This window comes from Hypanus sabinus, chromosome 11 (assembly GCF_030144855.1).
Source record: "Hypanus sabinus isolate sHypSab1 chromosome 11, sHypSab1.hap1, whole genome shotgun sequence".
Lineage (NCBI taxonomy): Eukaryota > Metazoa > Chordata > Chondrichthyes > Myliobatiformes > Dasyatidae > Hypanus > Hypanus sabinus.
In genome coordinates, this window is record NC_082716.1 from 113,530,563 (window position 1) to 113,651,078 (window position 120,516).

Consider the following 120,516-nt stretch of genomic DNA (forward strand, 5'->3'; position numbering starts at 1 on the left):
CGATCTATCCCCCTCATAATTTTAAATACTTCTATTAAGTCCCCCCTGAACCTTCTATGCTCCAAAGAATAAAGACCTAACTTGTTCAATCTTTCCCTGTAACTTAGGTGCTGAAACCCAGGTAATATTCTAGTAAATCTTCTCTGTACTCTCTCTATTTTGTTGATATCTTCCCTATAATTAGGTGACCAGAACTGTACACAATACTCCAAATTTGGCCTTACCAATGCCTTGTCCAATTTTAACATTACATCCCAACTCCTATTCTCAATGCTCTGATTTATAAAGGCCAGCATACCAAAAGCTTTCTTCACCACCCTATCCACATGAGATTCTACCTTCAGGGAACTATGCACCATTATTCCTAGATCACTCTGTTCTACTGCATTCTTCAATGCCCTACCATTTACCATGTATGTCCTATTTGGATTATTCCTACCAAAATGTAGCATCTCACACTTATCAGCATTAAACACCATCTGCCATCGTTCAGCCCACTCTTCTAACTGGCCTAAATCTCTCTGCAAGCTCTGAAAACTTACTTCATTATCCACAACGCCACCTGTCTTAGTATCATCTGCATACTTACTAATCTAATTTACCACCCCATCATCCAGATCATTAATGTATATGACAAACAACATCGGACACAGTACAGATCCCTGAGGCACACCACTAGTCACCAGCCTCCAACCTGACAAACAGTTATCCACCACTACTCTGTGGCATCTCCCATCCAGCCACTGTTGAATCCATTTTACTACTTCAATATTAATACCTAACGATTGAACCTTCCTAACTAACCTTCTGTGTGAAACCTTGTCAAAGGCCTTACTGAAGTCCATATAGACAACATCCACTGCTTTACCCTTGTCAACTTTCTTCGTAACCGCTTCAAAAAATTCAATAAGATTTGTCAAACATGACCTTCCATGCACAAATCCATGTTGACTCTCCTAATCAGACCCTGTCTATCCAGATAGTTATATATACCATCTCCAAGAATACTTTCCATTAATTTACCCACCACTGATGTCAAACTTACAGGTCCATAATTGCTAGGTTTACTCTTAGAACTCTTTTTAAACAATGGAACCACATGAGCAATATGCTAATCCCACGGCACCATCCCCATTTCTAATGACATTTGAAATATTTCTGTCAGAGCCTCTGCTATTTCTACACCAACTTCCCTTAAGGTCCTAGGGAATATCCTGTCAGGATCCAGAGACTTATTCACTTTTATATTCTTTAAAAGTGCCAGTACTTCCTCCTCTTTGATTGTCATAGTTTGTTCCCTACTTGTTTCCCTTACCTTACACAATTCAATATCCTTCTCCTTAGTGAACACCGATGAAAAGAAATTTTTCAAAATCTCCCCCATCTCTTTTGGCTCCACACATAGCTGTCCACTCTGATTTTCTAAGGGACCAATTTTATCCCTCACTATCCTTTTGCTATTAATATAACTGTAGAAACCTTTTGGATTTATTTTCACCTTACTTGCCAAAGCAACCTCGTATCTTCTTTTAGCTTTTCTAATTTCTTTCTTAAGATTCTTTTTACATTCTTTATATTCCTCGAGCACCTCATTTACTCTATGCTACCTACATTTATTATAGCTCTCTCTCTTTTTCCGAACCAAGTTTCCAATATCCCTTGAAAACCATGGCTCTTTCAAACTTTTAACCTTTCCTTTCAACCTAACAGGAACATAAAGATTCTGTACCCTCAAAATTTCACCTTTAAATGACCTCCATTTCTCTATTACATCCTTCCCATAAAACAAATTGTCCCAATCCACTCCTTCTAAATTTCCCCATCTTACCCTTCCTAAAGTCCACAATCAGCTCTGTGGTCTCACTGACATTGAGTGCAAGGTTGCTGTGACAGCACTCCTGTAGTTGCCATATCTCTCTCCCATACACCCCCTCATCCCCATCTGAGAATCTACCTACAATGGTTGTATCATCAGCAAATTTATAGATGGCATTTGAACTGTGCCTAGCCACGCAGTGATGAGTGTAGAGAGGGAGAGTAGAGCCGTGGGCAAAGCACAGGCCCCTGAGATGAGCTAGTGTTGATCGTCAGTGAGGAGGTGATATTATTTCCAGTCCGCACAGACTGCTGCAATCACCACTCTGTAAATATATGTAATATGACCCATGGTGTGTTCCGGAATATTCTGAAAGGGATGTGAATGATGCTACAGAAATGTACACCATTTCTTTTTGTTACCAGTAAATCAAAACTGCATTCTCTAATATCCAAAAATTTCTTTCCACTCACCCTTCTTTCTTTTTCCATTTCCCCTTCTGGTTCCCCTCTCACCTCTTCACCTGCCCATCACTTCCCACTGCTTCCCCTCCTCCTTCCCTTTCTCCCATGGTCCACTCTCCTCTCCTGTCAGATTCCTCCTTCTTCAGCCCTTGGTCTCCTCCACTTATTACCTTCCTCCTCCCCATTCAACTTCCCTCCTCCCCTGGTCTCACCTATCACCTGCCAGCTTGAACTCTTTCCCTCAGCCCACCTTCTTATTCCGGCTTCTAAACCTAGTTACCAAATTTCACGTCATAATAAACCTGATCTGATTCATGTCCAGTCCTGGACCTGAAACATCGCCTGTTTACTCTTCTCCGTAGATGCTGGTCGAGCTGCGGAGTTCCTCAGTGTTCTGTGTGTGTAATGCAGCAGACTCTCGATCTTTGACTTTGTTATAGCCGGGGGTGGCAATGGGGACAAGCTCATTAAATGTTGCCAATGGCATGCACCTCTGACAACCAAGTCCAGTTCCTGGCCTTTGCGTGAGACTTAGCCATCAAGCCCAACAGAACTGTTTCTACTGACAGGGGAAGGGTCAAAGGCATCTTACTAGCACCTTAAGACCAGTTGCTTCGGGCAGGTGGGGCCTGTCTGCCATGTTTGGTAGCTCATCTAGGAGAAGGAAAGGTCTGATCTCAAACCTCCGTTGCTACTGTAGCCACTCATGGGGGGAGGCTTTGGGACTAAACCCCCAACTAGCTGGGCTGAAGAGCTGTAGTGCTCTATGACTCTATTTCTACCACTAAAGCCCTCCCACCCATCGACATGAAACGCTCTTGTAGCAAAGCTGCCTCCATCATCAGAAATCCCCACCACCCATGCCGTGCTCTTTTCTCACTGCTGCCATCAGGCAGAAGGTACAAGAACATTTGGACTCACACCACCCGTTTCAGGAACAGTTTCTACCCCTCAAACATCAGGCTCTTGAAGAAAAGGGGATAACTACATTCACGCCCCATCATTGAGATGTTGCCACAACCAACGATCTCACTTCAAGGACTCCTTATCTCATTATCTTCTATTCTTGTTATTTATTTCTCTTTATTTATGTTTATATTTGCACTGTTTGTTGTCTTCTGCACTATTTTGATCTTTTGTTGATCCTGCTCTATTGTACTGATTTGCTGAGTACGGCCACAAGGAAAATTACTTCGGGGTTTATATGGAGACATATATGTACTTTGATAATAAATTGACTTTGTACTTTGAACATAAATCTCTAATGACAGTGACCACACTTAAAGAACATTTGACAGTTGTAACTGCTAGAACTTGTGAAAGGTGGTATTGGTATGCAAATTTTTCTCTAGCCATGTCACTTAGGGAACACCATTATGCACAAACTGCTTACTTGGTTTCAGATTTCACCTGTACACCAATCTCCCAACTCTTTATTTCACCGCTAGAGACTGTGGCCTCCATTCCCTGGGTCAGAGTGGATTCCCAAAACCTGGAATTCCTTCCCACGACATTCCCATCTTGTGGTGAACTATGTGCCTGTCTGGACACGCCCCCCTGCTGACTGCTCCTGTGGCTCCTCCCACAGGCCCCTGTATAAAGGAGATCTGCGGCCTGACGCTCGGCCTCAGTCTCCAGGTCATAGTATGATGGACACTCACTCCTGGTTCCTTCTTCCAGTCAATAAAAGCCGATATCTCGCCTTACGTCTCAGTGTGAGTTATTGATGGTGCATCACATCTCTTTCTCTTCCTTTGAGCAATCTTTGGATTAATTTCCCCAATCATCAGATTTACTGTGCAATTTTTGTTCAGTTTCCTCCCGACACTGGCAGAGAGGTAGTGCTGATGCCTCCTCCCTCCAGGAACCCAGGTTCAGTCCTGAGTTGGGATCACTGACTCCAACTCTGGCGGTGTTCAGGGCTTCCTTCATCGTGTCAGTAGCTTTCTCTCAGTTTTCACTGCTGCCAGTCATGCAGATTCCGGATGGAGACTCAGGAATATCATCACACTCGGATTCTTCATTGCTGTTTCTGTTTGACCGGTCAGGATTGTTGGCCCTGATCTGAACCCCCAAACCCGGAGGACTGATGGACCACTCTTAGTTTGGCCTCGACCCTTTGACCTGTTTGGCATGGTTGACCCTACCAGGAGCATAACGCCCTGACTGCAGACAACACAGCTCTCCAGGTCACTGAGGCACACAAACCTCCAAACCCTTGGACAAGGCTGTGGTCCTCTTGGGAGTGAGTCAGGATCAGAATCAGATTTATTATCAGTACGCAGAGAAATTTGTTGTTTTGTGGCAATATATATAGTCATTTGGTGTAATATATAAAATGAATTCTAAAAGTTACAATAAGAATAAATGGATAGGTAAATTGATGAATCATCATCACCGTGTGTCATGCTGTCTGACATGGGTGATAAGGGTCTTTCCATGGCAAATTTTTTTACAGAAGTGGTTTTCTACTGCCTTCTTCTGGGCAGAGTCTTTACAAGACGGGTGACCCCAGCCATTATCAACACCCTTCAGAGATTGTCTGCCTGGCGTCAGTGGTCACATAACCAGGGCTTGTTGCTCACACGACCATCCACCACCTGCTCCCATGGCTTCACGTGGACCCTGGTCGAGGTGGGTGTGGGCAGAGCAGGTGCTACACCTTGCCAAGGGTGATCTAGCAGAGGGAGGGAGCACCTTGCACTTCATTTGGTGGAGATGTATCTCCACCCCACCACCAAAAAGGGTATATAAATAACTAAACCAATACATAAATTGATAGTGTAAAAAGAGAGCGAAATGTTCATGGACCATTCAGAAATCTGGTGGTGGAGATGAACAAAATGCTGGTTGAGTGTGGATCTTTGGCTCCTGTACCTCCTCCCCAATGCTAGTAACAAGTTGAGGGCATGCTTCAGGTGGTTAAGGACCTGGCAGTGCTTACAAAACCCCTATGAGCTTTGCCCAATACCGTGCAGAATGGTGTGCACTGTGTCGTACACGTGTGCTCTGGAGGACCTGACTACTGGTTCAGTGTGACTGTGGACAGAAGGCCTGTTTCTCTGCTGTATGAGTCTAAGCAGAGTTCTGCGTTCAATGCTGTCTGTGCGGAGTTTGCATGTCTTGTACGTATCATCATGGAAGAGGTACAGGGGACTGATGACCATGCTCAGTGTTTCAAGAGAAGCTTCTTCTCTTCTGCCACCAGGTTTCTGAACGGTCCGTCGTTGTTCTTGTATGGTGGTTGCCCATCGCGTCTGACAGGAAACCTGTGCGGGAGAGTTTTTACAGTGGGAAATCCTGTGCACTGGGACAGTTTCACTCTCTCGACCTCAGGTCCAGCGGTGTGAACAAGTTCCACAAACTGGGGTCTTCCTTGGTTGCCATGGATGACCGTGACACCTCCTGTGTCTTGTCCTTCGCTCTCCATGGAGCGTTTAGCACCAGCTCCCTGAACTCTGGTTTCACTGTAGATCTCATCTGCCCAGTCCACCAGAGCTCACTTTTTATGCTGGGGTATGAGATTTGCCAGCCACCCTCATGTGGTTTAGCACACCTGTCAAAGTGATGTACTCGAGTGTGGCCGCTGTCGCACGCAGATGGCTACTTGGAGACACAGGTGAGAGCTGAGTGTCTGGTGGGGACCAAAGGTGACTGAGCTGTCCTGGAATGGCCATGACAAGCAGCTTCACCAGAGGTGCTCCCTCCCCAGAAAGGACACGACAAGCCTCTTCACCAGAGGTGCTCCCTCGCCAACCCCCACCCGCCGGATCCACAAAGGGCATCTAAGATCGGGCCTACACAGTCGTGAGTCATGGAGTCCAGGAATGTGGGCCTAACGGAGTTTATTTTAGGTGAGGTATCCATGTATCACATGGTAACGTATGGAATTCATGCATCTTTACATACAACTCATAATTATTTAAACAAAGAACACTTTATCAACAACATATTTACAATATTACACAAATATGAAATACACAATAGTGCCCACTACCTGAAAGGTTCCCTTCCAACCACTTCAGCCTGCCCACAGCCATGAAAGTTTCCTCATTGGCATTGGACTGTGCACCGGAAGTGATGGGTAGATCCAGTTGAGGAGGGGCGATGGGCAGATGGAAGAGACAGAGTGGGAGTAATGCCTGAGGCTGGGAGGTGTGGGTGGATTCAGGTGGGGAGGAGTGACCGACAGGCACGGGGATAGTGACAGAGAATGGGAGGTGTGGGTGGATTCAGGTGGGGAGGAGTGACCGACAGGCACGGGGATAGTGACAGAGAATGGGAGGTGTGGGTGGATTCAGGTGGGGAGGAGTGACCGACAGGCACGGGGATAGTGACAGAGAATGGGAGGTGTGGGTGGATTCAGGTGGGGAGGAGTGACCGACAGGCACGGGGATAGTGACAGAGAATGGGAGGTGTGGGTGGATTCAGGTGGGGAGGAGTGACCGACAGGCACGGGGATAGTGACAGAGAATGGGAGGTGTGGGTGGATTCAGGTGGGGAGGAGTGACCGACAGGCACGGGGATAGTGACAGAGAATGGGAGGTGTGGGTGGATTCAGGTGGGGAGGAGTGACCGACAGTCACGGGGATAGTGACAGAGAATGGGAGGTGTGGGTGGATTCAGGTGGGGAGGAGTGACCGACAGGCACGGGGATAGTGACAGAGAATGGGAGGTGTGGGTGGATTCAGGTGGGGAGGAGTGACCGACAGGCACGGGGATAGTGACAGAGAATGGGAGGTGTGGGTGGATTCAGGTGGGGAGGAGTGACCGACAGGCACGGGGATAGTGACAGAGAATGGGAGGTGTGGGTGGATTCAGGTGGGGAGGAGTGACCGACAGGCACGGGGATAGTGACAGAGAATGGGAGGTGTTGGCTGGAGGTGGTGCCATCTGATAGAAGAGGAAGGTGAGGCACAGAACCAAATAAGGGAGGTGGAGAGGGCAAATAGGAGGATACCCATAGGGATGAGGGCATTGGTGAAGGGCAGATGTTTATTCATTTCCGTGGGATCTGCCTGACTTACTGAGTTCCTCCAGCATTTTGTGTGTGTTGCTCTGTTAATTTTTTACTGTTCTTATAAGATCTAGAAGCTGCTAGCAGAGGTGTCAGTGGGCACCTTACAGTGCTTGTGGAGAAAGGTGTTGTTGGGGAGGGATTTCCAAGAGTTTGAAGCAATGACATTGAAGGAAAGGTGATGTGTTTCCCAGTCAGAATACTGCGATACCTGGAGTGGTACGGGAAGAGGGTGTATCATGCCTTGCTACAGTGGCACGGTGGTTAACACAGCGATTTACAGTACCAGCAACCTGGGTTCAATTCCCATTGCTGCCAGTAAGGAGTTTGTACATTCTCCCTGTGATCATGTGGGTTTGCTCCGGGTGCTCCGGGTTCCTCCCACAGTCCAAAGACATAGTAGACATAGTAGACATAGTCATTGACATAGACATAGTAGACATAGTCATTGTAAATAGTCCTGTGATTGGGCTATATTGTATCAGGGGTGGCTGGGTGGCACAGATCAAAGGGCTGGAATCAGAATCAGGTTTATTGTTTTGTACAGATGCTGGGAAATTTCACAAACATGAGAAAATCTACAGATGCTGGAACTCCAGAGAAACAAACAGACAAAATGGCGGAAGAACTCGGCACCTGTGGAAAGGAATTCACAGTCGATGTCCTGGGCTGAGAACCTTCTTCAGCACTGGAGAGGAAGAAGGAAGAAGCCAGTGTAAGAAAGAGGGAGGAGTACAAGCTGGTAGATGATAGGTTAAACTAGATGAAGGGGAAGATAGGTAGCTGGGGGAGGAGCTCGGAGGTGAAGGAAAACATGAAGGTTCTCAGCCTGAAATGCCAATTCTCTACTCTCTTCCGTAGAGGCGGCCTGGCCTACTAAGTCCCTCCAGCTCTTTGTGTGTGTTGCTGGGAAATTTGGTGATTAGTGGCAGCATTATGGTCCACGACATTAAAGATGGTCTAAGAAATACACGAAAATAAGGTGTTGTAAAAAAGAGAGCAGAAAGTGAGGTAGTGTTTACAGGTTCAGGGGTCTGTTCAGAAATCTGATGGTGGAGGGGAAGGAATTGTTCCTAAAATATTGAGTGGGGGTCTTCAGGCTCCTGTACCTCCTCCCTGATGATAGTAATGAGAAGAGGGGTCTTCAGGCCCCTGTACCTCCTCCCTGATGGTAGTAATGAGAAGAGGGGTCTTCAGGCTCCTGTACCTTCTCCCTGATGGTAGTAATGAGGAGAGGGGTCTTCAGGTCCTGTATCTCCTCCCTGATGGTAGTAATGAGAAGAGGGGTCTTCAGGCCCCTGTACCTCCTCCCTGATGGTAGTAATGAGAAGAGGGGTCTTCAGGCTCCTGTATCTCCTCCCTGATGGTAGTAATGAGAAGAGGGGTCTTCAGGCTCCTGTACCTCCTCCCTGATGATAGTAATGAGAAGAGGGGTCTTCAGGCTCCTGTACCTCCTCCCTGATGATAGTAATGAGAAGAGGGGTCTTCAGGCTCCTGTACCTCCTCCCTGATGATAGTAATGAGAAGAGGGGTCTTCAGGCTCCTGTACCTCCTCCCTGATGGCAGTAATGAGAAGAGGGGTCTTCAGGCTCCTGTACCTCCTCCCTGATGATAGTAATGAGAAGAGGGGTCTTCAGGCTCCTGTACCTCCTCCCTGATGATAGTAATGAGAAGAGGGGTCTTCAGGCTCCTGTACCTCCTCCCTGATGATAGTAATGAGAAGAGGGGTCTTCAGGCTCCTGTACCTCCTCCCTGATGATAGTAATGAGAAGAGGGGTCTTCAGGCTCCTGTACCTCCTCCCTGATGATAGTAATGAGAAGAGGGGTCTTCAGGCCCCTGTACCTCCTCCCTGATGATAGTAATGAGAAGAGGGTATGTCCTGGACAGCAAGGGTCCTTAATGACAGGTGTGACTTTCATGAGGCAACATCTTGACATGGTCACCTCAGTAGTGGGAAGGCTAGTGGCCACGATGGAACTGGCTGAGCCTACAACTCTCCACAGCTGTTTCCAATCCTGTGCACTAGAGCCTCCCTACCGATCGTTGATGCAACCAGTTAGAAGGCTGTCCACAATACATCTGTAGAAATTTGTGAGTGTCTTTGGTGATGTACCAATTCTCCTCAAGCTCCTAACAAAATGTAGCTTCTGGTGTGCTCTCTTCATAATAATTTCAGTATATTGGGCTAAGGGTGGATCTTCAGAGATATTAACATGCAGCAATTGAAGCCACTCACCCTTTCCACTGCTGATCCCTTGATGAAGACTGGTGGGCATTCTCCTAACTTCTTCCCGAAATGTCCACTCAATTCCTTGGTCTTACTGACGTTGAGTGCGAAGCTGCTCTGCCGATGAACTGCAGGGAACTCAACCTCATCAGCAGACCAACACTTCCTCCTCGCTGACCATCGACACAGGTGTGCTCAGTCTCCTGCTTTGTTCTCTCAATACAGTGAAGCACAGCTCCAATGCCTTCTTCAAATTTGCTGATGACATTATTGCTGTTTGGATGGCGCGGTGGAGGAGGTGTAAGGTGCTCCTTCCCTCCGCTGGCCTGCAGGTCACCCTCGGGCAAGGTGTAGCACCTGCTTAGCACCCTCTCCCCCCCCAGTCAGGGTCATGTGAAGCCAGGGGAGCAGGTGGTGGATGGACGTCTGAGCAGCCGGTGCAGATCACAAGTCCTGGTTATGTGACCACTGATTCCAGGCAGACAATCTCTGAAGAGTAATGATAATGACTGGGGTCACCCATTTTGAAAAGACGCTGCCCAGAATAAGGCAATAACAAGCCATTTCTGTAGAAAAATTAGCCAAAAGCAATCATAGTCATGGATAGCCCATAACCTCCCACGTCATACGACACGGCACAGAATGATGATGATTAGTATTGTTGTTGGTTGGATTATCACATGGTGACAGGTCAGTTTACTGAAGTGAGACAGGACACCAGCTTGAGTGGTGCCACTAACACAACGTCAGCAAAAACTAAAGAACTAATAGTTGTCTTCAGGATGGGAATAAGTGTGAAGATGTACCAGCCTACTTGGTGGGGATCAGTGGTGGGGGGAGTCAGCAGACTTAAATTCCTGGGTGCTATCACATCAGAATTTAATTGGGCGAGTCTTGGACCAGAGGGCACAGCTTCAGAATAGTAAGTGGCCTCCGTCGGTCGTGGTCGACCATGGGAACTGCGCCTCTGGTAGTCACTGAGAGTGGCTTCTCCAGGGCTCAAGCCAGGGTAGAGTTGATCTGGAGATCCGTCTGTTGCCTATGCAGTGGGACCCCCCTCTCCATGCTGGTGACAGGTCCAAAGGAACGACGAGAGTCGGTACAGTTTGGTGCCAGCAGCATCGCAGGAGTTGCCGTGTCGGTGCTGGGTACAGCAGTCAGCTGTCTTCAGGACTCCGACTCCGGATTTTTCCTCGGGATTTACTCCCAAATCCTTTCCCGTGAGCAGGTATAGCTGCAAGGCAGAGGAGGTTTGAAATCAGAGTTTTCCCTCTCCTAGATGAACTACCATCCGTGGTTAACGAGCCCCACCTGCCCGGAGCAACTGGTTTTAAGGCGCCAGTGGCCCACCTTTGCCCCTTCTCCTGTCAGTGAGACCAGCTCCGCCGGGCATAAGAACTATGCCACACGTGAAGGCCAGGATTCTGACTTGGTTGTCAGAGGCTGTTAGAGACGCACGCCATGAGGAGCATTTGTTGAGCAGCGGGAGCTCGTCCCCACTGCCACCCTTTGGCTATGACTACCCTTGGAGCCTTCAGACTAGAAGGATGTCCTTTTATAACAGGGTTCACATCCTGGGGTACTCAGTTAATGGTAGAGGGGGTCCATGGTCCATCAGCCATAGTGGAATGGCTAAGCAGACTCGATGTTCCAAATGGGCTAATTCTGCTCCTATGTCCTATGGTCTAATAAACAGCATTTACTGTAATTTGCTTAAACAGGAACCAGATTAATATATATCACGGAGAGAAATGTGGGAAGTTACAAAACTGAAGGATTACTCTGGCTGAGGGCTAGTATAGGTCTGATGGGTCAAATGGCCTCATTCTGTGCAATAACTATTCAATTAAAAGGACACAATGTTCCCAAGTTGAACAAGAAATAGATTAACCCTTTCCTGTTCACCCAACTGATATAAATTTTAACTTTCAGGATAAGTTCATAAATACTGTATATGGACCAGTTAATGTCCTTCAGCCCATGGCGCTGTGCTGAAATTTGAACCTACTCTAAGATTAATTAAACTCTTCCCTCCACATAGCCCTCCATTATTCTGTCATCCATGTTCTTCTCTTTCTTAAATTCCCCCACTGCACCTGCCTACCAGTAGCCCTGGCAGTGTGTTCTTAAATGCCCTTAATATATCTGCCTCTACCACTATCTCTGGCATCCATACATTCACCACTCTCTGTGTAAAGAACTTACATCTGATATCCCCCACTTTACTTTCCTCTGATCATTCCCCACCTTCAGCCCTTTGTTGCCCCCACCCATCTCCTCTCTGCCATTAATACTATGTCCACTCTCCTCCTCCATCTGCCATTCAGTCCTGCTTTACACAGCTTGGCTGACCACCCATGCTCTGTCCGTTCCGGCCTCCTGGAGTTCCCAGTATCCAGCTACCTGAATTCTCCTCTGCATTCCCTGTCTGTCCTCGACTTCCCTCACTGTCAGAGTGATGAGGAGCACAGAGCAGAGGAACAGCCCCTCGCATTCTCTCAAGGTGGGCTGCAAACTGATGGTGTGAATGTTGAGTTCTCCAGCTTCTGGTAACCTACTCCTCCTCTGTCCCTTCTCTTTCTCCTCCTGATCTAGCCCATTCCTCCTACACCCACCCACCTCCTACACTCTTCCCCTTCCTCTACCGCACTCCATTGGCCTATCATCCACACACTTCTTTCACTTGGATCCATGCTCCAACTTCCTCTCCTGTCAGATTCCACCCATCACCTCAGCTTCTGTGCCTACTCCCATTCTCCCCTCCTCCATCTAACACTCCTCCTCACCTAGATCCACCCATCACCTCAGCCTCTGTCACTATTCCCACTCTCCCTTCCTCCACCTGCCTATTGCTTCTCCTCTCCTGGATCCACCCATCACCTGCCAGCTCTTACTCCTCCCTCACCTCCTTTTCCTGGCCATCTCCCCATCTACCTTCCAGTCCTGATACTGTAAGTGCCTCAACCTGAAACCAAGAATTTCCTGTGGTGGGGGAGTTTAATACCAGAGGACACAAGTCTCAGAATAGAGGGACGTACATTTAGAATGGAGATGAAGTGGTGAATCTGTGGAATTCGTTGCCACTGGTGGCTATGGAGGCTAAGTCGTTGGGTATATTTAAGGCAGAGGTTAATAGATTGTTGATTAGTCAGGGCATGAAGGGATATGGGGAGAAGGCAGGAGACTGGGACCAAGAGGGAAACAGATCAGCCATGATAAAATGGCAGAACAGAGTCTATTGGCCAAATGGCCTCATTCTGCTCCGATAGCTCGTGGTCTTAATCCTGCCTGACTCTCTGAGTTCCTCTAGCAGTTTGCATGTGGCCACAATGGCCGTCACCTCCTAACACAAAGGTCACACAACCCTCATGGCCAAGAACAGATACTTTCTTTCAGCCATTTGGTTCTTAAGCCAAACTGCACAGTCTTCTTCACTCCAGCACTATGGCCACTGTACTAGGAAGGATTTTGTCATTCTTTTTTAGTTCTAGTTGAGTTCTTCCTTGTAAACATTGGGTATAATTTATGGGTTTTTTTGTGAAAGCTGCTTATCTGATCCTGTGTGCTTGAGATGCTGCTGCCAGTAAGTTTTTCATATAAGTGCTTGGGCAGATGACAATAAACCCGACAACAGACACCTATTGGAGTGTATTCCCAAGCATAGTGCACAAATTGAAGTCTTGCCCCTTGACAGAGAACATAGAACAGTACGGGGCAGGAACAGACCCTTTGCTGTACCATATTTGTTCTGGGCACAAGGCCAAACTACTCATTTCTCCCTGGATAGCGTAGTGCTTAGCATAACACTTTATAATACAGACAAACCAGGTTCAATTCCCACTGCTGCCTGTAAGGAGTTTGTACGTTCTCCCTGTGATTGCGTGGGATTCTTTCAGGTGCTCCGGTTTCCTCCCACAGTCCAAAGATGAACTGGTTGGTAGGTTAATTGGTCATTGTAACTTGTCCTGTGACTAGGTAGGATTAAACTGGGCACTGCTGGGCAGCAAGGCTCGAAGGGCCAGAAAAACCTACTCCATACTGTATGACAATAAATTAAAAATATATATACTAAGTAATTTAATCATAATCAGAATCAGAATCAGGTTTAATATCACTGGCGTATGTTGTGAAACTTGTTGACTTTGAGACAGCAGTATAATAGAATATATAATAGTAAAGAAAAAAACAAAAAATTACAGTAAGTATATAAATTAAACAGTTAAATTAAATAATTAATTCAAAAACAGAAATAAAAAAAAGTGGTGAGGTAGTGTTCGTGGGTTCAATGTCCATTCAGAAATCGGATGGCAGAGGGAAGCGGCTGTTCCTGAATCACTGAGAGTGTGTCGTCAGGCTCCTGTACCCCCTCCCATTGGTAACAATGAGAAGAGGGCCTGTCCTAGGTGAAGGGAGTCCTTAACGTTAGATGCCGCCTTTCTGAGTCCTCGCTCCTTGAAGGTGACCTGGATACTATAGGGGCTGGTACTCATGATGGAGATGACTAAGTTTACAACCCTCTGCAGCTTATTTTGTTTCTGTGCAATAACTCTACCCCCTGCCCCGCCACCCCGCCAATACCTCTGGTGATGCAGCCAGTTCGAATGCTCTGCATGGTGCATCTGTGGAAATTTGCCCGTGTTTTAAGTGACATCCCAAATCACCTTAAATTCCCTCCATACCCCTGCATATTCACGTGGCAAGTGAAAAGCCATTTGAACGTCATTATTGCATCTGCTTCCAGCACCACCTCTGACACACACCATTGTCTGTGCAGAAAAACTTCCACCTTAAAAAATATACCCGCTAGTGTCTGACATTTCAACCCTGGGGAAAAAGCCTCTGTCTACCCTCTCTATGCCTCTCAGAGTTTTATAAGTTTTAATTGGATCTCGCTTCGGTCTCCACCATGCTGGTCATTGCCTTTCCTTTGGGTTCAACAGAAACGTGGAGAGGGGAAGCCTGCTACAGGGGCAACAGCATGCTCTCCATATTGTACTGCCTTGGCTTGCATATCTAGACAGCTAGGATGCAAGGTCCATGGTCAATCCTGACCAACAGATGCCTCAGACATAATGATAGCCTTGAGTCAAATCAGCATCTAGTAAACCTCATCTTCACCCTCTCTAAAACCTCCAGATCCTTCCTGTAACAGAGCGATTAAAACTGCATACAATAGTACATGGTTAGCCTGAATAAAGTTATATACAGCTTCAAATATACCAGTGCCCAGGAAGAGTGAGGTGACCTGCCTAAATAACTATCATCCAGTAGTACTTGCATCCTCTGTGAGGAAGTGTTTTGAGACATGTCAACTCCTGCCTGAGAAGCGACTTGGATCTGCTCCAATTTGTCAACTGGAGCACCAGGTCCACAGCAGATGCCATTTCATTGGCTCTTCACTCAACACTGGAACATCTGGACAGCAAAGGTACATACATCAGGATGTGCTTCATTGATTACAGCTCAGCATTCAACACCATCACCCCCTCAAAACTAATAAATAAGCTCTAAGACCTTGGCTTCCATTACCTCCTTGTGCATTTGGATCCTCAATATCCTCACTTTCAGACCATGGTTAGTTTGGATTGGCAACAACGCCCCCTTCAATCTCCATCAGCACAGGTGCACCACAAAGCTCCCCTGCTCTACTCCCTTCAACCTGTGACTGTGTGTCAGCTCCAACCACATATCCAGGTTTGCTGATGATATCACTGTTGCTGGCTGAACCAAAGGTGCTGATGAATCAGCCTATAGGAAGGAAACTGAAAATCTGGTTGACTGGTGCCATAACAATAACCTTGTACTCGATACTAGCAAGACCAAGGAATTAATTATAGACTTTAGGAGAAGGAAACCAGCGGCCCATGAGCCAATCCTCATGGGGGGATCAGAAGTGATCAGAAGATCAGGCAGCAACTTTAAATTCCTAGGTGTTATTTCACGGGAGCTGACCTGGACCCAGCACGCAAGTGCAACTGCAAAGAAAGCACAGCAGCTCCTTTACTTCCAGACGAGTTTGTGGAGATTTGACATGATATCTAAAACTTGGACAGACTTCTATAGATTTGTCTTGGAGAGTATATTGATTGACCCCCATCATGGTCTGGTATGAGAACACCAATGCCCTTGAATGGAAAATCTTACAAAAAGTAGTGGGTTTAGTCCAGTTCATCATGGGTAAAGCTCTCCCAACCATTGAGCACATTTACATGAAATGCTGTTGTGGGAAAGCAGTGACCATCATCAATCAGACATCCCCACCACCCACACCAGGCTCTCTTCCTGTTGCTGCCATCAGGTAGAAGGTACAAGGGCCTCAGGACTCTCACCACCAGGTTCAAGAACAGTTACTACCCCTCAGCAATTAGGTTCTTAAACAAAAGGAGATAAGTTCACTCAGATTCACTCACCCTCTCACTGAAATGTCACAACCAGTGGACTCACTTTCAGCAACACTTCCTGCTTATTTATTTATTATTTATATTTGCATTTGCACAGTTTGTTGTCTTCTGCTCCCTGGCTGATCTTTCAGTGATCCAGTTATGACCCTATGGATTTGCTGAGTATGCCCGCAGGAAAATGAATCTCAGGGTTGTACATGGTGCTATAGATGTACTTGGATAATAACATTTACTTTGAACTGGACTAGTGTGTTGCAGATTCTCCTGTGTTTTTCATTTTACCTGTGTTTCAGGGGAAACCTCGACTCCTAGATTTCTCTGTACATTAATGCTTTTAAGGGTACTGCCATTAACTATGCACTCAATGGCTACTTTAATAGTTACACCTGCTCATTAATGCAATACTTAGTCAGCCAATTATTTAACAGTGACTCAATGCATAAAAGCATGCAGGCATGGTCAAGCGGTTCGGATGCTGCTCAGCCCAAGCATCAGAATGGGGAAGAAATGTGACCTAAATGACTTTGACCATGGAATGATTGTTGGTGCCAGGTTGGGGTGATTTAAGTGTCTCAGGAACTGCTGATCTCCTGGGATTTTCACACACAATAGTCTCTAGAGTTTACGGAGAATGGCACAAGAAACAAAAAACACCCAGTGTGTGGCATTCTGTGGGCAAAAATATCTTGTTAATGAGAGAGGTCAGAAGAGAATAGCCAGATTGGTTCAAGCTGACAGGAAGACAATGGTAACTCAAATAATCACATGTTACAAAACTGGTGTACCAAAGAGCATCTGTGAACACACAACTTGTTGACCTTGAAGTGGACGGGCTACAGCAGTAGAAGACCATGCTGGGTTCCACTCCGGTACCTAAAAAACATAATTCCACCTATTCTTTTCGCTTTCTGCAGACCGGCTAGTACTTATGTCCAAGTCAGTCTATCCACATGCAATAATATAGTGTTCTAAATACAGACAGAACTAATTTCGAGACAATGGATAGGTCAGTACTGTCTGTAAGAAGTCTGTACCTTCTCCCTGAGGATCGTGTGGGTTTTCTGCCGGTGCTCCAAAGATACATGACTCAGGATTAGTAAGTTGTCGGGACGCCAGAAGCATGACAACACTTGCAGGCTGCTCCCAGCGCACCCTTGGACTTTGTTAGTAGTTAACACAGACCGTATGCTTCAATGTATAAGTAACAAATAAAAGAAATATCCTGAAAAATTTACATTTTTTAGTTTGTGTGGTAAACATTGTCCTCTGTATCCAATAAGGGTTTTTTTAGATAGTGTTCAATTTTTGGATCTATGTTGATGGGTAGCCCACAGAAAAGCATCTGGGGGAAAATACAGGGTAGTTTTCAAACTGTTACGCCACTGGCGTTTAGTGCAACAACGAAGGTCCCCCATCTCTGGCGGTGTTCAGGGTTTCCTTCACTGTGTCAGAAGCTTCCTCTCGGTTTTCACCACTGTCAGTCATGAAAGTCCCGGGTGGAGACTCAGGAAAACTCAGATGTAGAAGGATTCTTCATTGATGTTTTCATAAAAATTTTAATTTACCAGCCAGGGTTGTTAGCCTTGAGCTGAACCCCCGAACCTGGAGGACTGGCGGAGCACTTTTAATCTGGCTTCTACACTTTGACCTGTTTGGAATAGGTGACCTTACCACAAACCAACTCCAGCCAGCACAGCATTCCGGGTCATTGAAGCATGCAAGCCTCCAAACCCTACAATGAGGTTCTGATACACTTTCAACTACAATCAAATGCTATTCAGCCCCTCTACTCTATCCTGCTCTTTTCTCCATATGTTCCTATTGTGAATTTCCATGATCTTTCTTTCCCTGTTCTTGTTCAATCTTCTTCTTCTGTAACCTTTTTTCACCCTTTCCTGTCATTCCTCTCCTTGTTTGTTTAACCTACATTTAAAATGCACTTACCCTTGTTAACCCACAGGTTGTTGTTACTTTGCACGTGGGCAGGAAGAGTGAGCTGCAATGGAGCTCAGGTTGCAGATGCAGTTCGAGACCTGGTTTTTGGTGTCCTGATGTCAGAGTCAGAATTAATCTCATTGGCATAAGTCATGAAATTTGCTGTAATGAAGCAGCAGTACATTGCAATACATAATAAAATGACTTTTTTGTAAAAAGTTAATTTAAATTAAGATTCATATGGCCAGATTTGGAAACAGCTTCTTTCCAACTGTGATAAGACTGCTAAACAGATCCTGACCCAGATCTGGGCCGTACCTTCCAAATATCTGGACCTGACTTGCACTACCTTACTTTCCCTTTTCTATTTTCTAATTATGATTTATAATTAAAATTTTTATTATATTTATTTCAATTTGTATTCAGGGAGCACGAAGCACAGAAACAAATATCACTGTGATGATGGTACGCTCTAGTATCAATTATTTGGTGACAATAAAGTATAAATAATTAGCTGGAAATAATTCAGAAGATATGTAAATAGGTACAGGATAGTTCAAAAAGAGAAAAAAAGTAGTGAGGTAGTATTCGTGGGTTCAATGTCCATTCAGAAATTAGATGGCAGAGGGGAAGAAGCTGTTCCTAAATCACTGAGTGGGTGTTTTCAGGCTCCTGTACCTCTTTCCTATTGGTAACAATGAGAACAAGGCATGACCTGGGTGACAGGGGTCCTTAATGATGGACGCTGCCTTTGTGAAGCGTCACTCCTCGAAGATGTCCTGGTTGCTGGGGAGGCTAGTGCCCATGATGGAGCTGACTGAGTTCATAACTTTCTGCAACTTATTTCGATCCTGTGTGGTGCCCCCCCCCCCCCAATACCAGGCAGTGAAGCAGCCAGCTAGAATACTCTCCAAGATACAACTGTAGAAATTTTGCAGGCGTCTTTGATGACATACCAAATCTCCTCAAACTCCTAATGGAATATAGCCACTTTCATGCCTTCTTTTTAATTGCATCGAGATGTTGGGCCCTGCAACTTAAAATTGGTCACTCTTTCCACTTTTCATCCCTCTATGAGGACTGGTGTGTTCCCTCATCTTACCCCTTCTTTGGTCTTACTGATAGAACCACAGAACATTACAGCACAGAAACAGGCCTTTTGGCCCTTCTTGGCTGTGCCAAACCATTTTTCTGCCTAGTCCCACTGACCTGCATCTGGACCATATCCCGCCATACACCTCTCATCCATGTACCTGTCCAAGTTTTTCTTAAATGTTAAAAGTGAGCCTGCATTTACCACTTCAACTGGCAGCTCATTCCACATTCCTACCACGCTCTGTGTGAAGAAGCTCCCCCTAATGTTCCCTTTAAACTTTTCCCCCTTCACCCTTAACCCATGTCCTCTGTTTTTTTTCTACCCTGGCCTCAGTGGAAAAAGCCTGCTTGCATTCACTCTATCTATACCCATCATAATTTTATACACCTCTATCAAATCACCCCTTATTCATTTACGCTCCAGGGAATAAAGTCCTAACCTATTCAACCTTTCTCTGTAACTCAGTTTCTCAAGTCCTGGCAACATCCTTGTAAACCTTCTCTGCACTCTTTCATCCTTATTAATATCCTTCCTGTAATTCGGTGACCAAAACTGCTCACAATACTGCAAATTCGGCCTCACCAATGCCTTATACAACCTCACCATTACATTCCAACTCTTATACTCAGTACTTTGATTTATAAAGGCCAATGAGCCAAAAGCTCTCTTTACTATCCTATCTACCTGTGACGCCACTTTTTGGGAATCTTAGGGTATTCCCAGATCCCTCTGTTCGACTGCACTCCTCAGTGCCCTACCATTTACCTTGTATGTTCTACCTTGGTTTGTCCTTGCATGCAAATTAATTGCCACCCTTGATTAGTGGTCAAGGTTAAACCAAAGTATTGACCTTAGACTACCCTGAATGATGTTGGGTGAAAGGTTGTTACTGCAACTCTATTAAACCAGCTGATCTATCTCACCCCTCTCTGCCTTCTCATCACCTTTGGAAGCTCTGCCAACAATAGCTGCGTTGTCAGCAGATTTATCAATGGCATTTGAGCTATGCCTAGCCACAGAGTCAATGGAGTAGAGTCCAGAGCTTGAGGCCTGGTGTTTTGTAATTGGCAGGTCCTGTGGTTAATGCCATGGACTGTGGCCCAAGGGTCACCAGGAAATCGAGGACCATTGGCCAGATCCCCGGGTCTGCAAATCTCCGAGAGTTCACTGTGAGGTCGAAGGCCAATTATCGGTGTACCGGTGTCTGAAGCAGAATCCAAATCTGAGTCATTGGAGCTAGGAAGTCGTAGAATATCGTAAGACCATCAGATACGGGGGCAGAATTAGGCAATTGGCCCATCAAGTTAGATCCGCCATTTCATCATTCCTTTTCTCCTCACTCAACCCATTCCTTCACCCTCTCTCCTTCATTCCCACTACGCCAGCTTTCACTCCAGTCCCCCCTCTCCACTTTCCCACTTCCCTCCCTCTCCACCCCCTGCTCTCCCCTCATTTTCTTTCCCTCTGTTCCACTCACCCTCTCCCATTCCTCTCCCCCTCCCTCCTTCCAACTTGCCCACCCTCCTTCCCTTCACCTCCTCCCCCTCTCTCCTTTCTCCCTCGATCCTTCCTTCATACTTCCTTCTTTCCCTTGTGCCTGCTCCCTCCTTCCTATTCCCGTCGCCCCCACTCGCTCATTCCCCCTCATCACCTCCACTGTCCCTGCTCCCACTTCGCCCCTTCCCCTTCATGCCCCTCGCCCCCTCCCTCCACATTCCCCTTTTTCCCAATCCCTGCTCCCCTTCTCCCTCACCCCTCCTTCCCTATTTACCCTCTCCTCCCCTTCCTCCTTTCCCAATCCCTTCTCCCCCCACTTGTTCCTTCCCCATCCCACTCTCTTCTCACCCACCCTCCCTCATTCCTTCCCTTCTTCCCTTCCTCCCTTCCTTCTCTACCCCTCTCGCTTCCCCTCTCCCTCCCTTCGTACCTCTCTCTCTGCCCTGCCTTCTCTCCTCCCCTCCCTCGCTGTCTCCTCCCCCCTCTCTCTGTCTCCTCCCCCCCTCTCTCTCTCTCTCTCTCTCTCTCCCCGCCTTGAACTTGTCCCTCGGTGTCGGTGTGTCTGAGCGAAGCGGCCGAGTGCGGGGCAGTCTCTGCGAGAGGCAGGCGGAGTTGGAGGAGGAGGGGGCGGCCGGAGAGGAATAGTGCCGGGCACCGGGGTGGGGGTTTCACAGCCCCCGCCGCCCAACCATGTCCCGCCGCAAACAAGGCAGCAAACCGCAGCACCGCAGCGAACTGAACCGTGAGTATTAACTCAGCCCCGAGCGGGCAGGCGGCGAGAAAGGGTCCGAATTGCGAGATATCGGGATCCTGTGGCCGAACTATTGACCGGAGGGGACAGAGTTAAAGAATCTGAGGCAGAAGCGAAAAGAAACGGGCTGGAGGAGAGCGAGGGAAGCAAAATGTGCGGATAAACAGGTCTAGTGCGTGTTTTAACCCTCTCCACCCCGCCAGCGCTCTGAGTCACAAGAGCAGGTTAGAGAAACGAGCTTTTGCAAGCAAACTGGTGCACGGAGCTTGTTGGGCGCTCAGCTTCAGCGGGGGTCGGATCCCCGGCTTAACTGTAATTTTTTTGTACAGAGAAAGAAAGGGGGGATTTCAGTTCGCAAACCACACGTTTTCAGTTAGAGAATAACGTAATGACTGTCAATAAGGCAGCCGCGCGCAAAAAAATACTCCAGTCAAAATGAGAAAGGTTGCAGCTAATTGTCAGAGAGCGACTCTAACTCGTGTGGCGAAGTGGGGGGGTGGGCTTGTGGATCTGAGGACGGGAGGGAGGGGGGAATGAACGTTTTGCTTTCCTTCCCACTGTCCATTGTGGAGCCGACCCGAGTATGGTTCCCTTCCCGGCCGTGTCAGTCCCACACATGGGATCCTCTCTGTCCAACTTCTATCACTGGGGGCCAGATGTGTTAGTACCCTGCGGTGGCAGACGTTGCCCCCCCTCCCCATGCAGGCGAGAGTGTGCTCACCCTCTGGAGTTCTCCCCTGCTTCCCCTCAATGCACCCCCCCCCCCAGCTCTTCCCGGAGGCCTGACAAGAAGCTGGGGTGAGTGGGAAGGTCGAGGGCATGGAAGGGAAAGGTGGGATTCAGGGTGGGGCAGCTGTAACTGCAGAGCTGGCTGCCCAAGGTGGCATTGTGGGTGGGGAGATGTGGGAGAGGAGTGGGGTAGAAAATCTAGGCGAGACCTTGGGGCGCTGTGGTGATGGATTCATCAGACCGTCTGGAGCGGTATTTGTGGGTTTTGCCTCAGTGAAGGCGCCACGCAAATGCAGGGAGTTGTCACTGGTGTGACCTTTAGCCTTTTGATTGGGGGAAAGGGAGTTGGTCAATGCCACATGGTAACTGCCATTCGATTGGGCCTTGCTGTGTGATTCTGTGCCTTTATAACACTGTAATAAAAGATATTAAGATTGGAGGTGGCATCTAGACCTCGAACACCTCGCCCAATCAGGACACTTGACCCAACATGTTACGTCATGTGACCTGTCAATCAATTCCATACCCTCAAAGAGAGATATCCAGCAGCCTGCCTTGGATTTAAACTCAAAAGATTGTGCTGATGCTGGAAATCTTAAGCAACACACACAAAATGCTGGACAAACTCAGCAATGGAGGAAAATAAATCTAATGAAGTATTTTTTCTGCAAGTACCTGTAAGAAAAACATTCTGAAGGTAATATATGGTGCTATGTGTCAACCTTGATAACACTCAGCACTTCCTGTACCTAATAAAGTGGCCACTGAGTTTTTGTGGTCTTCTGCAGTAGTAGCCCATCCACTTCAAGATTGAACATGTGCATTCAGAGATGCTCTTCCACACACCACTGATGTGACACGTGGTTACTTGAGTTACTGTTGCCTTCCTGTCAGCTCGAACCAGTCTGGCCATTCTCCTCCGACCTCTCTCATTAACAAGGCGTTTTCACCCACAGAACAGCCACTCACTTGTTTTTTTGTAAGCTGTAGAGAATGTTAGTATGAAAATCCCAGGAGACCAGCAGCTCCTGATATACTCAAACCATCAAACCATCCTGTCTGGCACCAACAAGCATTCCACAGTCAAAGTCACTTGGATCACGTTTCCCCCATTCTGATGTTTGGTCTGAACAACTGAATCTCTTGCAAGGTTTTATGCATTGAGGTGCTACCTCAGGATTAGCTGACAAGGTATTTGCATTAAAAAGGTGTCCACTGAGTGACACTGTGTATATATATATATATATATATATATATTTATACAGTGTGGAATAGGCCCTTCTGGCCCTTTCAGCTGTGCCGGCCAGCAAACCGCTAACCACAGCCTAATCATGAGACAATTTACAATGACCAATTAACCTACCAACCGGGCATGTCTTTGGACTGTGGGAGGAAATTGGAGCACCTGGAAGAAACTCCGTGGGGAGAACGTATAAACTACTTACAGGCAAGGGCGGGAACTGCCATGCTGCTCCGCTGTATCTTTGAACTTTAAACTACTGTAACATGAGTGCTGATGAAGGGTCTTGATCCAAACCATAAACTGTTTATTCCCCGCCATAGATGCTGCCTGACCTACTGAGTCCCTCCAGCATTTGGTATGGGTTCTTGGATTTAAACAATTGTTTTGGTGGTGGGGGTGGGATTATTCAAGTTGACTAAAAGAATAAAAAAGTTCAGAGGGCAATTTTTGTTGGGGTGGGTTTGGAGGCCGAGCAGAGGGGTTCCAGAGCTTGGAGGTGAGGTGAGGGACTGAGGAAGTCCAAACAGATGCCCATTGGTGAGGTTTTTGGGGAGGATGGGGGGGGGAAAGAGAAAGTGAGAGCTGCCTCACAATGATATTCTCCCCACCCTCAAACCTTTAGGAAGCTCGCACCGTTCAGTAAGGTGCTCTAAACTCCGCTTCCCACGTCCACTCGGTGCTTGTGATGATTCCTGTATGTACTCTGTTTTCATAAAAGCATTCTCTGTCTTTCCAAGGCCTCTCATCTGTTTCAGTCCATTTTCTCGTAAACCACACCACATTATCCTGTCTCGTACCCCTAAATCTTTCTGTTCCACCCCCTTCCCTAACAATGCTGCCTCCCCTCAGAGATCTTGGCCTAAGCCGCAGGGGTTCCCAACATGATACCAGCTTACTGGTATTGATCCGTGGCATAAAAAAGGTTAGGAACCCCTGAGCACCTGGGTAGTGTAGCAGTTAGTGCAATTAATTCATAGCGCCAGCGATCGTGGTTCGATTCCCACCACTGTTTGTTAGGAGTTTGTACGTTCTTCTTCTGACCGTGTGCATTTCCTCCCACGTATGGGATGGGTTAGTGAGTGATGGGTACCAGAAACATGGCGACAGTTGTGGGCTGCCCCAGGTGATCTGATTTAACAAACAATACTCGGCACTGTATTTTTCATATGGATGTGACAAAGCTCATCTTTAACGTTAACCATATTCTTGGACTCTGGGCTGTTAAGGGTGGGTTTTGGGCAGACAGCCCAATGCTATCCAAGAGAGACTTGGGCTGACTCTCCCAGCATAGTCCCTCCGTTGGAAGTGACACCCTTTAGACAAGGTCCTGCTTGTCCTCTTGAACGGGTGTGTCCAAGACACCTGGCAGGAGGGAGCTCTTCCTCAGCAGAGAGAAGATCTTGTCTGTTCATTAACACCTGGTTTGCACAAATTAGCAGATGTATCCCTAATTTAAGGCAGTGTCTAAATCTCAGGAAACAATTAACTGGCAGTCAAGCCTTATGATCAGGGAAAGTACTGTAGGAATGACAAGGTGGAGATACCAAAGGAGGTGTAAGGCACTCCCCTCCACTAGCCTGCAGGTCACCCCCCCGCCCCCCACCACCCGATCAGGGTCGCATGAAGCCATGGGAGCAGATGGTGGACGGTCGTACGAGCAGCTGATGCATTTCTCAAGTCCTGGTTATGTGACCACTGACGCCAGGCAGACAATCTCTGAAGAGTATTGATAATGGTTGGGGTCACCCGTCTTGTAAAGACTCTGCCCAGAAGGAGGCAATGGCAAACCAGTTCTGTAGAAAAATGTGCCAAGAGGAATCATGGACCACGATGCGGCACATGATGATGATGGTGACTGTAGGAATGCGTGTTGGGCTGTACCATACCTAGCAGATGCTGGAGCAGAGAGGGAGTAGAGCTGTCCCCTCGCTGATGAATGGGTGTGTGGTAATGAAGGATCAGCAGCTGGAAGGGACTACCCATTGCAGCCAAGTCTGAGGGTGGAATTGGAATTGGTCTATTATAGTCACAAGTACTGAGATAGATCGAACCATTACACAGTGCATTTAATCCAGAGTGAAGTGTAACAACTCCAGAGCAGGTAACCAAAGGTTTAAGTCATGATGTAGTAGATTGTGAGGTTAAGCATTCATCTTGTTGTATGAGGCAATAATCTTATATCAGAGGGGTAAAAGCTGTCCTTGAGCCTAGTGGGTTGTGCTTTCAGGCTTTTTTATCTTCTGCCCGATGGGAGGGGGAGAGGAGAGAGTGTCTGGGGTTGATTATGTTGCTTTACTGAGGCAGAATCCAAGGAGGAGAGGCATGATGTGCTGAGCTGTGTCAGCAACTCTCTGCAGTTCAGAAGTGTTATATAATCGTACGCTCTGTGGCCGCTGAGTACAGGAGGGGTGTGGCCTTCTGCTGTAACCCATCCACTTCAAGGTTGGATGTGTTGTGCATTGGAAATGGTCTGGTGTACACCAATGTTGCAACGTGTGGTTGTTTGAGTTATTGGTACCTTTCTGTCAGCTTGAACCAGTTTGGCCATTCTCCTCTGATCTCTCTCATTAACAATGCATTTTCATCCACACAACTGGCAGTTGCTAGATGCTTTTTGTTTTTCACACCATTCTCTGTAAACTCCAGAGACTGTTGTGCGTCAAAATCCCAGGAGATCAGCAGTTTCTGAGATGCTCCGCCTGGCACCAACAAACATTCCATGGTCAAAGTCAGAGATCACATTTCTTCCCCTTTCTGATGTTTGGTCTGAACAACTGAACCTCTTGACCATGTCTGCACGCTTTTGTGCCTTGAGTTCCTGACACATGAATGGCTGAATGATTTGCATTAATGAGCAGATGTACCTAATAAAGTGGCCACTGAGTGCAGATGAAGTTAATTAAAAATCTCAGCAGGTCAGTCAGCATCTGTAGGGAGAGAAGTGGAGTTAATGTCTCAGCTGGGTGATTGTAAGGAGCCTGTTTCTGCAATAAATATAAGGTGGTTTTGAGGGGACAGGCAGAGCTGTGGGTGGAGAGTGCCCCACAGTGATGGGTGTTGGTGCGTGGGCTCTGTACTGAGTGGGTGATCTGTTTACACAGTCTTGCAATACAGGATGAGTGAGATGTAAGACTTAACTTCCTTTTGAGTGTGGTGAAGTCTGAGGCACAGAGGACCATGGAGGCCAGGTTACTTAATTGATAAATTATAAAGTACAAAAAATTCTAAGTAAATTTATTCTCAAAGTACACATATGTCACTATATGCAATCCTGAGATTCCTGTTCTCAGGGGCAACCACGGTAACTACAAGAAGCACAATAGAATCAATGTAAGACCACACCCAACCGGGTGGGCAGACAACCAATGTGCGTGTGCAGAATCAAATCCAACTAACTGCAAGTACAAGAAAAAAAGGAAAAATAATAAATAAATAAGCAATAAATATTGAGAAAATGAGATGAGGAGTTCTTGAAAGTGAGTCCAGAGGTTATTGGAATATTTCAGTGAAGTTGAGTGATATTATCCCCTTTGGTTCAAGATCGCTTAGAGGTAATAGCTGAACCTGGTTGTGTGAGTCCTGAGGCTCACACACAGATATTAAGAGGTTCGAGAGAGGGAAGCAACCATATCTGTATTGAGATGTAGAATGGTCTTGAAGGCCAGAATGGCCTTTCCTCCCACCTCTCTGTTCTGTTTCTCCATAACTATTGTTTATTTAGCTCTGTGAAAGTTGGAATGCTTTGCATCTTGCAGAGCAGGTAGCCTTCCCAGTATCAAGGGCATCTTCAAAAGGTGAGGACCCCATTCTCCCAGGACATTGCTTGCTCCCCTCTCCCACGATCTCTCCCCCCCCTCGCTCTCTCTCCTCCTCCTCGTTCTCACCCCCCCCCCACTCTCTCACACCTGTCCCATTTGCAAACCTTGTCCACGCATGAAGGTGAGCAGATGTGGCTCAGTAATCGTCCCCCAGGACCTTTTGTCTAAAGCATGGCCTGGGGCCATTCACCTGATGCCCGCGTGTTGTGGTGTATCTGGATTCTAATCGTTGGCAGCTCCTTGGGGGACAAAGGCCTAGCTTATTGAATCCCGGTGTCTCCAGGCACAGCCTCAGATAGCCTGGGGGCATATGGGTGTGGAGTGAGGCATCTGTGTGGATATAATCCTATAGGACCAGGGTCCAGGGTGGCGTAAGACCATTCAACCCATTGTAACTGTGCTAGTTCTTTCAAAGGGCTTTCCAATCAGCTCCATTCTCTAAATCCTGATACTTTGTTCTCCTTGGAGATTTTATTCAGCTTTAAAAATTCCTGTTAAACCTCCTTGTGTGGCATCTTGAAGTAGCACATAGAACATTACAGCACAGTACAACCCCTTCAGCCCACAACGTTGTGCTGATCGTTTCACCGACGCTAAAATCAACCTAACCCTTCCCTCCCATTTATTTTTCTATCAACCATGTGCACATCTGGGAGATTCTTCAATGTCCCAAGCGTAGCTGCCTCTATCAGGCGACGCACCCACCATTGTTTGTGTGAAAAAGCTTACCTCTGACAGTCCCCTGATACTTTCCTCCAATCACCCTAAAGTTATGCCCCCTTGTATTAGCCATTTCTGCCCTGTGAAAAAGATCTTTGGCTTTCCACTTAAATTATGCCTCTTAACATTGTGTACACCTAATTCTAGAACTGGCCGTGCTCTATTTTAAAAAAAACAATTTTGCTCTGTTCCTTTTTTTTACAATTGCCATAAATCCATTCAATTACGCAGAAATGTGAGGAAATAGCAGGCCATTTGGCCCCTCAAGTACACCCTATTCAAAACAACCATGCCTGCTCTTCTTCAGGCCTTTTCTCTTCTAGTTCTCTGCAGCTCTCAATTCCCTGAGCTTCCAAAACTCTATCTACCTCCTCTTGAAGTACACATCCCCTCTTCGAGTATTGAAGGACAGCCTGGTATCAGTGCAGCCAGTATACTACTTTACTGCTTCAGTGATCAGGTTCGGCTCCCACCACCCTCTGTGAAGAGTTTGTACGTTCTGCCCGTGACCGTGTGGATTTCCTCAGGATGCTCCAGTTTCACACCATATTCAAAAGACATACGGGTTAGGGTCGGTGAGTCACGGGCACGTTGGTGCCAAGGTTCCCTCTAATCCATAATGACCAGAGTGCATAAAAATCTTGCACTGTGCAATTGTTTTGCCCAGTGATGACAACATTGAATAATTTCTTCAATAAAAAGAGTATAAATGAGCCATTTCTAAAATCTGCAGACAAATCATTGCAAACTCCACGTTGTCAACCAGAAAAGGAAATGTGACTGTGTATGGTCATGAAATATACTGAACGTGCCAAGGAGATGGAGGGTGACAACCTTTTGTGCTCAGTTTAAATTCCTTTGTGCACTAGAAGCAGAAGGTGTGTGTGCGCACTCCTTAAGGAGTACATTGGCTGGCACCAGAGGCATGGTGATACTGTGGGCTGCTCCCAGTACATCCTCGGACTGCTGACACAAACAATACACTTCACTAAGCTTGTGACAAATAAAGCACATCTTTCCTCCATAACTCTGTGGGGAAGACAAATCCAGAGATTCACCAATGCTCCTGCACACCCCTATTGCAAAGTAAACTTATTATCAAAGTACGTGTATGTTACCTGAGGTTCATGGTTTTGCAGGCCTTCACAGGGGAAAAAAAGAAATACAATAGAATTTATGAAAATCTATATATATAGACTGACAAACAACCAACGTGCAAATAATGTAAAATTGTGCAAATTTTGAAAAATAATAGTATTACTTATTCATATTAAGGACGTGAGTTGTAGAGCCCTTGAAAGTGAGCCCATAGGTTGTGGGAACAGTTCTGTGTTGTGGTGAGTGAAGTTATCCACACTGGTTCAGGAGCCTGATAATTGTGGGGTAATAACTGTTCCTGATCTTGCTGGTGTGGGACCTGAGGCTCCTGTACCTCCTGCTCAGTAGTAGTAGTAGTGAGAAGAGAGCATGGCCTGGATGGTAGGGGTGATTGATAACGGATTCTCCTTTATTGCGGCAGTGCTCTTTTTCGATATGCTCAATTGCGGGGAGGGCTTTTCCTGTGATGGACAGACTACATCCTCCACTTCCTGTAGTCTTTTCCATTCCTGGATATTGTATTTCCACAGCAGGCCATGATGCAACCAGTCAAGACACTGTCCACTATGTATCTATAGAAGTTAGTCAAAGTTTTAGGTGATTTGCTGAAAGAGATGCTGCCCTCGCACCGAGGAATTTAAAGCTTCTCACCTTTTCCACCTTGATTCCCTAATGAGGTGCGGCCCATGGGCTGCTGTTTCTTCCTCCCACAGTCGATAATCAGTTGTTGGGGTTCACCTGCTTAAAGGTCCTTGTGATTCTTGAGCAAACTCCACCCCCTCCCCAAACCTCCGTTGCTAGCAGAATCCCAATCTCTGTAGGGACGGATGACTCCTGGGCGTTGTGTGATATAACTGCAAGAGGTCATTTCCAAAGTGAGGTAGCATGGGGTTGAATGTAGTGTTGTAGATACGGCCTAATGGGGGGTTTATAAAGAGTCAGAATTAGGTTTAATATCACCAGCATATGATGTGAAATTAGTTCACTCTGCAGCAGCAGTACATAATAAATATAGGAAAAAAATAAATGAATGAATTACAATAAACATGTGTATGTATGTTAAATAGCAAAATTAAGAACAGTCATGCAAAAACAAAAAAAAAGTAGTGAGGTAGTGTTCACGGGTCCAATGTCCATTCAGAAATCTGATAGCAGAGGGGAAGAAGCTACTCCTGAACCATTGAGTGTGTGTCTTCAGGCTCCTGATGGGAGCAATGTGAAGAGGGCATGTCCTGGGTGGTGGGGGTCTGTAATGACGGACACTGCCGTCCTGAGGCACTGCTACCTGAAGATGACCTGGATACTACAGAGGCTTGTACTCATGATGTAGATGACTAAGTTTACAACTCTGCAGCTTATTTCAATCCTCTGCAATAGCCCCCCCCCCCCCCAACCCCCATACCAGCAATGCAGCCACTTAGAATGCTCTCCATTGTACATCGGTAGAAAATTTTGTGTGTTTTTGATGACGTACCAAATCTCCTCAAACTCCTCATGAAGCGTAGCTGCTATCATGCTGCCTTTGTAGCTTCTTTGATAGTTTGGGATTAGGACAGGTCCTCAGAGACGTTGACACCGGGAACTTGAAACTGCTCACTCTTTCCACTTCTGATCCCTCTATGAGGACTGGTGTCTGTTCCCTCGCTTTACCCTTTCTGGAGTCCACAATCAGTTTTTTTGTCTTACTGACATTGTTGCTGTGAGACTAATCAAACAGCTGATTTATCTCGCTCCTGTACGCCCTCTTATCACCATCTCAGATTCTGCCAACAATGGTGGGGGGTGGGGGTAGGGTTTGGTGCAGTGATGGAGCTGTCTCACGGTTCCAGCAACCCAGGTTCAATCCTGGTCCCTGGTGATGTGTGTAGTTTGCACATCCTCCCTTAAACCATATTCTGCTCCCACATCTCAAAGGCCTTCATAATTGTCCTGGTGGCAGAAGAGTCATCGGGGAGCTGGTAGGTAGGTGTGTGTGTGTGTGTGTGTCTTACACACTTGGGCCCTTGACTCTCAGTAGAGCATAGGAAATTGATTACCTCCCATCTCCATTGTCCAAAGTCGGTGGTATTGTTGGAGCTTCACCAGAGCCTTACCCATTTCCACCTCTCGACGGGAATGTAGGGTCGGACTGTGCAGAACACCCTGAGGGAACCCGCACACAGGGAGGGGGAAGTGCACAAACTCGGTAGTGACAGTGGTAGGAATCAGTGCTTCTGATCGGGCTGTCTGGTGCCGTAAAGTATTGGACTAACTACTGTGCTGCCTTAACCTGCCTACGTAATTTCCTTCACCCTACGTCCTCGGCACCCCGCCGTTGTGTCTGTCTACACCAGTATCCCTGCAAGTGCATTTCCGGCACCCACTGTCTTAATCCCCATTCCAGTTCTGGCATGTTGGTCCACGGCCTCCTCTTCTACCTTCATGGTGGAGGAGTATCACCTTATGTTTGATCCGGCTAATCTCCAACCTGATGGGATAAGTATTGATTTCTTCTTCCAGGAAACAAATCCCTCCCCGCTTCCTCTATTCCCCACTCTGACCTTTCACTTCTCACCTACTTATCACATTCCCTGGGATCCTCTCCTCCTTCCCTTTCTCCCATGGTTCACTCTCCTCTCCTATCAGATTCCTTCTTCTCCAACCCTTTACCTTCCCTCCTCACCTGGCTTCACCCATCACCTTCTAGCTAGTCTCCTTCCCCACCCCCCACACCTTTTTATTCTGGCATCTTCCTCCTACCTTTCCAGTCCTGAAGACGAGTCTTGGCCCAAAACATCAACTACAGTCGACCTTCACTAATCCGACTACCTGTAATCCAGTTCCTTTCATAATCCGGCACTGATTTCAAATTTTCCACGCAACTGTAATTTCAAATTACCCAGGCCACCGCACCAATTTTCTGCACATTGTTTTGGTTGTGCTAGATCTGTTCACGTGTTGGCGTGCTCTTGTAAGCACAGACAGGCAATTCCTGCTTGTTTTCCTGCATTTATTAATATCATTTGCGTGAGGCACGGCCGCCCGACACTCACCCGTCTCACCTGCCAGCGGTGGGGGAGCTGGTGCGCGCTGGGCGGGTCCGCTTTCTTGCCCGCCTGCCGGCAGTCACGCACTACCCTAAGGCATCACCTGGCGGGCGCTCCATTCTCTTCTGCCTACGACCTCAGATCACACATGGCGACCTGCTGAATTTAAGCATATTACTAAGCGGAGGAAAAGAAACTAACAAGGATTCCCTCAGTAACTGCGAGGGAAGAGCCCAGCACCGAATCCCCGGCCGCCTGGTGGTCGCATGAAATGTGGAGTATAGAAGACCTCCTTTCTCCGACTTCTGCTTCTGCTCACCCAGATGTGCTGCCACCAACATCAACAGCTTTTGAAGAAACTGTTGTGCCAGTTTCAGCACCAGTTCCTGATGCTTCACTCATTTTCAAGATGAAGATGTTGATGATCCTGACAACCCCACACTTGCAGACATGTAACTTTGCCTGAAGGTATATTAAACGTCTCACTTTAGAAGCAGAAGTGCTCAACTGTTCTGTATAAGTTGACTCCTGTACATTTACCTGTACCCTTTATTTTATCTGTGCCTGTACAGTATATTACTTTATTAAAATTTCACTTGCTACTCATTTACTATTTCTGTTTCATTATTATCTAACCTGTACTGATGTACGTGATATTTTAAAGGTATGATGATGCGGTTAGCTATTGTTTAATGTGATCTTTCTGTAATTCGACATTCTCACTAATCCGGCACTCTCAGGTCCCAATGCTGCTGGATTATAGAAGGTCGACCTGTATCTATTTATTTCCAGAGATGCCGCCTGACCTGCTGAGCAATGTTGCCTCTAATGTTTAGTAGTCAGTCTGCGCAGAAATCTTATGTTGTGCAAATTTTTTTCCTGTGACAAAAGTATGTGTGCACTGAGTGCACACATGGCACAGTTTATGTAGGTTTACAAAACGTTTGACATAAAACTGCACAGAATAACAACAAATTAACATACATATTTAAGTCACTGAGTTATTTTTTTCTCTCTCCTGTCTTTGGCATTACCCATTCTTTATAAACTCTATCTAGACTAATAAAACTTCTATCCAGTTGATAGCTTTTGATTCTCATTAACATATCCAAATGACATTCTCCTAAACGGTTTCTCAGCTTGTTTTTGAGTTGATTCATTAGGCTAAAACCTCACTCACAGTCTGCACTAGATGCAAGAAAGGTTCCTCCATCGTCCATCAACTGTGCAAGGTCGCAAAACTGTTCATTTTGAAGTACAAAAGCCACTGTTTGAGCAAAGCTTGAAATCAGTTTGGTTTTAGTTTTTTCTTGCATGGAAAATTTGAAATCATTAAACTGTCGAACTATTACAGTATTTTCAGCCAGAAAATCATGATATTTTAGACATAAGGCATTAACTTGTTCATCGGCAAATGTGAAGTCACAATCTGCAATTGCGGGGAAACCAAAAGCTGACCATTCTTGTACCTCATCTTTCGATAACGATCTCCTCTGGGTTTGATCGTTTTCTCTCGCGCTTATCTGAACTCAACCGTAACATGCGTAGCACTCCTGTAACAGGTAATGACGGGTTCTGTTGTCTGAGCTTTTGTACACCATCCAAATGCGGTTTACTTGCCAAATGATGCTTCAAAAAGTCAAGTTTCCAAATATCATCCCACTTCTTTCCACTAGCAAATTCTCCAGCAACTTTCACATCACGACAATACAAACAGATAACTCCAGTTTCCGAATCACACATAAATATTTCTCGTAGCTGAATGTTAATGACCTCATGAGCTTTTGGTGTAGCAGTTTCTACTATTTTGTTAAGCCATTCAGCTTTAAACAAATTTGCTGTTCTTTTGCACTTCACGCCCGTCACTTCTTTTGAATTCGACATAGTGAATCAATACTTTTTCAATAAAAACTTAGTAAACTATCTACAGGATTTGAAACAGATCTTTGTAAACTTTACGATATGAACACTGTTCACCAAAGATGGCTGCCGCCATGATGCAGCTGTACAAACCAGAACAGGAATGGTGAGGTGACGTAAATTAGTGACGTGAATTGTGGTATTTGAAAAACCGACTAACTAGTTAACAGAAACAGTTAGCTAAAATATTATTTCCAATAAGTATAATTATTAATTACTACACTATTTTAGGTAACTAACCTATTGTGCGCTGGTTGAAAAACGTGTGCTGAGAGGGAACACAGCTGCTGACCTCGTCCAGCATTCCATGAGTACCACTTTAGTGAAGTGTATTGTTTCTGGTGTCCTTTCGAGCCCCCCTAGACTTGGTGGTGTGCTGGAAATCTCTGGGGAAAAGGTTTAATTGCCCTTTGTGGGGAGGGGATTGATGAAGGCTACCAATGAAACTGGAAACTGGGAGGGGTAATGGAGGGAGTGGGGGCGAGCTGGGTTAGGAAAGTAAGGTCCCTGCTCGAAGATGGAACACAGATACAGGCACTGATTTCAGGGTCAGAATCAGAAACAAGTTTATTATCTATGACTCGGTGTTTTAGGAACAGATATCAGATTTCTGAATGGACAATGAACGCTACCTCACTATTTGTAATCTTTTTTTTTCTTTATTCACTCTATCACTCTATTTTTGCTCTATTTTTATATATATATTGCTTACTGTAATTTATAGTTTCTTAAAAAAGTCACGTATTGCAATGTACTGGTGCTGCAAAACAGCAAATTTCATGACATGAACGCAGGAGGTTCTGCAGAGACGGCAAATCCAGACAGGCAGAATTCAGCAGGTCAGCCGGCATCTGTGGAAAAGTGCAGAGTTGATGTTTTGGGCCGAGACCCTTCATCAGGACTGAGAAGGAAGGGGGAGGGGAATGCTGATCGCTAGAAGGTGATGGATGATGCCAGGTGGGTGGGAAAGGTACAGGGTTGGGGAGGATGGAATCTGGTAGGAGAGGAGAGTGGACCATTGGAGAAAGGGAAGGAGTGGAACTGGGGGAAGAGGTAAGTGGCCAGAGTGGGGAATAGAAGAAGAGGGAAGGGGAAGGGAAATTGTTTTAATAAAAAGGAGACATTGATATTCATGCCATCAGGTTGAAGGTCACCCAGACAGAATATAAGGTGTTGCTCCTTCACGGTGTGGGTGGCCTCATCCTGGCAGAAGAGGAGGCTGTGGACTGACATGTTAGAATGGGAATGCAGATAAACATTAAAATGCTTGGCCACAGGGAAATTCTGCTCTTGGTGGATGGAGCAGAGGTGCTCAACGAAGCAGTCCCCAGTCTGCATCAGGTCTCTCCAGTGTAGACGAGTCCACATTGGGAGTACAGGATACAGTAGATGTCCCAAATTGATTTGCAGTTGAAGTGTGGCCTCATCTGGAAGGACAGTTTGGGGCCCTGAATGATTGTAAGGGGAGAGGTGAATGGGCACCTATAGTCACTTGAGATTAGATGGGAGAGACGAATAGACGGGGTAAGCAGAGAGTGAGTGATCCTTGTGGAAATTGGACAGTGGGGGGAAGGTAAAAATGCGTTTGATGTTAGAATCCTGTTGAATTTGGCAGTTGCGGAGGATAATGTGTTGAATGTGAAGACTCGTGGGGTGGTAGGTGAGGAGGAGAGGAACTCTATTCCTGTTAAAGCAGCGGGAAGCTGTACCAGTTGGTAGGTTAGTTGGTCATTGTAAATTCTCCTGTGATTAGGCTAGTATTAAACTGCAGGATTACTGGGTGGTGTGGCTGGAGGGAAGGCCGGCTCCATGCCATCTCACAATAAATAGTGTTACGCTAACTGATATGTGACTGTGCTGCTCGGATTAATAAACAAATAGTGCAGAAAGAGTGAAAAGTAGTGAGGTAATGGCGTGGGTTTGTGGACCGTTCAGAAATCTAACGGTGGAGTGTTTAGTATTTGGCTCTGTTAGAATCCAGATTCCAATTTTTTTGAGAGACTTTTTGGGAAAATGATGTCAAAGTTCAAAGTAAAATTTATTATCAGAGTTCATACATGTCACCCCATACAACCCTGAGATTCTTTTCCTGCGGGCATACTTAGCAAATCTATAGAGCAGGAACTGTAAACAAACTGCAAATGCAGATATAAATAAATAACAAACATGAAATAACAATATAACAGAGTCCTTAAATGAGTGTAGCTATCCCCTTTTGTTCAGGAGCCTGACGTTTGAGGCATACGAACTGTTTCTGAACCTGGTGCTTTGAGTCCTGAGGCTCCTGTACCTTCTGCCTGCAGCAGTGAGAAAGGAGCGTGGCCTGGGTGGTGAGGATCTTTGATGATGGATGCTGCTTTTCTACAATACCATTACATGTAGACGTGCTCAATGGTTGGGAGGGTTTTACCCATGATGTACTGGGCCCAAATCCACTACCTTTTGTAGGATTTTCTGCTCAAAGGCATTGGTGTTCCCACACCAGGCTGTAATGCAGCCGGTCAGCGCACTTTCCACCACACACCCATAGAAGTTTGCCAAGGTTTTCGATGACATGCCAAATCTCCACAGACTCCTGAGGAGTAGAGGCGATGTCGTACTTTCTTTACAATTACATTTATATGATGGGTCCAAGACAGGTCCCCTGAGAGGGTGACACCCTGGAATTTAAAGTTACTGACCCTCTCCACCTCCGATCCTCTATGATGACTGGCTTATGCATCTCTGGTTTCTCCTGAAGTCCACAATTGGTCTCATTGATATTGATTGAGAGGTTGTTATTATTACACCACTCAGCCAAGTTTTCAATCTCCCTCCTGTGTGCTGATTCATCACCACCTTTGATACAGCCCACAACAGTGGCGTCATCAGCAAACTTGTACATGGCTGACCTTAGCCACACAGACCTAGGTGTAAAGCGAATAGAGCAGAAGGCTAACTACACCTCTCTGTGGTGCTCCTATACTCGTGGAGATTGTGGAGATGTTTTTGCCAGTCTGAATTGACTGGTGTCAACTAGTGAGGAAATCCAGGATCCAATTACACAGGGGTATTGAGGCCCAGGTCTTGGAGTTTACTGATTAGTTTCATATGTTTTGTAGAGATTGGACCAAGGGGTTGCTTTGATTCGGGGGTGCTGGTCATTTTGAGCTTGGGTCCATTGGACTGTTCTGTGACCTGAATCTGAGCCGAGGCAGGGGAATGGATCCCACAAGGAAGGTGAGAGGAATAGAAGTGAACAGGTGAGTAGAGGATGGCTGAGCAGAAGGCGGATCCTTGACAGTGTTGACTCAGGTACCAAATGTTATAGGCAATGGGCTCTGTCTGCACATCAAAGACCCTTCCCAACCCAGAGATTTGTCATGACCCCACTGACCTTCACCAATTTGTATAGATGCCTTCATGAAAGGATCCTGTCTGGGTACAACACTGCTCTAAAAAACTCTCGTGCTATGGACACATTCTGGGCGCCACCCCCCTCAGCATGAGTTCTGTCTGTACTTCTCACTGCCTCAGTAAAGCAGCCAGCATCATCTAACCCAGATATTCTCTCATCTCTCCCATCGTTAGGATGTGGGCGATCATGGTCTTTCCAAGTCCATGATTGTTCTTGGCAAATTTTTCTATAGAAGTGGTTTACCATTGCCTTTTCTGGGCACAAGGCAGGTGACCCCAGCCATTATCAGTACTCTTCAGAGATTGTCTGCCTGGTGTCAGTAGCGGCATACTCAGGATTTGTGAGATGCACTACCACCATGACTGGGGGGCTGAGCAGGTGCTACACCTTGCCCAAGGGTGACCTGCGGCTAGCAGAGGCAAGGAGTGCCTCACACCTCCTCTGGTAGAGACGCATCTCTACTTGACCATCAGGCAGAAGACAAATGGCCGAAAGCACGCACCACCGGGCTCGAGGATGACTTCTAACACGCTGTTAGGGGACTATAAGGTGACTCTTGACCTCACGATCTACCTTCTCATGGACCCTGCCCAGCTGCACCGCACTTTCTCTGCAAATGTAACACTCTACCCTCCATTCTGTTCCTGCTTTTCCCTCTACTGACGTGATGAACTGATCTTTACAGATGGCTTGTAAAACAAACGTTTTCACCGTACCTCAGCATGTGTGACAAGAACTTGCTGATTGTTATCTGGCTCTTGATGTAGCAATGTGGCATAAGCGGGTTGAGCTCCTACCGGAGCACCCAGAGGTGGGGCTTGATAAAGACCCCTAGGAGCCTCAATTGGCCCTGACTTCTGATCCTCGTGCCTGATGGTTGAGAGGTCAAAGCAGAGACCTAAATATGTCCCACGCACCACACTAGCCACAGAAATTATGGATATCCCCACACACCACCCACCTCACCCGGTGCCGGGGATCTTGCTGTGTATAATTTTCTTACCCTCTTGTGTGATGGGGAGAGGAGGCAGAAGAAGGGGTGGGGAATTGAGGGAAGGGTGCAGGGAGGGGAGAGGGGGCAGGAGAAGGGGAGAATGGGGGTTGCTGAAGGGACGGGAGAGAAGGCGTGGAGAGGGGTTGAGGTAAGTGGGGAGGAAGGGAATGGGGCTGGAGGAGGTTTGGCCAGGGGGCTGGGGATGAGAGTGGAGTGCAGCCAGTGACCGGGTCTGTTCCACCTTTCCTCACAGGTGAAGACGAGAAGATGGAGGAGCTGCCGGAGCCGCTGCGGCCAGCCACCGCCCCCAGCCCGGACCTGCTGACGTGCGGCCAGTGTGGGCGAAGTTTCCTGCTCTGCCACATCCTCGACTTCATCGAGCACAAGAGGAGTGATTGTACCTGGCCGGCCCGTCTCCGGGGAGCCCCCCACGGGGGTCCGCACTCCCCGCTGGCCCAACGGGGAGACGTGCAGGCGCTGGGCGTGTCGGGCGTCGTGGGAGGAGGAGCCCCTACTGGAGGCAAGTATCCTGAGGCTACTCTTTTCACTTTTTGCCCCGTGACTGCGGCAGGTAGTGCTGCTGCCTCCCAGCACCAGTGACCACGGTTCGATCCTGACAGCCAGCGCCGTCTGTCTGTGTGGAGTTTGTATGCTCTCCCTGTGAGCGGTCGGCTTTCCGTGTTCCAGCAATGAGCAGGTTCAGTGGGTTAATTGGCTGCGGTAGATATTATGAGGCTCCCTGTCCCCATTACACCCCCCCCCCCCACCCACCTTTGGTCCCAACCACCCTGGGACAAAGATATTCTTCCAAAGATTACCTCTAAACCTCTGGGATGTGATAGAGGTGCACAAGATTATGATGGGTATAGGTAGGGTAAACGTAAGCAGGCCTTCCACTGAGGTTGGGTGGGACCACAGTCAGAGGCCATAAGTTAGTGTGAAAGATGAAAATTTTAAGGGGAACATGAGGGGCAACTTTTTCATTCTGAGAGTGGTGAGAGTGTGGAATGAGTTTGTATCACAAGTGGTGTGTGCAAGCTTGATTTCAATGTTTAAGAGAAGTTTGGATAGGTACATGGATGAGAGGGAGTATGGAGGGATATGAACCAAATGCAGTTTGATGGAATTAAGCAGTTGAAGTGGTTTGGCATGGACTAGATGGGCCAAAGGGCTTGTTTCTGTGACTCTATGACCTCTACTCACTTTAGACCCACATCCTCTGCTAACATATCCCTCTGCAATGGAGTATAATTTCTTACAAATTAGCTTTATCTGTTGCATGTATATTGAAACATACAGTGAAATACGTCATTTGCACAGTCCAAGGACGAACCGTGGACAGCTCACAAGTGTTGTCACGCTTCCAGCACCAACATGGCATGCCCACAGCTTACTAACACTGACTAATTTGAAAGTCTGGACTGTGGTAGAAAACCAGAGCACCAGGGGGAAGCCACACAGTCCTTACACAGTGTATTGAGGTAGAACAATAACGGAATGCAGAATAAAGTGTAACAGCTCCAGAGAAAGTGTAGAGCAAGTGAGCAATAAGGTGCAAGGTCATTACCAGGTAGATTGTGAGGCCAAGAGTCAATCTTATACAAGAGCTCTGTCCAAGACTGGGGTAGAAGCTGTCCTAAAGCCTGGCGGTATTTCAGGCTTTTGTATCTTCTGCTTGATGGGGGAGGAGGGGCGGGGTGGAGAGAAAATATCCAGGTTGGGTGGGGTCTGTGATGATGCTGGCTGCTTTCCTGAGGCAGTGAGAAGTGCAGACAGAGTCTCAGGAGGGGAGACTGGCTCCTGCAGTGTGGTTTAGTATCTGTCTCACAGGTTAGTTGGCAATTTGGACTGGCCCACAGTTGGGAATTCCCTTTAAGTCAGGGGTTCCCAACCTTTTTTATGTCACGTAATCTTACCCACTTTTTACCAAGGGGTCCGTGTTGGGAACCCCTGCTCAAGCAGTGACCTAATATCATCAGTGAAGTATTGGTTTATTATTGTCACGTGTATGGAGATAGTGACAAGCTCGTCTTGCATACTGTTCATGCAGATCAGATCATTGAGGTAGGACAAGGCAAAACACACCTTGTGAATCTCCTCCACGTGCCCTCTGCTGTACTTATTTACAATGATGCTGATTTGTTCTCCACACATGCCCAGACCCTCCAGATTTAGTTAAAAATTGACCTTTTGATTCCCCTTATCAAAATGCCTCACTTAACAACACTCCTGTCCCCCGCACACAAGAGTCAATTTACAGCAGTCATTTTACCCACTGCCCCACAGACCCATTAAGGCTTTATGAACACCATTTGTAATTATGGGTTTTACACCTTTGTCCTTCCTTGCTGCCCATTACGCTGCCAGCAGTGGAGGTCCTCCATCTCTGGGGGTATTCAGGGCTTCCTTCATCGTGTCAGTAGCTTCCGCTCGGTTTTCACCACTGTCATACTAGCCCCGGGTGAAGACAGGAATACCGTTGCACTCACATCTAGAAAAATTCTTCATTCCTGTTCACATAACGCTTTTGTTTGACCAGTCAGGGTTGTTAATCCTGCATTGAAGTCCCTGCTCCTGGTGGATCACTCTCAGTTTGGCCTCTACCCTTTGACCTATTTGGCATGGTTGATCCTTTCAAGCACAAGGCCCTAACTCCAGCCAACATAGCTCTCTGGGTTACTGAGTCATCAAGCCTCCTAAACCCACAATAGGTTTGTGGTCCTCTTAGAGGTTATGCCTTTTGTATTGGGGGGGGGGGGTGTAATACATGCAAAAGGTACCTAATAAAGTGGCCACTGAGTGCATTTCTGTGTGTTTGTGATCTTCTGCTGCTGTAGCCCATCCATTTGAAGATCTGACGTGTTGTACATCTGGAGGTGCTCTTCTGTACACCACTGTTGTAATGAGTTACTGTCACCTTCCTGTTAGCTCGAACTGGTCTGGCCATTCTCTCTGAACGTTCTCATTAACAGAACACTTTCCCCCACGGAACTGATGCTCGCTGGATGTTTTTTTGTTTTTCGCACCGTCCTCTGTAAACTCTAGAGACTGGTGTGAGTGAAAATCCCAGGAGATCAGCAGCTTCTGAGAAGCTTAATCCACCCTGTAGGCACCAACAATCACCTCACAGTCAAAGTCACCACAGTTACTTTTCTTCCCCATTTTGACACTTGGTCTGAACAACAGCTGAACTTCATCACCATGTCGGCATGCTTTATTGCTTTGAGTTGCTGCCTCATGATTGGCTGATTGGAGATCATGACGTCCCTCCTTCGTCCCTCTCCTAATGTCGATTGACCTTTTAGGGAAGTCTGGGGAGTGGGGCTGAGGAGGAGAAAAACAAAAGGATCAGCCATGATTGAAGGGCGGAGCAGACGATGGCCAGATGGCCTAGTTCTGCTCCTATGTCTTGCGCTCTCGGATGATCCCAGCTTTCCGAGATTGGTGGGACCACGGGAAGTTATGAGATGGTGATGCTGCAGAGGGTTTTGGAGACCATGGTGAGAATTTCAATCCATGGGAGCCAGCAGACTTGGGGTTGGAGGGATGGAGGGGAGATGATGGGTTTAGGGTTAGGGGCAGGGACCATTGAGAGGTTAGGGTGGCATCTTTGTGCAGTGGTTAGGGTAACACCACTACAGCACCGGTAACCTGGGTTCTGTTCCTCCCGCTGACTGTACGTTCTCCCTGCGACCACGGAGGTTTCCTCTTGGGTGCCTCAGTTTCCTCCTGCGGTCCAAAGGTCGTTTAATTGGTTACATAGGTTTAATCAACTGGTACGGCCTCACTGCCCCAGGAAGGCCTATGACCATGTTGTATTCCCAAATAAAGAAATGCAGTATTGTGCAAAAGTCTAAGACACAAGTATAGTATATAACGAAGGTGTTTTGCAGAGTACTGTATTTCTCAATGTGGAGGGGAGAGCTAGTTCGTAAATCTGACAGAAGCAAAGAATGGTGCAGTTGGAGAGCGATGGGACAGATGCTGGGGGCGGAGAGTGTGGGGGGTGCCGCGAGTGCAGACACGCCCAGCCCTGAGATACCGGGCAAGATCATTCAACTGCGAACAACTGGGTTATTGATCATTACAGAATGTCTCTCTGGTGCTTCGTGCTCCCTCGCCTCTCCCTTCCCCTTTTCCCAACCATGATTCCCCTCTCCCTGTCCCTTCCCACATGTATATCATAATGGAATGATGGGCCAAAGGGTCTGCATATATCCGTTTAGTCTCATGATTCTTTGGGGGTCAGCCCAGTTTGTGTAGCCACTGCCCCACAGCTGTGGAGATCAGGTGCTGTCTATGTGTGAGATTGCGTGATCTCCCTATCACTGTGTGGAGTTTTCACCCTCTCCCTGTCACTGTATACCCTTTCCCCCCGCTGCCCGCAATGCTCCAGTTTCCTCGCACATTTCAATGGTGTGTGGCTTTGGTAGGTTAATTGCTCCTAGTGAGTGGTTGAGGAGTGGAATTGGTTAAGGAGGGAGTATGAATATGAAGCAAATATAATTAGTGTATGTGAGTGCCTGGTGGTTGGCATCATTTTGATGGGCTGAAGGGCCTGTTCTGTGCAATATAAGCATGAGTCTATGAACTGTGCCCTTTTCTGGATTTATTTGAGAATGGCTTGTGTTGCTGGTCCCATTAAGATCATAAATCAAAGCAGGAACAGTCTACTCAGCCCTCAAATTATATTGTTCAATAAGGATTGAAGCTAATGTATCTCGGAACACACAAAATTCTGGAGGAACACAACAGGCCAGGCAGGAATTATGGAAAAAAGTGTGTCGACATTTCAGCCCTGAAGGGTCTCGGCCCAAAATGTCAGCTGCACTCTTTTCCGTAGCTGCTGCCTGGCCTGCTAAGATCCTTCAGCATTGTATGTGTTGCTCGGATTCCCAGCATCTGCAGATTTTCTCTTGTTCATTAATGTATCTTGCTGCCATTTTCCCCCAATGGCCTCTTGGCCCTGAGTTCATGTCATATCCAATGGTGTATCGATCTTGGTCTTGCCCTCTCCCCCGTCCCCCAAACCAAATTCCTTCTCTACTAACCTTGTCATTTTTAAAGCCCGCTATACTTCTGTGTTGGTGGGGTGGAGATACCTCTCTGCCAATCGTAGATTCCTCTCCACCAAAGGCTGGTGTGTCTTCAACAAAGGGGGATGCATCTCTACCAAAGGCTCCTTCCCTCTGCTAGCCTGCAGGGCAAGGAATAGCACCTGGTTAACCCCCCCCCCCCACCGATCGGAGTCACATAGAGCCTTGGGAGCCGGTGGTGGACGGTCGTATGAGCAGCCGGTGTAAACTACAATCTTGGTTATGTGACCACTGACACCAGGCAGTCTCTGAAGAGTATCGATAAGGGCTGGGGTGACCCGTCTTGTAAAGACGCTGCCCAGAAGAAGGCAATGGCAAACCAGTTCTGTGGGAAAATTTGCCAAAAACATTATGGTCTCCCCACCCAACTGGCCCAGCTTCTGTCCAGTGAATGTCGTGGGGGGAGGGGCAGAATCTCCACAAGTGAGATTTGGGGCTAGATGAGAATCAATGAGGTAGTTGGGAGGAAGGGGGAAGAATGGATGCAGGGAAAGAGGTCCCATCCAACGCTCCCATGCCTCAATTTTCATCACTGCTGCCTTCCCAAGTGGACCATTAATTCCACTGGAACAGAATTCTCTCCTGCCTCCCTCTCATGATCCGATACTGAGTCCTGCGGAGCCTCCGTACTGACAATGTGCATCTGTCTGGCTCCTAGCTTCACCAGAGTGCAAATGGGTCACAGAAAGAGATAGATAATAGTGCAGGCTCAGCCAATGGAGTTGGTTCTTAAGGAGCCCTTTAAATGGAGGAGAGAAAGGTCTAGAGTTTTATTTGCGGGGTGGGGGGTGGATTTCAGAATTCAGGGCAGTTGACAACATGGGGAGAGAGGCTAATACTGAAATATTTTACTGTAGGTTGTCCTTTATACAATAGCGATCTTACAGCAATTTAATGGAGGTAGAAGGGAGAGTGAGGCAAGAGGTTACCTCCTTGGAGGGAAGTGGGGGGGGCAGAGACAGGCTCTCCCCTCACCCCTCCCTATCTGCCTGTGCCCATCCACCAGATTCATAGAACATGCTCCCTCTTTGGCTGTAGCACTCTTGCTAATAAACGGACATGGAAGGCACCATAGAAATGCAGGTTTCTTAGCTGTCACGAGGTCTAGTATTGTGACTCCTTTTCTTGTGGGGCTTTTCTGTGTATCTACTTCCAGCCTCCTCTTTCCCCCACAACCTCTCCCACACCTGTAGGTGGGTGCGTGGCCAACTCTCCCCCGCCACCCCTCACCGTCTCCACCCTTTCTGATGCTGCCCCCCTCCTCCTCAGCTTGTCAGGAGATTCAATTCCCTGACGACATCGTCACCCTCCGTTCTTCTGCACGGTTGGTTGGCCAGTAGCCTATGGTTGCTCTGGGACCGAGAAAAACAAAACGGAGTGTGTAAGAGAGAGGGAGAGAGAGAGAGAGGAGAAAAAAACCCTTTAGCCTAAAGGAGGAAGTGCATATTCAAATTGCACATCTGCAGAAAGAAAACTTCTGCTTTTCCCTTGAGCTGCCAGCCTCATTAACCCTCGTTGGGCTGATCACTGCTTCCTCAGGAGAAGGCCAGTGATCACCATAGTAACAGGCTGTTGGGCTCACCGGCAATGGTGGTTGTTTTTGGGGAGGGAAGTGCTTTGAGGTTAGAAAGGAAGAATAAGAGAATACGTGTTGGAATTGGCCAACGAAGCTCTCGTTCCCTGTCGGCCCGTGGCTGTGTGTGTGTGTGTGTGTGTGTGTGTATGTGAGAGAGAGAGAGACAGGAGGTGAGGTGGGTGTTTGTTCTCTGAGGGCCCCTCCTAGGCGCCAAGGCCCTGGGGTGCCTCTCGAAGTGACATTGCCAGGAACATTGGCACTAGTTTCCTTGTGGGTTTTTCGCACTGAGTCAAACCTGTCCGAACCAGTCCTTGGTCGACACGCCTTTAACCTTAGGGCTCCTGGAGCTGGGCCAGGGCAGACTGAGAGATAAAACTGAACAGGTTTACTCGAAGAAGCCTCAGTCGAGGGCGGGCACTGAGAGACGTGTGTGTGTGTGTGTGTGTGTGCCAAGACTCTGAAGGGCAGGACTGTACGCGTTTGTGTGCTTCTTGTGAAACACCAAGGCCTGAATGCTCTTCCTTCTCCCGATGAGAAAACAAGACTCCTCACACTGGACCCTTGCTATGCAGGAACCCCCATTCAAGGTGACTGCCAGTGGGCAGTGATGTCACCTTGCTTTCAGGAAGCTGCTGGTTTTACCCACTTGAGGACCAAGGGAAAGTGCACTGTTCTATATGAGGGGTATTAGTCGGGTAATTGGGTGCTTCCTGTGGGGGTATTAAAAGCCCGCAGGGTGTGAGGAGTTCTCTGTGCTTCTAAACCTGTACAGAGTGGTTACAGGCCCTTGGCCTCAGTGGGTTCATGCCCTCCTCATGCAGACCCTACAACTTATTGAAACATTCCTCCCATCACCAGCTAGTTGGAGGGGGGGCTACTTCAAAGAATGAAAAGAAGCAGCACAGAGTTATAAACTCACTCAGCTCTCAGCTCCATCATGGCCTCCTCAGCATCCAGGACATCTTCACGGAACTATGCCTCAAAAAGGTGGTATCCAACATTAAGTGCCCGCTCACCAAGGACATGTCCTCTTCTCATTGTTACCGATGGGAAGGAGGTACAGGAGCCTGAAGGCCCACACTCAATGATTCAGGAATTCCTAATTGGACATTGAACCCATGAAAGCTACCTCACTACCTTTTTATTTCTACTTTTGCACTACTTCTTTAACTATTTAATATATATACATACTTACTGTAATTCACATTTCTCCTATTATCATGAATTGCATTGTACAACTGGTGCAAAGACAACACATTTCACGACATATGCCAGTGATATTAAACCTAATTCTGATTCTGATCAACTGACTCTTCCCCCTCACTTACACACTGGGGGTGGCAGTGCGGGAGGAAACTTGCGATGCACGAATAACCTGCATGTCTTTGGGGTGTGGGAGGAAACCAGAGCACCTGTGGCGGGGGGAGTGACCCACATTCAAATGTGCAAACTTCATTTACAGACAGCATTGGCGGGCACTGGTGCTGTAAGACTACAGAATCAGAGTAAAGTTTAATATTACTGGCATACGTCATGAAATCTGTTGACTTGTTGCAATACATAATGTAGAAAAAACCGTGAATTACAGTGAGTATAATTAAATAGATAAATTAATTAAATATATTTAAAAAGTTAAATAAGTAGCACAAAGATAGAAATAAAAAAAGTAATGAGGTGGTATTCGGTGGTTCAATGTCCATTCGGAAATTAGACAGCAGAGGGAAGGAGCTTTTCCTAAATCATTGAGTGTATGCCTTCAGGCTCTTGTAATCCTTCCTGATGGTAACAAAGTGAACAAGGCATCAGCTGTGTGATAGGGGTCGTTAACGATGGACATCACCTTTCTAAAGTACCACTCCTTGAATGCTGAATGCTTCTCCTGGACGCTGGAGAAGCTAGTGCCTGTGTTGGAGCTGTTTGGTGACATTCTAAATCTTCTCAAATGAAACACAGACACTGTCGTTCCTCCAGGTGATCCGGTTTCCCCCCACGGTCCAAAGACATTCCATTTGGTTAATTAGTCACTGGAAGCTGTGCTGCGATTCGACTAGGGTTAAGTAGGTGGGTTGTTGGGTGGCACCACCATTTGTTCCATGCACTAAGGCTCACATATACCTCACACCTCAATGCCAGTAATGTCCACCCTTACTGACAGTGGAATATTGCGAGGTTCAAAATTAACTCCCCAATTTCCCATTACAATCAGCAGTGTCAGCTCTAGAGCACCCTTAGCCGGGTGGGACACAAAAGGGATGTGAAAGGAGCTTTAGAAATTCGGTTCTGTTTATTAAATACAGGATTTGTGACGACTTACCTTAGTTTTCTGATTGATATTCATTGTGACCTATCAACCCACTTCCTTATTTAAGAGACAGCTTGACTCGGTTCAAAATCTTACTGACCGTGGGGAGCAGTGGCCCTCTCATTACGCTGCTGAGGCCTAGGGTAGAGGCTCTGGTTTTAAATTCCACCATGGATGCCTAGGTGCAACTCTGTTCAGCAAATAAGAATTTAAAAGGTGTTAAACCCCCATGATATCTTTTAGAGAGGGGAGAGGTGCTGTCCTTACCTGGTGTGGCCTATAGATGACGTCTGAACCAAAATGGAGGGGACTTTTAACTACCTTCTCATCTTGGGGAGGTGGTCACAATTAGAGATGGCCAATGCAGGTAGTGTACTGGTTAGTACAATGCTTTACAGCACCAGCAACAACCTGGGTTCTTCTCCCACTGCGGTTTGTAAGGAGTATGGATGTTCTCCTCCATGACAGTTGTGAATGAAAATCCCAGGAGATCAGCAGTTTCTGAGATACTCAAACCACCCCATCTGACACCAACAATCAGTCCATGGTCAAAGTCACTTAGATCACATTCTGATGTTTGGTCTGAACAACAACTGAATCTCTTGACTATGTCTGCCTGCTTTGATGCATTGAGTTGCTGCCACATAATTGGCTGATTAGATATTTGCATCTACCTAACAAAGTGGCCACTGAGTGTATGTTAGCCTAGGCTAAATTGATGAATGAGATGACAAAGGGTTCAGTTTCCCCTCTCTCTACCAGCTAGGTTCAGCCATGCACCGGTGGTTAGATGCTGTCCGCTAAGACTCCCCTTGCATGAAGTTGGACTCTAAAGAACAGGGCCCATTTCCTGAGTTATGATGGCGCCCACTTCCAAATATCCTGCCTAGGATCAACACTTCCCTGCCTGGCAAAACAAGCCCACTGTTCCTAAAGCACAAGGGAAGGGGTGGAAAATCTTGATTTGGCATCCCACGGCCAGTCTTGGGTTACACGCCATGGTGGTTGCCCTTGGTTACCGGCCTAGATGTAATCTCACACTGCACAGGCCCAGAGCGACTCCACTGTGTAAACTGAAGCTCTCAGTCAAGCTTTTTGTTAATTTGCATATTAACATATGTCTCCAAATCCCCAAAGTATTGTCTGTTCATTAATATTCCTGCTTGCTCTGAATCCTGGGATAGATCCCTGTGGGATCCTCTGTTTGCTCAAATTAACATTCGGGGAGTGCATGAAGATTTAAGTTGGTGGGGGGGGGGGGAGAAATTTGCATTTTTTAATTAGTCTGGATAATTATTTGTTGAATATTCATTTGATGGACTCCCTCTGAAATCATCTTGTCGGAGTTCCCTCGGGGTGGAGAAGGGAGGGGTGCAAGAGTAACGTCCTTACCCTTAAAACCCTGAGAGCATTGCAGGTTGGAAAGCTGCACCTGAGTCAAGGCTATCGAGTGCTTCTGAAAGAGAAAAACAACAAATTGTACACTTGATAACCCCCCCCCCCCCCCACCACCACTGCCAAGGCACAGAGACTGGATATGCTGTATACAGGAAGCTGAACACCCAGTCCTTGCCTAGAGCCTCACTTTGTAGCAGGACACAGAGAAACTTGGCTGGGGTTCTTTCTAATATTCTACCCCAGCCTAAGTGATAGGACCCTCAGCCGATGTGAGCGTTAACGAGCTCTGTAATATTCCCTGTCTCTGCGGGTAATTCACAAATCATCAGCTGTCGGAGAGTTAGGGTCAGAGAGGCTTGTTCTCATACAGTATGTGTTGAAACATACAGTGAAATGCATCCTTTGCGTCGACAGCCAACACAGTCCGATGATATGCCAGGGCAGCCCACAAGTTCAAAGTAAATTTATTATCAAAATACATATATGTCACCATATACATCCCTGAGCTTAATTTTCTTGTGGGCTGACCCAATAAATCCATAATGGAATCAATGAAAGACCACACCAACTTGGGCATTCAACCAGTGTGCAAAACAAAAAACTCTACAAATACAGAAAAAAAGAAATAATATTAAATAAATAAATAAGCAATAAATATCGAGAATATGAGATGAAGAATCCTTCAGAATCAGAATCGGGTTTATTATCACCGGCATGTGACATGAAATTTGTTAACGTAGCAGCAGCAGTTCAATGCAATACATAATCTAGCAGAGAGAGAAAAAATAATAAATAAAATAAAACAATAATAATAAACAAACAAGTAAATCAATTACATGTATCAAATAGATTTTTAAAAATGTGCAAAAACAGAACTACCTTATATTTATAAAAATGAAGTAGTGTCCAAAGCTTCAATGTCCATTTAGGAATCGGACGGCAGAGGGGAAGAAGCTGTTCCTGAATCACTGAGTGTGTGTCTTTAGGCTTCTGTACCTCCTACCTGATGGTAACAGTGAGAAAAGGGCATACCCCGGATGCTGAAGGTTCTTAATAATGGACGCTGCCTTTCTGAGACACCACTCCCTGAAGATGTCCTGGGTACTTTGTAGGCTAGTACCCAAGATAGAGTTGACTAGATTTACAAGCTTCTGCAGCTTCTTTCGGTCCTGTGCAGTAGCCCCTCCATATCAGACAGTGAATCCATAGGTCGTAGGAACATTTCAGTGATGGGGCAAGTGAAGTTGAGTGAGGTTATCACCTTTGGTTCAAGAGCCCAATGGTTGAGGGGTAATAACTGTTCCTAAACCTGGTGGTGTGTGTCCTGAGGCTCCTCTACCTCCTTCCTGATGTTAAGAGCAAGAACAGAGCATGACCTTGGTGAAGTTATCCCCTTTCTTTCAAGAGCCTGATGGTTGAGGAGTGGTAACACTGTTTCTGTGCCAACATAGCATACCCACAACTTACTAACCCATAAGATCATAAATTGTAGGAGCAGAATTAGGCCCTTCAGCCCATCAAGTCTGCTCTGCTATTCCATTGTGGCTGATTTATTATCCCTCTCAACCCCATTCTCCTGTCTTCTCGCCACAATCTTTCACGCCTTAATCAAGATACTATCAACCTCTGCTTTAATATACCCAATAACCCAATAACCAGACTTCCACAGCCTTCTGTGGCAATAAATTCCGTAGATTCACTGTACGTCTTTGGCCTGCTGGAAGAAAGCAGAGCACCCGGAGGACACCCAAGCAGTCGTGGGGAGAACGTACAAACTCCTTAGAGACAGCAGTGGGAATTATAAACTGACCTTTCTATCACTGATGCTGTAAAATGTTGTGCTAACTGCAATGCTGCCCTGACATACTTAACGTTCATGCAGGTAAACATGCTGGCCTGAGGCCATCCCATTTGACTGTGTTTGACCCATCTCCCTGTAAACTAGGGGTTCCCAACCATTGTTATGCCATGGACCCCGACCATTAAGCCCTACCATTAACCATGGACCCTAGGTTGGGAATTAGTTAAATTAAACAAGTAGAGCCTAAACCTTTTTTTTTTAGCAGTTTTCAAGTTCCTGAATGTCAGCATCTCTGACAATCTATCCTGGACCCAACATATCAATGCAGTTACAAAGAAGGCAAGATAGTGGCTATATTTCATTTGGAGTTTGAGGAGATTTGGTTTGTCAGATAACCGCGGTGAGTATTCTAACTAGCTGCTTCACTGTCAGGTATGGGTGAGGGCCACTGCACAGGATCAGAAATAAGCTGCAGAAAGTTATGAACTCAGTCACTCCATCATGGGCACTAGCCTCCCCAGTATCCAAGACATCTTCAAGGAGTGGTGCCTCAAAAAGGCAGGGTCCATAATTAAGGACCTCCATCACCCAGGAGATGCCCTCTTCTCATTGCTACCATAAGGGAGGAGGTACAGGAGCCTGAAGGCACACACTGAATGATCCCCTCTGCCATCCAATTTCTGAATGGACATTGAACCCATGAACACTACCTCACTACTTTTTTCCACGCTACTACTTTATTTATATATACTTACTGTGATTCCGTTTTTCTCTATTGTTACGTGTTGCAATATACTGCTGCCACAAAGACAACAAATTTCACGACATATGTCGGTGATATTAAATTTGATTCTGATCTCTCTAAATGTATTTTAAACATTACAATTGGACCCAACTCTACCACTTCCTCTGGCAGCTCATCAGCTCTCAACTAGTTGACCCTCTGGTCCATTTTAAATCTTTCTCTTCTCACCTTAAACCTATTCCCTCTGGTTTGAGACTTCTATCCCCTGGGAAGCATTGTTCATCTTATCTACATACCTGATGGTTTTATAAACTTCTGTAAGGTCACTTGTCAATTCCTGATGCTCCAGGGAGACAGGCCCCAGCTTATCCAGTTTCACCTTGTACCTCAAGCCCCCCCAGATTCAGTAATAATTGCGTAAATCTTTTCTACACCCTTTCCAGCTTAATAACAGCCTTCCTGTCGTTGGGTGATCAGAACTGCACACAAGCAGTTCTTGCTATCTTGAGGAGAATCAGAGTAGATAAATCCCCAGGTTCTGACAGGGTACTCCCTTGGACCTTGAAGGAGGCTAGTGTTGAAATTGCAGGGGCCCCGGCAGAAATATTTAAAAAGTTGGTATCTACGGGTGAGGTGCCGGAGGATTGGAGGATAGCTCATGGTGTTCTGTTGTTTAAAAAAGGCTGTAAAAGTAATCTGGGAAATTATAGGCCGATAAGTTTGATGTTGGTAGTAGGTAAATTATTGGAAGGAGTACTAAGAGATAGGATCTACAAGTATTTGTATAGGCAGGGACTTATCAGGGACAGTCAATACAGCTTTGTGCGTGGTAGGTCATGTTTAACAAATCTATTACAGTTTTTTTGAGGAGGTTACAAGGAAAGTGGATGAAGGAAAGGCAATGGATGTTGTCTACATGGATTTCAGTAAGGCCTTTGACAAGGTCCTGCATGGGAGGCTGGTTAGGAAGATTCAGTCGCTAGGTGTACATGGGGAGGTAGTAAATTGGATTAGACATTGGCTCAATGAAAGAAGCCAGAGAGTGGTAGTGGAGGATTGCTTCTCTGAGTGGAGGCCTGTGACTAGTGGTGTGCCACAGGGGTCAGTGCTGGGTCCATTGTTATTTGTCATCAATATCAATGATCTGGATGATAATGTGGCAAATTGGATCAGCAAATTTGCTGATGATACAAAGATTGGAGGTGTAGTGAACAGTGAGGAAGGTTTTCAAAGCTTGCAGAGGGATCTGGACCAGCTGGAAAAATGAGCTGGAAAATGGCAGATGGATTTTAATGCAGACAAGTGTGGAGTATTGCACTTTGGAAGGAAAAACCAAGGTAGAACATACAAGGTAAATGGTAGGACACTGAGGAGTGCAGTAGAACAGGGGGATCGAGGAATACAGATACAAAATTCCCTAAAAGTGGTGTCACAGGTAGATAGGGTAGTAAAGAGAGCTTTGGGTACATTGGCCTTTATAAATCAAAGTATTGAGTATAAGTAACACACACAAACTGCTAGTGGAACACAGCAGGCCAGGCAGCATCTACAGGGAGAAGCGCTGTCGACGTTTCGGGCCGAGACCCCTCGTCAGGACTAACTGAAAGGAAAGATACTAAGATTTAAAAGTAGGAGGGAGAGGGGGAAATGCGAAATGATAGGAGAAGACCGGAAGGGGTGGGATGAAGCTGAGAGCTGGAAAGGTGATTGGCGAAAGTGATACAGAGCTGGAGAAGGGAAAGGATCATGGGACGGGAGGCCTCGGGAGAAAGAAAGGGGGAGGGGGGAGCACCAGAGGGAGATGGAGAACAGGCAGAGTGATGGGTAGAGAGAGAGAAAAAAAAACTAAATATATCAGGGATGGGGTAAGAAGGGGAGGGGCATTAACAGAGAAGTCAATGTTCATGCCATCAGGTTGGAGGTTGGAGCCGGTATATAAGGTGTTGTTCCTCCAACCTGAGTGTGGCTTCATCTTGACAGTAGAGGAGGCCATGGATAGACATATCAGAATGGGAATGGGATGTGGAATTAAAACGTGTGGCCACTGGGAGATCCTGCTTTCTCTGGCAGACAGAGCGTAGGAGTTTAGCGAAACGGTCTCCCAGTCTGCATCGGGTCTCACCAATATATAGAAGGCTGCACCGGGATCACCGGATGCAGTATACCACACCAGCCGAATCACAGGTGAAATGTCGCCTCAGCTGGAAGGACTGTCTGGGGCCCTGAATGGTGGTGAGGGAGGAAGTGTAAGGGCAGGTGTAGCACTTGTTTCACTTACAAGGATAAGTGCCAGGAGGGAGATCGGTGGGAAGGGATGCGGGGGATGAGTGGACAAGGGAGTCGCGTAGGGAGCGATCCCTGTGGAAAGCAGAAGGGGGGGGGGAGGGAAAGATGTGCTTGGTAGTGGGATCCTGTTGGAGGTGGCGGAAGTTACGGAGAATTATACATTGGACCTGGAGGCTGGTGGGGTGGTAAGTGAGGACAAGGGGAACCCTGTCCCGAGTGGGGTGGCGGGCGGATGGGGTGAGGGCAGATGTACGGGAAATGGGAGAGATGCGTTTGAGAGCAGAGTTGATGGTGGAAGAAGGGAAGCCCCTTTGTTTAAAAAAAGAAGACATCTCCTTTGTCCTGGAATGAAAAGCCTCATCCTGAGAGCAGATGCGGCGGAGACGGAGGAATTGTGAGAAGGGGATAGCATTTTGCAAGAGACAGGGTGGGAAGAGGAATAGTCCAGGTAGCTGTGAGAGTCTGTAGGGTTCTAGTAGATATCAGTAGATAAGCCATCTCCAGAGATGGAGACAGAAAGATCAAGAAAGGGGAGGGAGGTGTCAGAAATGGACCAGGTAAATTTGAGGGCAGGGTGAAAGCTGGAGGCAAAGTTAATGAAGTCAACGAGCTCAGCATGCATGCAGGAGGCAGCGCCAATGCAGTTGTCGATGTAGTGAAGGAAAAGAGGGGGATGGATACCCGTATAGGCTTGGAACATGGACTGTTCCACAAAGCCAACAAAAAGGCAGGCATAACTGGAACTCATGCAGGTGCCCATGGCTACACCTTTGGTTTGGAGGAAGTGGGAGGAGCCAAAGGAGAAATTATTGAGAGTAAGAACTAATTCCGCTGGACGGAGGAAAGTGGTGGTAGAGGGGAACTGGTTAGGTCTGGAATCCAAAAAGAAGTGGAGTGCTTTGAGACCTTCCTGGTGGGGGATGGAGGTATATAGGGACTGGAGATCCATGGTGAAAATAAGGTGGTGGGGGCCAGGGAACTTAAAATTATTGAAAAAATTCAAAGCGTGAGAAGTGTTGTGAACATAGGTGGGAAGGGACTGAACAAGGGGGGGGATAAAACAGTGTCAAGGTATGTAGAAATGAGTTCGGTGGGGCAGGAGCAAGCTGAGACAATGGGTCTACCTGGACAGGCAGGTTTGTGGATCTTGGGTAGGAGGTAGAAACGGGAAGCGTGGGGTGTGGGAATCATGAGGTTGGTGGCAGTGGATGGGAGATCCCCAGAGCTGGTAAGGTTGGTGATGGTGTGGGAGACAGTGGCCTGGTGCTCCTTAGTGGGGTCATGATCAAGGGGTAAATAAGAGGAGGTAATATTGAGTATAAGAGTTGGAATGTTATGGTGAGGTTGTATAAGGTATTGGTGAGGCCGAATTTGGAGTATTGTGTGCAGTATTGGTCACCGAATTACAAGAAGGATATTAATAAGGATGAAAGAGTGCAGAGAAGGTTTACAAGGATGTTGCCAGGACTTGAGAAACTGAGTTACAGAGAAAGGTTGAATAGGTTAGGACTTTATTCCCTGGAGCGTAGAAGAATGAGGGGAGACTTGATAGAGGTATATAAAATTGTGATGGGTATAGATAGAGTGAACGCAAGCAGGCTTTTTCCACTGAGGCCAGGGGAGCAAAAAGCCAGAGGACATGGGTTAAGGGTGAAGGGGGAAAAGTTTAAAGGGAACATTAGGGGGGGCTTCTTCACACAGAACGTGGTAGGAACATGGAATGAGCTGCCAGTTGAAGTGGTAAATGTGGGATCACTTTTAAAATTTAAGAAAAACTTGGACAGGTACATGGATGAGAGGAGTATGGCGGGATATGGTCCAGGTGCAGGTCAGTGGGACGAGGCAGAAAAATGGTTTGGCACAGCAAAAAGGGCCAAAAGGCCTGTTTCTGTGCTGTAATGTTCTATGGTTCAAAGCACGGTCTACCTAACAGTTGTAATATGTCATTCCAACTCCTGTACTCAGCACCTTGACTGCTGAAGCCATGCGTGTAAAACACCTCCTTCATCATCCTGTTTAACTCTGTCTCCACCTTCAAGGAACCATTGACTTGGATCCCTAGCTCTCTCCTTCCCCTACAACACTCTTCAGGGCCCTGTCACCCTTCCTGAAAAATACAAGGAGATTCACTAAGGTGTGTTGTTGGAGGGGAAAATGTTTTTATTAATGAAATACAGCATAGAAAGGCTGGAAGGGTCAGACGTACTGGTTATTGTAAATTGTCTGTGATTAAGCTAGGATTAAACTGGGCAGTTCAAGCCTAGGAATCCCCCAGTTTAATCCTAGCCTCATCACGAGACAATGCACAATGACTTTGGACAGTGAGAGGAAACCGGAGCACCCGGAGGAAACTCGTGCTGTCACGGGGAGAACGTACAAACTCCTTACAGGCAGCAACAGGAATTGAACCCGGGTTGCCTGTGCTGTAAAACGTTGTGCTAGCCACTATGCTGCCCTTTGCTGGTGGTGAAGGGGGAGTATTTAGTGCCCTGTCTACAGGTGCTCCAAACCTCTGATTCCTCTGCCATGTTCTTTGTCGGGGGATCTCTTAGAATGGTGGTGCAGTGAAGGTTAAAGAAGGTCGCCTGCTGTCCTGGCCAGATGTTATCCCCCAACACGTCAGGTTTCACACAGGCCCCAGTTTTCAACGAATGTGGCTGAGTGGCAGGGCGGGTGATACTGCTGCCTCACAGCGCCAGAGGTCCGGGCGCTGTGTGTGTGGAGATCGTACCTCATCCCTGTGACCGTGTGGGTTTCCTCCCACGCTCCACTGTCGAATGCTGACCAGTGTGCATCTGGGGAGAGCGGAGTGGAAGGGCAGGAGTGGGCACTATGATGACGATCATCAGTGCTCCAATCAATGCAGTCAGTAAAGCTCAAGTCGAGATCTATCAGTTCCTGCTGTAAGGATTTTGTATGTTCTCTGTGACTGCTTTTGATTCTGGTTTCCTCCCACAGTCCAAAGACATACACATGAGGGTTAGTAAGTTGTGGGCATGCTATGTTGGTGCCACGGTAACAGATGTGGACTGTGTTGGTGATTGACACAAACAAGACATTTCAACATATGTTCCAATGCACATGTCAGAACTCGTAGGCTTCTCTAGTTCAGGGTTGACCATGGATGTTGCATCTAGCTGTCTAAATACAGAAGCCAGGGCGGTACGATTTGGAGAGCACGCTATTGTCCATGTAACAAGCTCCCCCTCTCCACACAGCTGATGAACCCACAGGAATGGCACAGACTGATACAGTTTGGCACCTAAAGTGTTGCAAGAGTTGCCAGTCAGCATTGAACTCAACCTAGGACTGCCTTAGGGACTCCAGCTCTGGATTTTCCCCTTTGGGTTTACACCTGAAGCTTTCCCTATGAGTGGGGAAAGCCGCAAGGCAGCAGAGGTTTGAGATCAGAGTTTTCCTTCTCCTAGATGAACTGCCAACCATGGCTGACGAGTCCCATCTGCCCGAAGCGACCAGTATCCCGCCTTTGCCCCTTCTCCTGTCAGTAGAAACCGTTCCGACAAGCTGCAAAAAATTACTGTTACAATAAGAAATATCAAAAATCAACAAGTCATGGAAAAGTGAGGTAGTGTCCATGGTCCATTCAGAAACTGGTTGGCAGATGGGAAGGAGCCTTTCGAGGCCTGTACCTCCTCCCTGATGGTAATTCCAAGGATCAACTTGGACCAGGTCAGATACGGACAGCAACCTTCCTTCTCTGGAGAACCTCAGTGAAGCATTTTTCAAAATTTTGGCAAGAGCCTGTTCATTCTGTGGTTACTGTTACTGAGAATTGTTGTCCATTTTGTATTTAACTTTTGACTTCAACTTAAATTTACCAACTCCTGCAACAGGAATTCAAACTCATAATCCAGATCCATAGTTCAAGCCCTGGTCTGTGCAGCAGAAGTAGGGGTAAAGGTGACTTGGACTATAAGACATAGGAGCTGAATTCAGACCATTGAGTCTGCTCGGCCATTCCATCATGGCTGATCTATTACTCCTCTCAATCCCACACTCCTGCCTTTTCCCATAAGCTTTGATGCCCTGACTAATCAAAGCCTTGTGAATCTCTGTTTTAACTATACCCAATGACTTGGCCTCCACAACTGTAACATGTGGCAATGAATTCCACAAATTCACCACCCTCTGGCTTAAGGAATTCCTCCTCCTCTCTCTTCTAAATGAACGTCCCTCTATTCTGAGGCTTGCTGTCTTGGTCCTAGACTGCCCACGAGAGGTAACATCCTCCCCACATCCACTTTATCTAGGCATTTCAATATTCAGAGGGTTTCAGAGAGATCCCACACAAACCCCATCCATATACAACCCCAAGATTCATCTTCTTGCAGGTGTACTTAATAAATCTATAGAATCATAACCACAATGGGATCAATGAAAGCCAACCTGACTAGCACATTCAACTGGAGTGCGGAAGACAACAAACTGTGCAAATACAGAATGAGTTAAATAATAATAAATATCAAGAATGTGAGATGAATAGAGAGCTATTGTCTGCAATTCACAGAATGCAGATTATCAGAAACATCTTGTATCTTTTAAATAGTTCACCTTAAACCTACCGTTGGTGTAGTGGCATCAGCACTAGGTTTCGAGACAAGTGGTCTCAGCTTCAAATCTGACCAGCTCCTTGCTCACATTCCTTCTGTGCTAGGTTGAGTGTCAAGCTAGCAACTCAGCCTCATAAAAAACAGACCAAAAAAATGCTAAAGAAACAGCGAAGTTTGCTGCTCGTGCACCACAAGGGACGGAAAGGAACAGCAACCTTAAACCTATGCCCTCTAGTTTTTTTTTGATTTCCTTCCCTGGGGAAAAAGATTGAGTCCATTCACCCTATCTGGGCCCCTCTTGATTTTATATACCTTAGTAAGATCAGCCCTCAATCTCCTATTCTCCCAGGAATAAAGTCCCAGCCTCCCCAACCTCTTGGGCCCTTGTTTCCTGGCAAATCTTCACTGCACTCTTACCAGTTTAAGGACGACTTCTAGCCTGGGCATCCTCACTGTTGGAATGGTATGGGGATGTATCAGAGGAGAGAGTGGGCCAACCAGTATTGCTCTCATGGGGGGGTCAGCATGGATTTGACAGGCCAAATGGCTCCTAATGTGTCATTAAAAATATGGGATGGAAATCAAGAGTGGGTAAACGCTTCCAGGGAAGCAAATATCATATAATGCCACGTAAAGAGCTGCAACTTTTATGTTGTAATCAATGGTAAGGATGAACCAGAGTAATCTACTCTCAGTAGTCACTTAACTAGGTGTTAATGCAAATACTAATCAACCAATCACATGGCAGCATCTCAGTGCATAAAAACATGCAGACATGGTCAAGAGGTTCAGTTGTTCAGACCAACTTCAGAATGGGAACGAAATATAACCGAAGGGACTTTGACTATGAGTGATTCTTGGTGTCAGATGGGGTGGTTTAAGTATTTCAGGAACTGCTGATCTGAGATTTTCACACACGTTTCTAGAGCTTACAGAAAATGGTGTGAGAAACAAAATAAAAATCATCTAGTGAGTGGTAATTCTGTGGGCAAAAACATAACTTTGTAATGAGAGAGGTCAGAGGGAAATGACCAGACTGGTTTAAGCTGACCAGGAAGGTGACAGTAATGTAGATAACCATATGTTAGTACAGTGGTGTGCAGAAGAACATCTCTGAACACAACACATTGAACCTTGAAGAGGACTACAGCAGCATAAGACCATGAATATACACGTAGTGACCACTTTATTAGGTATAGGAAGTATCTAATAAAGTAGCCACTATGTGTATTTCATGTTTAACATCAGAAATTATTCTGTCTTCTGATCATTTTCCTTAGTGTCATCATACAAAAAATGTCCAGCACCTAAAGATTAGCTTTATTTGGTCATTTCTACGTCAAAACATACAGTAAATGTATTATTTTTCCTCCTCAAATCAAATCAGCGAGGATTGTGCCAGACAGCCCACTCATTCTCCCTTCACGGCTGCTGTCTGACCTGCTGAGAGTTTTTGGACTTATTTCTTATGTCCAGTACCTGCAGGTTTTGTTTTCATTCTTCAAGCTTGGATTGTTGACTTGGAGATGGCAGTTCCAATCCGAACACAGTGACTAAGGAATTCAATTTAGACAATGAAGGAAATCTGGTGTGAATCACTAATGTGAATAATAGGCCAAGGAGACCGCGTAAAAAAAAATAACAACAAGCTCCTGGAGGAACTCAGTGTGTCAGGCAGCGTCTATGGAGGAAAACAGACATTTCCGGTCGAGAGCCTTCATCAGGACTGAAAGATAGAGAGGACACAGCAGGCATAATGGGGTGAGGGGAAGGGGTGAAGCAAGGCTGGCAGCTGATGGGTAGATCCTGGTGAAGAGGCGTGAGAATAGGAATAGTGCCAGAGGCTGGGAGATGATGGGTGGAGGTGTCAAAGGGCTGCAGATGTTGGAATCTGCTAAGAGAGGAAGGTGGAGGGGGCAGCTGGACCTGGGTAGATGATATTGGTGGTGAAAGGGGCACATATAAAAAATTACTGTGTTTAATTACTATAATTTAAAAGTCATGCAAAAAGATTGCACTATCATAAGGTAATATTCACGAGTTCACGGACTGTTCAGAAATCCAGTGGTGGAGGGGAGAAAGCTGTTCCCAAAGTATTGAGTGTGTGCCTTCAATCTCCTATACCTCCTCCCTGATAGTAGTAATGAGAAGAGGGTATGTCCTGGATGGTGAGGGTCCTGAATGATGGATGCCGCTTTCTTGAGGTAACACATTGTGAAGATGTCCTGGTTGCTGGGGGCTAGTGCCCATGATGGGGCTGATTGAGTTTACAACTTTCTGCAGCTTACTTCGACCCTGTGCAGTGGCCCCCCTACCCGTACCAGACAGCGTTGCAGCCAGTTAGAATGCTCTCCACAGTATATCTAAAAAAAAGTTATTAGGGTCTTTGGTGGCATACCAAATCTCCGCAAACTCTTAATGAAATATAGCGTCTTCATGTCTTCTTTATAATTGAATCAAGATGAAGTCTCTTGATTTCCCCTTCCTTGATTACTTCGTCTTACTAGCGAGTACAAGGTTGGTGTTGAGACACCACTTAACCAGCTGATCTATCTCTCTACTGTGTGCCTCCTCATCACCGTCTGAGATTCTGCCAATAATAGTTGTGTCATCAGCAAATAAGGATCAGTTTAATTAGGCATTGAATTACCAGTTTGATTTGACCAGTGGGCCAAAGGGCCTCTCCCTGTGCTGAACTGGTCTGTGGGTGCTACAGCAGCATAACAGTCAGCACGATGCTGTTACTGCTTGGAGCACCAGAGTTCGGAGTTCAATTCCAGCGTCCTCTCTAAGAAAGTTTGTTCGTTTTTCCCATGAGCGTGGGGTTCAGAATCAGTATCTGGTATAATATCACTTGCAGATGTTGTGAAATTTGTTGACTTTGTGGCAGGAGTAAATGCAATACATAATAACAGAGGGGAAAAAAACTGAATTACAGTTAGCTTGTATATATTAAATAGTTAAATTAAATAAGTAGTACAAAAATAGAAATAAAAACTAATGAGGTAGTGTTCGTGGGTTCAATGTCCATTCAGAAATTAGGTGCCTGAGGGGAAGAAGCTGTTCCTGAATCAACAAGCCGTGTCTTTAGGCTTCTGTACCTCTTTCCTAATGGTAGCAATGAGATGAGGGCAAGACCTGATGACGAGAGTCCTTAATGATGGATGCCGCCTTTATGAAGCATCACTCCTTGAAGATGTTCTGGATGTTATGGAGGTTAGTGCCCATGACGGAGCTGCCAAAGTTTACAACTCTCTGCAGCTAATTTCAGTCCTGTACAGAAGCCCCCCCCAACGCCCCCATACCAAACGGTGATGCAGCCTGTCAGAATGCTCTCCACAGTATATCTTGTAGAAATTCTTGAATGTTTTTGGTGACAATACCAAATCTTCTCAAACTCCTAATGAAATATAGCCATGTGGGTTTCCTCCGGGCACTTCCGTTTCCTCCCACAGTCCAAAGACGTACTGGTTGGTAGATTAATTGGTATCTGTAAATTGTCCTGTGATTGGGTGAGGGTTAAGTCGGTGGGTGGTTGGGCTGTGGGGCTCATTGGGCTGGAAGAGCCTGTCCTGCACTGTATCTCCAACTAAATAAAATAACTAAATAAATGTTCATGGTTCACTTACCTTGCAGATGAATTTGGAAGATTTTGCAGGGACAATGTTGATGGGTGTCTCTCCAATGCTTTGAGGTGCCCTATGCATGTTGCCCTTGTTTTGGAAGCACACACATACAAGGTTGGCTCAGAGCTCTTAAGAGCCTGGTTTAAAGTCTTGGTTTAAAGTGGACGACAGCCAGTTAGACCAGCGAGAAGAATTTTAAAAGAAGACAGCTTCATAGAGTGGGTGTCCGAGTAGAGGGAGTCTATGCAGGAGGGCTTTGGCAGTAACAGGTCGAGGCGAGGTAAGTTACTTGTGAAGAGTAGGGATAGGAAGTATGTCTGTGAAGCCGGTGTTCTGTATTGGGTGTCAGATGTGGGGTCTGTCTGACCACATCTGTACCAGGTGCATCGAACTGCAGCTCCTTGGGGACCGGGTTAGGGAACTGGAGATGCAGCTCAATGACCTTCGCCTGGTCGGGGAGAGTGAGGATGTGATAGAGAGGAGCTATAGGCAAGTAGTCACACCGGGGTTTCAGGAGTCAGGTACTAGGGAGTACCACAGTGGCTGTCCCCCTTAACAATAAGTACTCCTGTTTGAGTACTGTTGGAAGGGTTGATCTACCTGGGGGAAGCAACAGTGGCACAGAGTCTGGCTCAGAGGGTAGGGAAAGCAAGAGGATAACAACAGTGATAGGAGACTCTTTAGTTAGGGGGTCAGACAGGTGATTCTGTGGACTCGGGAAAGAAATGCAGATGGTAGTTTGTCTCCCATGTGCCAGGATCCAGGATGTTTCAGATTGCGTTCACGAAATACTGATGTAGGAAGGTGAACAGCCAGAGGTCGTGGTACATATTGGTACCAATGACATAGGCAGGAAAAGGGAGGAGGTCCTGAAAACAGACTACAGGGAGTTAGGAAAGAAGCTAAGAAGCAGGACCACAAAGGTAGTCATCTCTGGATTACTGTCTGTGCCACGCGACAGTGAGTATAGGAAGAGAATGAGGTGGAGGATAAATGCGTGGCTGAGGGGTTGGAGTAGGGGGCAGGGATTCAGATTTCTGGATCATTAGGACCTCTTTTGGGGCAGAAGTGACCTGTACAAAAAGGACGGGTTGCACTTGAATCTGAGGGGGACCAATATCCTGGCAGGGAGGTTTGCTAAGACTATTAGGGAAAGGTTAAACGAGAATTGCAGGGGGGTGGGAACTGAACTGAAGAGATGGAGAAGAGGTGGTTGGTTGACAAATAGAGAGGGAGGACAGACATGTAATAAAGAAGGGATGCGCTCAGACCGATGGTTCGAGATGTGTCTGTTTTAATGCAAGGAGTATCATGAACAAAATGGATGAGCTTAGAGCATGGATCAGTACTTGGAGCTATGATGTGGCCATTACAGAGACTTGGATGACTCAGGGACAGGAATGGCTACTTAGAGTGCCAGGCTTTAGACGTATCAGAAAGGATGGGGAGTGGGGGTAAAAGAGGTGGGGACATGGCACTGCTGATTAGAGATTGTGTCACGGCTGCTGAAAAGGAGGAAGTCATGGAGGGATTGTCTACGGAGTCTCTGTGGGTGGAAGTTAGAAACAGGAAGGGGTCAATAATTCTACTGGGTGTTTTTATAGACCACCCAATAGTAACAGGGGCATGAAGGAGCAGATAGGGAGACAGATTCTGGAAAGATGCAATAATAACATGGTTGTCGTGGTGGGAGACTTTAATTTCCCAAACATGGATTAGAATCTCCCTAGAGCGAGGGGTTTAGATGGGGTGGAGTTTGTTAGGTGTGTTCAGGAAGGTGTACTGACACAATATGTAGATCAGCCTACAAGAGGAGAGACTGTACTTGATCTGGTATTGGGAAATGAACCTGGTCAGGTGTCAGGTCTGTCTGTGGGAGAGCATTTTGGAGACAGTGATCACAATTCTATCTCCTTTACCATAGCATTGAAGAGGGATAGGAGCAGACAAGTTAGGAAAATATTTATTTGGAGTAAGGGGAAATATGAAGCTATCATGCAGGAACTTGGAAGCATAAATTGGGAACAGATGTTCTCAGGGAAATGTACAGCAGAAATGTGGCAAATATTCAGGGGATATTTGCGTAGCATTCTGTGTGGATACGTTCCAGTGAAACAGAGAAAGGTTGGCAAGGTATAGGAACCAAAGGCTGTTGAAAATCTAGTCAAAAAGAAAAGAAAATCTTACGAAAGGTTCAGAAAAACTAGGTAATGATAGATATCTAGAAAATTGTAAGGCTAGCAGGAAGGAGCTTAAGAATGAAATTAGGAGAGCCAGAAGGGACCATGAGAAGGCCTTAGCAGACAGGATTAAGGAAAACCCCAAGGCATTCTACAAGTATGTGAAGAGCAAGAGGATAAGACGTGAGAGAATAGGGCCAATCAAGTGTGACAGTGGAAAAGTGTGTATGGAACTGGAGGAGATAGCGGAGGTAATTATAGAATACCTTGCTTCAGTATTGACTTGCAGCAGACTGAAAAGCTTGAGAATGTAGATATTAAGAAGGAGGATGTGCTGGAGCTTTTGGAAAGCATCAAATTGGATAAGTCACAGGGATCGGATGGGATGTACCCCAGGCTACTGTGAGAGGCAAGGAAGGAGATTGCTGAGCCTCTGGCAATTTTCTTTGCATCATCAATGAGGATGGGAGTGGTTCTGGAGGATTGGAGGGTTGCGGATGTTGTTCCCTTATTCAAGAAAGGGAGTAGAGATAGCCCAGGAAATTATAGACCAGTGAGTCTTACATCAGTGGTTGGTAAGTTGATGGAGAAAATCCTGAGAGGCAGGATTTATGAACATTTGGAGAGGCATAATATGATTAGGAATAGTCAGCATGGCTTTGTCAAAGGGATGTCGTGCTTTACAAGCTTTATTGAATTTTTTGAGGATGTGACTAAACACATTGATGAAGGTAGAGCAGCAGATGTAGTGTATATGGATTTCAGCAAGGCATTTGACAAGGTACCCCATGTAAGGCTTATCAAGAAAGTAAGGAGGCATGGGATCCAAGGGGACATTGCTTTGTGGATCCAGAACTGGCTTGCCCACAGAAAGCAAAGAGTGGTTGTAGACGGGTCATATTCTGCACGGAGGTCGGGGACCAGTGGTGTGCCTCAGGGATCTGTTCTGGGACCCCTACCCTTTGTGATTTTTATAAATTACCTGGATGAGGAAGTGGAGGGATGGGTTAGTAAGTTTGCTGATGACAAAAAGGTTGGGGGTGTTGTGGATAGTGTGGAGGGCTGTCAGAGGTTACAGCAGGACATTGATAGGATGCAAAATGAGGCTGAGAAGTGGCAGATGAGGTTCAACCCAGATAAGTGTGAGGTGGTTCATCTTGGTAGGTCAAATATGATGGCAGAATATAGTATTAATGGTAAGAATCTTGGCAGTGTGGAGGATCCAAGGGATCTTGGGGTCCGAGTCCATAGGACACTCAAAGCTGCTGCACAGGTTGACTCAGTAGTTAAGAAGGCGTATGGTGTATTGGCCTTCATCAACCTAGGATTGAGTTTAAGAGCCTAGAGGTAATGTTGCAGCTATATATGACACTGGCCAGACCCCACTTGGAGTACTGTGCTCAGTTCTGGTCACCTCACTACAGGAAGGATGTGGAAGCCATAGAAAGGGTGCAGAGGAGATTTACAAGGATGTTGCCTGGATTGGGGAGCATGCCTTATGAGAATAGGTTGAGTGAACTCGGCCTTTTCTCCTTGGAACGACGGAGGATAAGAGATGATCTGATAGAGCTGTATAAGATCAGAATCAGACTTTAATCGCCAAGTACCTGTGCACATACAAGGAATTTACTTCCGGCAGATGTTGTCTCTCTGCTCATAACAGATGATAAATATAAATGAAAATATAGATTATACATACAGGTAGTGCAATCCAAGTAATAGTTAGCCGACAGTTAACCGGCAGTTAACTGTTCAGCAAAGTGACCGCAGTAGGGAAAAAACTTCTCCAGTGCCTATTAGTCTTAGTCTGGAGGGATCTGAAGCGCCTACCAGACAGAAGCAGTTCAAACAGTCCGTGCGCAGGATGGGAGGAGTCCTTTATGATGTTCCCCGCCCTCTTCTTCAACCTGGAAGAGTACAGGTCCACAATAGAGGGCAGGGAGGCTCCAATGATGCGCTCGGCAGTCCTCACTGTGCGCTGTCGTCTGGTTCTATCCTGCTTGGTGGCGGCTCCAAACCACACAGTGATGGAGGTGCACAGGACAGACTCAATGACTGCAGTGTAGAACTGCAGCAGCAATTCCTGAGGCAGACCATATTTCCTCAAGAGTCGCGGGAAGTACATCCGCTGCTGGGCCTTCTTCAGGATGGAGCTGATGTTCTGCTCCCACTTCAGATCCTGAGAGATGGTGATGAGAGGCATTGACCTTGTAGATAGTCAGAGGCTTTTTCCCAGGGCTGAAATGACTAGCACCAGAGGGCACAGTTTTAAGGTGCTTGGAAGTAGATACAGAGGAGATGTCAGGGGTAAGATCTTTACGCAGAGAGTGGTGAGTGTGTGGAATGGGCTGTCGGTGACGGTGTTGGAGGCAGATATGATAGGGTCTTTTAAGAGACTCCTGGATAGGTACATGGAGCTTAGAAAAATAGAGGGCTATGGGTAAGCCTAGGTAATTTCTAAAGTAAGAATGCGTCCAGGACAGCATTGTGGGCAGAAGGGCCTGTATTGTGCTGTAGGTTTTCTATGTTTCTAACCAGAATGCAGACGACAACAAACTGTGCAGATGCAAATATAAATAAGTAACAATAAATAACAAGAACATGAGATAAAGAGTCCTTAAAGTGAGATCATTGGTTGTGGGAACATCTCAGTGGATGGGCAAGTGAGTGTGGTTATCCCCATTTGTCAAGAGCCTGATGGTTGAGGGGTAGTAACTGTTCCTGAATCTGGTGGTGCTTGTCCTGAGGCTCTTGTACCTTCTACTGTATTGTGCTGTAGGATTTCTTTGTTTCTTTGAAGCAGTACAGCACAGGAACAGGCCTTTCAGCCCATTATACTTGTGTTGACCATGAGATCCATATCTATCCATTCCCTTCCTGTTCAATACTGCCTCTTAAGTGCCATTATTGTTTTTGCTTCCACTAACTCCCTGGAAGTGCGTTCCTGGCACCTACCACTGTCTGTATGTGCAAAAAAGAAACATTTCCTGCAAATATTCCCTCCTATCGTATAGTTTTGTCCTCTAGCTTCTCAGCCACAGCATCTCATTAAGTCTTCAGAAACATGCAACAAAATCCTGGAGGAACTTGGCATGTTAGGCAGCTTCTTTGGAGGGAAATCAGTCCTGTTGAAGGATCTTGGCCCAAAAGATTAACCTCCTGATCTGTTGAGTTCCTGCTGTATCTTGTGAGTGTTGCTCAAGATTTCCAGCATCTGCGCAATCTCTTGTAGTTCTGCACGATGCAACGATCCAGCCGCAGAGGCTTCCAGGTCCTTCTCACTGGCCTCCCAGATGCTTGAGTGTGTGTGTGTGTGTGTGAGAGAGAGAGTGTGTGTGTGTGTGTGTGTGTGTGTGTGTGTGTGAGAGAGAGAGAGAGTGTGTGTGTGTGTGTGTGTGTGTGTGAGAGAGTGTGTGTGTGTGTGTGTGTGAGAGAGAGAGTGTGTGTGAGAGAGAGAGTGTGTGTGTATGGCAGTGTGTGTGTGAGAGAGTGTGTGTGTGTGTGTGTGAGAGAGAGAGTGTGTGTGAGAGACAGTGTGTGTGTGTATGGCAGTGTGTGTGTGTGAGAGTGTGTGTGTGCGAGAGTGTGTGTGTGTGTGTGTGTGTATATATGTATGTACGTACACAGACACACCTGTAAACCAGGGAGGATCTGTACAGGAACAGATTATGGTGGGGAACAAGATTTTCGCTTCACTAAATTGTGTCAGATTTCAAGATCAGTAGCTAAATTGCCCATCGGGGGGGGAGCGGGGGTGTGTGGGTTGGAGCACCTGAGAATGAAGGCTTGGAGCTAGCAGGGTGTAGAAGGGCCAAACAACCTCCTCCTGTGTCATTATCACTAGCAGAAATATTAGATGTACCTGTGAATATCTACCACTGATATTCCGTCTGGGTATCCTCCAACTCGATGCATAAATGTCGATTTCTCTAACTTACCATTAATTCCTCCTCCTACCACCTTCTCTTGTTCCATTCCCCATTCTGGATCCCCTCTCACCCTTCTATCCTCACCTGCCCATCACCTTCCCATAGCATCCTTTCTCCTATGATATACAATCCTCTCCTATCAGATTTCCTCTTCAGCCTGTACCTCTTCCACCTATTAGCTCTCAGCTTCTGCTTCGTGCCCCCCTCCCTCACCTGCCAGCTTGTACTCCTTCCCCTCCACCCCCCGCCCCCTCTTATTGTTACTTCTGCCCTTTTCCTCCCTGGCCTGATGAAGGGTCTCGGCTTGAAACGTCAACTTTCTATTTCTTTCCACGGATGCTATCTGGCCTGATGAATTCCTCCAGCACTTTGTGTGTGTGTTGCTCTGGAGTGTCCGTGTTGGCAGTGGGACAGGGCAAGGGGAGAAATGGTGCTCATTTTGCAACAGAATCTCGCATGGGATCAGGGGACATTCAGCTCACAGAGTCCATCCCACCATCCACTGATGCCCAGTATCGGAATCCCACCATACTAGACAAGCATTCAGCCTTGCAGCCTTGTCAGTGTTTGAGCGAGAATGACCCGCCTTCCCCTGCCGCGCATGATCCTGATAACCCCCTCCATTCCCGACTCTGATGCTGAGCCATTTCCTGTGCTAGTCTCTGTCCATTGATCCCCCTCTCCACAGTGGCCACTTTATGAGGTACCCCTGTGCACCTGCTTGTTAATGCAAATATCTAATCAACTTAGTACTTAAAAGCATGCAGACACTGTCAAAAGATTCAGACCAAACGTCAGAATGGGGGAAGAAATATGATCTATGTGTCTTTGATCATGAAATGACTGTTTGTGTCAGACAGGGTGGTTTTAGTATTTCAGAAACTGATGATTTCCTAGCATTTTCATGCATAACATTCTCTAGGGTTTACAGAGAATGGTGTGAAAAACAAAAAAACCCCAGTGAGTGGCAGTTCTGTGGGAAAAAACACCTTGTTAATGAGAGAGGATGGAGGAGAGTGGCCAGACGGGGTTAAGCTGACAGGAAGGTGACAGTAACTCAGATAACCAGGCATTACAACAGTGCTGTGCAAAAGAGCATCGATGAATGCAGAACACATCGAACTTTGAAATGGATGAGCTGCAGCAACAGAAGGCCATGAACATACACTCAGTGGCCACTTTATTGGGTACAGGTGATACCTAATAAACCTATTTCCCTATCTTGCGCAACCTCTGTCCTGGGCTCTGCGCTACACATCCACCACTACCGTCTCTCTCTCTCTCTCTCTCTCTCTTCTCCTCCTCCTCCCCCCCCCCCCCTCTTCCTCCCTCTCTCCCCCTTGTGGTGAACTACATATACCTGTCTGGACACGCCCCTCTGCTGACTGCTCCTGTGGCTCCTCCCACAGACCCCTGTATAAAGGCGATTGGAGGCACTGCTCCCCCCCCCCCCCCACTCAGTCTCCAAGATGTCGTGGTCACGTTTGCAGCTAATAAAAGCCTATCTTTTGCCTCCCGTCTCCGAGAGTTATTGATGGTGCATTACCCCTCCCTCTCTCCCCCTCCCTCTCTCCCCCTCCCTCTCTCCCCCTCCCTCTCTCCCCCTCCCTCTCTCCCCCTCCCTCTCTCCCCCTCCCTCTCTCCCCCTCTCTCTCCCTGATTGATTGGATCGACTGGCCATTCTTTGTGAAGTTGAAGCTGGGAATGTGAGATGTACACACTGGGCTAGATAGTTTGACAAGGCAGGGTGTTTACTTTCAGATCAGTGTTTCTCTCTTCACCCCTGCTGGCAGGCCAGCTGAGCACCCTCACTGACATTAGTTTTTGTGTTGGTGTTGTTTTGTGCTCAAATCTCACAGGAGGCACTTGAGGTTGGATCTCCAAGGTAAGAGTGCCCACAGCACTCGCCATTGAACTTCGTCCTGCTTTCTAGGTACTGCTGAAGACAGTTTACCACGTCAAATGATGTCGTCCTCCCTCAGTGCTGCATGATAACCTGTTGACAATTTTACGTGCAATTGCCAGTATTTTGACAGCCTAGGGGGTACAGACAAGACAAATTTAAGTGACAGATTAGCTGTGATCTAACTCGATGGCAGACGCATCCAAGGAGTTCAATTAATTAGTCTTTGCCACTTAATAGCTAGGTCACCTTAGACTTTTACACTGTACTGTATTTGTCAATGTAGAGCCGAGAGGGAGTTTGTAAATCTGGCAGGAACAAAGGATGTTGGGAATAGCGAGAGTGGAGTGCCACTGGAAGGGTGTGGGGCAACTGGCAGCGAAGGAGTACCAAGGGGCAGAGGGTAGCGAGGGTGCAGACACACCCAGCCCTGAGGCACCAGACAAAGTCATTTCATTCCAATAATTGGTTTATTGATCATTACAGAATGTCTCTCTGGTGCCTCCCTCTCCCTTCCCCTTTTCCCAGCTGTGATTCCTCTCTCCCTGCCCCCTTCCCACTCTCAGTCCGCCTTAGAGACCCAGATCAGAATCGGGTTTATCATCACTCACCTATCTTAAGAAATTTGTTATTTTTTGCAGCAGCAGTACAGTGCAATACAAAACATTACTACAGTCCTGTGCAAAGGTCTTAGATACACTAGCTACATATAATTGCCTAAAACCTTTGCACAGTACTGTGCATTTTGTGTCTTGCATTGGGCTTAAAACTGTAACCTAATGTAGCTAACTGTGAAGTTCACACAACAATGCTGAAATTGTGCTTGTGGGCCATTTTTAAAGTCCCTCATGGAAGATTTTCAAATCAAACTCAATACCAGGGCATATAAAATATCCAGTCCAGCAAGCAAGAGCTTGGATCAAGGTAACCCAACCGGGCTGGTTGAGGATGTGAAGAGGATGTTTCCTTTGGTGGAGGAGAAGGGAACCGACAGATACAACCTCAAAACAGAGGGACGGCCATTAAAAAAGAGATGAGAAGGAATTGATTTAGCCACTGAGTGGTGAATCTGTGGAATTTGTTGCCATAGAGGCCAGGTGACTGGGCACATCAAAGGCAAAGGTTTATAGGTTCCTGATTGGTCAGGTGGTGAAAGGTTATGGGAGAAGGCAGAAAAAGAGTTTGAGATGATTATCCATGATGAAATGGTGGGGCAGACTTGATGGGCCGAATGGCCTAATTCTGCTCTTAACGTGTTATGGTATATACCACTTGTCTGAATCACGTTTCCCTGCATTAAGCCCTCTACATCTCTCCTGAGTATCTGGCCGAACTACTTTAAACGTGGTAATGGTACCATCTACCACCTCCTCTGGGAACGCAGTGCTCATCTTTAGCATACAGTGGATCTTAAACTTTAGCATTTATCTGCACTGCACTTTCTTTGTAAACATTATACTTTATTCTGCATTGTTATTGTTTTAGATTGTTCTACCTCAGTGCACTGATCTATTGTAGCCAGAGTGGCGAATCTGAAATTCATTGCCACAGGCAGCTGTGGAGGCCAAGTCATATTGGTATATTTAAGGTAGAGGTTGATAAATTCATGATTAGTCAGGGCAAGAAGGGATACAGGGATAAGGGAGATTGGGAATGAGAGGGAAATGGATCAGTCATGATGAAATAATGAAGACCCGATGGATCAAATGGCCTAAATCTGCTCCTCTCTCTCATGGTCTTATGTGAACTGTTTGCAAGACAGCACACACAAAATGCTGGAGGAACTCAGCAGGTCAGACAGTGTCTATGGACAGAGTAACACATACAAAATGCTGGAGGAACTCAGCAGGTCAGACAGTGTCTATGGTCAGAGTAACACACACAAAATGCTGGAGGAACTCAGCAGGTCAGACAGTGTCTATGGACTGAGTAACACATACAAAATGCTGGAGGAACTCAGCAGGTCAGACAGTGTCTATGGTCGGAGTAACACACAAAATGCTGGAGGAACTCAGCAGGTCAGACAGTGTCTATGGCCAGAGTAACACACAAAATGCTGGAGGAACTCGGCAGGTCAGACAGTGTCTATGGACAGAGTAACACACAAAATGCTGGAGGAACACAGCAGGTCAGACAGTGTCTATGGCCAGAGTAACACACACAAAATGCTGGAAGAACTCAGCAGGTCCGACTGTGTCTATGGTCAGAGTAATACACACAAAATGCCGGAGGAACTCAGCAGGTCAGACAGTGTCTATGGTCAGAGGAACACACACAAGATGCCGGAGGAACTCAGCAGGTCAGACAGTGTCTATGGTCAGAGTAATACACACAAAATGCTGGAGGAACTCAGCAGGTCAGACAGTGTCTATGGTCAGAGTAACACACACAAAATGCTGGAGGAACTCAGCAGGTCAGACAGTGTTTATGGTCAGAGTAACACACACAAAATGCTGGAGGAACTCATCAGGTCAGACAACATTCATGAAATGAATGAACAGTCGATGTTTTGTTGCCAAGACCTTCATCAGGACTGTCAAGGAAGGGAAGAAGGTGCCAGAATAGAAAGGTGGGGGGAGGGGAAGGAGGATAGCTGGAAGACAGGTGAGAGGGAAACGTCAAGGGCTGGAGAGGAAGAAGTCTGATCAGAGAGGTGAATGGACCGTAGGAGATAGGGAAGGAGGAGGGGACCCAGAGGGAAGTAACAGGCAGTTGAGAAGAAGTAAAAAGTCAGAGTGGAGAATAAAAGAAAGGATGTTGGTGGAATATAAGATCAAGTATCAGGTGTTGCTCCTCCACCCTGAGGGCTGCCTCATCTTGGCCCGAGGCGGCTTTGGACCGACACATCAGAATGGGAATGAGAATTAAAATCTTTGGCCACTGTGAAGTCCCCCTGGTGGTGGATGGTGCCGAGGCGCGCGGCAAAGTGGACTCCAGTTTATATTGGGTCTCACCAATGTACAGAAGGTCACAGTGGGAGCACCAGGCACAAGGGATGATCCCAGCAGACCGACAAATGAACTGTTGCCTCACCTGCAAAGACTGTTTGGGGCCCTGAATGGAGGTGAGGGAGGAGGTGAACGTTCAGGTGTAGCGATTACTGATAACTTTACTTCTAAGTTTACATTGATAATATATTTTGGAAAGCATTGACTGGTGGAGCAGGGAGGTCTGCTTCCATACTCTCCAACTCAATATCCTGCTCCACATACTTCATCCCCTCACAATTTCTGGACCATATTCCAGTCACACCACCTTCATCCTTCTGTCCAGCTCCCATAGTCAACCCTCTGCACTTCATCAATTTTTGTGTTGTTGAAAATTCAACCAAAACGTACATTCTGATCAGAATCATTTAGAGTCATAGAACATTCCAGCCCTTTGGCCCATCTATTCTGTTCCAAACTGCTGTTCTACTTGGTCCCATCAACGCACACCTGGACCATAGCCATCCATACTCCTCCCACCCACGTCCTTATCCAAGCTTCTCCCTAGTCCCTTCGACCCACACCTGGACCATAGTCCTCCATATCCCTCCCATCCAAACTTACCAAAGCTTCTCTTAATGTTGTGATCAATCCCGCATGCTCCATTTCTACTGGACGCTCATTCCAAGCTCTCACCACCCTCTGAGTGAAGAAGTTCCCCCTCAGGTTCCTCTTAAATATTTCATCTTTCACTCCTAACCCATGTCCTTTTGTTCTAATCTCACCCATTCTTAGTAAAAAAAAAAGCCTGTTTCATTTACCTTCTCCATAACCCTCATAATTTTGTATACCTCTATCAGATCTCCTCTCAATCCTCTACACTCCAGGGAATAAAGACCTAACCTGTTCAATACTCCAAATTTGGCCTCACAAACGTCTTATACAACTTCAACATAAAATTCCAATTGCCTGGAGATATATACATATATATATGTACGTGTATACGCATGCGCGCGCGCACACACACACACAATTTTACCAGGTACAGGAGTGGATCCCAGTGTGATCTTCTGTTGCTGTAGCCCATCCACTTCAAGGCTTGACATGCTGTGCATTCAGAGATGCTCTTCTGCGCACCACTGTTGTAATGCGCGGTTATTTCAGTTACTGTTGCCTTCCAGTCAGCTTGAACCAGTCTGGCAATTCTCTGACCTCTCTCATTAATGAGGCATTTTTTACCCATAGAACTGTCACCTATTAGATTTTTTTTTTCTCTCACAACCATTCTCTGTAAACTCTAGAGACTACTGTGTGTGAAAATCCAAGGAGATCAGCAGTTTTTAAGATACTCAAACCTCACGATATGGCACCAAAATCATTCCACGGTCAAAGTCACTGAGATGACATTGCTTCCCCATTCTGATGTTTGGCCCGAACAATAGTTGATCCCTCTTGACCATGTCTGCATGCTTTTATGCATTGAGTTGCTGTCTCATGATCAGCTGATTAGATATTTACATTATGCACTGTGTGTACATATGGTTGTTGGAGGGTTCTGGGAAAGAGTCCCAATCAGAGCTGTTGAAGTGTCAAGAGCAGGTTTAGCAGGTTGACACTGTTTACCATGGTTCCTTTATAACATGGGAGGAGGCCGTTTCTGCCAAATCCAGACAATTCACATTCTTTCACCAACTGTGACCTGTTCATCTTCACATTCTCATCAATTCCACCAGATTTTGAGGGTTATAGTTAGATAGTTACTGCATAGAAACATAGAAAACCTACAGCACAATGCAGGCCCTTTGGCTCTCAAAGCTGTGCCAAACATGTCCCTACCTTAGAAATTACTAGGCTAACCTATAGCCCTCTATTTTACTAAGCTCCATGTACCTGTCCAGGAGTCTCTTAAAAGACCCTATTGTATCCGCCTCCACCACCGGCAGCCCATTCCACGTACTGACCACTCTCTGAGTAAAGTACTCACCCCTGTGACATCTCCTCTGTACCAACTCCCCAGCACCTTCAACCTGTGTCCTCTTGTGGCAACCATTTCAGCCTCTGACTATCCACACGATCAATGCCTCTCATCATCTTATACAGCTCTATCAGGTCACCTCTCATCCTCCATCGCTACAAGCAGAAAAGGCCAAGTTCACTCAACCTATTCTCATAAGGTACGCTCCCCAATCCAGGCAACATCCTTGTAAATCTCCTCTGCACCCTTTCTATGGTTTCCACATCCTTCCTGTAGTGAGGTGACCAGAACTGAGCACAGTACTCCAAGTGGGGTCTGACCAGGGTCCTATATAGCTGCAACATTACCTCTCGGCTCCTAAATTCAATTCCACGATTGATGAAGGCCAATACACCGTATCCCTTCTTCACCACAGAGTCAACCTGCGCAGCAGCAAGTTCCACACTGGCGTTTAGGTCCTCTGTCTCCGTATGGGAGGATTCTTCATTGCTGTTTCCATTAATAAAAACTTTTTTGACTAGTCAGTGTTGTTAGCTCCGAACTGAACCCCTGAACCTGGAGGACCAGTTTGACGCGGGTCACCCTACCAAGAGCCAAAGCACTAGGCCCTGACTGCAGCCAACAGCTCTCAGGGTCAATGAGGCGCACAAGCCTCCAAATCCTGCAAAAAGGTTGTGGCTGTCTTAGAGGTCTGAGGGTTGTAGATGGGGCAAGTAGGCTCTTTCCACTGAGGATGGGTGTGACTAGCACTAGAAGTCTTGGGTTGAGGGTGAAAGATGAAGTATTTCAGGGGACGTGAGGTGAAACTTCTTCACTCAGGGTTGTGTGAGTGTGGAATGATTGCCAGGTGGAAGTGGTGGATGTGGGTTCGAATTCAAGACTTAAGGGAAGTGTGATGGGCAAGTGGGTGGGAGAGGTACGGAGGGCTATGGTCTGAGTGCAGGTCAATGGGATAGGACAGATTAATATAGGAATAGGGACATGGGGGGGTTACGGAGGGCTATGGTCTGAGTGCAGGTCAATGGGATAGGACAGATTAATATAGGAATAGGGACATGGGGGGGTTACGGAGGGCTATGGTCTGAGTGCAGGTCAATGGGATAGGACAGATTAATATAGGAATAGGGACATGGGGGGGGGTTACAGAGGGATATGGTCTGAGTGCAGGTCGATGGGACAGGACAGATTAATATAGGAATAGGGACATGGGGGGGGTTACAGAGGAATATGGTCTGGGTGCAGGTCAATGGGATAGGACAGATTAATATAGGAATAGGATAGGGACATGGGGGGGTTACAGAGGGATATGGTCTGGGTGCAGGTCGATGGGACAGGAAGATTAATATAGGAATAGGGACATAGGGGGGTTACAGAGGGATATGGTCTGGGTGCAGGTCGATGGGACAGGACAGATTAATATAGGAATAGGGACATGGGGGGGTTACGGAGGGCTATGGTCTGGGTGCAGGTCGATGGGACAGGACAGATTAATATAGGAATAGCGACATGGGGGGTTACGGAGGGATATGGTCTGAGTGCAGGTCGATGGGACAGGACAGATTAATATAGGAATAGGGACATGGGGGGGTTACAGAGGGGTATGGTCTGGGTGCAGGTCGATGGGACAGGGCAGATTAATATAGGAATAGGGACATGGGGGGGTTACAGAGGGATGTGGTCTGGGTGCAGGTCGATGGGACAGGACAGATTAATATAGGAATAGGGACATGGGGGGGTTACAGAGGGATATGGTCTGGGTGCAGGTCGATGGGACTAGATTCTGTACTCACTACTCTGGAATGTGAGTGGGAACCGAGGTCCTGGACAGATTATACAAACTCCACACAGAGGTGGGAGGTGGGATCGAACTTCAAGCCTCTTGTGTTGTGAAGCAGCCGCTCTACTTGTTGTGCCCCTCTGCAACCTGTTTGGTGTGAGGACCTGGAACAAAATACATTGCAACTCCTAATTCCACCCCCACCCCCCAATTTGGGATTTAGACCTTGACATGTGTAGAGAATTGACCAGAGGACATTTGTAGGGTCAAGAGGGAGGTAAGGTTAACTACCGACCAATAGCTCGGGCCTGCAGCCATGTGTACCTGAACTCCACGAACCTCTTCCCCTTTCAGTGCATCAAGCCCGATTCTGGCTGGAATGACCTGTCATTTGCTCTGTTATCTCTCTTGTTCTGGGTTTTGAAAGTCACTTTCTTAAAACTGCCTGGGACTTACAGAGTGTTGTGTAAAGGAGTTGCTGAGGGAATAATATTTGCTGTTTGCCTGATTATAATATTTGATATAACTATTAATATTTTACACCTGCGCTCCCTTCCTGTGAAAGTACTTCCTCTTGCTGCAAATTTATTTTGTTGTGATTGTACCAGTGTCAATTAACGTGGGGCCTGTCATGCCTCATTGGGTCATGCTCTGTTGACTCAGAGTCAGAACATTGTGAGTTTGAATTCTGGAGAATGGGGCACAGGAATCTTGGCGCAGGATACAAGGGATTGAGATACAGCACGGACTAGGCCCTTTCATCTCAGTGAGATGCGCCACCCGACAACTCTCCAATTTACTCCTAATCTAATCACGAGACAATTTACAATGACCAATTAACCTACTGACCAGTCCATCTTTGGAATGTGGGAGAAAATTGCAGCACCCGGGAGGAGACCCATGGGGAGACCGTACAAGCTCCTCAGTATATCTTTACAAATTTGTGAGTACCTTTCGTGACATACCAATTCTCGTCAAACTCCTAATGAAATATAGCCACTGTTTTGTAGCCGCATCAATACAATGGGCCCAGGTTAAATCTTCAGAGGTAGTGTCACTGCTCACTCTTTCCACTTCTCAATGAGAACTGTTGTGTGTGTGGGTTCCCTGCTTTTACCCTTTCTGAAGCCCTTGGTCTTACTGACGTTAAGTTCATGATTATTGCTGTGACACCACTTAAGCCAGCACAAGCTTGGACTGCATTGGTTACTGATGTGAACAACACATTTCAATGTGTGTTTTGATGTACTCGTGACAAATAAAGCTAATTTCTGATCTTTATAAATACTTGGAAGTTGGAGAATTGAGGATTATGGGGAACTGGTGACGAAGAGAAGTAGCAGCCAGTATTGTCCATGTGACAGGACAAGTATGAGGGGCCGAGTGGCCTGCTCCAGTAGCAGTGAGAAGGTGGCATCCTTGATAGATGCTGCCTTGTTGAGGTGGTGTCCCCTATCAGTAGTGGGGACGGCTGTGATTGCAATGGGACGGGCTGCTGCCACTTGCACTCCTGAACACTGGAGTTGGTATCTGGCCTGAGGTTGTAGGCTGATGTAGTGTAATGGGTAGAAATTTCCATAATTCACTTAAAGTGAGTTGGGGTTCACTTTAAGAGACTGGTCTGACGTGATGATGTAATGATGTGAAGATTTTTTACTTTTGTGTTTGGTTGATAATAAAGGAGTTGATACTGGTTTTATTTACGAAAACCTACGATGTAACCATTCAGGATGGTTTCAACAGTACATCTGTAAAAATTCCCCAGAGTGATTGGTGACTACTTCCCTAATTAGTTAATTTAATATTTATACTGTGTAAATAATTACCTATTAACCTATTTATTAATTATCAGTACTTATATATTGGTATAATATATCTGATTCTGATTAATGGTTTTTAAGGTTGGTAATGGGGACAAGCTCCCAGTACCTATTAAATAATGACGTGTGACTCAAATAACCTCTGACAACCAAGTACAGCTCCGGGCCTTCATGTGTGGCTTAGCTACTAAGCCCAGTTGAAACGATTCTACTGACCAGAGGGGAAAAGGTGGGTTTCTGGCGTCTTAAAACCTTTGCTTTGGGCAGCCATGGTTGGCAGCTCATCTAGGAGAAGGAAAACTCTGATCTCAAACCTCCACTAGAGCTTGCAGATATACCCAGTCATGAGGGAAAAGTCTATAGCTAGTGTCTCTAAGTTGAGTTCAACTCTGACTGGCAACTCCTGCGACACTGCTGGTGCCTAACTGTATCAGTCTCTGCCATTCCTTTGGGTTCATCAGCTGTGTGGAGAGGGGGAGCTTGCTACATGGGCAACAGCGTGCTCTCCAAATCGTACCGCCCTGGCTTGCTTATCTAGAAAGCTAAGACGCAATATTCATGGTTGACATTGACCGACAGGCTTCAGATTCTGATTTAAAAAGATGATTAACATGGAAGTTTAGCGGGAGTTATCCTGAATCATAAGTGAGAAAAAATTAAACGTGAGCCTGTTTGGTTGGTGATCAAGGGGTGGGACATAATGGTGGACATTGTCCAGAAGTCCCCACACATTAGTAGTGACACAGGGTGTGGCATAAATCAGCCATAGGGTGTGGCAACTTCAAGTGCCAGGTTTTAGATGTTTCAGAAAGGACGGAGGGAGGCAAAAGAGGTGGGGGGCATGGCACTGTTAATCAGAGGTAGTGCCATGGCTGCAGAAAAGGAGGAAGTCATGGAGGGGTTGTCTACGGAGTCTCTGTGGGTGGAAGTTAGGAACAAGAAGGGGTCAATAACTCTACTGGGTGTTTTTTATAGACCACCCAATAGTGACAGGGACATTGAGGAGCAGACAGAGAGACAGATTCTGGAAAGGTGTAATAATAACAGGGTCATTGTGGTGGGAGATTTCAATTTCTCAAATGTTGATTGGCATCTCCCTCAAGTGAGCGGTTTAGATGGGGTAGAGTTTGTTAGGTGTGTTCAGGAAGGTTTCTTGACACAATAAGCCTACAAGAGGAGAGGCTGTACTTGATCTGGTATTGGGAAATGAACCTGGTCAGGCGTCAGATCTCTCAGTGGGAGAGCATTTTGGAGATAGTGATCAGAATTCTATCTCCTTTACCATAGCATTGGAGAGGGATAGGAACAGAGAAGTTAGGGAAGTGTTTAATTAGAGTAAGGGGAACTATGAGGCTATCAACTGGAAGATGTTCTCAGGGAAACATACTGAAGAAATGTGGCAAATGTTTAGGGGATATTTGCGTGGGGTTCTGAGTAGGTACATTTCATGAGATATGGAAAGGATGGTAGGGTACAAGATCTGTGGTGCACAAAGGCTGTTGTAAATCTAGTCAAGAAGAAAAGAAGAGTTTACAAAAGGTTAAAAAAACTAAGTAATGATAGGAATCTAGAAGATTATAAGGGTAGAAAGAAGGAAGGAAGGAAATTAGGTGAGCCAGAAAGGGCCATGAGAAGGCCTTGGTGGACAGGATTAAGGAAAACCCCAAGGCATTGTGCAAGTATGTGAAGAGCAAGAGGATAAGACATGAGAGAAAAGGACCAATCAAGTGTGACAGTGGAAAAGTGTGTATGGAACCAGAGGAAATAGCAGAGGTACTTAATGAATACTTTGCTTCAGTATTCACTATGGAGAATGATTTTGGTGACTGTAGAGATGACTTGCAGGAGACTGAAAAGCTTGACTATGTAGATATTAAGGAAGAGGATGTGCTGGAGCTTTCTGAAAGCATCAAGTTGGATAAGTCACCAGGACGGGACGGGATGTACCCCAGGCTACTGTGGGAGGTAAGGGAGGAGATTGCTGAGCCTCTGGCGATGATCTTTGCATCATCAATGAGGACGGGAGAGGTTCTGGAGGATTGGGGGGTTGCAGATGTTGTTCCCTTATTCAAGAAAGGGAGTAGGGATAGCCCAGGAAATTATAGGCCAGTGAGTCTTACTTCAGTGTTTGGAAAGTTGATAGAGAAGATCCTGAGAGGAAGGATTTATGACCATTTGGAGAGGCATAATATGATTAGGAATAGTCAGCATGGCTTTGTCAAAGGAAGGTCGTGCCTTACGAGCCTGATTGAATTTTTTGAGGATGTGACTAAACACATTGATGAAGGTAGAGCAGTAGATGTAGTGTATATGGATTTCAGCAAGGCTTTTGACAAGGTACCCCATGCAAGGCTTATTGAGAAAGTAAGGAGGCATGGGATCCAAGGGAATATTGCTTTGTGGATTCAGAACTGGCTTGCCCACAGAAGGCAAAGAGTGGTTGTAGACGGGTCATATTCTGCATGGAGGTCGGTGACCAGTGGTGTACCTCAGGGATCTGTTCTGGGACCCCTACTCTTCATGATTTTTGTAAATGACCTGGATGAGTAAATAGAAGAATGGGTTAGTAAATTTGCTGATGACGCAAAGGTTGAGGATGTTGTGGATAGTGTGGAGGGCTGTCAGAGGTTACAGCGGGACATTGATAGGATGCAAAACTGGGCTGAGAAGTGGCAGATGGAGCTTAACCCGGATAAGTTTGAGGCGGTTCATTTTGGTGGGTCAAATATGATGGCAGAATATAGTATTAATAGTAAGACTTCTGGTGGTGTGGAGGATCAGAGGGATCTTAGGGTCCGAGTCCATAGGACACTCAAAGCAGTTACGCAGGTTGACTGTGTGGTTAAGAAGGCATATGGTGCATTGGCCTTCATCAATCGTGGGACTGAATTTAGGAGCCGAGGGGTAATGTTGCAGCTATATGGGACCCTGGTCAGATCCCACTTGGAGTACTGTGCTCAATTCTGGTCGCCTCAGTATAGGAAGGATATGGAAACCATAGAAAGGGTACAGAGGAGATTTACAAGGTTGTTGCCTGGGTTGTGGAGCATGTCTTATGAGTGTAGGTTGAGTGAACTCGGCCTTTTCTCCTCGGAGCAATGGAGGATGAGAGGTGACCTGATAGAGGTGTACAAGATAATGAGAGGCATTGATCATGTGGATAGTCAGAGGCTTTTCCCCAGGGCTGAAATAGCTAGCATGAGAGGGCACAGTTTTAAGATGCTTGGAAGTAGGTACAGCGGAGATGTCAAGGATAAGTTCTTTAGGGTCTTTTAAGAGACTCTTGGATGGCTAAGTGAAGCTTAGAAAAATAGAGGGCTGTGGGTAAAGCCTAGGTAGTTCTAAGGTAGGGACATGTTCAGCACAGCTTTGTGGGCCGAAGGGCCTGTATTGTGCTGTATGTTTTCTATGTTTCTATGTAACTTTGTTCAGCCTCCATGCATGCAGATCTAATAGCATTGGGGAGGATTTGTGGCTGGGCAGATGTTTCTTTCTACACCGCCTTTAAGACCATAAGGTATAGGAGCAGAATTAGGCCATTGAGCCCATCAAGTTTGCACTCTTATTCCATCATGACTGATTTATTATCCATCTCCTGCCTTCTCCCTGTATCCTTCCATGCCCTGACTAATCAAGTGCCTATCAACCGCTTTAAATTTGCCCCATAACTTGGCCTGCAGCTGTCTGTGGCAATGAATTCCACAGATTCACCACCCTGTTTTAAAGAAATTCCTCCTTCTCTACTCTAATGGGACATCCTTGTATTCTGAGGCTGTTCCCTCTGATCCTAGACTCCCGCACTATAGGAAAAGTCCTCTCCATGTCCACTCTATCTAGGCCTTTCAGTATTTGCTGGTTTTAATAAGATTCTCTTCCCCCCCCCCCCCACCCCCAACTTCATCATTCTTCTAAACTCCAGTGAGTATAGACCTAAAGTCAACAAGCACTCCTCATATGTAAACCCTTTCATTCCCAGGATCATTGACATGAACCTCCTCTGGACCCTCTCCAATGCCAGCACACCTTTTCTTAGATAAGTGGCCCAAAAGTGCCCACAATACTCCAAGTGTGGTCTGACGATTGGCAAGAGTGTTAAAGTTTGTTGCAATGTCTGTTGACATGCTGGACCTCTTTCAGAGGAGATGCTAGCATGCCTTGCTGGCATTTGAAGGTTCTGGGCTTCTACTCACTGGTGTTTAGAGAAATGAGGGGGTCCCACTGAAACCTCCTGAATATTGAAAGTTCTACTTGGAGTGGGCGTGGAGATGACGTGGCTTAATTCTGCTGCTATGGTCTTCGTCATAGAACACTACAGCTCAGAAACAGAGCATCTGGTCCATCCACTCAGTGCAAACTGTTCCCGGTCAAGTCTTTGGTGATGGTGGGCTCCAGCCTGCGTGTTTGATGGGCAACGGTTTTCTAACCTCTGCTCGTTTCTTTTCCTGCCCACAGATGAGGTGGAGCCCGTCTGCTACATCTGCACCTCCTGCAAAGAACCTTTCCCCAGCGCCTGGCTCTTGCTTCAACATGCCCAGTACAACCATGGCCTCCACATCTTCCTCGAGCTGGACCATGCCGAGTCCCCCCTGCCACCACCATCCAGCACCGACAACCCCACCGGCTCCTTGTCACCCCAGTCCCAGGAGGGCAGCCCCTCCGAGGGGCCCCGGGCCCATGAGAGGCCCTTCCGGGTCCGCTCGCCAGTGGCAGCGACAGGTTCTCTGCTCTTCGCTCCGCCCCTCCACCGGCTGCCTGACCAGAGTGACAGTGGCTCAGAGGAGACGGCCCCCTCGCCGGCCCAGGGAAGCCGGCCTCCGGCCGAGTTCTCCCGCCGGCTGCGGACCCTAGCGGGGGGAGCCGGGCCACCCCGCCGGAGTCACCAGCACCGCTTGCCGGGCATGCCGACTGGCCACTCATCCTCGGGCTCCGCCCGGCAGCACTCGCCACACGGCCGGAGCAAGGACTGTGAGTTCTGCGGCAAGACCTTCAAGTTTCCCAGCAACCTGGTGGTGCACCGGAGAAGCCACACCGGCGAGAAGCCCTACCGCTGCCCCTTCTGCGAGCATGCCTGTAGCCAGTCCAGCAAGCTCAAGAGGCATATGAAGACCCATGCCGGCCTCTTCAATGGTTGGCCACTCACCACAGGCATACTCGGTGGCAGGGCCACTCGCGAGCAGGCGTCTCACCGGCGGAGGTACATGGACGAACGCAGAGGGCAGCAGAACCCCGGCGTCACCTCACCCCTCGGTAGCCAGGACGAGATCGGCTTGAAGGTGAGTGCTTTGAACTCAAGTTAGGGCGCCCATAGTAGTATAAAGGTGAGAGCACGACTCTATTGCAGCTCGGGGCATCGGAGTTCGGAGTTCAATCCCAGCGTCGCACGTAAGGTGTTTGTGCATTCTCCACGTGAAATGCACAAGTTCCCTCCGGGTACTCCAGTTTCCTCTGAAAGGTGTAACAGTTAGCCGGTTAATTGTTCATTTCGAATGGTCCTGTGATTAAGCTAGGGCAGGAGTTGCCGACCTGCTGGTAGAACCACAGCCGGCAATCCCTGGGCAAGGGTTCAGTCAGAGATTGCCGAGCAGTGTGGCTCGAAGGTCTGGGAGGGTCCAGTCCGAGCTCTGCCTCTAAACAAAAACACAAATTAAACTTGTTTCCTGTCACGTGAACAGGCACTGTAAAGCCATAAGACGCAGGCGCAGAATTAGGCCATTCAACCCATAAAGTATTCTCTGCCATTCAATCAGTGAATTTTTTTGAACCTGTTCTCCCCATACTCTTTCAACCACCCCCCTCCATTCCTTTACCTTTACCAACCAATACCTTTCACAACGTATGCCAGTGATTGTAACCCTGATTCGGGAGTCTTATCAATTTCTGCTCCCACCCGTGGCAGTGCATTCCACACGCCCACCATATCCCTATCTGGAATCAGAATCACTTTGTTGTCTTTGCGACATAATAATAGAAAAAATCTGTGAATTACAGTAAGTATGCGTATGTATTAAATAGTTAAATAGTGTAAAAACAGAAATATAAAGTAGCGAGGTAGTGTTCATGGGTTCAGTGTCTATTCGGAAATCGGCAGAGGGGAAGAAGTTGTTCCTGAATCATTGGGCTGTGTCTTCAGGCTTCCCTAATGGTAGCAATGAGAACAAGGCATGACCTGGGTGATGGGGGTCCTTAACAATGGATACCACCTTTTTTGAGGCATCACTCCTTGAAAATGTCCTGGATGCTGGGGAGGCTAGTGCTGACTAACTTTGCAGCTTATTTCCATCCCGTGTAGTACCCACCCCCCACCACTGCCATACAGTTATGCAGCTGGGTAGAACAGTATATCTGTGGAAACTTGTGATTCTCTGTAGTGACCTATCATACGTTCTCTGCATTTGCATATGACTGTCTAAGAGGCCAATGACTTGGCTTCCAATATCCTCTGTGGCAACAAATTCTACCGATTCAACACTCTTAACTGAAGAAATTCATCCTTCTCTCAAGTATAGTCCCTACTTTCTCAGGAGTCCACGGAGATTTGGTGTGACATCAAAAACTTTGACAAACTTCTGTGATGTGTAGTGGAGATTTTCTTGACCGACTGCATGACATCCTGGTACGGGAAGACCCAATACCTTTGAATGGAAAATCCTACAAATGGTAGTGGATTCGGCCCAATACGTCACGGGTAAAGCCCTCCCAACCATTGAGCACATCTACATGAAATGTTGTCATAAGAAAGCAGCGTCCATCATCAGAGATCCACATCACCCAGTCCAGGCTCTTCTCTTGCTGTTCCCATCAGTAGAAGGTACAAGAGCCTCAGGACTCACACCAGGTTCAGGAACAGTTACTACCCCACAACCATCAGGCTCTTGAACAAATGGGGATAACCACACTCACTTGCCCATTCATTGAGATGTTCCCACAACCAATGATCTCACTTTAAGGACTCTTTATCTCATGTTCTTGTTACTTATTTATTTTTGCATCTGCACAGTTTATTGTCTTCTCATTCTGGTTAGAAACATAGAAAACCTACGGCACAATACAGGCCCTTCGGCCCACAATGCTGTGCTGAACATGTATTTACTTTAGAAATTACTAGGCTTACCCAAAGCCCTCTATTTTTCTAAGCTCCATGTACCTGTCCAGGAGTCTCCTAAAAGACCCTATTGTATCCGCCTCCACCACCGTCACTGGCAACCCATTCCATGCACTCACCACTCTCTGCGTAAAAAAAAACTTACCCTGAACACCTCCTCTGTGCCTACTTCCAAGCACCTTAAAACTGTTCCCTCTCACGTCAGCCATTTCAGCCCTGGGGGAAAGCTTGACTATCCACACAATTAATGCCTCTCAACATCTTATACACCTCTATCAGGCCACCTCCCACCCTCCGTCGTTCCAAGGAGAAAAGGCCAAGTTCACTCAAACTGTTCTCATAAGGCATGCTCCCCAGTCCAGGCAATATCCCTGTAAATCTTCTCTACACCCTTTCTATAGTTTACCCATCCTTCCTGTATGGAGGTGATCAGAACTGAGCACAGTACTCCAAGTGGGGTCTGACCAGGGACCTACGTAGCTGCAACATTATGTCTCGGCTCGTAAATTCAATCCCACGATTGATGAAGGCCAATCACAGCGTCAAATTTTGCAGCAACAGTGTCCTATGGACTCAGACCCCAAGATCCCTCTGATCCTCCACACTGCCAAGATTCTTACCATTAATACTATATTCTGCCATCATATTTGACCTACCAAAATGAACCACCTCACACTTATCTGGGTTGAACTCCATCTGCCCCATTGGATGCCCCATTTTGCATCCTATTGATGTCCAGCTGTAACCTCTGACAGCCCTCCACACTATCCACAACACCCCCAACCTTTGTGTCATCAGCAAATTTACTAACCCATCCCTCCACTTCCTCATCCAGGTCATTTATCAAAATCACAAAGAGAAGGAGTTCCAGAACAGATCCCTGAGACACACCACTTGCCATCGATCTCCAAGCAGAATATGACCCGTCTACAACCACTCTTTGCGTTTTGTTGGCAAGCCAATACTGGGGGGTACCTTATCAAATGCCTTGCTGAAATCCATCTACACTACGCCTATTGTTCTACCTTCATCAATGTGTTTAGTCACATCCTCAAAATATTCAATCAGGCTGGTAAGGCACGACCTGCCTTTGACAAAGCCATGCTGACTATTCCTAATCATATTATGCCTGTCCAAATGTTCATAAATCCTGCCTCTCAGGATCTTCTCCATCAACTCACCAACCACTGAAGTAAGACTCCCTGGTCTATAATTTCCTGGGCTATCTCTACTCCCTTTCTTGAATAAGGGAACAACATCTGCAACCCTCCAATCCTCCAGAACCTCTCCCGTCCTCATTGATGATGCAAAGATCATCGCCAGAAGCTCAGCAATCTCCTCCCTGACCTCCCACAGTAGCCTGGGGTACATCCCCTCCGGTCCTGGTGACTTATGCAACTTGATGTTTTCCAAAAGCTCCAGCATACCCTCTTCCGTAATATCTACATGCTCAAGTCATCACTACAATCATCAAGATCCTTTTCCGTAGAGAATACTGAAGCAAAGTATTTATTAAGTACCTCTGCTATTTCCTCTGGTTCCATACACACTTTTCCACTGTCACACTTGATTGGTCCAATTCTCTCACGTCTTATCCTCTTGCTCTTCACATACTTGTAGAATGTCTTGGGGTTTTCCTTAATCCTGCTCACCAAGGCCTTCTCATGGCCCCTTCTGGCTCTCCTAAATCCATTCTTAAGCTCCTTTCTGCTAGCCTTATAATTTTCTAGCTCTCTATCATTATCTAGTTTTATGAACCTTTTGTAAGCTTTTTGTTTCTTTTTGACTAGATTTTCAACAACCTTTGTACACCTTGGTTCCTGTATCCTACCTTCCTTTCCCTGTCTCGTTGGAACAAACCTATGCAGAACCCTATGCGAAAATCCCCTGAACATTTGCCACATTTCTTCAGTACATTTCCCTGAGAACATCTGTTCCCAATTTATACTTCCAAGTTTCTGCCTGATAGCTTCAAATTTTCCCCTTACTCCAATTAAACGTTTTCCTAATTTGTCTGTTCATATCCCTCTCCAATGCTATGCTAAAGTAGATGAATTTGCGATCACTATCTCCAAAATGCTCTCCCACTGTGAGATCTGAACACCTGACCAGGTTCATTTCCCAATACCAGATCAAGTACAGCATCTCCTCTTTTAGTCAGGAAACCTTCCTGAATACACCTTACAAACTCCACCCCATCTAAACCCCTCGCTCTAGGGAGATGTCAATCAATATTGGGATAAGTAAAATCTCCCATCACGACAACCTTGTTACTGTTACACATTTCCGGAATCTGTCTCCCTATCTGCTCCTCGATGTCCCTGTTACTATTGGGTGGTCTATAAAAAACACCCAGTAGAGTTATTGACCCCTTCCTGTTTCTGACTTCCACCCACAGAGACTCCGTAGACAATCCCTCCATGACTTCCTCCTTTTCTGCAGCTGTGACACGGTCTCTGATCAACAGTGCCACACCCCCACCTCTTTTGCCTCCCTCCTTGTCGTTTCTGAAACATCTGAAGCCTGGCACTCTAAGTAACCATTCCTGCCCCTGAGCCATCCAAGTCTCTGTAATGGCCACAACATCATAGCTCCAAGTACTGATCCACGCTCTAAGCTCATCCATTTTGTTCATGATACTCCTTGCATTAAAACAGACACATCTCGAACCATCGGTCTGAGCGCATCCGTTCTTTATTACATGTCTGTCCTTCCTCTCACACTGCCTACAAGCTTTCTCTATTTGTGAGCCAACCACCCCTTCTTCTGTCTCTTCACTTTTGTTCCCACCCACCAGCAATTCTAGTTTAAACTCTCCCCGCCAGGATATTGGTCCCCCTGGGATTCCAGTGCAACCCGTCCTTTTTGTACAGGTCACACCTGCCCCAAAAGAGGTCCCAAAGATCCAGAAGTCCGAATCCCTGCCCCCTGCTCCAATCCCTCAGGCACACACTTATCCTCCACCTCACTCTATTTCTTATACTCCCTGTTGCATGGGACAGACAGTAAGCCCAAGATCACTAGTCTTGTGGTCCTGCTTCTCAACTTCCTTCTTAACTCCCTGTCGTCTGTTTTCAGAACCTCCTTCAGTTTCCTGCCTTTGTTGTTGGTACCAATTTGTACCCCGACCTCTGGATGTTCACCTTCCCACTTCAGGATATCGTGGACACGATCAGAAACATTCCGGACCCTGGCACCTGGGAGGCAAACTACCATCCGTGTTTCTTTCTTGCATCCACAGAATCACCTGTCTGACCCCCTAACTATAGGGTCCCCTATCACCACTGCCTTCTTCTTCCCTTCCCTACCCTTCTGAGCCACAGGGCCAGACTCTGTGCCGGAGGCACGGCCACTGTTGCTTCCCACAGATAGGCCGACTCCCCAACAGTACTCAAACAGGAGTACTTATTGTTAAGGGGGACAGCCACAGGGGTGCTCCTGGTATCTGACTCTTGCCCTTCCCTCTCCTGACTGTTACCCACTTTTGTGTCTCCCGAGGCCCCAGTGTGACTACTTGCCTATAACTCCTCCCTATCACCTCCTCCTTTTCCCTGACCAGACAAAGGTCATTGAGCTGCACGTCCAGTTCCCTAAATTGGTCCAGTACAGAACACCGGCCTCACAGACATGCTTCCTTATCCTATTTTTCACGTAATTCGCTTTGTCTCTGAAGCTCCATTGAGGCAGAGCGCTGACTCCCTCTACACCCACACCCGCTCTATGCAGCTGTCTTCTTTTTAAATTCTTCCCGCCAGTCTAACTCACTGACGTCCACGCGCCTGCGCAGTGATGCCTCAATCAAAGAAGAATGGGGTCGAGAGGGATAATAAATCAGCCGTGATGGAATGATGGGCGAATGGCCAAATTCTTCGTCTGTGTCCTATGGGGGCAGATCACTAACAACCTTGGTCGCTGTTCCCTTTGGCCCAGGACAGTGGGAAGAAAGTGTCTAATTTATGTGGAAGTAGCTGGCTAGAAATATTTCACGTTCAGCAGTGATTCTGACTCGGAGAAGATATTGAATCCAAGCCTAGCCATTGAGGTCTCTTCCACCCATCCGAGATATTTACCTTGAACGTGTGTACTGTATAAGCAAGTTCAAGTTTAAGCTTATTGTCACTTTAACCGTATACATGTATCTGAGGCTTCCGTCAGTCACGTTGGCCATGGACGTTGCATCCTAGCTGTGGAGATATGCAAGCCTGGGCACTACAATATGGAGAGCAAGCAGATGCCCATGTAGCAAGCTGATGAATCCAAAGGAACAGCACAGACCAATGCCATGTGGCACCAGCAACATTGAACTTGGGACCAGCTCTGGATCTTTCTCTCAGTGTTTGCTCCCAAAACCTTCCCCGTGAGTTGGGTGTAGCTGCAAGGCAGCGGAGGTTTGTGATCAGAGTTTTCCTTCTCCAAGATGAGCTGCCAGCCACGGCTGACGAGCCCCGTCAGCCTGAAGCGAGTGGTTTTAAGGTGCCAGAAACCCACCTTTGCCCCTTCTCCCATCGGTAGAAATGGTTCTGCTGGGCTAAGTGGCTAAGCCTCACGTGAAGGTCAGGAGGTGGACTTGGTTGTCAGAGGCTATTTGAGATGTACACCATTTAATAGGTAGTGGGAGCTTGTTGCTGTTCCGACCCCCGGCTATAACAACCTTAAGGAACCATATGTACATAGTAACATGGACAGAGTGCTGGAAGAACCCAGCAGGCTGAGCAGCATCTATGGAAAAGATTAAACAGTCGACGTCTCAGGCCAAGACCCTTCATTAGGACTGTATACCACCAAATGTTCCTCCAGACCGAGGTGCACAACACGTAACTCACACACTCGCATAAAACATATAGTAATATTACCACAAATAATAAGGTGCATTTACAACACAAGTAAACCGTGTACTGCTACTGTATATACAGCAGGGAGTTCAGTAGTCTCACGGCCTGGGGAAAGAAATTGTTTCCTATCCTAACAGTCTTTGTCCTAATGCTACGGTACCTTCTATTGGGGGGATGGGAGATTGTGGGACAGATAGGTGGGATCATTGACAAAGCTAAGGGCCCTCCATATGCAGTACTCCTGGTAAATATCTTGGGTGGGTGGAAGACAGACCCCAATGGCTGGGCCAGGAGGGGAATCATCAAGCTGTCAGCCTACTCTGCCCCAGTTTTACCATGGAATAGAAGCACAGTGGAGATGGTAAACCAGCAGGTGGAAGCTGGAAGCTTTTGTTCCTTAGTCTGTGCAGATTTCCTCCTCAGTACAGATTACCCAACCTGATCCACAAGGATTGGGCAGGCAAAAGATATGCATACGTTTTTTTCAAGAGGGTTAGAATATAAAAGCAAGGATGTAATGTTGAGACTTTATGAAGCATGGTGAGCCCGTACTGAGTGGGTTTGGGCCCCACGTCTTAGGGAGGATGTGTGAAACTGGAGTTTTCAAAGGAAGTTCACAAAAATGATTCCAGGATTGAATGGCTTGTCTTTTGAAGAGTGACGGCTCTGGGCCTCTGTTCACTGAAATTTAGACGAATGAGGGATTGACACCTATTGAATTGTGAAAAGCCTCGATAGAGTGGATATAGAGAAGAGATTTCCTATAGTTGGGGGGAGTCTAGGGCCTGAGGACACAGCCTCAGAGCAGAGGGGTGTCCTTTTAGAACAGACATGAGGAAGAATTTCTTTAGCCAGAGGATGGTGAATCTGTGAAATTCATTGCCACAGGCAGCCGTGGAGGCCAAGTCTCAATGTGTATTTAAGGCAGAGGTTGATAGATTCTTGATTGGTCAGGGCATGAAGGGATATGGGGAGAAGGCAGGAGATTGAGGCTGAAAGAACATGAATCAGCTATGCATGGGGATCATGAATGAACAGCCTTTTTCAAGTCCAGCAACAAATTCACAGTTGGATTGAGGTCTGGACTCCAACTTGGCCACTCCAGGACATTGTTGTTTTTCAGATTCCTGTGTAGCTTTGGCATAATGTTTGGGGTCATTGCCTTGCTGGCAAACAACTCTCCCAAGTCGCAGTTCTCTTGCAGACTGGCTCAAGTTTTCCTCCAGGACTTCCCTGTATTTTGCTGCATTCATTTTACCCTCTACCTTCACAAGCCTTCCAGGGCCTGCTGCAGTGAAGCATCCCCACAGCACGACACAGTCACCACCATGCTTCACGGTAGGGATGGTGTGTTTTTGATAATATGTGGTGTTTGGTTTAAGCCAAACATAGTGTTTAGTCTGATGGCCAGAAAGTTCAATTTTGGTTTCATTAGAACCACCTTCCAGCTGACTTCAGAGTCTCCTACATGGCTTTGAGTTATTTTTCTACAGTGGCTTTCTCTTTGTCACTCTCCCATAAAGAAGCACCCATGCAAACTGGTGTATGTGCAGTCTCTCCCATCTCAGCCACTGAAGCTTGTAACTCCTCCAGAGTTGTCACAGGTCTCTTGGTGTCCTGCCTTACCAGTCTCCTTCTTGTACAATCACTCAACTTTTGAGGATGGCCTGCTTTAGGCAGATTTATAATTCTGTCATATTTTTTCCATTTCTTGATGATTGACTGAACTGTATTCCAAGGGATATTCGATGACTTGGAAATTTTCTTGTATCCATCTCCTGACTTGTGCTTTTCAATAACCTTTTCACAGATTTGCTTGGAGTGTTCTTTTGCCTTCATGATGTAGTTTTTTTCCCAGGATACGGACTCACCAGCAGATGGACTTCCCTGATATGCATATTTTCCTACAATCAATTGAGATACCTTGACCGAACACAGGTCTCCAAAAACAGATCTCCATTTAACCAATTATGTGACTTCTAAAACCAATTGCTACACCACTGATAAATTGGTGTGTCATATTATAGGGGTGAATACTTATTGTATTATTAACTTTTGGGGGGGGGGGTGAATACTTGTTATATCTGTATGTCTCACCGTTGATCAGTTCATGTGTCCATCCTCAAATTGTCCCACCGTCACAGACCAATTGGGCGGTACTGTTGTCTAATTGGACTTTCCATGGATTTATAGCGTCATTTGGCACAGAAGCAGTCAGAAAGTGCAGGAGCCTCAGGTCCCACACCACAAGGTTCAGGAACAGTTATTACCCCTCAACCAAGAGGTTTCTGAACCAAGAAGGATAACTTCACTCACCTCATCACTGAACCATTCCCATAAATAATGGACTTACTTTCAAAGACTCTTCATTTCATGCTCAATATTTATTGCTTATTAATTAATTAATTTATTTGCTTGTTTATTCAGTTATTTATTATTTCTTTCTGTTTATATTTGATCAGCTTGATGTCTTCTGCACTCTGATTGAACGCCCAAGTTGGCGTGGTTATTCTGTTATGGTTATTATTCTCTGGATTGTGGGAGGAAATGGAGTACCCAGAGGAAACCGGCTAGATCACAGGGAGAATGTTCAAACTCCTTACAGCAGCGGTGAATTGAACCCAGGTCGCTGATACTGTAAAGCGACTGGGAGATTTACTAGGAATGTTGCATACGCAAGTTCAATTTCGTTTATCGTCATTTCAATTGTACCCATGTGTACCTCTAGATAGAACATGCTGCACAACACAGATAATATTACACACATAAAGTAATATTATCACAAATAAATTAACAAATAATAAGATCCATTTGTGACACGTTAAAAAGTGAACAGAATAATGCTACTGGTGCATCATACGTGACCAGGCTTGGCTGGTGGCAGAGTCACACAGCCTGAGGGTAGAACCTGTTTCCCATCCAAAGGGTGGGAGAGAGGCATTGCTAATCAGGGATAGTGTCACAGCTGCAGAAAGGGATCATAGTCTACTGAGTCAGTATGGGTGGAAGGAAATGGAGCAATCACTCAATTGGGAGTTTCCAATAGCGAAAGGGACAAGGAGGAATAGATAAGTAAGCAAATTTTGGAAAGGTGCAGATATAGCAGGGTTGTCTTCAACCAACACACGCAAAATACTGGAGGAGGCTCAGCGGTATCTTCCAGGGTTGACTTCCAACTTCCTTAATATTGATTGGCACCATCTTAAAGCAAAACATTTAGATGGGGTAGAATTTGTTCAGTGTGTCCCAGAAGGATTCCTGGCACGATGCATGGACTATCTGACTAGAGGAGAGGCCACACTGGATCTAGTTCCAAGAAATGAACCTGGTCAGGTGGCAGGTCTATTGGTGGGTGAGCATTTCAGAGATGGTGACCACCAAACACCATTGCCTTTCTTCCCTCCCTACTTTACTTCTTTCCTTCCTTCCTTCCTTTCTCTCTTTCTTTCTCTCCTCTCATTCTCTCTCTATCTCCATCTCTCTATCTATCTGCCTATCTTTCTATTTATTTTTGTAAAGCAGCACAGAATATACTCTTCCAGCCCTCCGAGCCCTGTCTGTTTTAATCCTAGCTGAATCACAGGACAATTTACAGTGACCAGTTAACCCCCAACCGGTGTGTCTTTAGACTGTGCGAGGAGACTAGAGCACCCGGAGGAAACCCATGCAGTCATGGGGAGAACATACAAGCTCCTTGCAAATGGCGGTGAGAATTGAAACCCGAGTCGCTGGTAGTGCTAACCACTACAATGCCATCCATAGTCTCAGACAGTGACAAGCGGTATCAGAAGGTATTTAATTGGGGAAGGTGACTAATTGGAAACATAGAAAACCTGCAGCACAATACAGGCCCTTCGGCCCACAAAGCTGTGCTGAACACGCCCTTGCCTGAGAAGTTACCTAGGGTTACCCATAGCCCTCTATTTTTCTGAGCTCCATATACCTGTCCAGGAGTCTCTTAAAAGACCGTATCATTTCCGCCTCCCTCACCGTTGCCAGCAGCCCATTCCACGCACTCACCTTCTCTGCATAAAAAAAAACTTACCCCTGATATTTCCTCTGTACCTACTTCCAAGCACCTCAGAACTGTGCCATCTCATGCTAGCCATTTCTGCCCTGGGGAAAAGCCTCTGACTATCCACAGGATCAATGCCTCTCATTATCTTGTACACCTCTATCAGGTCACCTCTCATCCTCCGCCACTCCAAAGAAAAAAGGCCGAGTTCACTCAATCTAATCCATGCTCCCTAATCCAGGCAACATCCTTGTAAATCTCCTCTGCACCCTTTCTATAGTTTCCACATCCTTCCTATAGTGAAGCGATCAGAACTGAGCACAGTACTCCAAGTGGGGTCTGACTCGGGTCCTATATAGTTGCAACATTACCTCTCCACTCCTAAACTCAAACCCATGGTTGATGAAGGCCAATGCACCGTATGCCTTCTTAAACACAGAGTCAACCTGCACAGCAGCTTTGAGTGTCCCATGGACTCAGACCCCAAGATCCCTCTGATTTTCCACACTGCCAAGAGTCTTACCATTAATACTGTATTCTGCCATCACATTTGACCTACTAAAATGAACCACCTCACACTTACCTGGGTTGAACTCCATCTGCCACTTCTCAGCCCAGTTTTGCATCACATCAATGTCCCGTTGTAATCTCTGACAACCCTCCACACTATCCACAACACCCCCAATCTCCACTTCTTCATCCAGGTCATTTGTAAAAATCACAAAGAGTAGGGGTCCCAGAACAGATCCCTGAGGCACTCCACTGGTCACCGGCCTCCATGCAGAATATGACCCATCTACAACCACACTTTGCCTTCTGTGGGCAAGCCAGTTCTGGATCCACAAAGCAAGGACCCCTTGGATCCCATGCCTCCTTACTTTCTCAATAAACCTTGCATGGGTACTTCAACAAATGCCTTGTGAAATCCATATACACTACATCTACTGCTCTAACTCCATCAATGTGTTTAGTCACATCCTCAAAAAATTCAATCAGGCTCATAAGGCACGACCTGTCTTTGACAAACCCATGCAGACTATTCCTAATCAAATTATACCTCTCCAAATATTCATAAATCCTGCCTCTCAGGATCTTCTCCATCAACTTACCAACAACTGAAGTAAGATTCGCTGGTCTATAATTTCCTGGGCTCTCTCTACTCCCTTTCTTGAATAAGGGAACAACACCTGCAACCCTCCAATCCTCCGGAACCTCTTCCGTCCCCATTGATGATACAAAGATCATCGCCAGAGGCTCAGCAATCTCCTCCCTCACCTCCCACAGTAGGCTGGGGTACATGTCGTCCGGTCCCGGTGACATATCGAACATGACGCTTTCCAAAAGCTCCTGCACATCTTCTTGCTTAATATCTACATGTGCAAGCATTTCAGTTCACTGTAAGTAATCCCCACAATCGTCAAGGTCCCTGAACATTTGCCACATTTCTTCGGTATGTTTCCCTGAGAACATCTGTTTCTAAGTTATGCTTCCAAGTTCCTACCTGATAGCCTCATATTTCCCCTTACTCCAATTAAACGTTTTCCTAACTTGTCTGAAGAAATGTGGAAAATGTTCAGGGGATATTTGTGTGGGGTTCTGTGTAGATATGTTCCAATGAGACAGGGAAAGGATGGTAGGGTACAGGAACCGTGGTGTACAAAGGATATTGAAAATCTAGTCAAGAAGAAAAGAAAAGCTTATTAAAGATTCAAAAACACTAGGTAATGATAGAGATCTAAAAGATTATAAGGCTAGCAGAAAGGAGCTTAAGAATGAAATTAGGAGCCAGAAGGGGCCATGAGAAGGCCTTGGCGGACAGGATTAAGGAAAACCCCAAGGCATTCTACAAGCATGTGAAGAACAAGAGGATAAGATGTGAGAGAATAGGACCAATCAAGTGTGACATTGGAAAAGTGTGTATGGAAACGGAGGAGAAAGCAGAGATACTGAATGAATACTTTGCTTCAGTATTCACTATGGAAAAGGATCTTGGCGATTATAGGGATGACTTGCAGTGGACTGAAAGCTTGAGCATGTAGATATTAAGAAAGAGGATGTGCTGACACTTTTGGAAAACAACAAGTTGGATAAGTCACCAGGACGGGAAGGGATGTACTCCAGTCTACCACGGGAGGGGAGGGAGGAGATTGCTGAGCCTCTGGTGATGATCTTTGCATCTTCAATGGGGATGAAAGAGGTTCTGGAGGATTGGAGGGTTGCGGATGTTGTTCCCTTATTCAAGAAAGGGAGTAGAGATAGCCCAGGAAATTATAGACCAGTGAGTCTTACTTCAGTATTTGGTAAGTTGATGGAGAAGATCCTGAGAGGCAGGATTTATGAATATTTGGAGAGGCATAATATGATTAGGAGTAGTCAGCATGGCTTTGTCATGGGGAAGTCGTGCCTTATGAGCATGATTGAATTTTTTGAGGATGTGACTAAATACATTGATGAAGGTAGAGCAGTAGATGTAGTATATATGGATTTCAGCAAGGTATTTGATAAGGTACCCCACGCAAGTCTTATTGAGAAAGTAAGGAGGCATGGGATCCAAGGGGACATTGCTTTGTGGATCCAGAACTGGCTTGCCCACAGAAGGCAAAGAGTGGTTGTAGACGGGTCATATTCTGCACGGAGGTCGGGGACCAGTAGTGTGCCTCAGGGATCTGTTCTGGGGCCCTTACTCTTCGTGATTTTTATAATTGACCTGGATGAGGAAGTGGAGGGATGAGTTAGTAAACTTGCTGATGACACAAAGGTTGGAGGTGTTGTGGATAGTGTGGAGAGCTGTCAGAGATTACAACGGGACATTGATATGATGCAAAACTGGGCTGAGAAGTGGCAAATGGAGTTCAACCCAGATAAGTGTGAGGTGGTTCATTTTGGTAGGTCAAATGTGATGGCAGAATACAGTATTAATGGTGAGACTCTTGGCAGTGTGGAAAATCAGAGGGATCTTGGGGTCTGAGTCCATAGGACACTCAAAGCTGCTATACAGGTTGACTCTGTGGTTAAGAAGACATATGGTGCATTGGACTTCATCAACCATGGGATTGAGTTTAAGAGCCGAGAGGTAATGTTGCAACTATATAGGACCCTGGTCAGACCCCACTTGGAGTACTGTGCTCAGTTCTGTTCGCCTCACTACGGGAAGGACATGAGAACCATAGACTATACTGCACATGTAATTGTTATATGGTTATATAAGTACAAAGTACAGTACATAGATTTTAGTAAGGCATTTGATGAGGTTCCCTGTGGTAGACACATCCACAGGCATGTGGATCCATGGAAACTTGGATTCAGAACTGAGCTCATCCACAGAAGTGATAATAGACGGAGCATATTCTGCCTGCTGTCCACTGGTGTTCCGCAGGGAGGTTTAGGGGGATATCAAAAAAAATGCAGGCTAGTGGAGCTAGTGGATAGTATGCACTATTGTTCCTTTCACCAAAATGCATTATGATACATTTCCTAGCACTGTATTCCATCTGCCACTTTTCTGCCCATTCTTCTACGCAATCACAATACTTCCTCAGTACTACCTCCCCCTCCACCAATCTTTGTTTCATCCACAAACTTTGCCACAAAGCATCAGAAAGGCATTGTGGTTTGCATGCAATAGTTTGGCTGAATGCCCTGCTTGACTCTTGTGAGTCAATTTTAGGCTGACCTGACAAAAGACACTTGGACAGGTACATGGACAGGGAAGATTTAGAGGGTATGGGCCAAATACAAGCAAGTGGGGCAAAGGAATTCCTTTAGCCAGAGGGTGGTGAATCTGTGGAGTTCATTGCCACAGACGGCTGTGGAGACCAAGTCATTGGTTATATTGAAAGCAGAGGTTGATAGGTTCTTGAATAGTCAGGGTGTCAAAGGGTACGGGAAGTCAAGAGAATAGGGTAAAGAACTATAATAAATCAGCTGTGATGGAGTGGCAGAGCCACCTCAATGGGCCAAGTGGCCTAATTCTGTCCCTGTGACTAATAGTCTTAAGTTACAAAGATGCCTTGGTCAGTCAGGCCAAACAATCTGATTTTGCTCTGTGCAACTCTGACAGAAGAGAGCAGCAGTTACAGAGCAGCTGCAGTTCGGATAGCCAGATAAAGGCCATCATAATGGTGGGGGGGTGTCGGCCAGGCTCCGATGGCCTGAGAGGTTTCCAGCAATCTTTCAGATCTTAACATTTTAACATTTCAGTGTTGGAGAGAATTGAAAGGCTTGTCATATGAGGAGTATTTGGTGACTCTGGGCCTGTACCCACTGGAATTCAGAAGAATGAGAGGAGATCTCATTGAAACCTATCGAATGGTGAAAGGCCTTGATAGAGTGGATGTGGAGAGAATGTTTCCAACAGTGTGAGGAGTCTAAAACCAGAGGACACACAGGAAAAGGAATGAGGGGTAATTTCTTTAGCCAGAGAGCAGTGAATTAGTGGAATTTGTTGCCGCAGGGGCTGTGTAGGCCACGTGATTGGGTATTTTTTAAGGCAAAGGCTGATAATTTCCTGATTGGTCAGGGCATGAAGGGATATCGGGAGAAGGCAGGAGACTGGGGCTGAGAGTGAAATTGGATTTTCCATGATGAAATGGTGGAGTAGACTCAATGGCCTGATCGTACTCCTTTTTCTCATGATCTTATGGACACCTCCGTTTCTGCCAACAGGTTAAAGCAATGATGGCGGACCCGGACCTGGGTGAGGAGACGCGGCCAGAAGAAGCGATGGAGCCATCGGACAGTGAGGGCAACGGGCCCGCCTCAGATTCGGAGCGTCTGCAGGGCAACGGCGAGCTGGCCAACGGTGAGGCCGAGCAGCCCGGAGACCCCGGCCTGGCTAATGGTTTCAGCTACCACGCCAAGAGGCTACTAGCGTCACCGTTGGGATCCAGCCTGCTGCGAACCGCCGTGAAGTCCGAACCGGGCTCGGGCACGGAGGAGGCTGGCTCCAACTTCTACTCCCGCTGGCTGGCTGACTGCGCCGCGTCCCGGCAGCCGGCAGCCCCGCCTCCCCCTCCACCTCCTCCCGCCACCACTCCCTCCCCGTCCCCTGCTCCCCGCGCCTCACCGGCCTCTGAGAACTCCGGCGGCGACAACAACGGTGGCTCCTGCTCGTCCAGCCCGCCCCGGGACGTGTCAGTGGATGGCGGGCCCGGCACGCCCAAGCGGCCGGGCAGCGAGGAAGGCCGCCGGCGCAACGCCTGCGAGTTCTGCGGCAAGGTTTTCCGCAACGCCAGCAACCTGACAGTGCACCGGCGCAGCCACACGGGCGAGCGGCCATACCGCTGTGAGCTCTGCCCCTACGCTTGTACCCAGAGCAGCAAGCTGACCCGCCACATGAAAACGCACGTCCAGCCAGGCAAGGAGGTCTACCGCTGCCGCACGTGCCACATCCCCTTCAGCATCTACAGCACCCTGGAAAAACATGTCAAAAAACGGCACGGCGAACAGTTACAGGACGCCCAGCTCTTCCACTAGAGCAGGAAAGCAGAAAGAGGGACCCGCCATGCCCTGGGGAGGGGGCAGAGCACAGGAATCCCACAAGTGCAGCTTTCCTTTGTCACGTCAACATTCCTCCCCATTTGGCCCATCCTCTATCTCCCCCCCCACCCACCCTCTCTCCCTCACCATCTCCCTTCCCTTATCCCCTTCCCTCTCCTCCTCTCGCCCATCCTCTGCCCTCCCCTCTCGTCCATCCCACTCCCCCTCCCCTTGCCCATCCCTCTCCCCCTCCCCTTTCGCCCATCCTCTTCCCCTCCCCCTCCACTCTCACCCATCCTCCCCCCCCCACCTTATCTTCCCCCAAGAAAGTCATAGTCGATTTGTGCCTTTCCCACCCAGTGTCTCAGGATTCCAACAACACCCCCACCTCACCCAAGTAACCACAGACCTCCGCTTGAGGCATCCATGGCCCCCAAGAGGGAGAGAATTCCAAAGGGTCTTTGAACCTTGAAGAAATACCCTTTTCATCACAGACCAAAAAGGTTCTAGGTTTACATTCCTGAGGTTGTGCCCCACCTGGTTGAGGCTCCCTTTGCCACTGTCCACACCTCTCCAAACTTCAGAGTGAGAGAGAGAGAGACAGAGAAAAAGGCCGTTCCTACTCAGTGTATTTCAACTCAATCCCCAAATCCTACTCATTGAGTTGTATATCATAGAAATAGGCCCTTCGGCCTAGCAGACCAAAATTCTCTTTAGCCTATATCTTTCTTCCCTTATCTCTAAGGATTTATACCTGCCTGCTGTTGTCTTCAATCCCACCCTATGGCAGAGGGCTCTACCCTCTCTAGAGAAAAATGTTTCCCCTCTGTCCCCATTTGGAAAGAACTGGAGGAAGCATCTGCCAAAATTGAGGCTTCAGTTGAGTTGGCCAACTGTGAAATGCAATTCCCAAGTTCTTTTCCCTCTGCCAAAGTTGATGAGCAGTTCAGGGGTAATTGACCTCTCGTGTCCAAGGTGAAAGATGCACAACGTGACTCGTGGGCCAGAAATAACTTTGCAGACACCGGAGACGGGGTTTGCTGCTTAGTGCTGAAGTGGTGCAGGAAACTGATGCAGTCTGAACACTTTTGGAGAAAGAGCTAGATGACCAACTAACTACCCTTCATTTCCCAATAGCTCAGGGCAGGGCAAGAAGGAGAGAGGCAAAGAAACTCAAAGGAAGTGCCTTAAGAGGGTTGAGAGAGGTGGAAAGAAGTGGATGGGGGTGAGCACTGTCTGCTATACTGAGATCTGGGTTTTACAGACATTGCCAGGAATGGGGTTGAGAGGGATAATAAACCCAGCAGGCTCCATGGGCCGAATGCAAACTAATTCTGCTCCTGTGTCACATGGTTTTATAGGCATTCCCTTAGTTTACCCTTTTTGGCATGGATAGTACCCTTTCCCCACCCCTCCCTAGTGGCGGCACTTCTGTCAGGTTTGAAGTGGACTGACTCCGTGATATTACCTAGAGTTCTCACCTCTTCTTCCTACCTCTCCCCCAACCCCACAGCTTCAGGGTGACCCTGTCCCCTTCTCTCCACAGCCAACTGGATGACCTGAACTCAATTATCATTCCGAATAGCAATGTTACATTTGAAAGAACGTTTTTGTACATTATGATCATTTATGCTCATAGACCAGCACTAGAGATAAATTTTCTATTCTGAAGGACTCCAGAGTAATTGAGGGAGGAGGTGGTGACTCTACACATCTGCTGGGGTGTTGGGACAATTCAGGTGTTCCCAATGCCACTGCGAAGGCCTTCGATGGTAGGTCTTGAACTTGGGAATTCTGCCCTTAATCCTTTGCCTGCCTCCCCAAGACACTCCTGAAACCAAATGACAGTCCTAAAGTTTCCAAAAATCGGTTTGAAACACTCCAAGTAAAGGAGGTGAGGACAGCGGAGGCTGAGGGCACACTATCACGGTGAAAGGTGTTGTTGGCAAGTCACAGAGGAGGAAGTTATGCCACTGTTAATTCTGCTTAGAGTGGCAGCTGTTACTTTGAACTGTTGGACTGAACTGCCGGTCTTGTGCCTCAGCTTTTATTTGTGGAATCTCTCCTTATCTGTGACGGACAGTCTGCTGAATTGCAGAGTGACGCAAGATTATAACCAGGCTGCTCAGGGAGCAATACTCAGGAAGCACCTCCTTCAGACATGGGTAGGGGATTTTTGGGCCTCCTTCTGCCCCACTTCCCCAGAAGTTATGGGCCGGTACCAGGTCTGTTTGGCCTTCACTGGGCTTGTGAATGGAGACCTGCATTTCTGTAACCTCAGGACTTCCTGAAGCTTTCCGTGGTTGCTGATGGATGTTCACGTACTGATTGGGGACGAGGGTCTGGAGAAGGATTCCTTGGCTCAAAAAAAAAGGAAAGTAATATGGGTGTAGAATACCCAACAGAGAGAAACAGCCTGCCGTTTTCCAGACTTGTGAAGCCGGGATCATTTCAGCTTCAGTACCCGGCCCCCTCCAACCCCAGCACAAGGACTGAGAGGGTGGGCATTTGGCCTTGGGCATGAAGGAGTGGTAAACAGGCCTTTGTTCTGGGGGAATGGAAACACAAACCTTGAGCCTGTGAGGAGACACCAAACCTGAGGTCTCATTAGGGTCGGGGAGAGAGGTGGTGGGAGTGAGCAGTGTGAGAGACTGCAAGAAGGGGACAGGCCTCAGGCCTGTTGGGTCAAAGGGCTGATGTAGGATTTGGGGGGAGAGGGAGGGAAGAGACAGGCCCTGAATCTGCAATTGAAGAGACAAGCAAGCCTTGAGCCTCTAGGTCTCGTTCTCTCAGTCTGTGGAGTCACTCCCACCTCTCCCCCCCCCCCCCCCCATGAACTCCTTATGGCCAGGGCCCTTTATGGGTGAAGTGAGATGATCTTGGCTTCGCCTTGGAAATATGGTGACGTGAGACTGTGAGAGCCATGGGGCTGTGGTGAGGGTGACAGATGAGGCTCCAGTTCTGTACAGGGGTTGTTGGTGTTACATTGACCCCCGTGTGTGAGCATTCAGAGACCAGGTCTCACTCCTCCCCCTCGTTTTATTAATCTTTTTAGAACATATGTGTTTTGTACATGGCAACAAAGCCGCGTAGTGCCCGGGACCTTCAGCCAAGGGTAGGGTGAGAGTTTTATATGACCTTTGCCCTTTTCTATTTTCAATGTCTCTGTGATAACCAGGGTGGATTTAAATCTGTGTCAAACACAGTTTGCAATGGAAAGGAGGAGGCAAAACAGGGGTAAGAGTTGGAGAATGCATTGAATGTGGTATTGTCTGATATTGTGAATTTTCTAAAAAAACTGGCATGTTTCAGGGCATCTAAAATAGCAGTTAAACTGTACAATATCTTGCCAGGTAGCACTGACCTATTTTATTGTATCGCTATGTGGGGTATTTGTTCTGGGTAACAGGGTTTATCTTGAGTTAATGTTTGGTAGGGGGTTCTTTCTGGGTGAGGAGGTTAGGAGGGGGTGAGGGTCCAGAGGGCTGGGTAGGACAGAGCAGTGTTGTCACTGGATGAACTGGAAAGGGTGTGCGTTGCAGAGAAAACACACAGAGACACACACACACACACACACACACACACACACACACACACCACCCCCCCAGGATGTACCTCCAAAGTCCCTGTATCCATTCATCGGACAACCTCTCATTATAAGAAGTTGGAAGTCACTACTCCTGCCCCCTTCCTACCCCACCACTCCTTCCCCTTTCTTAAAGACTGCAATATCCAGGCCAACGCACCCTACTTCCATCACCGAGAGAGCTCCACACTCAGAAGGAGCTGTCTTTGGGACAGGACATTAAACCAAGGCCCCGTCTGCCCTCTTCGGCGGACGTAAAAGACCCCTCAAATGTTATTTCGATCGAGGAGGAGGGAGGGTTCATTCAAAGAGACCAAATGCAGTGGGATCTTACGCAGTGGCTACGTTGCAGAAGCACTTCACTGCACGTTAAGGGCACCAGGACAGCCTGAGGTGGTGGTCGGCACTAGGGAAATTCTTTGGGTGTAGTACTGTCCAGAAAGATGGGTTAAGTGGTTGACACCTCGCCAAGAAAGAAAAAAATCCTATGACAACACTGAAAAGAGGTTTTGATTTACAGGGAAGGTATTTTGTAAAAATACTCTAACCCAAGTTTTGAAAATAAAAGAAGTAATGTTTTTAATGGATTTTATAAAGCTGGATTTCCTGTACCTGAATTAAAAACGGATGCTTTGGAGAGTGCGGTTGCCTTGTGATCCTTTTCCTAATGACCAATGTGTTTTCTTCTCGGGTTAGGGTTGATAAAACATCCACCCCAATGCAAAATAGCTAGACAGCCCTTATTCCAAAATTTGACAAGGTGGAGCAAGCGAAATTGGTGGATGATTGGCAGCTGATTACTATCAAACATATTTTTATTTTACGATCGTAAGATCCTGCTGGACATGAGGAACTTAAAGAACTGCAGGCCTACCCCCGTCAGCGAGTTCCTCATTGGCAGAGAAACTGAAGGAGCTGGACCTGGTGTGGCTCAATATTATTAAAGTTATTTACTAAAAAGGCTAGTGGATTTGGTCGTTCAGAAGGGATTTGTCACAGCCACCCTCCCATATGTGATGGGAATATACAGTAGCTATATTGAATTACTTAACAAAGGGGTTGAGAAGAATCATAAAGATATTGTTGATTTGTTGAACACTTACGACTCTGTTAGCCAAAAATATAAAGCACAGTACAGCCCTTTCAGCCCACAATGTTGTGCTTGTCTTTTAACCCACTACAGGTCAATCTAACCCTTCCCTCCCACATAACTCCATTTTTCAATCATCCACGTGCCTATCTATGAGTTTCTTAAATGTCCCTAATGTATCTGCCTCGACCATGAACTCCACACAGCAATCTGACATGATTCCATCCAAGCACCTTAATGTCTTCTCATATCAGCCATTTCTGCCATGGGGAAAAGTCTCTGGCTGATCAATCGATCAATCTATGCCTCTTATCATCTTACACAGCTCTATCAAGTCACCTCCCACCCCCCTTCGCTCCAAAGAGGAAAGCCTTAGCTCATTCAATCTCCCATTCATTTCTTCTTCTTGTGTTCTTGATATTTATTGCTAATTTGTTTATTCATTATTATTGTTTCTTTTTGTATTTGCAGTTAGTTGTCTTCAACACTCTGAAAGCCCAAGGTGGTGTGATCTTTCATTGATTCTGTTCTGGTTATTATTCTATGGATTTGCTGAGGATGCCCGCAGGAAAATGAATCTCAGGGTTGTGTATGGTGACATATTGCTACTTTGATAATAAATTTACCTTGAACTTTGGACCGTTCTCTCTAATCCAGGCAGCATTCTGGTAAATTCCCTCTGAACCCCCTCTAAAGTTTCTGTGTCCTTCTGTAATGAGGTCACCAGAAATGAAGACAATACTCTGTAAGCGTGGTTTTACTTGAGTTTTATAGAGCGGCTCTTGAACTCAGTCCCCTGATTAATGAAGGCAGATACATCATACAACTTCTTAACCGGCCTGTCCACTTCCATGACAGCTTTGACGAATTTATGGACAAGATCGTTCTGTTCCTCCACACTGCTAAGAAGTTTGACCTTCGGAAGTGAAGCACTTCGCACTTCTCTGGATTGAGCTCGATCTGCCACTTCTCTGTAAATCCCGTCGTAACATATAACAAAGTAATGTACTCTCCACAACAAACACCAATCTTTATTAAAGCATGGGGGTGGGGCTGATGCCTACTTTGTGGATTTTGTATATGTTCACTCACTGAGAACGGAGAAGCACAGAACTGGGCCCATTCCCATTCTGAGGGACCTAAAGCAGAGAGATCTGTTTACCTCCATATCATGGAGCAACACTTTTATGGCCAAAACACCAGGGCATCTCACCATGGAGAGCAGTGATAAGATCCTTGGTTGACCAGTTCTGCAGCCACTAAGGAAACGTCAAAAGTTGTCTTGGATGGGAGGTCTTATGCTGGATTGGGAGGCCCCTTCCTGGTCAATGATGTCTCTGACATCAAGGGCAGGGCTTGTTTCCCAAAAGCAGATTGGCCAGGGGATGGAGCGTTAAGATTAGTCCCACCTCAGGATGCTCATCTCTGTTGACTTGCATCAACCAGTCACCCACAGGGAAAATGTGAAACTAGTCTGGGGTCAGATTCCATGAGGCCATAATGTAGGAGAAGAACGAGGCCTTTGGCCCAACAGGTCTTCTCCACCATTCAACCATGACTGATTTTTATAGCCCCATTCTTCTGCCTACTTATCATAATTCTTTATTCCCTTATTATTCAAGAACACATCGATCTCTTCCTTAAATACACTCAATGTCTTGGCCTCCATAGCTGCTTGTGGCAACAAATTCCACAGATTCACCACTCTCTGGCTGAAGTAATTCTTCCTCATTTCTGTTCTAAGTGGACAATGTAACCTATTTAACCCTGCCCTGCAACTCAGGTCCTCAAGTCCCAGCAATATCCTTGTAAATTTTTTCTGTACTCTTTCAATCGTATTATCTTTCCTGTAGCTAGATGACTAGAACCATACAAAATGCTCCAGATTACCCCTGACCAACATCTTATACAACTTCAACATAACATCCCAACTCCTGTACCCAATATTTGATTTATGGTCAATGTGCCAAAAGCTTTCTTTATGACCCTATTTACCTGTGACGCCACTTCCAACTTGTTCTCAAATTTTGCCATCCTACCACAGTCCTCAGTGCCTCACCGTGCACCATGCAAGTCCAACCCTGCTTTGTCCTCCCAAAGTGCAACACCTCACGCTTGTCTGCATTAAACTCTTAGATGATTTCCTTGTCTGTCTTGGTTCAGACTTTGGGGTTCAAATCTTTTCCCTGTCACTCATTTGTCAGGGTTTTTCTTCTGTTTTGTGTATATCTGCAGAGAGTAAGTATACTGTATCCATTCTCTGTCAGTTAAATGGAACCATTGAAAAGATTCTACAGATGCTGGAAATCCAGAGCAACACACACACACACATACACATACACACACACACACTCTCGCACACACACACTCTCGCACACACACACTCTCACACACACACACTCTCTCACACACACACTCTCACACACACACTCTCTCACACACACACTGCCATACACACACACACTCTCGCACACACACACTCTCACACACACACTCTCTCACACACACACTGCCACACACACACACACTGTCTCTCACACACACACACTCTCTCACACACACACACACACACTCTCACACACACACACACACACACACACACTCTCACACACACACACACACACTCTGTCACACACACTCACACACACACACACACTCTCACACACACACACACACACACACTCTCACACACACACACACACACTCTCTCTCACACATACACACTCACACACACACACACACAATGTCACAGGCGCACACTCTTACACACACACACGCTCACACACACACGCTGTCACACACACACACACACGCTCACACACACACACACGCTGTCACACACACAGAGACACGCTCACACACACACACGCTGTCACACACACAGAGACACGCTCACACACACACACGCTGTCACACACACAGAGACACGCGCACACACACTGCTAGAGAAACTCAGCAGGTCAGGCAGGATCTATGGGGGGGAATAATAAAGTCAACGTTTCAGGTTGAGATCCTTCTTCAGGGTGAGAAAGGAAGGGGGCAGAAGGAGCCCTTTGTGAATCCTCACGACTTCAATGATTTAGTCAGTAAATTTACTCTATCAGTGGTAACCAACCTGCATCAAACAAGCCTTTCATTCCAGAAATCCCTGTAATCCTTCTAATAAACTCAAATCAACAGCTCCTATTGACTGATCTCACTGCTAAGGGAAATAAATGTATTCACCTTCTCCAGACCTCCTGTAAGTCTACATGCCTCAATCAAATCTCATTTAAACTGCCTAGTCCCATTGATCGGCACCCAGACCATATAGTCAGTCTTACCCCCTCCCATACAAGTACCTATCCAAACTTATATTAAATGTTGAAATTGAAACCGCATCCACCCCATGTTCTGGCACCTTGTTCCACACTCACTCCACCCTTTGAGTGAAGATGTTTTCCCTCATGTTCCCCTTAAACATTTCACCTTTTACCTTTAACCCATGATCTCTAGATGTAGTCTTGCCAAATCTCAGCAGAAAAAGCCCACTTGCATTTACCCTATCTATACCTCTCATGATTTTGTATGCCTCTATCAAATCTCCCCTATGTTCTAGCAAATAAAGTCCTAACCTATTCAATCTTTCCTCGTAACTCAGGTCCTCTAGACCCAGCAACATCCTGGTAAATTTTCTCTGTCCTTTTTCAACCTTATTTACATCTTTCCCTTAGGTAGGTGATCAAAACTACACACGATACTCAAAATTAAGACTCACCAACGTCTTATACAACTTCAACATAACATCCAAACTCCTGTATTTAAGGCTTTGATTTATGAAGGCCAATATGCCAAAAGCTTTCTTTATGACCCGATCTACCTGTGATGCCACTTTCAATGAATGATGGACCTGTATTCCCAGATCCCATTGTTCCACCACACTCCTCAGCACCCTGCCGTTCACTGGGTGAGACCCAGGCTGGTCCTACCCAAGTGTAACACCTCACACTTGTCTGCATTATCTGCCATTTTTCCAGATGGTCCTGATCCCTCTGCTGGCTTTCACAGTCTTCCTCGCTGTTCACTGCACCCCCAGTCTCAGTGTCATCTGCAAACTTGTTGATCCAGTTAACCATGTTACCATCCTGATCATTGATATAGATGACAAACAACAACAGACTCAGCACAGATTCCTGCAGCACTCCACTGGTCACAGGCCTCCAGTCAGAGAGGCAAACATCTACCACCACTCCCTGGTTTCTCCCAATCCAATTTACTACCTCAGTTTGAACGCCAAGCCACTGAACCTCCTAGAGCAACCTCCCAGGCAGGGCTTTGGCAAATGCCTTACTAAAGTCCACTGCTTTGCCTTCATCCACTTTCCTAGTAACTTCCTCAAAAAACTCCGCAAGTTTGGTTAGACACTTGCTGACTATCCAAATATTCGCATCCAGTCACTTAGAATACCTTCCAATAACTTCTCCACTACTCACCCGCCTATAATTTATTCTTACAGCCTTTCTTAAACAGTGGAACAACATTGGCTGTCCTCCAATCCTCTGGTACCTCGTCTGTCACTAAGGATATTTTAAATATCTGCTAGGGCTCCTGCAACTTCTGCACGTGTCTCCCACAGGGTCGAAGGACACCTTGTCAGGCTCTGGGGATGTATCCACCCTAATTTACCTCAAGACAGCAAACACCTCCTCCTCTGTAAACTGTATGGGGACCACAATTGTCCTTCACAAACCTTTTACTCTTAACATAGCTGTAGAAGCTCTTAGAATTCTCTTCTACCTTGTCTGCTGGGCATGAGTTATGGGGAAAGGTTGAATAATTTGCTGGAGCATAGGAGAATGAGGAGAGATTTGATAGAGGCATACAAAATTGTGAGTGGGTTTAGGTGAGCTAAATACAAGCAGGTTTTCTCTGCTGAGTTTGGGTGAGACGACAGCCAGAGGTCATTATGTTAAGGGTGAAAGGTTAAATGTTTAAGAGGGGGAGCTTCTTCACTCAGAGGGTAGTGGGAGTGTGAGGTGAGCTGCTGTGGAAGTGGGGTTGATTTCAACATTTAAGAGAAGTTACATGGATATGAAGGGCTATGGTGTGGGTGCAGATCTATGGGACGGAGCAAAATAATAGATTGGCATGGACTAGATGGGCTGGAGAGCCTGTTTCTGTGCTGTAGTGTTCAATAACTCTACAGAATGATTATTCCTTCGGGGTGAGACATCTCAGGCCGAGGAGTCATCTGGGTCATACTTACGGGAGTGAGACTCGCGTGCTTCGTCACCTGTAGAGATGCTTCACTCCTGCTCCCTATGTAGAGGAAGTCCCTTCCCCCTCCTGTCCTGCCCCTCTTATGAAAGGAAGCTCTCTGAAAAGCAGATGTTCCTGTTTACCTGAAGGGCTTTGACCTCTCTCCTTTGCATAGGTCAAGAGATTGAGAGCAGTGGGTCACAGTGAGTCTGCACTGACCAGACCAGCAGTGACCCAGGAATGTGTGGGTCACCGAGCTGTCAGGTACAGTGAGCCTCTGTCACGGCAATGTCTACACCCCACCCACCCCCACCCCTACTAAGGGATCTTAAACTCACCTCGTCTTCCTCCGTCGCCCACTGTCCAACATCTGACCCCACCCCAGACTGAGGGAGGAAGCACCGTCAGTGGCTCACGTCAGAAAGAAGACGCAGCTGCCAGGCTGGCTGCCCTCGAGGAACCCTTCACTGCCTCCTCACTACCTCTCGTTTTTGTACCTCTGACCAACTGTCCCTGTCCTCAGCTTTCACGGACTGTCTGTATCATTAAAGCTGATCACCTGCAGCAGTGTGCCGGCCTGATGGTTAGTGCAGCTGAGAGTGTCAGAGTTTGTAGTTCGTTTCTAGCGTCCTCCCCTAAAATGTGCAGGTTCCCTCCTCCAACAGTCCGAAGATGTACCAGTGAGTGGGTCAATTGGTCACAGAGTCATAGAAAAGTACAGCACTGAAACAGACCTTTCAGCCCATCTACTCTATGCTGAACCATTTAATCTACCCCTACCACCCATGTACCCATCCAAACTTAAATGTTCAAATCGAGCTCATATGCACCACTTGTTGGCAGCTCATTCCACACTCTCCTGACCCTCTGAGTGAAGAAGTGTTCCCTCGTGTTGCCCTTTAACCCTTAACCCATGACCTCTGGTTGTAATCACAGCGAATCTCAGTGGTAAAAACCTGCTTGCATTTACCCTCTCTATAATCCTTATAATTTTGTATACCTTATGTCTATTATAAATTGTCCCATGATTAGGCCAAGGATTGAATTGTGGGTTGTGAGGGTGGCAAGGCAAGAAGGACCCTCTCCGCTCTGTATTGCTAAACAGCTCCACTGTAACGTGGCTTATGGTATCAGTAACAATGGTTCCATGTCATATCAGAGAACCTAAAATCCTTACTCTTCACAAGAAAAGGTATATATATCTAGGATGTCTAAGACATTTGCACAATGCTGTATTTGTCAACGTGAGCAGTGAGCAAGTTTGTAAATTGGATGTTGGGAATGGCAAGGGTGGAGCACTATGGAAGGGGTGTGGGACAGGTGGCAGAGCAGGAGTACCAGGTGCAGACATACGCAGCCCTGAGATGCCAGGTGAGGTCCTTTGATTCTAAACTATTGGTTTATTGATCATTACAAATGTCTGTCTGGTGCTTCCCGCTCCCTCCCCCTTTTCCCAGCCATGAATCCCCTCTCCCTGACATACGTAGTTATGTGGTCCCTGTCCCCCTTCCCACTCTCAGTCCACAACAGAGACCCAGATCAGAATCAGGTTTATCAGCACTCACATCTGTCGTGAAATTTGTTTTTTTTTTGTGTGGAGGGGGTACAGTGCAATACCCAAGATTACTACAGTACTGTGCAAAGGTCTTAGATTCCAGAACTGTCCATCACCATCAGGTGCCATGCCCAGTTTAGGCTTTGACTGCCATGGCCCACACACTCCTGTTTTGGGTCAAGTGGATTGATTCATTGGTGTTCATTTCCAGCTCTCTGGCTGCTGCCTCTGTCATCATTTGTCTGTGCTTTTGCACAGTACTGTATGTTACTGGCTGACCGTATGACTGAGCAACTGTTACACTGACCACAGTCACTGGCATTCATTGTGAAGTGTGTTGTTTTGTAGTGCAAGACATAAACAATACTATCAGTTACAAAAAGTACATAAAATATTAGTGCAAGAATAGAGCACAAAGTGGGTTCAATGTCCATTCAGAAATCGGATGGCAGAGGGAAGAAGCTGTTCCTGAATCACTGAGTGTGGAAAAAGGTAGTGAGGTAGTGTTCATGGGTCCATTGTCCATTCAGAAATCGGATGGCAGAGGGGAAGAAGCTGTTCCCGAATTGTTGTCTCTGGGCTTCATGTGGCATCATTTTTTGACGATATCCTCAATGGTGAAGAGGGTTCAAAGTTCAAAGTAAATTTATTATCACCACATACAAAGCTGAGATGCATTTTCTTGTGGGCATTCTCAATAAACCTTTCGATTTGCCTGTGGTGGAGCTGGCCAGTGGCCTGTAACACTGACCACCTGTCACTCTGGCCAGGCCGAACACCGGCCGACTGTACTGCTGAATCAACTGTCTGACTTTTTCACTGAACAGCTGTATCAGACACATTTCTATTTCACTGACTGCTTGTACCACTAGCCAACTGTATCGCTGGCTGACTGTACTGTCAGTGCACTGTGCCACTTGTCTGCCTGTAGGACTGACAGATGGTGTCCCTGACCACCCAAATTTACCACAATGACTTGGGTCTGTGACAAGACTTGGGTTTATCCCCTGGGGCTCTGATTTCCCACCTTATTCCAAACTACAGACTAAACCGGCCCGTGGGTGAGACCCTAAACCCATCTCCAGCCTTGGAGTTGACAATTACACAGAAACCAATATCATAACACATCTGCCTATGCTCACAACCCATAAGAGCAGAATTAGCCCATTCAGCCCACCAAGCCTGCTCTGCAGTTCTATCTTGGCTGATTTATTATCCCTCTCAACCCCACTCTCTTGCCTTCTCCCTGTAACCTTGCCTTGATTAATCAAGAACCTGTCAGCCTCCACTTTAAATCCCTCAATGACTTGACCTCCACAGCCGTTCTTGGCAATGAATTCCTCAGATTCAACACCCTCTGGCTGAAGAAATTCTTCCTAACCTCCATTCTATAAGGATGTCATATTCTGAGATGGTTCCCTCTCGTCTTCCACTTCAGGAAACATCCTCTGCACATCCAGTCTATCAGCCTTTCCCGTGACTCTTGCCAGACTGGGCATTAACCATGACCCTCCTTCCTGCACCCCAACAAGACCCCATTGAGGCCGTGTGGGGAAGAGCAACTCTCCGGGCAACTGCTCCTCAGCCTCCCTGCTCTGCAGGTCAGGAACAGATGTAAGGTAATTTCTACTTGGAAACAGAACAGCTTGCTAATTATAGCTGACAGGTCGCCATGGCACGGTGCCCAGATCCAGTCTGTACAGCTGCCAGGAGCATCAACATGGCAAGGGTTGCCGCCCCGGAGACCGTCAGCCTCTGGTCTCAGGCAGTGGGGAGGTCTTTGCAACTTCCACCAGATTCCCTCCTCCCCCCCCAGCCCACACCCACCTCCCCCGCTCCTCCAGCTGGGGCCCTGTATTCTGACAGCCCCTGCTGTGGGGTGAAGTGGGCTGGTGGTGAGACTGGGGGGGGGGGGAGAATGAAAGAAGGAAGGAGATGGAGAGAGTGAGAGAAAGAACTGAGAGTGAGAGAGAGGGAGAGGAAAGGAAGTGGGGGAGAGAGAAAGTGGAAGAAAGAGATAGAGAAGCGGAAGAGTGAAGGAGCGAAAGAGAGGAAGGGGAGAGAGATGGAAGGGAGAAAGAAGTGAGACAGAGAGGGAGTGAGGGAGGAGAGAAATGTGAGCGAGGGAGGCTGAGAGGGTGAGAGAGAAGTGGGTGGAGGGAGAAGTAGAATAGCGCAGTTTTCTGCCTCACCATCCTATCCTACCCAGCTGTGTCTGTGGAGTTCGCATGCTCTCCCTCCTGGGTGCTCCAGTTTCCTTTCTCCCACATCCCAAAAATATGGGGCCACTTTTAATTAGCTGCTGTGTTCCCACCCCCCTCCCCCAACTGAGAAGGTTGAAGCAGCAGAGGTGCAGAGGGATTTAGGAGTCCTCGTGTGAGACTCCCAGAAAAACAGAGGGCTATGTGGTAGGGAAATCCGAGGCAGTCTCTAGAGTAGGTTACATGGTCAGCACAACATTGTGGGCTGAAGGGCCTGTAATGTGCTGTAGATCTTCTGAATTCTGTGTGCTAAGGTTAACTTGCAGGTTGAGAGGTGGTAAAGAAGGCAAATGCAATGTTGGCATTTATTTCAAGGAGAATAGAATATAAAAACAAGGAGATAATGCTGAGCTGAACTTGGAGTATTGTTAACAGTTCTGGGCCCCAAATCTCAGAAAGGATGTGTTGTCATTGGAGAGAGCCCAGAGGAGGGACACAGCAATGACTCTGGGCCTGTACTCATTGGAATTTAGAAGAATGCGGAAGATCTGATTGAAACCTACCAAATGTTGAAAGGACTAGATTAGGTGGACGTTTGCTATGGTGGGGGTATCCAGAACTAAAGAGTACTAAGGAAGCTAGCGACTAATATCAAAGATACTAAAAGCTTTTAAAAGTATATAAAAGGTAAAAGAGAGTTGAGGGTAGATACAGGACCAATAGAAAATGATGCTGGAGATATTGTAATGGGAGACGCAGAGATGGCAGAGGACTGAATGTGTATTTTGCATCAGTCTACACAGTGGAAGACATCTGCAGTATGCTGGAAATTCAGGAGTGTCAGGGAAGTGAAGTTTGTGCAGTGAAAATTACGACTGAGAAGGTGCTCAGGAAGCTTAATGGTCTGAGGGTGGATAAACCTCCTGGACCTGACGGAATGCACCCTCGGGTTCTGAAGGATGTAGCTGGAGAGATTGCAGAGGCATTAACAGTGATTTTTCAAGAATCGATAGCTTCTGGTGTTGTACCGAATGACTGGAAAATTGCAAATGTTACTCCGCTATTTAAGAAGGGTGGGAGGCAGCAGAAAGGAAACTATAGACCTGTTAGCCTGACATCAGTGGTTGGGAAGTTGTTGGGATCGATTGTTTGGGATGAGATTACTGAGTACCTGGAGGCACATGACAAGATAGGCCCAAGCCAACATGGTTTCCTGAAAGGAAAATCTTGTCTGTCTAACCTCTTGCAATTTTTTGAGGAAATTACAAGCAAGGTAGACAAAGGAGATGTAGTAGATGTGGTATGCTTGGATTTTCAGAAGGCCTTTGACAAGGTGCTGCATATGAGGCTGTTTAGCAGATAAGAGCCCATGGAATTACAGGGAAGTTACTAGCATGGGTGGAGCACTGGCTGATCAGCAGAAAACAGAGAGTGGGAATAAAGGGATCCTATTCTGGCTGGCTGCCGGTTACCGGTGGAGTTCCACAGGAATCGGTGTTGGGACTGCTGCTTTTTTACAATGGATGTCAATGATTTGGACTTTGGGATTAATGGATTTGTGGCTAAATTTGCCGATGATACAAAGATAGGTGGAGGAGCAGGTAGTGTTGAGGAAACAGAGAGTCTGCAGAGACACTTAGATAGTTTAGGGGAATGGGCAAAGAAGTGGCAAATAAAATACAATTTTGGAAAGTGTATGGTCATGCACTTTGGTGGAAGAAATAAACGGGCAGACTATTATTTAGATGAGGAGAGTATTCAAAATGCAGAGATGCAACGGGACTTGGGAGTCCTTGTGCAGGATACCCTAAAGGTTAACCTCCAGGTAGAGTTGGTGGTGAAGAAGGTGAATGCATTGTTGGCATTCATTTCTAGGGGTACAGGATATAAGAGCAGGGATGTGATGTTGAGGCACTATAAGGTACTCATGAGACCACACTTGGAGTATTGTGTGCAGTTTTGGGCTCCTTATTTTAGAGGATATACTGACATTGGAGAGGGTTCAGAGAAGATTTAAAAGAATGATTCCAAGAATGAAAGGGTTACCGTATGAGGAATGTCTGGCAGCTCTTGGGCTGTATTCCCTGGAGGGGGGATCTCATAGAAGCACACTGAATGTTAAAAGGCCTGAACTGATTAGATATGGCAAAATTATTTCCCATGGTAGAGGAGTCTAGGACAAGAGGGCACGACTTCATGATTGAAGGACGTCCATTTAGAACAGAGACGTGGAGAAATTACTTTAGTCAGAAGGTGGCAAATCTGTGAAATTTGTTGCCACGAACAGCTGTGGAGGCCAAGTCATTGGGTGTATTTAAGGCAGAGATAGATAGGTTTTTGGTTAGCCAGAGTGAATGAGGAGAAGGCAGGGGAGAGGGGATGATGGAAAGAAATGGATCAGCCCATAATTGAATGGCAGGGCAGATTCGATAATTCAAATGGCCTATTTCTGCTCCATATCTTATGGTCTTATGGTGTTCACTCCACATTGACAAATACAGTATTGTGCAACAGTCTTAGACACCCTAGATATATATATGTACTGTAAATTCTCTCCATGACTACATAGGTCTCCTCTGGGATCTTCCAGTTTACTCCCTGTGGTGAACTGTGGTGTATCCCTGTCTGGACACGCATCCCCGCCCGCTGATTGCTCTTGTGGCTCCTCTCACAGACCCCGGTATAAAGGCGATTGGAGGCACTGCTCCTCCCTCATTCTCCAAGATGTTGTGCTCCCTTTTTGCTGTTAATAAAAGCCTATTGTTCACTTCCAGTCTCCAAGAGTTATTGATGGTGCATCACTCCCACATTCCAAAAACTTACAGGTTAGGGTTAGTTTGTTGTGGGCATGCTGTGTTGATTCCGGGAACATGATGACACTTGCACATCCTCGGACTGTTGGTTGTTGACACAAGCAATGCATTTCACTGCATTTGACGTACAAGTTACAAATGAGACTAAACTGTTGAAGAGTCAAGGATCTGGAGAAAGTGTCTGCTCTGATCGGGAAGGGTTGGGGGTAGGTAAATGGTCACTGTGCATCTCTGAGAATGCTGAACAGGACTACAAGCCATCAGCCTGATAACACAGTATGAGAGAATTGCCCAGCCTTGATTATTAGCAAAATGGTGGAGGAACTCAGCAGGCCAGGCAGCGTCAATAGAAAAGAGTAAACTGTCGATGTTTCAGGTCAAGACCCTTCATCAGGACTGGAAACACACTCACACATACTCACAAAGGGCTACACACTCACACACACACATACATATACATATGCTCACACACTTACACACTCACACACACATGCTCACGTACATTCACACACACTTACACAATCACATATGCTTATACATTCACACACACCACACACACACACAATCACACATATACACATGCTCACACACATGCACACGCTTACACACTCATGCACATTACACAATCTCACTTGTTTACACATATGTGCTCACACACATACACAGACTAACACACATGCTCATGCACACACACTGCTGAGAGAGCTTAGCTCCATTTCGAAGCTGGGAACAGCACAGGAACCCATCACTGGCACTCACGAGGAAGAACATGGAGTCTGGGAATCAGATAATGTCGACAGATGGATGTGTCTATGAGTTGACTACTGGTAAACTGTCCAAGCTGTGAGTGTTTGGACTTTCTTCCAATTAAAATTTTGATTAAAAGTAAGTCTCCCTCACTGGAGAACAAGGATTTTGCTTCCTGAATACTTCTGCGTGTATCATGTGGATCTTGGGCTGCTAATCATGAAAATCACCATGAAATTTCCCTGTCACGCACCAGTTTCTAAAAAAAACCCACCAATATTGTTATTTCAATTCATAATTCAAGTCAGAATAACTGAAAACAAGATTAGTGAAGGCATTTTTATTGATCCACAAATCGAACAGGTCATCAAAGACAGGCAACTTCTAGTGGAACTGGAAAAAATTTCATAGAAGGCATTCAAGATGTTGCTGAAAATTTTCTTGGCAACTGCAGAGCATCAAACTACATGCAGCTGGTTGACAACATGCTTCATGCATACAAAACCACGAAGTGCAACATGTCACTGAAGATTCATTTTTTGCATTCCCATTTAGACGTCTTCCCTGCAAATCTTGGCACTGTCTGTGTCAAGCATGATGAAAGTTTTCACCAGGACATTATAACGATAGAGAAACTGTATCAGGGCAACTGGAATCTGTCAATGCTGGCTGATTATTGTTGGACACTTGAGCATTAAGCCTCAGACATTGAGTACAAATGAAAATCAGCAACAAAATATCTTTAGATCAGTTAACTATTGCAAAGCCTCATTACCGTTATGCAATTAAATGCGTTATATTCAATAAAGTCATAGCCAGAGAGAAGTTCAGCAGAGAAACAGGCCCTTTAGCCCATCTAGTCCATGCCAGAAGTATTTAAACTGCTTACTCCCATCAACTTGCACTGGGACCATAGCCCTCCGTACCCCTACCATCCAAACTTCTCTTAAATGTTGAAATGGAGCTTCCATCCACCACTCGTTCCACACTCTCGCCACCCTCTGAGTGAAGAGATTTCCCCTCATGTTCCCTTGGAACTTTTCACCTTTCACCCTTAACCCATGACCTCTGGTTGTAGTTCCATCCAACCTCAGTGGAAAAAGTCTGCTTGCGTTTACCTTATGTATACCCCTCATAATGTTATAAACTTAATAAAAGTTATTAATTTTGCATAATTAACAAAAATTACTTTCTTGTTTCTCCAAACTTCTCTGTGATACAAGAAGCCTGAAATTATAGTTGTGTACAGCTTCTAAAGGTCTATCATAGTCATAGAAAATCTCTGAGGAAGCAACACTTTTGAAAAAATAGTTGTCCATTGTTATCAGTGATGTGACTTTGGCACAAGTGTGAACTTGACGTCAGTAATACTGAATCAATCTGCTCGGAGTATCGTGTTCAATTTTGGTCATGTTGCGATAGGAAGGGAAAACTGGAAAGTGTACAATAAAAATTACAAGAATGTTGCCAGGACTCAAGGGATTGAGTTTTGTGATGAGTTTGGACAGGATAGGCAGGACACTGGGAGGTGATCAGGTGGATTATATTTGTATTGGGGTGTGAGTAGGGTGTACAGGGACTGAAACCCATTAAAAGAGGATCCCCAATACCAAAGAATGCTAAAGAAACTCGTCGTGTCCGCACGGACCCTCACCAGTGTTTACAGATGTACCACAGAATGTTTCACAGCTTTGGTACAGCAGCTTCTCTGCCCAAGACTGATGAGAAACTGCAGAGTTGCGGACCCAGCTCATGCAATGTCTCCACCATCCCTGGTGATTCTCTCTCCTCTCCTCTCCCATTGGGCAGAAGATATCGATTGGCATCTCCTTAGAGTGAGGGGTTTAGATAGGGTGGAGTTTGTTAGGAGTGTTCAGGAAGGTTTTTTGACACAGTATGTAGATAAGCCTACAAGAGGAGAGGCTGTACTTGATCTGAGCATTTTTGAGATAGTGATCACAATGCTATCTCCTTTACCATAGCATTGGAGAGAGATAGGAACAGACAAGTCAGAAAAGCATTTAAATGGAGTAAGGGGAATTATGAGGCAATCAGGCAGGAAATTGGAGGCTTAAATTGGAAACGGATGTTCTCAGGGAAAAGTACGGAAGAAATGTGGCAAATATTCAGAGGATATTTGTGTATAGGTATGTTCCAATGAGACAGGAAAGTTATGGTAGGGTACAGGAACCGTGGTGTACAAAGGCTGTAATAAATCTAGTCAAGAAGAAAAGAAAAGTTTACAAAAGCTTCAGAGAACTAGGTAATGTTAGAGATCTAGAAGATTATAAGACTACTAAGAAGGAGCTTAAGAAGGAAATTAGGAGAGCCAGAAGGGGCCATGAGAAGGCCTTGGCGGGCAGAATTAAGGAAAATCCTAAGGCGTTCTACAAGTACTTGAAGAGCAAGAGGATAAGACATGAAAGAATAGGACCTATCAAATGTGACAGTGGGGAAGTGTGTATGGAACTGGAGGAAATAGCAGAGGTCTTAATGAATACTTTACTTCAGTATTCACTATGGAAAAGGATCTTGGTGATTGTAGTGATGACTTACAATGGACTGAAAAGCTTGAGCATGTAAATATTAAGAAAGGGGATGTGCTGGAGCTTTTGGAAAGCATCAAGTTGGATAAGTCGCCGGGACCAGACAAAATGCACCCAAGGCTACACTGGGAGGTGAGGGAGGAGATTGCTGAGTCTCTGGCAATGATCTTTGCATCATCAATGGGGATGGGAGAGGTTCCAGAGGATTGGAGGGTTACGGATGTTGTTCCTTTATTCAAGAAAGGGAGTAGAGATAGCCCAGGAAATTATAGACCAGTGAGTCTTACTTCAGTTGTTGGTAAGTTGATGGAGAAGATCCTGAGAGGCAGGATTTATGAACATTTGGAGAGGCATAATATGATTAGGAGTAGTCAGCATGGCTTTGTCAAGGGCAGGTCGTGCCTTATGAGCCTGATTGAATTTTTTGAGGATGTGACTAAACACATTGATGAAGGTAGAGCAGTAGATGTAGTGTATATGGATTTCAGCAAGGCATTTGGTAAGGTACCCCATGCTAAGCTTATTGGGAAAATAAGGAGGCATGGGATCCAAAGGGACATTGCTTTGTGGATCCAGAACTGACTTGCACACAGAAGGCAAAGAGTGGTTGTAGACGGGTCATATTCTGCATGAAGGCCGGTGACCAGTGGTGTGCCTCAGGGATCTGTTTTGGGACCCCTACTCTTCGTGATTTTTATAAATGACCTGGATGAGGAAATGGAGGGATGGGTTGGTAAATTTGCTGATGACATAAAGGTTGGAGGTGTTGTAGATAGTGTGGAGGGCTGTCAGAGGTTACAGTGGGACATTGATAGGATGCAAAACTGGGCTGAGAAGTGGCAGATGGAGTTCAACCCAGATAACTGTGAAGTGGTTCATTTTGGTAGGTCAAATATGATGGCAGAATATAGCATTAATGCTAAGACTCTTGGTGGTGTGGAGGATCAGAGGGATCTTGGGATCTGAGTCCATAGAACACTCAAAACAGCTGCACAGGTTGACTCTGTGGTTAAGAAGGCGTACGGTGTATTGGCCTTCATCAATCATAGAATTGAGTTTAGGAGCCGAGAGGTAATGTTGCAGCTATATCGGACCCTGGTCAGACCCCACTTGGAGTACTATGCTCAGTTCTGGTCACCTTACTATCAGAAGGATGTGGAATCCATAGAAAGGGTGCAGAAGAGATTTAGAAGGATGTTTTCTGGATTGGGGAGCATGCCTTATGAGAATAGGTTGAGTGAACTCGGCCTT

General features: G+C 46.5%; 1 protein-coding gene across 2 annotated transcripts; it reads left to right on the forward strand.

Moving 5' to 3' along the window:
* The first annotated feature begins 20,965 nt into the window (after window positions 1-20,965).
* Window positions 20,966-105,198, forward strand: LOC132402308 (B-cell lymphoma/leukemia 11B-like). Of its 2 annotated transcripts, XM_059985175.1 has the most exons (5): window positions 20,966-21,196; window positions 38,404-38,670; window positions 82,515-83,335; window positions 98,677-99,367; window positions 104,637-105,198. In XM_059985175.1, exons 1-5 carry the CDS (start codon window positions 21,145-21,147, stop codon window positions 104,777-104,779), a joined length of 1,974 nt encoding a protein of 657 aa, XP_059841158.1. In that variant the 5' UTR covers window positions 20,966-21,144; the 3' UTR covers window positions 104,780-105,198. The 2 variants fall into 2 exon arrangements, with proteins under 2 accessions (XP_059841158.1, XP_059841159.1); XM_059985176.1 differs by lacking the exon at window positions 104,637-105,198 and having other exon boundaries at window positions 20,967-21,196; window positions 98,677-104,582.
* The last annotated feature ends 15,318 nt before the right edge of the window (window positions 105,199-120,516 follow it).

Coding starts and splice junctions, on each gene's coding strand:
- LOC132402308 (XM_059985175.1), top strand. CDS start 21,145: ATGTCCCGCCGCAAACAAGGCAGCAAACCGCAGCACCGCAGCGAACTG. Junction 83,336..98,676: donor AGGACGAGATCGGCTTGAAG/GTGAGTGCTTTG, acceptor TTCTGCCAACAG/GTTAAAGCAATGATGGCGGA. Junction 99,368..104,636: donor GAAAACGCACGTCCAGCCAG/GCAAGGAGGTCT, acceptor TTGTATTTGCAG/TTAGTTGTCTTCAACACTCT.